General features: G+C 38.5%; 3 protein-coding genes and 1 long non-coding RNA gene across 11 annotated transcripts in view; 2 read left to right on the plus strand and 2 right to left on the minus strand.

The window, feature by feature from the left end:
* Positions 1 to 814: 814 nt before the first annotated feature.
* TASP1 (taspase 1) lies at positions 815 to 78,929 on the minus strand. 6 transcript variants are annotated; one of them, XM_051792693.1, is made up of 14 exons: positions 78,854 to 78,929; positions 75,929 to 76,146; positions 74,230 to 74,297; positions 72,873 to 72,941; positions 65,249 to 65,369; positions 64,003 to 64,087; positions 58,544 to 58,608; positions 48,211 to 48,317; positions 41,268 to 41,387; positions 40,249 to 40,327; positions 25,897 to 26,007; positions 15,450 to 15,560; positions 11,698 to 11,771; positions 815 to 2,329 (listed from the first exon to the last, which is right to left on the minus strand). In XM_051792693.1, exons 2-14 carry the CDS (start codon positions 76,071 to 76,073, stop codon positions 2,234 to 2,236), a joined length of 1,251 nt encoding a protein of 416 aa, XP_051648653.1. In that variant the 5' UTR covers positions 76,074 to 76,146; positions 78,854 to 78,929; the 3' UTR covers positions 815 to 2,233. The 6 variants fall into 6 exon arrangements, with proteins under 6 accessions (XP_051648653.1, XP_051648649.1, XP_051648652.1 ...); XM_051792689.1 differs by having other exon boundaries at positions 58,529 to 58,608; XM_051792692.1 differs by lacking the exon at positions 78,854 to 78,929 and adding an exon at positions 78,429 to 78,557 and having other exon boundaries at positions 58,529 to 58,608.
* Positions 78,930 to 90,190: 11,261 nt separating this feature from the next.
* ESF1 (ESF1 nucleolar pre-rRNA processing protein homolog) lies at positions 90,191 to 120,780 on the minus strand. Its single transcript, XM_051792673.1, has 14 exons — positions 120,735 to 120,780; positions 118,443 to 119,121; positions 117,347 to 117,678; positions 116,561 to 116,674; positions 115,690 to 115,790; positions 114,683 to 114,835; positions 113,184 to 113,298; positions 112,103 to 112,241; positions 105,311 to 105,472; positions 98,381 to 98,502; positions 97,025 to 97,115; positions 92,211 to 92,278; positions 91,278 to 91,424; positions 90,191 to 91,117 (listed from the first exon to the last, which is right to left on the minus strand). The coding sequence occupies exons 2-14, from the start codon at positions 119,119 to 119,121 to the stop codon at positions 90,821 to 90,823; spliced, it is 2,520 nt and encodes an 839-aa protein (XP_051648633.1). The 5' UTR covers positions 120,735 to 120,780; the 3' UTR covers positions 90,191 to 90,820.
* A 65-nt stretch (positions 120,781 to 120,845) lies between these two features.
* Positions 120,846 to 128,043, plus strand: NDUFAF5 (NADH:ubiquinone oxidoreductase complex assembly factor 5). 3 transcript variants are annotated; one of them, XM_051792700.1, is made up of 11 exons: positions 120,846 to 121,087; positions 121,604 to 121,644; positions 121,793 to 121,856; positions 122,508 to 122,555; positions 122,658 to 122,761; positions 123,219 to 123,258; positions 124,818 to 125,015; positions 125,609 to 125,669; positions 126,835 to 126,933; positions 127,270 to 127,352; positions 127,487 to 128,043. In XM_051792700.1, exons 1-11 carry the CDS (start codon positions 120,878 to 120,880, stop codon positions 127,571 to 127,573), a joined length of 1,035 nt encoding a protein of 344 aa, XP_051648660.1. In that variant the 5' UTR covers positions 120,846 to 120,877; the 3' UTR covers positions 127,574 to 128,043. The 3 variants fall into 3 exon arrangements, with proteins under 3 accessions (XP_051648660.1, XP_051648662.1, XP_051648663.1); XM_051792702.1 differs by having other exon boundaries at positions 120,847 to 121,087; positions 126,835 to 126,918; XM_051792703.1 differs by lacking the exons at positions 127,270 to 127,352; positions 127,487 to 128,043 and having other exon boundaries at positions 120,848 to 121,087; positions 126,818 to 126,918.
* Positions 128,044 to 137,953: 9,910 nt separating this feature from the next.
* LOC127473289 (uncharacterized) overlaps positions 137,954 to 144,179 on the plus strand; it is an 8,419-nt gene continuing 2,193 nt past the window's right edge. The window contains exons 1-2 of the long non-coding RNA XR_007905357.1: positions 137,954 to 138,736; positions 143,671 to 143,738. This is a non-coding gene — a long non-coding RNA (uncharacterized LOC127473289). The remainder of the gene's footprint in view (positions 138,737 to 143,670; positions 143,739 to 144,179) is intronic.

Below are 144,179 nucleotides of genomic sequence, written 5' to 3' on the forward strand. Positions count from 1 at the left end.
AAAGTTGGACAATGAAAAGGCAAACTGCTCAATTTCAAACAACTAATTCCTAAGTAGCTTCCTGAAGAAGCCTGGCTTTTTTCACCAAAAAACCCCAAAACGAAAAACCAAAAAAAGAAATAAAAACAAAACCCCCCAAACAAAATAAAAAACCAAACACAACTCCCCCCCAGAAAAACCCCCAACTGATTGTAGTATTATATAGATGCAAAAGCAAAGTAAAAGCAAAACACAAAAATAAAACTCCTATGCTGGAATCCAAATCTCCATAAAGAGATATTAAGCAAGTAAGAGGAAGAAACAATTTGCACATTTACATTTTGTAAGCCATTCTGTCACACTTACTTCATGAAAAAGTAAATTCACACCAAAGTTCCTATGACATCATGATGGAATAGCACTTTTATCAGGAAAACAGGCTAACAGTGTTCCTTTAGCTTTTCCAATAACAAGGCCACTTTCAAATGTGGGTATGTACAAATATAATCTTCAATTTTTCACTCACCACACCATGAAGTGCCCACACAATCATTTAATGCCGCCTGTCAGAGTAGTTTTAATGGCTGTGACAGCACAGATTCTTTGCTTCAACATTTCTGAAGTGCTGTGGGACAGTTCATTTTATCACCCCACGAGTGTATCACTGAGGATCCAGTCTGGTTACTTCAGCACAAACTATTTCAAGACTGGTGCATTTCCCCTGCAACCTGGAAAGCCCCTGTTTTGTATTATTTACAGAACTGTATCAAAATATCTTCAACTACAGGACAACTTTGATGCCACAATTAAAAAACCACACAGACATGACAGCATCTCGATGTACGCTGTAGTATAACAGTGAAAATGAACTCAGGCTATTAAAAAAAATTTATTCTTTTCCATGAAAGATTGGTACTACAATCAATATAACCATTTCATGAGTCAAGTATGTCTGTTATAGGCAGGCACAACATTACAAAACAGGCAAGTACAATGCCCAGTTAAGCGAATACAGTCGGAATATCTATTCATCCACTATTTCTGAAAACAGAATTATTAAATATCCACCAGGGAAAAAGATGAACTATTTTAACTTCTCTTTGGCATACTTATCAGGACACTGAATGAATTACAAAAGTCTTCTATTGCTGCCAGTGCTGTGAAGGAAAAAGGACTTCAGTGGAAGGCTGTACGTCAGAACTCACTTTTAGGACTCGTGGCAAACACCATTTCAGCTGCCAACGCTTCACGAGGCAGACAAGGATTACTTTGTTTTAAAACTGCAGTTTTGTCGAAGGTATCAAAAGAGTTACAGTAAATTTATGCACAGTACATACATATTACACACAGTTATATAAATACCCATGCTGTGGGCTGGACTTGAGGAAGTTGCTTTACCAACACCAAAGCTCAGTACCAGCCCTCCCAGCAGCCACTGAATACACATTGCACTTCGCATCCAGTAATATGTTCATTTCTGTACCTCTCTTAAAAATAGATTTAAAACAGAAGCGAAGAATAATATCCAATCTTTCCATAAACTTTGTTTTCTTATTTACACTGTAATATTCCATTATACATAAAGACTGCATTACACATTATCTTCATATAGCTTTTTGTAATACATACAGCTTGGAGCTATTAACATCTTAGTTTGGGAACAAGAGATATGACCTATAAGACTATTTTAAAAAAAACAATTTGAGCCTTAATTTTGCTCTAGTTTGTTTCACTGAAACCACTTCTTTGAACAGAAAAAAAAATCCTCCTTATTGGGGAGGAAAAAAAAACCAACTCATGGTTAAACTACTCCGGATTTCCTTAAACCACTGAAAACTTAGAAACCATAATCATTTTTTTGCATAATTACAGAGCCACTTCAAAGGTCTGTAACTTTTAAACTCAGAACATGTATGACAGTTGTGACCATATCCTGAAATTAAATAATTAATTTTTTTTAAACTTTTGGTTATTTTTCAAACATAAACCAATGAAAACACAGTTGTTGATCATACATGATCTGTGCACAACTGGGGAGAGTTCCTATTTTATTAGGGGAAAAAATGAACATGCACACACCCCCATTCACAGAGTGAGAACATAAACTACAGCAGCACTTGTCTCAAGTTATGGTGCACGTGGTTGCAATACGGAGTATAAAACAAGAGCAGAATTTCCAACATCTGTTAAAACACAAAAACCAACCCCTTATTGTACAAAAAGTCATTCACATTCTTTGCAATGAAGTGAGGAATCAGCTGCTCTCTGGACTCTCCAGCCTGCAAACTCCTCCTTCTATTGCCACGGACTGTCCTGCCACAGCTCCTGGAGGAAGCCTTGAAATGTGAGTCTGTGGAAAAGTCAAGAGAGTATTAATGACTGAGAAGAGGCAAAATTATGCAGGGCAAAGTAATAAGTATTGAATAATTAAGCTCTTCCATCACTGAAGTCTGAGGACAAACTACGAAGCAACTTGAAAAGCTGCAAACAACTCAATTTGCTTTTCTATTCTCTTTGCATTAATGTTTAACATACACAAAAAAGGACCATGACAGATGCATAGAAGAGGTAAACTGGATGACCCAGTGCACTGAAAGTAGAAAGGAATATCTATAGTGAAGACAAAAGAATAATTCTGGTTTATAAGCCTGTTCCTTAGGCAGATTCAGAAGAGTTTAGTACAGAGATATACCTAACAGAAACCTTGGACACAAACTAAATAAACTAACACTTCAGAGCATAAAGCAACTGCAATGATCAGGATGGAAAGAGGAAACTTCTCTGCATAAAATACCTACTTGTCCTCCTCAAAACCTCCAAATACTTCCTGTTACCAACTATCAAATGAATCAACCCAAAAAACAATTGTGTTTCTGCCAATAGGCATCTTTTTTTCATGAAGAAATTTTAAAAGCCTTTGAGATGGCTCTGGAGCATTTTAGCCAGAAAGTGGGTACACGTGTCTGTGTACACACAACTTCAGCTTAAAACTCAGCTGTAACTCAGTGAGTTTTATTACTGAGGGGCAAAAGCACCCACCTATGAAAAGGTACTTTGACTCATGGTTAAAAGTAATGAGTTTTTATCCCCCTTGCAAATGCTTTTACACTGTGAAAACTGCTCATGTTACATTAAATTAGGAACTAGAAATGATTCCTACTATGGTATAAAGCTCACAACAGAGAAGTTGCTGGCATTTAGAAATTACAGCTTCCTGGAAGTGCAGCCCGCCACATATTTAAGTGTTTGTACACACATTATCCCATTTAAAAGATTTAAATATTGCAAAATGTGTACTTTGCAATGAGGCAATGGCTTCTGACAAGAAGCATAGATGGAAAAGTTCAGTAAGAATAACTTACTAATGAGCAGAAAGTGATTTAAAACTGTAACCATAGTTCATTGCATTGAAGAGGCACTTTGTGTCTCAGAGGCAGCTTCTTTTAATTCCTTTCTTGATAAGGGTATCCTGGTGTCTGCTCTTAGGTGGTCTTGTTTTCAGTTAAATTACACAGTGAGACTTAATTAAAAACATTTCAATGTTTTTATTTTACTGCTAAAACTTTGATCTCTGGCCTTTCTGCTTGATATATGAACATCTTCCTACTTTCAGAACAATTTCAGTTACAACTGTGATTTACCACTACAAGAAGAAAAGACTCTCTTCTTTCCCCCGAAATGTAACTGACAATTTTTTGTAAATGTTATTTCATAAATTTAAAGGAAAAAAAAAGGAAGAAAATCAAGTGGAAGAAGGGTATTGTTTATTTTTATGACTGACAGATCCAATATATGTTTCCAGGTCTGTGAATATTCCTAAATGAGAAGTGGGACAGGATGACAGTATAAAAGCAGCAATGTTTGATGGGCACACTATCAAGTTTCCTCAGAGGAAGAATGCTACCCATTTGTTTAGTGAGATACTGCAATTAAAGCAAACCAATAAGTTAATCCTAGTAAGTTTCTGAGCAAGCAAAGGAAAATACATAAGAGGGGATAAGCAGGGAGTCACTATCTATCAATGCATTAGCAAGCAGTTCTGCTTAAATAGCTGTCCAAAACACTAGTCCTATACAAAACCCCATTTCCTACAAAAGGAAAACCACGTTTCCCCACACAAAAGACCCCAAACAACCATACACCAGCATCTGTACACTTGCATTTACAGAAACACCCAACCACATCTAACAAAACCTTTCTTAAAGTCTTTACTTGCATCCTGTTTCTTTTCATACTTTATGCAATGGAGTAAATACAGATGCTGGTTTACACTGACTACTTTTTATTACTTTCACCCATGGCTGCCTTATGTAGAACAAAAAAGAGGCAGATCTAAGATGATAGTGTTTAAAATATGTTACTTAATAAGTAATTTGAAAGGATAACACTGCCATGTCAAGACAACTTCAGAAAACTCCCGAGTGAATTCTTACAATTATATCTCCCTTGTTCTTAACCATAAGAACAAACTTCAGTAAACAAAAAGAAACATCAAAGAACACTTAATATTTTTAAATTAACCACAGAGCTTATTTGTACAGTTTGTTACATTTTTATATCCCAACATCATATTTTACATTGAGTCCAGATTGTATAGTCAATTAAGTTTAGATTTTAAAAACATAAAAATAAAAAAGTAAACAAAAAAGAACAGCAATAGAAAGGTTTTAATTGAACTCGATTAGTGTGTCAGCTTTACAAGTTGAATTGACCCACACCTGGAAGAAATTGTGCCTGGGAGCACCAAAAAAGGAAAATAAATGGTTTTCCCAAATTAATCCTCCATTCAGGTTCAGGGAAGCCTCTCTTTGAGGAAACCATACGCCAAGGAAAGGTAGATTAGGAATGACGGGGCCATCCATACCTTCAGCTCCACAAACAGGTTTTACTGCCCCAAGAATATTCTGATTTGATTTGCTTTCCCAGAGAAAAGTGAGGTTGGTGAGGGGCAGTAGGAGCTGAGGTACCAACAGCTGGGTCACCAGTCATTCATCCCAGATTTTTGCTGCAGCTTAAAGAAGGAACCTCGTGCCTACAGTTCCAAAGGAAAAAAAGGCAAATGCTGGATGAAACATTTGATTTTGCTTCCCACCCCTCCATAAAGCACAAACAAGCACACCAACCTTCAGACACTGATTCTTGCTCCATGTACTTGCCTTCCAAACTCACGGTGCTTCGCTCTTTCCCTCCTAACCAAACCAAAATCATGGAGTCACCAAACCCAAGTGCTGCAGACCCTGGAATGTTACTCTCTCTCAGTGCCTTTTGATGCAACACTGCAAAGTTCCCATGACCCTTCAAGTCCAAAACTAAGAGGTCTTTCTGCCCTGGAATAAATGTTAACTGCTACATGTTTTCATCTTTTCATCGTGAACATTTGATCTACTTTTCCAGTTACATATTTTTTGTGTACCTTTTTTTTTTTAAATAAATAAATACTACAAGTTGTGCCAAGACTTACTTCATGTCTCATATACAAGGATTCTGAAACCACCTTGAGATCAACTAATATCAAAAAGATATTTTTTTTAAAAAAGATCTAGTCTCCTCCTTTTATTCACATAAAATATTAGTTTGTCACAACAACTTTGGGTGGTTTTCTTTCACTAAAAGCATAAATACAATGCAAAATGAATATAAAATTCAAGCCAAAAGACAGACAGTGCTGCATGAGAAAGCTGAAGTCAATCAAACACTGCCAAGAGGACAGAGTACAACTACCAGATGGCAGCACATTCAGTTCTTAAGCAAATCTAGGGAGTATTTCATGTGTTTAGCTCTCTTATTACATGCTCAGGATGTGCTTTAGACAGAATAATTTATAAAACAAACTTTTTCCATTCATTACACTACTGAGATGAAATAATGAAAGACCAAGGACATCATATCCTTAAGGAAATTGCTTTCTACAACTCTGCTCCTTAAAAAAAGAGTAGCACCAAACCCATATATTCTTTAGAAATCTGGAGCTTTCTAGCTGGGTACACTCTTCCACCATGAGAATCATCTGGCCATACATTCTCAGTTTATTTTCTAAACAGTAACAGCCCATTTTGGCAGCAGCTCTGCTGCTCTGTCTCCTGGGAAGCTCCTCTCCAACCTAGTTTGTGTGTACACCTGCAGTGTGACAGGAGAAGGTGCCCTGCAAAACACTGGAAACTGCTGCTATCTCAATATCCCATGTGCAACTCCTTTGGTGAAATCTCAATAAAGAAATAAAGGGGGAAAAATAAAAAGAGAGGCTCCAGAATATTGTCCTTCTTGGCAAATGACAGAAAGAAAGACACACTGATGGGGCGTTTCTGGCTGTCAGGCACTGAAAATACTGATTCTACATACAGGTTGCTCATGAAGTTAATGGTTTTCCAAGCTCAGACTCGTTCTCTGTGTTAAGTATATTACTATAAACTATTTATATATCCAACCAAATCACTTATACATGTATTAAGACAGTCTAAAGCCACAAACCAACCCATCGTCTGTTCAGCTCAGTGTCCCAGGGTTTTGTAGAGGTGTTCTAAAATACTGCTATGTATCTTCAAATGTGATTTGTACCACCCTGAACTGCAGGTGCCAAGTCAGGCTATTGCACTAATATTTGCATAGCTGGATATACAATCCCATCTCCCCTGCTCCATTCTAAAGCACGTCAGCCAGATACAAGGACAGTTCTAGAACTACTGGTTTTATGCAAGAACTCAATCCAAAAAACTGAACCTATCTTCTCATCTCAGAGCCCAGAATTTCCACCAAGGTCTACGAGCCAAACATTTTAACTGGCATCTCAGCACTGAAGGTTATTTCCAATAAATAGAAAAACCTTATTTTTATGAGAGAACTGGATGCTCCACTGTATGTACAGAGTTCTTTTCAAACAAAAATTTCTGACTGATTCCCCAGTCTCCAGACAAGAGTGCAGATTAAGGAAAATTAGGTATAACAGTGACATATATTTTCCTGTCTCATGAAGTTAAAAGACTGTCTCTGTAGTCTGAAATGAATGACTGAATTATTTGACTTCGTATTTCTGTTCACCAAACAGGCTCAGTAAATTTTTCCACTCATTTTCAAATTAGAATTAGGATTCTTCCAAGATGTGTTTCTTCACCCAACTAGCACTGGATAACTGCTCTTCTCCTGACAAAGGGCTTTCACAGACCTTTCAGTCACAAAGCAAAATACAGAAGCTCATCCTGAAACCAGTGTTTGTCACATGTATCACCTCAAACACAGAGGGAAGGACTCGTGCTAAATTTTTCAGCATCAGTAAAGCTGAATAAATCTGATGACAACACCTGACATCTCCACAGGAAAAATGAATTGGAAATGGTCTCCCTGTCCACCATGTTTCCTCATACTGGAAAGTGAAATGAACTGTCAAAGATAAAAGTTTCTGTTTGCATATGGCAACCACAACATCTGGTGTGGACAGCATCCGCTGCTGATGGATGTTTTCAAACACAGCAAAATGCAACACTCTCCACTACTGTTACACCATGTCCTGCAAAGTAACTTGAATTTGGCTCATTAGAAAATGGAAAGCATGGCACATGTAGCTTTGCATTATTAAAACCTGCCATAACATAAAGCTTAGCAATTCATGCTGTAAGAACTGTGTATCTGCCAGAGAGAGATTTAAACTGGCAACTGGATTGGATTACGTTCAATATTGCAACTAGATTTTCAGAAATTCACTGTCTAGGTCATCTAGCTGTTAGAAAAACTAAAACCTATGAGGCTGAACTACAAGGATATCTCAAAAGTATTGCAATGTTTAAAATAATTGCAAAAGTTTGCATCATTTATACACAGATCATAGAGCAAAGTTATGTATATTAAGAAATATAGTGAGTTGACAAATTATTTCAAATACCTGCACTTTGCTGGTATTGAGATTGGATCTTTTACTGGAAAAAAAGCACTCTGACTTCAAATGCTAAAGAAAACACTGCGGAAGTGCCTATTTTCAAGTAAAAATATCAGCCACCACACAGAGAGCCACTACTCTCAATCACCATGGCAAGACACTTGTGAGATCCAGGAAAAAATAAGTATCCTGGTCACTTAGACTTTCTGCACACAGAATATTGCAGGACTCGAGCAAACATACTATGCAGACCCTGCCTGAGCTAAAAGGGTTCCTGCTGGGTTACGCAGAGATACACAACATTAAATAAATAAAAAAGGCTGCCACGTTGGGTAGAACGTCCAAGAGATGCAGGTGGCATGAGAACTCACATTGCAGGCATACATTGCACTGTCATTTGAGACTGAAGGACTTATTTTCCTTTGCAGCATCCTCCACTGGGCAGCAGACAAGGAACAATAAGACATGAACACTATGTCACCGAGAAGAGTCAATTAACTTATGCAACCTACCCACTAATACTCCTTCCTTCCCATTCCCTATTTACATTTAAAATCACATTATGGTGAATTCAAGGGATTATTTCTTCCCAAATTACATGGCAAACCCTGGCACCGAGTGATTATGAAGCTGGTTGTGCCAAGAGGGATGACAAGAACAAAAGAATCCAGCTGAACCAGCAAGGATATACCTTGATCAGCTGCTTGTGGCAGTGATGTAAGGGCTCAAGGGCATGAAAATCTGAGGAAAGCCAATGGGACATCCACTATGCAGGTGATAAAGATGACACTGCCAGAGTTACCAGTGGTGGAGGAGCTGAAATACTTCCAGCATCAAGAAAAAATAATAAGCCATATGACGAGAGGTGACTGTGTCAGCAAAAAGGTGCGAACTTAGTTCATCTGGCAAGTCTCCACGGGATTTTTAAAGTAACATTCAACCCAAGCATTTTAATCCAATGGGAAATGCTGACTTTTCCAGGCAACTGGCTTTCCAAAGAAATAGACTGGACACCTTTCCAAAAAGTGGAAACTGCAGGCTCAGCCATTTGATGCTGGTGAGTTATCATTCAGGCTGCCTGGGTTGTAGGTGACTGCCCAGCTGCAGAACCCAGTCTTCCCTAAACTGGGAGGAAACAAACCTCTGTTGCGAGGATACTTCCAAATCAGTACTTGGGAGAGCTCACGGTGTTAAAATCCAGAAGCACCAGCAGGTCAGGATGTACAAACCACTTCAGGTCTCCCATTCCACTTTCCTGTCCCTCTGTTCTTTTGAGGAGTTGCTGAGAGTTAATTGGCCGAGTGTGTCTCCACATCTTGAGCACACCAGTGTCTGCAGGTGAGCTGGTATCCAGCTTGTAAGTATTTGTCTTGTAAGAAAGGCATCCTGCATCTCCACAGTCTTCATCTGGGGTTGAGAACCACCATTTGCTGGGTTCTATTATGAATTACATTAACCTCCCATACCCAAAGAACCACACTATAAAGCAGGATACTTTTGTCCTTAGTATGTACCCCTTTATATAATTAAGATTCTAATATTAGTCTAATTAATAGCAGTAGACACTAAAAAACCTTCTCACTTTCTAAAAGTCTTGCTTTTTGTTTTCATGTGCATTAAATTAAACCAGTCCAAAATCAGCCACTGTGACAACCCCTCAATTTAAGAATAAAACTCAAGTCCTAGACTGATGAAAGAAATAAAACCTGAAGCTCTTTACCACCCTAGAAAAACAGGAAAGCAAACGTTTCCTTACAAGTTGCTGCCTGATCATTTTGTTATGGTCCTCATAAACAAGTGATATTTTACACTTTTATGGATTCTTATCCCATTATTCTTTCATGGCAAGCACTCAAAATTAACTGTACCAAAACAGTTACTCTATGAAAGAACAGATTTTTTTTTTTCACTTGCAATACATTGTGTTCTATTTCAAGTCCAGTTTTCCATCTATAACTTAGTCCTAGTTGTAGCAGAACAAAATTCCAGTTTTTATGACAGAAGACTTTTTTTGATCAATAGAAGTCAGCAGCAAAAGCGTTTGTGGTTTTTCTCTGGAAAGCATTTGTGGCCACAGACTCAAAGGAGGAAGAAAGGGAGGAGGATTAACTCTTCAATGAAGGTCAAAAACATAATTTAAAAGTGAACCAAGAAGAGCAGCTGTGTCTGTCAGCACAATCAGGATTACCAGCTGGAGAATTTACCAGCAGTATGAAAACAATGCACACCAGATGTCAAATGTTGCAACTGTGAGTAGGGAAACATCTCTGGGCATGGCACTGTCATGCTAGTAACTCATTACCACACAGATTTCATATTTAGCATTTGGTTATTAATTACACAGACACTACCAGGAAGAAAAAATAATATTTTGAGCCTCACAGTGTAAGCCAGAGACAGGTGTGCACACTGGAAACATTTAACATCTCACAGTTCTTCTTAAACTGCAAACACAAGACAATGATTTTAAAACCAACTAGCCAATACTAGAACATCCGCAGCTGAGCTTGCTTTAGTTTCTCTCAGTTCAATCTGAACTTTAAGCTTCAGTTTGGGCTTTTTTCAAATAAATCTGAAATAAATATTAAGAAAAGAAGTAAAATCACACTCTCTTCCATTAATAGTTATCTGGAAAGAACTGTACATAAGTTATGAATGCAAATACTTCACTAACACCTCTACCAGCACTTCCTTCACCAGCTGCTTATTATCTTTGTCTTTATGGGGCATCCTTAGCTTTTTTTCCTACACATTTTACTCCAGGAGGATGAACTCATACATTCCCAGTGCTTCAAACAGTGTGTTACACCATTTTTTTTTGTTTAAAATATCTGATGTAGATTTCCTGCTTTTGTACATTCTTTGATTACCTTGCTTGCATACTCCTTCATATTTATCTCTCAAATTAATCACAGAAAATAGAGGGGGGGAAAAAAAAAGAAAAATAAGAGAGAGAGAGAGAAGGGCTGGGGTTTTGTAGTTATCTCCCCCTCCATGGCTGATGACTAAATTTTCTTCTTCAGCAGATACTTCTTCCAGCTCATTCCCCCCTCCTCTAACTAGTTCTGAACTCTTCATTCTCAGTCTTGAATGATTATGGCTGCACATGTATAAATGTCTACAGAGACTATGATTCTGTCTTTGCTTGCAGCTTCCTCCACGTCCATTCTTATTGTCCAAACACCTCTCCCAAATGCTCTACTTTCTACACTGCAGTACCTTTTTCTCCCTTCAATGCTCCATTTCCAGGAATAGACGGCTTATCCACTTACTTAATCCCTACTCCTTGATCTTGATGTTAAGGAATTTTCCAGTTTCCACTGCTAAATTCAAGGTTAACATATTATTTCCTTCGTTAAAAATAAATTATCAGGCCCCAAGAAACTGAAAACATGGATGTTAATATCCACATTATTTATCATAGAGGTTATTCTGGGAATTGTTTGAAGTTTGTTTTACAACTTCCTTGATGGGATGGTGCAATTGCTTTATCTGAAGGAAGACATGCCCACAGAAAAATACAGTACCACCCTAAATAGCCAGTAAAACTGAATCAAGCTGGATAAAGTTATTCAAATACAATTACTGTCAGCAGAGGGAATGGACATGTGCTTGTGACACCTTATCCTGAATAAAACATATGTTAGCATAGGGTTGTTAACTGCTGCAATTAAAAAAAAAAGGAATTAGAAATGCCCAATCAATTGATACATTTAACTGCTTGTGCACCCATTACTTTTCCCACTCTATTAAAGATAGAAATTCCTTATATATCTCATTATTATTAATTCAAATTCTCCTTAGTTTCTGCACTCTTTCTAATCTATTAAAACCTATTCCTCATAGCTTACCTTAGCTTTGCCGTCCTGTGCAGACATATATCCTACACACATGCTCTCTGTTGTATGGCTCCACAGAAACTCCACTATAAAGGAAAATGCAAGAATTCACAAAAAATGCCTTGGATTAAAATATAAGATGTAATTTAACAAGATTGGAATCTTGAGGAACAAATACAGCTTAAAATATCTCTTGGGAAAGGACAAAAAGCAGACTTGAAGAATGAAAACTACTTACCAGAATAATTCAATCTCATAAGAAACAGCTATCAAACAAACCAGATTTTCCTCCGCTATCTGCAGTCACACACTGCAGAACTAATACCCAGAATGAGAACGTTACTTCAACCATCTGGAGCCTCCAAGATGAGAAATTGCAGTTAAAAGATAGGACTAATTTCTAAAGCAGGTGCCTGTCCCAACCGCAAAGTAAAAGCTGATATAATTTTCATTTGCTTGCCTCGAACCCAGACAAAAGCACACCAAACCAGCAGAAACCCAGATGGCCTACAAGGATTCTGCAGAATCGACACACTATGAACAGAATAGCCAGTTACAAGCTTTTTTTTTTTTCACAGAACTGAGCATAAATATATACACAGCATATAACTACCAATGGCTAAATGGAGATTTGTGGTTTAGCTGCACAAGTAAGATACAGGAAAACATGCAGAAGTAGTCAAGCCTGCAATATGGGAGCTGAAGATATAAAGCAGGCAGGAAAGACATCTGGTGAAAGCCAAACTATCCTGCAGAAAAAGCAGGAGAGGCATCTGAGGGAAGCAGAGCAACACTATACAATAAGTGAGAAAGATTCCTGGCAAAATTAGAGCAAGACCTGGATCCAAAAGTATCCTGAAGTACAACAGCACATGCAATCACCCCCTTCCTTTGTGGAGAGCTTAAGGAGCACCAAAGGTAAGAGAGGAAAAGAAAGATGGAGAAGAAACAAGATCATTTTTATTTTGTCTTCCCCATCAAAGCACTCTCAGATCTGATCACGTGGACCTCCAGCACCAGCCATACAGCCTCAGGTCTCTGGGACTGCACTCATAGCTAATTTAGGATATAAATTAACAAACTGTTGGTTAAAGACCAACTGTTGTGTTTGCAGTGATAATGAATCACTGCTCACATGTGTTGTTAATGCCTGTTAATGCAGTGAGGTGTTGTCCAGAAGTCTGAAAGCGGCCTGATTTATCAATTATTTAACAGTCCATTCCAGTGATCTTTAATTCCCTGACACATACACAGTTATATTTTCACACACACATACTCGGCTGCAACACAAATTCAGAGTAAAAGCACACTATTCATACGTTCAGCTCTCAGTCACTGGAAGCTTTATAAATTGCCACATGGTTTTCTTGGTCATTTTTCTCTGTGTTCATTAAGTACATAATTTGGAAGGAGGAAAAAGAAAGAACAGTTGATCAGAATTCAGGACATTACCCAGAATTCTGTAAAAGGTTTAAAAAATGCACTGAAATATAAATTCCTCCTCTGGATTACAAGAGTGTCTTACATGAATTACAGAGGATGTCATGAATAGACATTTCCACATATTTCTTTTGAGAGCGACTGCAAAAAGCATCATTAGATGGGTTTAAAACTCTTACTCCTTCCTATTCCTCATGTTCCTTTAAGATGGCTGGGGAAGGTCACAGTGTGCTGAGCACACTCCTGCTTTGAACCACTTCTCCTTGCATAGCAATTAACCCCCAGTAGGGGATCAAAGTTTAGACTTGAAGATTCTGACAGATATGTAGATACCATCATAAAAGAAAAATGAAATTCACTGAGGTTTGGGCTTTGCTCCCCCGTAATAGATTCAGGGCTGGTATCACCAAAGGTTAGTCAAAAGCTTTCAGACAGGGAAACATATTTTGTGCAATGGAAAGGCATTCAGTGGGGCCAACCTCTCCCTGACACCCTGAAGGGTCAACTGTCAGTGAAAGCATTTATTTTTTGGAGACAAATTTAATCTTATCATTCAGTTTTGAGAAGATGAGGAAGGGGTCTGCCTTTGATAACTCTAGATATAGTATTCTACAATTTTAATAATTTTCTCCTTCCCTATTATCCACCAAAGGTATCCTGTATGAGCCATGGTTATTGTTAGCTATTACAAGCAGTGGAACTACAATGAAAATTATAAATTACGTGTGAAATGTCTTCAGGTAAGTATATTTTCAACCATTTAATAAATCATTTCCTTGCAATTTGTTTCAATATTAAAAAAAAAGAAATAAAAAATATGATCCCTGTAACAAAGACATGAGATTTCCTTATTCTGTACACTAAACCTTTTAGTATTGACCAACTTCTTTTCAGTACAAGCAACACAAATACTACATATGTTTAGTTGTGCATTAACTCAGGAAATGTCTGTGGTACAGAAAAAATACTGTGCTACAGTTTATCTGAATCTTATTTCAGTGGAAAGAAAACGAAGAATCAATGGATAAATAGTCTTTACTTATGATGTACCACATATGGGGATTTTCTTCATTAATTTTTGAGGAAAAAATGCCAAATCTCCATTAATAGAACACGTTTTCTTACGTGAATGACGAACATTGAATGAATAGAAAAAAATTCTCTCACTTCCAAACGTAAGAAACTGAAGGTTAAGTTGATCTTGTTTGTTCTGACTTAAACTTGTATTTTCATTTTCTTAACTCTTTTTTAATGGCAGAATTTATGTTGCAGGATGCTTTTCCACTAGATTGATGTCACAGTTGGGTAAATAATAATAAAGCAGAGTATTATACAAAGGAAAACCACTGAAATTCTGGTTACAGAACACAAATATATATTAGACAGGTTGACGTGACCCAACAGCATGACCAGACACACATGCCCACATCTGAGGAGCACCACAGGAAAGGAGATGGCACAAGTGTCAGCCTGAAGTAATTCAGTCCCAAATTCCTTCCCTTAAAGAGGTTTTACTGTCTCTGGGTTGTATTTCTACCCAGCTCTGCTCATAACGTGCAGCCTTTGGGGTTTTTTAGGTGTTTCTCCCAGACAAACCACATGGCAGTGTTCTATAATGCACTTGTTCTGCTGTAAAGCACTGAGGGAGATGAGGGTTGCATTTCCAGGACAGAAACAGGGCTGAAGGGTTATAAAGCCTTTTTAACCAGATAGATACTGGTGGAGGCAAAGTACAGTTTCCTGCTGATCCCAATATGAGCAGCAAACACTCCTAGTGGGTGCAAATGCAAATAGTAAACTGTGACTTATCTGAGCAGGTTTTCCTGGGCATTACAAAGGATTTTTAACCATAAAACAACTTCCCTTCCAAATTTTAAGTGTATCCTCCAAATTTTCACATTTTGTCCTGCAAAATGAGGAACGAGGAACTTTTAAGAGAGCCCTTAAACCACTGAGAAGCAGTAAACAGTCATATGTACTACCCCCAGCTAAAAATGCAACTTTTCCTATGAGGAACATATCCTACCTTGCCACAAGCAACTCATTTCTGTGCCATGGTTTTAGAAGGATCCTACAGAATGCTCTGAATCACAACTCTGCTTAGAAATAACAAGTCAGAAAGAACACTCTTTTCCACGGTTTTAGTAAGATTAGCCTTGTTTGTTCCCTATTTCACTGTCAAGATTTTTACCATTTCCAATTCAATTCCTTTTTGTTTTCTCTGTGGCTTTAAAACACTGGTGAATGTGCAAAGGCAGTTTTTACTTCACCTTTCACTTTGAGTTAGCACCTAGCTCAGGGAAAGATGAAGAAGGATTTCTTACCTAGTAAAGTTGGTTTTTCCTGGGATGATTCAGGCTCTGCTGAACACCTGCAAGACCGAAGGACTATCACCCCTCCGAGGACACCATCTTCATTGGCTAGAAAAGGGGAACCTGGGCAAAAGTGGTGGGGAGAATTATTTGTTTCTGATGAATGATTTTATAAATTTTAATCTACTAATCTACCAGTAATCAAAAAAAAAGGTAAAAGAGCTACATAGAATAAAACAAACACGTTGGAAATTGCATTTGTGAGGGCAAACCCATTTTTTCATGGATCAAGGAAGGTGTAACAATGAAAAACAGAGTGTCAAGTTGAAAAAAAATTAGCTCAATATTTAGTTCTTTCTGTACTGAAATTAATATAAAGATGGCCACATGTGGAAAATATCAAGCAAATCTGGGTCATTTTTACAGTTTATTCATTTCCCCCCAATTTAAAGCCCTTTGTACAGAGACACCATCAAACTGCTGTAGTGTCTTCCTTCCTGTTTTATGAATATGAGCAGAAAGCCAAAACATATCCTACTTTTTAGAGTGGTTTTTCTGTTGTTAATTTAAGACATACAATACAAAACATCTATCAGAAGCTGGAAAATTTTTCAAGTTAGCTGAATCAAGTCTAATTATTCTTTCTCTGGCTTGTAATTTGAAATAAGATTCCTATAGTTTTGAACATGGGAACAATGGTGTAATTTATAAACAACTTAAAATGTCTTGAGCAACAAAACTAATCAAGTTCTTACACTTAAGCCCATTGAGATCCTTGTCACACATTCGCAATACACTGTGATTCAAAATTGAGCATGCAATTGCAACAGGCATTTCATACAATTCTTTTTGATTACTTTCTTTTAAATTAATTAGTATACTATGCCTAGTGCGCAGACACTGTAATTTGCTGGCCACAAGAACTTTAGAGCAAATCTTCTCATCAGACTCCTATAACTTGCCCACAGCTATTTGTATGATTAAAATTACTCCTTTAATGCAAATAACAACAGCAAAACAGCCCATTAAAAACCAACTTCAAGCTTTGTCATAAGGAAAACTAAACCTTTATCATCTTTTCTCTCAACATAAGAGCAGCCACATTCAAAAGTGATACAAGGTGGTCATTACAACAGAAGCTCACACTTCAGGAAAATAATAAATAAATAATAAAATTACAAGTAATGTCTTATTTGATCTAATACAAACAGATATTATCTTTAAAGCAGCACTTGCTTTGTACAAGAACTATTATTAGGTACCAGTCAGACCTCCTGTATTACTCATTCAGGACTGTGACCAAACCCCTGTGAACCAAGAATCCAGCCCGTGATAAGAGAACAGATAACAAAAGAGGAAAATATGTCTGGTTAAAATATAAGGGTGAGGCCTGGGAACTTGTAAAGAGTTTTACCACCCAAATCAAAACCTTTCACTCCATGCTTTCCAAGGTGCTAATGATATCTCTTATACTTTCACTGCACCAACCAAGTGCTGGCTGATATAACATGATTTCTGCAAGCAAATGAATAAAAATAAAATAAAAGTGGTTTTCTTCACAGGGGACATGCATTCTTTAATCTTTACTTAAGAAACTCAGGTACTTCAAAGACAGTGTCTTAACCCAAACTTGGTCTGCACACCTAATTCTACACTCTACTGCACAAATAATTTAGGCTCTTAGCCTTGCTGTGGTGAAAAGTCATTGCAAAGAGAAAGAAAAAGGTTCGGTTTGTTTTTCAATAAGCAGCTTATCCTCCTCTTTCAAGGGCTGAGAAAGATGCTTTCAAGGTTGTAGTGAAAAATACTAATCATCTTTTAAGTTATAATCGTTAAAAATGTTCTACTTCAGCAGAACACAGCCAGCAAACATAGTACATATCTAAGGCCACAGTAAAACACTAAAACTGAATGAATGCACACAAAACCAGACAGCAACTACTGATTATAGACTTGGTGCCACTGAGGTCTTCTTCTAGAAATGCTTGCATTTGGTTAATCATTTTTTTAGGGGTTTCTTTCTCCCACCCTCTGAAAAGAACAAATGAAAGAAAAGCTTGTAAATAAGCCAATCACATATTTTTCCAGCATTTTATCAACTATGTACCATCATCACAAATTTTCACTAATCTGAATAACTTGCACATGCTCTTTTTAAACCTTAAGAGAAGACTCGGCAGTATATTTCTTTCCATTCAGAGAGTCTGCAGGAAAATACGTAGCGCTACCTTGTCATCAGAATTCTTTCATTTTTACAGGGATTTCAGTGCAAGAACAAAACATTCACCCTCAGTGAAACACAGAATAAAAAAAACCAGCAATCACTCAAAGCATGTGTTTTGTGAAAATTATTTTAAAAGAGGGTTTAAATAAATAATTTAAAACTGGAGCTTCAAGCACATTAGACAAAGTCTTGAGCTTACAGGTTCATCCAAAGAGATGCTCTACCTCTGCATGCACAACAGTTGCCAGGAGAACCCCACTTTTGTCAGCCTAAATAGCATTTATTTTTTCACATTAAACATGGTGGGCACTGTATTGCCCTAAATATGTACACAGTTTTTTCTGAATCAAGACTTCCTTCAATGATTATGCACCATGAAAGCTTTATTATTGGTCCAAAAAAGCCAAGGGCTTTGAAATCCATGCTAAACACTTAAAAGCTAGAAAAACTAGCTGTATTAATTCAGCTGAAGTACACTGTCACCCTACTGTTATTTCAACTAGAAAACTCCAGAAGAGGAATAATTTAATAGCACTGCACATGTTAAAAGTGGGACAAAAGTTTTAACTTCAGCACTCATAAAACACACCAGATGAGTAAGACACTGACTTCTTTAGGAATGACACAAGTTGGGCCCTTGGAGTAAGGGCAAATGTTGGTTATGACACATGAAACCAGGTCATGCTGCACTAACTCAGTAAGAACTGACCTTACCAGTAGTACTGGGGTGAGATGGAGATGGGTAAAATGGTTTGAAGTGACTTGCAGTGAGTCATTTGAATGGAATATTGAACCAGATTTCTTAACAGTTTGTGTTATGCAAACAAAGCAAAGATGATGGGATACATTATCTCTCCTACAGACAAAAAACACAGCAGTGCTGCCCTTTGGGTCTTCTACACCATTTTATCATCACCTGCAGAATGAACATCATTCTGGAAAGGTGGGGAAAGTCTGAAAAAAGAACATCAGCTAAACCATCTCAGTACAAAATCAGCAACAATAGAGTGTGTTGTCTCCAATTCACTGGTGAGGTTGTGGGGAATCAATCTCAGAACAGTGTCAGTAAAATCCACTTGACTAGAGTAATAATATTACAGTATTCTACATTATAGTAAATTCAGACTGTTTCTCCTCTCTGAAAAATCAGCCGCTAAGCCAAATTAAATACACACTGAACAGCACGTTCTTTAAAACAGAGAAAGTATTTTATTTTCCAATTAAAGCCATTTTTCAAAAATGTTATAAGAGGGATTCAAATATATTAACTTTTTTAAACAAAGATCTTTCTAGATATGCAAACTTATTACTGAGGATTACAATTATGCTGACGAGTGTATGTTAACACAGCAATACAGTGCATATTAGGGGGTCTATGGTAAGCAAAATTCCAGACAGCTGAATGCAATGCATCCATCATTAAATCTGTAAAAATAACAATACAAAAGCAGTATTATACTTTATTTCTACACAGAATCTATCCACTGTACATAGGAATTAATCTGAGTGCTCTCAAAACACTGTGAATTCAAAGGTTAAGAACATATTTCATTAATTTAGGTCTAAAACTCATTTTGCTACAGTCAACCCATTGAGAAAAAGAAATAATAGTGCAGACTTCTGTAAAAAATAACAATATAGGTAATAACATTTTTTCATATACCTTCTATTTAATTAGTATTTCTAGAGGACGAGAAAAGGTGCAACTGAAATACTGCCAGGTATATTAAAGGCAGAATGGTTTCTCATTAGAAGGAAAAAGTGATCTGGCTCCCACACTCCTACACCATTTTTGTTCTCCCTGTACTCTTCAGAATGATAGATCTTGCTGTACAAATTAAAAATTCAGTAAAATAAAAATCAAAATATGCCTGCTAGCCAAAAATATTGTTTTCCACTGCAATAAAATAGAACTGCTAGACAAATCTTTAATCTAATAGCGTGCTAATGGCAACACTACAAAAACCTGGGGCTTTTAATACCCTTTTAACTCTCATGAGAGCCATTGTTCCTTTCCCAGTTACACTGGCATACCACGAAAAATCCAAAGTAGAATTTCAACTGCAGCACTAACTAATAATGCTAGCACTGACCTGCCATATCAGATGAAAGGGGTAGGAAAAACCAAACAAAATCCATATTTCACTAGTTTTGGCTTAATCCTCACCTCCCCCAGTCACAAAATTGTATTTTACAGAATATAGTTCCCTCCTTCAAAGCTCAACTCTTCTGTTATTGCTACCTGACATATAGAAAGCATTGAAAAGTTTTTGTTTATATATTTTATACTTCATTAATATGCAGTAATGGTCTCTTACAAAGAAGCAAACAGTCTTCAGAGCAACTCCGCGTTCACTGATCCCATCAAGTTGTGCAAGAGCAACCAGAACTGAACACCACGACCCAGGTTCAGCTGCTGACCAGGAATAGAACTTACAGATTTCAGGAGTGTTAAAGCAAATAATGGGTTCAACATTCACCCTTGCTCTGGAGGAACTACAGCTACAAGTGAAAAACACTTTTTCTTTGACATCTCTTCTCCATTACACCTCTCTCCCATTGCTTCCTCCAGAGCAGGCGATCCATGTGAGTGGTTCCCCTCAGATCCTGTGCCTTTTTTCCCCGTTTGTAGCTACTGCACTGATCCACTCTAGCACAGGTTCGACACCAAGCTGTGAGAGAAGTGTTTTATTTACACTGACCCAGCTGAAGGATGAACCAGCTGCTCATCAGATGTTTTCCATTCATACTCTTCCACAGCAGAGAAACCATTACCAGCTCCGTTGTTTACATTAGCTTTCAAAGGCTTAAGACTTTGGTCTCAACACTGACTGTGGGGTGGTGTAACCAATTAAGTGCTTCAGCATCCCCCAGTTTTAACAGCTAAACAGTTCTAAATCTCCTTGCGCTGCAGCGTGAGGGAAATTTAGACTTTATCAGGACAACAATCTATAGATCACCTACACTTTGTAGGCTTTGTGTACAAAATGTGCTGAAAGTGAAGCTGTTTGCCACTCTGCTTCTGCTTTCTATCCCACTAGACTCCAAGATAACAACTGAAATAAACATTAGAGGAATATAAGAAGCAGTAAACGAAGCCTGCTTTTAATTTCATGCACCATTATTTGCTAAATGTTTAAGCACAAGCTGTCTGAAAGCAGAGGTTTTTATATTTCACAGTAAGTTAAAACATCTATTTAGAATTTTTAAAGAAGCTGCAAGTGAAAGCACCTGCACTTTAAAACTTTACAGGGTTAAATAATTAAATAAATTAAATACTAGAGGATACCACCGACCAATAAACCCCCAATGCTCCTGACACAGAGAAGCACAGGCAGGACCTAGACAAACCCTTGTGTAACATCACCATGTTGTGTTAAGTTTCTAGATGGTTTGATTGTACAGATAATGAAGATTGTACAGATAATGCAGATGGTAGATTCTGTCTACCATCAAATACAAACTTGTGAAATAAAATAGGTTATATGAAACTTCAGGATCACCTCATTCTCTTCTCAAATCTTCTCCTCTGTGTCATGGAGAAGCATAAAAGCCCTTCCATAACTTGCTTCCTCTGTTACAAAACCACAAAGGATACTACAAGGCTTAGAGTGATGCAGCACCAAAATATAAAGTAACAATAACACTGTGCAATGCCAGTCACTGGCAGTCTTGTAACTGTTAAAGTTTGAGGCTTTTTCCTCCCAACAAGCATAACTAATAATCAGGAAATTCATATTCTATGATTCCTAACTCTCCAAACTCCTGCTCAGAAGAGAGGAATTTGACACTAAATTTCTAAAAAGAAAGTTTCAGCGTTATCCTTCTGCTATTACCTTTCTGCAGACTTTGCCTGTCTGTCAACTGAAATACAATTTAAAAATACAAGAATAGACAGGCATATTTCCATTAAGGAAAGAAAAAATATCAGGTTCTAACTATTTCTTTCAGCTCATTATTTCCTAATACCTTATAAGAAGCTTTAAAGCACAATTGGTAACACTGCCATTGTTAAAAGCCCAGATTTCCCGCCAGTGAGATGACACAAACATTTACTCTAAGTCTACATTCTGCAAACTTGGCTGCATTTGAAAGGAATGATGAGTAACTAAATCCTCTGTTCTCCTGTTTGGAAGGTATTTGTGTTTACAGAACACCATTCTTCAACTGAGAACCGAGCCTTTTGTGCTCTTTGACTAAAGATATGGAGCCCGTTTGCTTTACAAAAAATCTAAATTTAATTTCTCTCACCTCCAATTCAACCATCAGTTGTGCATTATCCATAGTAAGCTGGCTCTGAGAAAGGATGAGAGAAGCACATCTGACATGAGTTTGCTCATCACCTGCTGTTTAAGCAGCACTCACTGTTTAAGCCAGGCATTCCCAAGCTGGAAGGATTCCCAGGGCTCCGCAGAGACTCGGAGAGTTCTGTAAACAGGAAGCACCAATCTGGTGGCAACTGCCGAAATCAGCTGTTCATCCCTCTGATACAAGTAAGGTACATTTTGATTTCTATCAAAACATTCTAGCTCAGCTTTGTTATAGGCTGAGTTTTTTTCAGCCTTGGTCCATTATAATTCTGGTGAAAGTTTGACAGGATCACAAAACAGGGCTTTAAGGAAGGCAAGAGAAGAATCCATGCAACCAGCAAGGAGTCTATCAGCCCACTTGATCCTATTGTTTCACAACATTAAGAAATCCTACATCACACCACAGATCCTGAGCTATCAACCAGCACTTTGTCTATGAAAATTCACAGGAAAAAAATCCTGTTTAGTATAAGCCTATTGTTTGAAGCACGATGCACATTTTCAACCCTTTCACTGTATTTGCCAGACATAACTTTGCTTTCACAGAATCACAGAATGGGTCAGGTTGGAAGGAACCATAGTGGGTCATCTGGTCCCACCTCCCTGCTCAAGCAAGGTTATCTTAGAGCACATGGCACAGGATTGCCTCCAGACGATTCTGGAGTATCTCCAACGAGGGAAGATTCCACAATCTCTCTGGGCAATCTGTCACTCACACAGTAAAGAAGTTCTTCCTCATGTTCAGGTGGAACTTCCTGTGCATCGGTTCCTGCCCACTGCCTCCTGTTCTAGTGGTTGCCACCACCGAGCAGAGCCTGGCTCCATTCTCTTGGCACACCCCCTTTAGATATTTATACACACTGATGAGGTCCCCTCTCAGTCGTCTCTTCTCAAGGCTGAACAGCCCCAGCTCCCACAGCCCTTCTTCCTAAGAGAGATGCTCCAGTCCTCCAGTCATCCTCCTTGCCCTCCACTGGACCTGCTTCAGGAGCTCCCTGTCTCTCTTGTACTGAGGTGCCCAGAACTGGACACAGCCCTTCAGATGTGCCTCACTAGGGCTGAGCAGAGGGGCAGGATCACCTCTGTCGACCTACTGGCAACGCTCTTCCTAACGCCCCCCAAGGACACCATTGGCTTTCTTGGCCCTCAGGACACACTGCTGGCTCATGGACAGCTTGTTGTCCACCAGGATCCCCAGGTCTTTCTCTGCAGAGCTGCTTTCCAGCAGATCACTCCCAGCCTGTCCTGGTCCTTGGGGTTATTCCTCCCCAAGTGCAGGACCCTGCATTTGCCTTTGCTGCATTTCAGACAGTTCTTCTCTGCCTATCCCTGCAACCTGCGAGGTCCTTCTGAAGGGCAGCACAGCCCTCTGGGTATCAGCCACTCCTCCCACCTTTGTGTCATCAGTGAACTTGCTGAGGAGGCATCTACCCCCTCATCCATGTCATTAAAGAACAACTTAAACAGTACTGGGCCCAGTACAGAATCCTGGGGGACACCACTACTGATAGGCCTCCAACTGGACTCTGTGCCACTGATCCCTCTGGGATGTGCCACTCAGCCAGCTCTCAATCCACCTCACTGTCCACTCGTCCAACCCACACTTCCTGAGTTTGCCTATGAATCTACAGAATTGCCAAGATCCCCCAAAATTACACTACTGGCTACAAACTCAGTACTATGTCACATGTAAACAGTAAGATATATCTGGATTTTGAAGTCTTCCTCCATCAGTTTTCATTCACAGGACAGTGGAGGGCAAAGTAGATTTTATGCTTTCTAATCAAAACACAGCATCCAAGCACTTCACCTTCACAGAGACCAAAGCTGGCTGTATCTTTCTTTTTCCCCACAACAGCACTGCCCCAAAGTATAACTAAACAGATACTACACATTCCTGCTGTCAGGCAACCAAAGCTTGCAGCGATAAGTTTCTGAAAATACAAGCCAGGTCTGTCCCTAATTAAAATATGAAACTTGAAAAAGGAATTACAAAGCAGCTTTTTCAAATTTTCTTATCATGAAAACCACTAATTTGATCCTGTCTCTCATTCTTTTCACTTTCCCTTCTTTTGTTTGGATAAGTCTGTTTTCCCAAGGCAATAAGACATCACACTGTTAGCCTGGTATCTGTCTGTGCAGCTCCTCTTTCTCTGCAACTGATAGCTTCAGGTATAACAAAAACTTCAGCAACATTTAATATGTTCTTATCTCCAACAGAAATATTTTTACATTTCCAGTAAAGAATACAATGTATATATCACATAGTAGCCAGTTAATATTTAAAATGAAAACATCTGCTATGCAAACTGGTGGCAACACGTTTGCATTAAACAGCAAACGAAGAATTGCATTTTTGCTCACTGTTACCAAAAAGAACAGAGAAAACCAACTTAAAGAAGGCACCTCAACTAAAAAGTTTGATTTTTTTGGTTTTTTAATCAGCCAGTTTCTATGAATTACTTCATCAGTTGCTTTCCATTTTTTGTGTGTATGTACTAATATAAAATTTTATAAAGATATGTACAGTTAGTGCTTGCTTTTAAGTACTCTTACCACGAACAGCACAATAAATTTTCAGAGTGTGGACTAAAGATCTGACTTGCCTGAAGTTAGGCCAGTTCCATAGAATACCTACAAAAAGTAGCAAAGTTATCACAAGCTTCCTTCCTAAAGGCTTCTCTTGGGTATACAAATTCCTAATTTTGTGCCACTGTGCACTGGAATGAGTGATTTAATATAAAAAGTTAAATTTTTGCTGCTTGGATTAGGATCTTTTTGGGCAACACACACTAAGGTTTTTCTGCATTCTTACAGCACCTAGAAATGGATATATAAATACAATATAATATATATATACTATATATATATACAGACATATATATACAATATAACATAAAATATAAAGTGTAGCCTTCCAATGTGAGGATGATTTCCCTCAAACAGTCAAATGTAATGTTGTCAGAAGCACCGTTTAACATGGATTCAACATTATAAACATAAATAAAGAAACTGCAATGCATTGCTTGCCAAGACCAAGGGCATCAGTCCCTGGGACCCCAAAAGGTGTGCACATGTCCCTCTTTCAGCTCTAATTAAAATACCATAAAAATGAGCTTTGGCAACACAGTGTACAAGAAGTACTGCGTTGTCCGCAAGAAATTTTGAAGGTGAAAATTGTCTGCGGACTCTAAAGCTTCAAAAATTTTAAGGGCTATAAAGACAGTGCAAATCAACATATATGCCAGAAGCCTCCTTGGAATCTAGGCTGTTTTCAAAAGTTCAAGCTTGTATGGATATTTGAAAATGACACATGACAAATGACACATGAAAATGACGAATTTGTATTTGGATTACAACTTGAAGAAAGAAAAAAAGATCTATATTCACAAGAAGTTAAACACAGATTGTGCAATTCTCTCTAATCAAGGAAAAAATTAGGTTTTGAATGGAGTCTACTTCAGTTTTGCAAGAAATTAATCTCATCATGTAGATAGCAAATCAGAATCTGTCTGTTTAAAGCACTTAATTAGAACATGAGATGGTTTTGAGGTCTGCTATTTTTAAAAGGGTTAACATGATGAATAATTTTTACTAATGCTCCTAAAACCACCAATTCTAAAATATGCAATTGTACACCACAGCCCCATGATTCAGGCAGGAAATTCTTTCTTCAAACCTCTCTGGGTATTCTATGACTCACATAACAATTGAGATATTTCCAAGGGTTTCCTTTAGATTTCCTAAAATATTCTTCTGTAGTTTAACATTTTTCAGATGTAACACAACACTAAATCCCAAGCCAACTGCAACACAAGACTTTAACAGAAATCATAAAAATAAGTGTCTTAATTTTGTTTAATAGTGTTACTTGCATTTTAAACAACGTTGGGCAACTTTCAGGCAATGAGGACCATATACTTACCAATAAACTTGTTTTGCATAGTCTCTAGGAGAGCTTGGTGGGCATCTTCTGTTTGCAAAGCACATGAACATTCTCTGGCCAGTATGGTTCGGACAAGGTGCTCTCCACAACCTAAAAACACATTAAGATTGGGAATAGTCAAAATATAGGTGTCACTATGAAGAAACTCTGTCATTAACTTATATCATTACATTAATCTGGCTGTAATTACAAAAAATAAGGACGTTTTCTTCATAGCAATGCATATGACAAGCTTCTGCCATATTTTTTTTATTTTTTAAAAAAAGCGTGGCACTGAGTCACATGAAAATTCCACCATTTTTCTCACAACTCTCCTGAAATTTCTACTGCACAAATTCATAAAATAAAAAGGGTACAGTGAGACTTTCTCTGACTCGTCACCTTTATCCAGACAGAATCCACTCACTCATCATTCTCTCAGCAATGATCCCTGCATGCAAGTCTTCAAGAACATCTTCAGTGAATGCCACACTAACTCCTTCTGCATGACAGAATCTTCTACTTAGTCCACATGATCTAGCCTTTTGTCAGCAAAGGAATACATGAATTCACCCATCCTTTTTCTGCCAGAGTGGCTGCTCACTGCACTACTAATATAAATTCCTGTAATTTTTAGAGGTTTAAGAAACTAAAAAGCTTCTGCAAACAACCACTCATTGCCTCAGTGCTTTCTGTATCACCTGAAACCTACTGAGGATGAAGACAAGCAGGTCATTATTGCTACTCTTATTCTGCAGGAACACTTTCACACCTGCTATTTTTTCTCCTACACTCTTTTCCATTCCTGTGCTGTGCTTTGGAACACGATGAGGCCAAATGGCACCGTGCGTGTTTATTGGATCAACATTTTTTTTGGACAGGAAAACCCTCTGGTGATACCTTCTGCATATAGACAAAGGTCATTATACCAATTATGCCTCCAGTTTGTTGACATTTTTCCTCAATGGCAAGGAAGCAGACAAAGCAGCTGGAAAAGGGCTAAGCAAGAGCCAGTTAAGCTGTGTTATTCAGTTAGGAAAGAAGGAGAAACACAACTAATGTACAGCTACAATGTAACAATGATTTCAAATTATCTAATTTGGGTGACTACAGTTTGATCAGATTTGTAACTTCAGAGTATATCAGGGCCTAAAACTGCATTAGACACCAGAATACATAGAGAAATCAAATACAATGAATTCCCAATTATATATAAATGTTTCTAGCATATTTCTCATTTCTCATTAAACACGACATGGTGATGCAAGCACTGTGCTGGTTCCTTAAAAAAAATATATGCATAATCCAGTTGGACTTATTAGCTCAGGTACAGAATTACATAAATACACCTACTCAGCTTCCAGAAACAATTTATGGCTGGAAACAATCTAGTGGCTTCCACATGGCAGGGAGCTGGAGCCGGTAGGACATCAGGCCTAGGCTGGCTTCACACAAAGGCAGCTCAGTCTCCACAGATAACATTCACTTTACTGGAAGCACTAACAAGCCCAGAACAGAGAGAACTCTGAGACACTGACTGAAGCCAGCCTAGATGTGGCATAAAGAAAAATGTAATAACTAAACCCAACCCCAAGTGGCCCCAGTGCAGCCTGTTGAGTGTCTCATCGCTGTGCTTCCCAATATGCTGAGTTTAGAGCACTGACTGGTCTGGGCACAATACGGCACAAAACCACGTTGGCAGGTCTAGTGCTGTGTCTTGGAGCTACTCATAGATTGGTTTCTTGTTCTTCTCACCACTTTTAAACCTTAATTAACATGGCAAGCTACTCAAAAAAACCCCTCTCTTTCTGTTTACTTGTCACACAATTATACCCTCCCCCTTGAATGCACAGTAAGTTTACAAACACTGTTCTTCAAAAATTGCTAATACAAAAGGAAAACAAAAAAATTACCCCACTCACTCCTAATTTCCAAAATTAGGGAAAAAAAAAACCAACAAAAAACCCTCAGGAGCATTGTGGATCCATTAGATCAGGGATCAGACTGATGAAAAATTGTGTGCATGTGTCCCAAAATCTTGCTACGTTCAATCATCAAAATAATACCTTAGTCTTCAGTTATATTCTCCTGTTAATGGGCATTGTCTCCTGATTAATACAATTCAGCTCAACTGAATTGTTTGAAGTGGGGCACTTTGGCACTGAATCTACATACACTTGGCACAACAGAAAGACAAAAAAATCCTCTGTATAGCAAACAGATTGAGTAAAAGCAGTTACAAACAGAGGAAAAGGAAAGAGCTGAAATACTACAACAATTACACAGCCAAGGGAGGCAGTTCTTGAGAGCACAAGGGGAAAAGTGTTTTCATTGAGAGCGTCAAGAGACAAGAGAAGGGTCTTGGTGGGGAGATAATCTTCAAGAGGCTCCTGCAATAGTGCATCCTCAGCAGCTGCTTACAGCCTGTCCATTCACTGCCTCACAAAACTGAGAGTTATCTACTACTTATTCCAGACAAAGAACATGGAGGGGGAGGGGGAAGCCACAAGATGCATTTTACCCATAGATCACAACCTGGATATCACTTTTTTTAAACTAAGAAACTTTAATCACTACAAATTTTGCTGTGAAGAACAAAACTAAATAAGCATATGCTCCAGCAAAAACTGAGCAAGTTGATTTTTTTTTCTTGAAAAGGACCTGTTAATATCTTTATATATAACACTTATACCCTATATGAGGCAAGAAGCACAGGACTGAGAATGGGAATCAAACAAATGAGACACAGAAATGAGAGTGAGCCTATGCGTGTCCTATGCATCAAGTAATAAAACCAGATGTTACTACTTCACAATTTTAAAGTATTCCTAAACTGGCATCAAAAAGACAATAGCCATTTTTTAGCATGACGTAGAATGTTATTTATCCCCCAAGAGAATGACTTTATTGAAGAGTTCCCATAACATCAAGTCTGCTCCAAAAAAACATTCAGAGAGAGAAAACTTAATCTGAGTTAAGAACAGCTGCAGCCCACTGATGTGATCCAGGATCAACCACAAAGAAAGCAGCTTTGCAGTTCTACTAACACATCACACATCTCTACATCCCCACAGACAAAGTCATTTCTTTATGTCATACTTATGTCAACCTATAAGGCAGCAAACTTACAGACTGCTGCTGGCAGTGTATGCAAAAATCTTTCAACACATCACATGCTGGCAATCTGCAGGGACAGATAACTAAGGAAAATAATTCCCCCTTTTGGAAAAGAAAAATTTGTTACTGCAGTTTTTGATGTAGGAACATCTATTTTTGACCGAGAAGAAAAAAAAAAAAACAAAACAACTAAGCAGTGTTTTACATACTTTGACCAGATAAAGGCTGAGAAAAAGAATTACCCTAATTATTCCAATGGAATCACCCTTTCTATCATCTCAAGTCAGAACCAAACTGTCTTGCAGGTTTAGCAGATCTATCTGTCTCTGTAGCCTACAACACTGGAGATAATACTAGGACTAGACACAAAATGAACGTACACATTAGTACAGGAATCAAAACTGATTTATATCTTACAATATAAAGCTGTGGGTTCAAATTTATAGTTCTAGTCACTTGTAATCTAACCACCACATTAGCCAACTTCCGAAAAAGTTGCATTAACACGACCCAAGAGCACCAACTGCAGTGAAAGCTACTTAAACACATTTCCAAATCATGCACACAAGCTGATGAAAATGTAAATCTGGTTCATTTGCTTAACTACCTCACATTATACTACATTTAACTGCACGTGTTTATATACTTGGCGGTTTTTTCACTGAATAAAACTAAACCCAAAACAACAGGGACTCCCAATAAGAATTATTCAATTCTACATTAAAGACTCAAATATATTTGTTTTAGTAACTTTCCTGTAAACAGAGTTTAAATCATTTTACTATCCTCTCCCAGTTACAAGGATGACTTCTTTGGTAACCTGAAGCTCATTATATTTCAGAGACAAATATTTTGCAATGACAGACCAGCACTTCCCTAAGACTTCACACACGAGTGACTCAAATGGAGATGACTAGCTGGAAAAATTTACTGGGTTAAATTAGTGCTTCTCACTGAAATAACTGTTTCATATAGCAAACAAATTATTTTCCTAACACAGTCATATTTTGCAAACACCATGTTTCCTATTCATAACCCCTCCAATGACAAAAATACTACTGTTGGAACTGCTGCTGTCCATGTTTACAGGACTAAGTATAATTAACTGCCCTCCTCTGGGATCACTACTGGCAAAGGGGGCAATGTTTCTACAGGAAATGTATAGTCTATATAGTTTATTTTGATAAATCATGCCTGACATACTTGGTGGCCTTCTACAATGGGGTTACAGTTGTGGTGGGTTAGGGAGGAGCAACTGGTGTCATCTGCCTGGACTTGTGCAAAATATTTGAAGGCATCCCATACAACACCCTCGTGTCTACACTGGAGAGACATGGATCTGATGGATGGATTGCTTGATGGATAAGGAATTGGCTGGATGTTGCAGTCCATGGCTTGATGTCCAAGCAGGCTCCAGTGATGAGTGGTGCAATAACAGGACAAGGGGAATGGCTTTAAACCAAAGGAGAGTAGATTTACATTAGTGACAGGACGAAATTCTTTGCTGTGGTGAGACAGTGGCACAGGTTGCCCAGAGAAGCTGTGGATGCCCCATCCCTGGAAGTGTTCAAGGCCAGGCTGGATGGGGTTTTGAGCAACCTGATCTAGTGGGAGGTCACAACCCAAACCGTTCTATGATTCTATGAAAAATAAATACATAAACACATACGTGCAAAGACAGGTATTTTGATGCAAGTTTCTAGCCTCCTAGGTGAAAGGGAAAGAATTAAACAGATTCCTAAAGCTCCAGAGGTATATGGCAAGGGAAGGAAAGAATGACAAGGCTTGACAACCACAACACATTTATTTTGCAGTCAAACCAACACACTTGGTGAGAACCAGAATTTTACAAACAAAAAACACAAACAAACAAAACTCATCAAAAAGATCCCAAACAACCTGTCTTCAACCAGAAGCTCCTACCCCTCCCTGAAAACTACTTGAAGATCATACAGAAAACCACCAGCCACTGTGCTGCAGGGTCAGGCCCATTCCATGCATTTCAATTAGTGTTTATCTAAATGCATATAATGGGTTTTCAGCTTTAAGTCTTTCTGAAGGTTTCATTCTGTTGAGCTGGGTGGTAAACGAAGCCAATGTTAATTCAACAGCATAGCACTGGAGGGGTATGTGCTGCAGCTGGTTGTGAAAATGTCAGTGCTGAACTGAGAAAACAGACAAGACATTTAAGCTAAAACTTAAAATTTTGTATTTTTTTCTTCCTAAGCAATTTTTTAATAGCTAATTAATTTGCTAGTTTGCCTTCGCACATCTTCCACAACAATCAAGTTACTAGGGGGTTTTTTTGTGAGGTTTTTATTTTTTAAGATTGTTAACATCTTCAATTTTCAGCTATTTGATACTATTTTAAAATACAGACTGATCTAAAGATAAGGTCAAAAAATCTGAGTTATAATGTTTACATTTCAATCTTTCTGTACCAAACAGTAACTAACTAGTTTATCCAAACCTTAACTTGCCATAGACATCAGTCCTTCATTTGAGCTTCATTCAAGAAACTAAATCACTGCTTTCCCCTCAGCATAGTGACTTCTCAAGTAGATTTCTAATGCTTGAAATAACCACAACAAGAGGAGAAAGAACCCAGCACAACACAAGCCGAACATCCCATACATTGTGTGCTCTGCATCCTATAACGTCCCTCCAATGGGACCAAGATGGCAAAGGGAAGGAAGGCCTTGTGCAGAGCAAGGGCCTCTGAGCAGCGTGTCAGAGAGAAATTGTTTTTCTGCTCCTTTTGATGGGACATGCTTTCAAGTCAGGAAATTAGAAGCAGGTGTGCCAGAGGGCACACACACATACATGCAGCACACTGAAAAACACGCGTTTCCAATTTGCAGACATGAAAGAGGCTCCTGTTGAATGGAAGGAGAAATGAAAATGTAGCTGCTTTCTGTGAGCCATAAGCAGGGAGCTTATGGAGCTCTGACAAGCTGCTGGAGCCCCGGTCTAGCTAGTGAAACACACAGTACCTCCACACAGTGTTGGAACTTGGTTTAAAGGAGTGTAAAATGGAAACTTGCATTACTCACAGCCAAGAATGGAAAAATTAATCTGGTTTACTCCAATGCCAAAGTATGAGTCTTCTCTTTTCAGAAGCTACAGATACAAGTTACAGGTTATCTGTATTGTACTATCTATACAGCAGAGTCTGAACATGGTCCTGTTTCAGCTTTGATATTGTTATTTTCAGTTCAGTGGTAGTACCTTAAGTGTCAGCTAACAAGAACTACTATTGCTGCTTTATTTCCTGAATAATTTCTAGTTATGCCTAATGGAAACACGGTGAAACTGTATTTTATATCATTTCCAACATCTCTAGAAAGAGCTGACTAATGACTTGCAAGCCAGCGATTTTAAAAAACAAAATAGAATACAGTAAAAATATTTGTCTGGCAAGATACTGATGCAGTTAGTTACATATTAAAATAAAAATTTAATGTATAATTCTGAAAAGACATAAAATGGCCAGTCTAACAGAATGCACTGCAGTATTAAATTAAAGTTGCATAACTTTCAGCTTTTTGTACTCCTATCAGCTGCTGCATCTTGTCTTCATACTAGCGGGGGAAATTTTTAACTTACTGACCTGCTGCCAGGAAGAACACCTGCAAACAAAGTCCTGTCCAATTCCTGAAGCATTGATCCTAGAGGGATCAATGGAACACATTCCTGCTGCAGACAGAATATCCTTAGATGATTTACCTACTAAGAATATGCAATGGAAATCTTCCAAAAGGTTGAAACTTTAGTAAATTTGGGTAAGTTTCAAAGATAACAAAAGACAAATTCAACATCCAGACAAACTGTCTCTAAAGTATCTTCTCTAAGGAAAGGTGGGAAAACACTTACTATGTCTCTAAGTTTTTAATATAGGCAAAATAAACTAAAATCATTCTGAAGAACAACTCATTCAGCTTTTCTACAATTTTACAGATAAGAAAAAAAACGGTTAAAGATGTACAATATGCCAAATGCATGAATCCTTTACTTCTAAATAGTGGGAAATGGCAGGTAACTTTATAATAAGGCTATTTGTTTGAATTATTAATGAGAATTTCTGATGTACCTCCAAGGGAGGTTAGAACAAAGAAAAGAACTTGGGTCCCTTAAAAAGGACGTGCTTTTTACATTCTTCTTTACATTTAACATATTTTGAAGGACTCATTACAGTCAAACTGAAAAGAGAAAAGCAACACTTTTTTACTTTGCCTGCCTTGAGAAGCTTTGCTGCTACTGATCTCTTGCTAAAAACACTACATCTCTCAAAACTACATCACTTTTGTCATATAAAACTTACAGGAAAGAAGCAAGACAGTAGCTTATGTGTTAGTTACTTCAATATATTCATTTACTCCCAATCACAGAGAAGTGTTTAAGACATAAAACGAGAGCTCGGTTTGCCCCTGTCTCCAATTCAATTTATATCCCTGTACCTATTTCAAGCCCAATTAAAATTTCAAGAGGCAATAAGCCCTCTTTGATTATTGCATCCATCCAGACTTGCTTCACAACAGCTCTTCCAAAGGCAATTCAAACAACCACTGATAATTTTGAGGACAAACCCCTCAGCACTGAACACTGTGTTCAACTGACTGCTTCTCAGTGCTACCATTCCCACAAATCATCTCTGCCTCTTGCATCCTTTCCCTTTTCCCAGCCTCATGGTGGTGGTGGGTTAGTTCAGACACCACATGCTACAGCACTGAAGCCTCTGAAAGGCATCTGGACACAAAGGCTTCAGAGGTAAATACTGATCTGTCTGGAGATAGACCTCTTCTTCCTCTACCCTCTGGTTCATGGGAACAATGACATAACTCTTCTCCATATGCAGCTGCTTCATCTGTGATGCATTAGGTTACCTATTATTCCCCAAACCTTACAGGACCAGACTGATTTTGAGAGATAATACATATTTCTACAAAGAGATCAATTGTATCATAATATCCATCTCACACAGCGTAGCTGAAACAATCTGTTCAGGATACAAGGTTTGCACGTGAAATTCCTCTGGGCATTTGGAGCGTGGACTCAGAAGGACACAGGCCAGACACACAATGCTGCACTTGTGTGTTATCTCAGGCCTAATGACACATGCGAGGTTGAAGCAAGATTTATAATTACATCATAAATGTAATTCACTGGCACAGGTTGCCCAGAGAAGCTGAGGATGGTCCAATCCTGGAAGTGTTCAAGGGCAAGCTGGATGGGGCTCTGGTCTTGTGCAAGTAGTCCCTGCCCATAGCAGGGGGGTTGGAACATGATGGTCTTTAAGGTCCCCTTCAAACAAACCAGTCTATGATTCTACAAAACAACACCTGGCCAGGCATCCACCACCGGATCCTTGTACACCCGCAACTGCCCTCAACACCCAGAGATGACAGAGCCATGTATCTGCATTACAAGTCCATTCATCTGCATTGAAGCTCCCCTGAAAAACAGTTACTCTGTGAATTTCCACATCACTGTGGTTTGTGTCAAGAACGCGTTTTCAAGTAAGAATCTACAGATCAGTGGCTTCCATAAGGAGACCAAAATGCTGGCTGTGACCATAGCTCAACAACCATTTTCACGAGCACAGGCCATCTCTCCACAGATGTCATTCCTATTCCACCCTATACCACATTACCTGTACCATTTTACCTGCAAAAGCAACCACGAGATACACAGGAAAAAAAAACAGATATGAACAAAAACAAGAAGTTTGAGCAGGAAAAGGTGGGAGAAGGAAGAGTAAATATACTTATTTCCTTATTGATGTGGATTTCAAAACCAAGAGAACCCTCCTTGAGGAGAAGGCTGGACCAAATCTCCAGTGGTTCCTTCCAAGCTAAATGATTCTGTGCTTCCTCACAACACAAAGTGTGCTATTTTTCCCTCAGGAATGATGCATCATATATACATATGTATATCTAACACAGTTTTTAAACTATTTTGATGTAAAGTCTAAAATGCCTTTATCAGAACAGAGGCCACTGCTTTTGATCAAAGACCTTAACAGTCTTTTAGGATCTGGGTGAATTCATCAACACAAGACACTGTTAAGGGAGTCGGGCACATTATCCTTCTTTACAGAGAATAAATGAAGTCTATACATGTATTCCTAAAACACTGCTGTTACCTGTATTTGATTCAGCCAGGAACAGGCTCTGGGCAGTAAGAGCAAGGCACCACTGAAAGACTTTTCCCAGATTGGATCTTCAACCACACCTCATAAGTAAATCTCCATAAATCTGATATCCCTGCTACCTTCTCAATAAAACACAACTTTGGGCTCAGTCCTGTTGAATGAGCTCAATATATTACAAGACTTCAATCCTTCTTCTTTAGGGTTATAAACCATGATTAAGTCCTATTTAAATTCTTCCTAGAACATCCTATGTGCCTTTCTTGTATCAAATATTCCCCTCAAATGGATTTTAATAGAAGCTGGAGACTTTGCAGCTTGTGTCATAGAATTTCTGCATTTTGTAACTAATGCAAGACCTTACGTCTGCCTTCAGAAATGCAATATTAAAGGTTTGCTGGCTTTAATGACTGATACCTAGACACAAAGCACATCCCCACACACGAGGAATGGATAAGTACATTTTTACTACCTACTGTTGCAAAGCTAGAAAAAGAAATGCAACACATCAGTCTCCACACTTCCACTCAAAAATTCCACCTATAGATGCCTTTCAAAGCCTCATGCATTAGCTATTACTGTAACTTTGGTATTTATCTTTATATTTCTAGTTAAGGTTCTGTATATCCAGACAGAACTATGACTTTTCAACTTATCTCTCAGGAAAGACACAGACTCTTACCCCAGTAGTATTACTTTTGGCACAGTTAGTGGATGAATATTCACAACCATCACGGATATTCCAACTGGGGAGGGGATTCAATGTCACACTTGATATTGTTTTGAATGAGAAGAATATGCACAAAGCCTTTGATTCCTATTATGTTCAGGAAAAAATAGGAAATGTTTTCTTAAAGTACAGCCAAAAAAACGGACTATTGTTTCTCCTGCGGTTGGGTTTTGTTCACAAATGTTTTCCCTCCAAATAATACCCATCTTCCTGTGTTTACATTCATATACCAACAAAAAACAGCCACTAAAGAGTTCCAAGCGGCCTTAGAAGTGTGGGTTTGGCCTCTTTTTTTGGGGAGGTGGTGGGGGTGCTTAAAGGGCAGGCTGTTTTGTTTGTGTCTGTGTGCACACATGCATGTAAAAGCTTTTAGACACCAGAGATTTGGCTTCTACATGTTGATCCAAAAACCAGTTTAGCTGTTACTTACATTTACACTAAATAAAGGCCATTGGTCTTGCTCATTCATTTAAGAAGCTTTCACTCAGTCTCTACCATCATTCTTGCATGGAATGGCACTTGTATTATGCTGTTAGATGTCACAATTAAGACTTCTCAGGCAAAATTCTCTGGATTTCTTGTATTTTAATACTGGTTTTGAGACACTTAGAGAATACTTGTAATGCTTATCCTTCGAGTGCCAATAAAGTCCCACAGTCATTTTTTTTCCTAAAAAAATATTAATTTTTATATAATCCAGAGTTTGTATGTCAAAATCTCTCCAAAAGTTGATAGAAAGAAATCAGAAAGATTTTACTTGTTTGCACAGAGACTGATTTTAGACTGAGAGTTACAGAATAAACCTTGAATTTCAGGCCCTTTATATTCATTCCTATGTTCTACCATCTCCCCCATCCTGTCTTTAGAAAGTCTTCATCTTTTGACTTCAGTTGTCCCAGGCCCTGTTAAACTATAACCATAAAATATGAGTTTTACAATATCCTGTATTTTATAAACCTTGAAGTAACTTTTGAAAAGCCAAAAAAAATAAAACCAAAGACAGTGTGGTTAAACAACAAGGCCAAGTGACTGTTAGAGGTATAAAATTACCGTTCAAGAAGTTGAAGTCATGCCCAAACAAGTTCAGAACCACCACCTTTGGCACATTCAATATAAAATCATGACAAAAATAGCCAAAAATATTCAAGAAACAACTTGCTAAAAGGCATAAGAACTAATAGCAAATCCTGCCTGAAGAGGCAGAAGCAGAAGCCTGCCAGCAGCCACAGGGCCAGCAGAAGATCCAAAATGTCTTCAAATAATACACAACCACTGAAAGAAAGTTACAGGAACTTGGAAGTACTTTAAATGAAGTAGTTGTATGGCAATGTCTTCTCCCTCCTTTTTTAATGAGGCAGGTATTGAAAGACATGTCTCCAACTGAAGCTTCAACAGAAGGATTTTAGAACAAAATTAATAAAAATTCAAGAACAAACCCTACTGTGTTTTTACTGTGGCATTTAAACTAACACTTTTTCTTCTCCAAGAAAGCTTCTACAAAGGTAAACCACCGCAGAATAAGAAAAACATTCCCAGCAAAATTTAAATAACTGCAAGTTGTTTCTTAAATAACTGTTCTTTTAAGAACAAAAAGAAATGAGAAATCTTGAGAAGTCACCCTGACCTGTCAAAAACAAGTATATCTCCAGCTTCTAAAATCCCAGTATCACAAACTGCTGGAAGCTTGGATAATGCAGTGGAGGTGCTTTTCCCAGTCCTGTACTTTTCCTTGGAGACTTGCAAACACCCTCTATCTGAAACAGGCCACCAAACTACCTAGAGCTCTGGTTCAACCCAGTGTGTCCATTCCACATGTACTCCTTCGAATTACTAGTCCAAACTCTCCTTTCTCCACACCACAGGTTTTCCCCAGACTGTTCAATCTCTTGCTGACCTTCCGGACCTAAAGACATGAGCAATTTCATAAGTAAGGAATCAAAACAGCTTACAAAACCTGTCCCTTAAAAACTGTTTGTAGCAAACTAACACCAAAGAACATCCTTTCCATGATTGATTATAGAGCCTGATATAACTAACTCTCAAAGACTGAATTTCTATCCACATCTATCACTAAAAACAGTTAAAAAAGTCTAAACCAACACAAATTGTGAAAATTTTTATTTCCCAAAGAATACCGAAGTTAAATTATTTGGTTTAACATCTAGTAATAACTTTGAGTATAAAAAAAGAATTTCTTGGAGAAAAAGATTTGTGCCAAATTTACCACTTAAAGACAAATTAAAAGGAAGAGACATGGGAAATTAAAACAATATTATATTGAGAAACCCATAGAAATCCAAAATGATTGTAAATTTCTGTTACTTTATGTGCACATTTTAAATGCATTTACATACAGGTGTAAATGTGTGTAAAATGACACATGAAATGAACGTGCACAGAGAAAACAGAGTTTTTACTTATACATAACATGCAAGTTTCATTTGTTGCCTTTTTTTTAAAATATACATCCACATAAAACTCATTTAGAAACCTAATGAGAGAGGTATAATAGAGTCTAGTCTGATTTGAGCTACACCAGTGGTGATCTTCTCCAAGGAAGCACTGTCAACCCTGAAGCTTTCCAAATCAAAGCATCTTCTAGACTTTAGACAGTACCTTTATTTTCTAAAAATATCATTTAACAATGATGTATGTTAATGTATCATTTTCTTGCTGAGCCATGGCAGTTTCACCTGAATATTTGCAGATGTTTATGCCCCGTTCCCAACTCCTCTTATGATCCAGCCAAGTACTAAGTTTCATTCTTTCAACTTTTCCTATAACTTAATTTTTCCATCCCTTTACTCCTTAATTAAATTCATGGTTCACATTGTTGGATGTTCATATTTTAAACAAGAGTCAGGCATCAATATATTTTAAAACTGCACTAAACATAAAGTACATTATAAAATAAAACATTATGAGCTTCTGAAAATGGAAAAAAGAATGGTATTGATTACAGAGGAGTTCTCACTTCCTGTAAACATTTCTATCTCTCTCTCTCTCACAGACATACACACATTTACTTTAAAGGAAAACCAGAAACAAGAGTTTAATTAAACACCACTAGGCTGAATTTCAAATCAGGGAATAAACAGATGGCCACACTTCATAGAGCACCAGCAGGCCACTTCAATTAACTGGGACTGGGATCAGGGTCATGTCATGGGAGCTAGAAGATGTGAACCAAATAAACATACATATATATATGTGTGTGTGTGATAGTTATAAATAGTATAACATTAAAGTATTTACCACCATAAAAAACTGGTACCAGCAAAAAGGGAGGAGGCTTCTATTTAAGGCCATCATTAAACCCAGACATCTCCTCCAAGTGCATCAGTACTTGCACAGACTTCAAATCCAGTTGACTTTGTAAAGAAGAGCTTAAAAAAAACTAAATAAAGGTGTCCTTCTCAGCTTTTCTACAAAAAATCTCTAGTACTGGACTTGTACTCTCTAATTAATAGAGTCCCCAATATTCAGATATATTTCCATACATAGGTAAGTATTTATTAAACTAAAATCAGTATTACAGTACAATCAATTCCTTGAGTAGAATCATCTTCTGACACTTCTGTGTTCAGTAGAACTTTCCCCTGAGTCAGTACTAAGAAGGATATTTGCTATGACTGACACTGAACTTAAGGGTGAACACCTACACAAATTTTCAATAGTGCAAGAGATGTAAATGTAGGGGAAATTAGAAAGGTATAAAACTCCAAAAGCAACATTGGATATTTCTGATGCTCTTGAGCCTCTCAAATTTTAATTCTACACCCTGATACCTTGCTGCCCCCACTATTTCTGTATCAGGACTAACTCTGCAATGCCCATGGGGTGCCACTGACATCACCTAAATCTGAACTCTGCAGATTTCCTTCACCTCTCCCTGTACTGAAAGCTGATAACTCTGACCCTTATTCTAATAATTTGGTTTTACCTTTTCCCTTTCCTTTTAAAAAGAAAAGAGAGATGAACAAATTCATTTAAATATTCACTGGAAATAGGAATTACGTATTTTGGAGGGAAAAATGCTGTTTGCAGCACTTCTGTATCCAAAGGACTCTCAAATTATCTTACAGAAGGCTTCACAGAAGAATTCTGCATTTAACACAATATTGGGTTTCTTCACAGGAGAGGTTCCTAAATATATAAATACAGCACATCTTGGATTTAAAGACAGTACTGACATGTATTTATATGCAAATGAATGATATAAATGTAGAACATAGTCTGGAAATAACGTTGATATTTGAATCCACCATTCACAGAAATAATTTATTTGGAATTTGCAAATTAATTACATCATGGAAAGATAGTAACTTTGTTAAGTATTTATAAAAGTAGTAAATACCTGAAGTACTCACAGCAGTGGAGTAAGGGGTATGAGCTCCTGTATTTTCAGCCCAGCAGCCACAACCATAAAGAGCTGCCTAAGGAAAGAAGTGCATTGTTCATAAATTTTAAGTATGCAAGATTTGTGGTTTGTTCCCTTCCTTAAAAAAAAACAAACAAACAAACAAAAAAAACCCCAAAAAATCTCAAACCACCACCAACAAAAAAAGAAATCCAAGAAAAATCTATTAATACAAAAAATAAGAAAGAACATCATCATTGTATTGCAATTCCAATCCCTTTTGCTACATTCTTTTTTACTCTTCTTCAGATCTGAGTGTTTGTCACAGATCTATGGTATTTTAACCTAACTTACCAGAAAAGGAGGGTACAGATATAAAATCTGTTCATATAAAATCTCTTTCACTCTGCTATTCCAAAAAACCCAAAAACTCTTAAATACATTTCAATAGAGAACTGCTTTTAGGACAGTGGCAAAAGTTAACCAAAAATACAGCTGTACAGCAACGGAGGATAACATTTTTGATGCACCTCAAAATTCCCTCACCTAATAACAGTAAGGTGACAAACAAGAAATATAAATATCATAAATATTAATAACATTAATGATAAATAGAAACAGAAATTATTTATAAACATAATAATAAGTAGCACATCGCAAATACCTTCTGTGTTAATGCCTTTGTCACTTCCACCAATTCACAAGATCATATAAAAATTAATTAGGACAGCTTTCCTAAATATTGAGGGAAATCTTATTTTAAGACTCTTAAGCATTTAAGAGACTATTTGTGGTATTAAGGAGGTATTTAAGCCCAAGAAATTAACTTATTAATATCTCTGGCAAAAGGTAACTCACTACAGAACATCCTCTTACCTATCAATGTTTTACTACACTGATGGAGGACACTAAGAACAAAAACTGCATTTCAGTGAAGTGAAAATGCCTTCAGTGGAGAACAACAGTTTGCTGTCACTGAATGGTCAATACCAACTAAAATATTGCCTAATAATCACCTGACCAACTCTTCCAGGATGCTTCAGTGCTAAACCTCCACTGGAGACAGCAGCAGCAACATTTCCTTCTTGGTCAACAACAACTGCGCCAACTGTATCCAACGTTCCTGAGTCGTTCTCCTGCAGGACACACAAACAGGAACAACTAGTAAAAACAGTATATTAGAGGCAGATGATACTTAGGAGTGTGCAAAGTACAGTAGACAAAACCAATCACAGGCCTAGCAACAAAATGGATTTGTTTTCATGCACATTGTACCCGCTGTGCTGCCATAAATCTTCTTAAAACACTCTCTTGCCTCAGACAGGACCCAAAGAAAAAGAAGGTAACAAGAATGTAATAACCATCTCAGAACTAATCCAAAGCTTAAATCACCTGCCTTTACTCACAAAAGTGCCAAAAATACTCTTTTTTTTAGTGGTGGCCACTTGTCTGCTAAGAAGTGATTCACCAACTTACTCCGAAGATCTCATACCAAAAGGCCCTTCCCAAAAGCTTCAAGATGGAATTTTCAGAGGCTCTGATCTTTAAAGATGTATGATTAAAAAAACACACAAAACAACAGCAAGAAAAACCAAAACAAAATCAAGAAGCAGTTTACCATGTCAAGAGAAAATTCTGATATTCTGAGTGAAACGATAAACAGAAGCCTTGAGAAAAAAATCTCCCCTAGGTCAGATTCTTTCACCAAGATTTTTTTCTCAGTTTAGGAATCTTTAGTGGGTGAAACAATTTAACATTTGCTCATTAAAAAAGTGTCCTTTACCATCATTTCTGAGGTAGATCTCCCCCCCAGGAGCAGGGGTCTTCCAACATTCATTCCTGACTCAAGTTCTCCGTCTGCTGTTCCACAAACACTTCTGCTCTCTCCCCTTGGATCTTTGTGCCCTTCCCCTCTTCCTCAGTACACCATGTTCAGTCACTCTTAAAGAAGGAGCAGTTTTCCCCACTCTGCCTGGGTTTTCCCTGGATTCCCCTCTCTGCAGAACCCAGGACAAGGCACCCTGACCTTCATGCCCAACCACACACACAGCATGCAGTGTACAGAAAATAAAACCAATGAACAAAATTCATCCATCATCCATCACATACTCCAAAGGTGCACACTACTGCTGCACAAGCCTCAAGCCTCTTATATAAATTTACTTGACAAAGGATATTAAGCTTTTCATATAAATGTGAAATTTTTGCACTAGGATCCAGAGGGAGGAAGAAAAAAAAATACACCCAACTACTCAACTTCAAATTAGAAAGTTCCCGTTATCAATTAGAATTTCCAATGTCACTTATCAAGCAGAATTTTTAGGACTCCTACATTGATGATACTCTGGCCACACTGAAGAGAAAACACTTGAGTTAATACTTTGTCAGTCTTAAAAGGAAAAATATGCAATGCAACACTACAGTATCTTTCAAGCAACTGGAACTCCTAAGAATGAGTGTCATCCCCGGCTTTCATCCAGAGTAACAGTAAGTTTTTTCTCTGCATCTACATCTAGATCTTCCTTAGCAAGTTCTACTCTCAGAAGTTGGCACTGACCATACTCAATATTAAAACAAGCAGATGGATGTCTCAACAGCATAGCAGAGAAACTCCTTAAAAGAAGAGGGGTGAGAAGTTATAGACCCAGGGTCTTAACTGGCACTGGGAAGAAGAGCAAGTTAAAAAGCAGAGGAAGGAAAAAACTAGGACAAGGAAAGGCAAAAGGAGTTTTGAGGACTGGAACAAAGGGGATAAGGAAAGAGCATGCCCCCTTGATTGAAAAGATGAATGAAAATTAAGCAACCCTTCCCTAACATCTCGTGTGCAACTGTATTTCTCAGCTCTGGAGACTTGCAGACATGGCCTAACTGAGGTAACATTAACCCAGTCTGAACAATACTTATCAGTGGATTCAAAAGTTCTTAAGCAGCAGAGTAGGCTGCTCACTGGAGGTGCAGACTCCCATCCTTAGGAGGTTTTCAAGACCAGACTGGACAAAGCTTTTCCCTATGTGAATTCTCCTATAATTTCTACATAGAGAAGAACTACTAATATGATACAGGTTTTGTTGTCCCTTCCCTGCCCCCTTTTATCAAAGGAAGTTATACCCTCAACGAGAAACTTGATTAATAGACAACTACAGATATGAAAATCAAGCCTGTCAAAGTTAGGAAATACCAGAATTAAGGCCACCTGTGCAATCTTAATTCCTATTAAAATCAAACATTTAGGGCTTCTATAATGAACAGAAATACATCTCAGAAGGATGATCAGTAAGTTTTTCATATCATCTGACAGCCTAGGAAAAAAATGTTTGCAGCTTTCTTTGCCTCGTGTAAAAGTATCTGCTCAATCTGCCATCCATCTTCTGCCTTGGCTCTCACACACAAAATATTTGCCTTCAGTACCTCCATTACTAATTTCTTTCTTAGAAAGATATTTTAATCAAAAATCCACAAGCATTTACAAGTATATGCTAGATGGAAACTTTCTTCACCGTTATTGCATTTCAAAGATCTATTTCCCATCAGTATGTGCCATCAATTCAGTGGTAATTTGCTTGCTTTGGCTTATTTTATTTTTAAATGAGGCAACTAAGGAGGTCGGAAACCTTTTCTAAGGGAAGCATTTTTAAGGGAAGGTTGTGTTGGCCCACACAACCCTCTGAAGTAAATCTGCATCAGTCAAGCAAAGGAATTCCATATCTTCCTTCTCAGTAACGTAACTTTGTTAGGGGGTTTTTTGTGTGTTCAGAAAAAGATTCACTGATATACAAGTGACGTTATATTTATCCTTGCTCAGTAAACTGAAAACCAGTGGGGACCAGTTCTACTCCATATCCCATGGGAAAAATACACTGTCAGATCTATTCTAGACTTACTCTGTTTGCTCCCATTTCAACATTACTGACTTCACACACTTACAAGTAACATCACAAATCAATTCTATAGTTTAGGACTAAAAATCTAATACATATGTAAACCGCACTGACAACCCTATGACTTCTGAACCAGTAAATGAAGAGTTTGTCACAATTTAACAAAGGAACTTCCTGTGTATATCCTGTGTATCTCCACACAAAAAGGCATCACGTGCCTGAGGAGTTCCAGGAAGTATACACCTGGTGAGAAGACTTTCAGTGTCACACATTTCATCTCTTCAAACCATAAGGATGTTGAAGAATACATAATCCTGTCAAGCGAGTATCAGGATAATCAAAACAAGTATGTTAAACACTACAATTCATGAAGTCTAAAATAAGCCCAAACTTTACATGGGTCCAACAGGGATTAAATAAGACCCAGCTTGCTTGCCCTTATCTTTTTATGTATTTGATTTATTAATTTAGCACCTTAGATTTAAGAATTTTTTGAGTTCTCTAAGGAAACTTGATTATTACTTGGTGATATCTGCTAATGAATTCCATACTGACTTCAGCTAATAATTTATACAAGCAGGTCCACTGCAAAAGCAGTTTGGGGGTTTTAATGATGTAGTATTGCAATCTAAAAATCATCTATTATGTAGTTAAAATTTTGCATGGAAACAACCAAAGGTCAATGTGCAAAGTAAGACCTCACATTACTTAATTAATTTGCATCTTGTGACAGGAAAGGAAGTTAATTTCATGAAACTATGGTCCAAATACTCAAACTTTGCTAAGAACATGGATTTAAAGCAGGAAGATGCTCATCTGCACAAATGCAGAGTTCTGTCAAGTGTTTTAGAAATCTCATCCTTCCCTTTTTCTGCACATAAAAACCCCATAAACAGTCATCATTATAAAAGCCCCTAAGGAAGGAATTAACGATTTAGAAGAGCTCTACCCAGTCCCCACTAGAAGATTCTACACCCAGGGCCTTTTCTCACAGAATTCCAGAACAATTACCATCAAAAGTTATCTATGAGTATAACTGACAAAATACCAAATTAATCAGATTGAAGTAATTAACATCTATATGCTATTACCCAATCATCTAATCATACAAAGCTCTATGAACAACCCCAGCCTTCCCAGCTTAACAGTAGTTTGGTGTATAAAGAGAATATTTTGTCTGACTTCCACACGCAAGATGAGGGAATTATTTCATGCCATATTTCCACAGATGAGTTCTGTTGTTTTGGTTTGGTTTTGTTTTCACTAGAATGAATGAAAAGTATTTAGGTTTCTTTTCCCATATTAAATGGATTTTGAAGTGTACTTCTGAAGTCTATGAAGTATTATTATCAAAGGCCATTTCAGTACGAATGTGGGATGGAAAAATTTCTTTCTTTTTTAAGGAATAAGAAATATATAAATTCAAATTCCTGTTCAAAATGCAACATTAAATAAGACAGAGTAGGACTGCCATAGTTGATTGCTACACTTACTATTACCTGCACATAAACATTTTCTAAATATGTTCAGTCTTAATACAGTAGCTGAAGACCATGAAACTGTTGATTCCACTCATATAATTCAAACTGGGGTGCAAATACTTGGTTATATATGTTAAACAAGATAAAAACCAAACCAGGTTTATTAAAACTCAAACTAAATAATGTTATTTATGGAGTTAAATAACTAGCCTATAAAATACTAACTTATAAACACTAATCTATACCAAAAAAAATCATGTGTACTGTAAGTTCTTAGTGCCACTTACTGAAATAAAGGAGAGGACAACTCCTCTTACAAGTAACTTCAGCAGAGCTGTAAAAGAAGTTTGTAATAGTAGAAGGCAAAATAAAATTAGGGCTCTTAGCCAAACTCTTCTAAGTTTTTTTCAATGACAATTTCCTCTGGTAAAAGACAGGCTCAGAGTAAGAAGACAAACATTTACTTCTGGTATTTACTGGTGCTTGGGGAGAAGAACTCGAGAATGGCATCTGGCTGAATGAACACATCATAGTCACTCCCCCTATGAGTTTGTTTAGTTAATTCACACAAAAATTATTTCTTAACTGTGTAAATGAGTAAGACTCTACAACTTGAAGTCTAAATTTTTACACCATTTTCAAAATGGTGAAGTTATTACTGGATCTTCCTGTGTGCAATCATACAACCCCCCTGCAAATCCTGCATTGGGTCAACAATGAAAAACAGAGCAAATAGAAAATTCCATTTAGTCAGGAAATAAAAGTCCTTTAGTAATTTACACTGCCAAGTTTTTCCATACAAGCTCTGAGAAATTTAAATAGTCTCTCATTCTTCTTGAATGAGAGAGAGTTTTATTGAAAACTAATTTTTAAAAGTGTATTTTCTTTTTTAGCTGGTGACATTTAACAGCAGCTAAAACTTCCAAGTAATTTCAGTCTTTTTGGTCTGCAACACTACCTCTCCACACCAGCCTTTTTGTTATGATCTCCTTTCAACTTCACCTTTGTTAACATCCTTTCTACCTTGCTCTTCTCCCAGCTTGCAGTACTGGTAACAGAGGGACATAAGCTCAGCTGCAGCACAGAGTCAAACTAGATAAAAAACCAGCCCTGAACTCCTGCCGAAAAGGACATTCTGCAGCTCCAGAGAGGAACAGCAAATAAAAAAGTTACATGACTATCTATCAATTAAAGGCTAGCTTTGACAAGAAGATTGACTTTTAATTATTTGAATATTTAAATGGTTCTAAATTAATTCTTTTTAAACCTTTTCTGAGAGTTCAGCTTTGGCAGTGTGAGTTTTGGGACGACAAATCACGTGCCTCATCCTTGCTAAATGACCTTTTTCCACTAGCTTGGAGAGAATTATTCTATTTTTTTGTTGTTGTTGTTAATTTGATTTTCTGAAGGGAAAAACAGACAGTATGTGCCCAGCAAGCTGACAAACCCAGTGTGTGGTGTTACTGGATTACTTACCAGTGAGTAGAGAGCTCTATTTGATAATCTCCTTTACCTACCACCACTGGCCTTTGGGGATCTCCCACAAGTGCTGCACAGGACTCTGGAGCCCTTGAAATTTCAAATTGCAGGTTGGTAAGCTCATGCATTGGCATTTGTTTCAAGCATTGACTTGCCCCTTATTACATGAACATCGATACTGTACAAAGACCCCTCCTCCCTCAGCTACACTTCAACATTCAGTTTCTCAAGGAGGTGTGTGAAGTAAACAGGGAAGATTCCAAACAAATAACTAACTTCCCCCACCCCCTGCAATCCTTACTTTCTTTACAGGTCTTATCTCCTTGAAAATCAAAAAATTAGCACCATGCTAGGGAAAACTTCTAGTCTAAGAACACAGAAGAAAACTGCTGAATTTATCACTAGTTTGCACTCGCACGGACTACATAGAATACAGTTTTTTGTCAATTCTCTGGGATTTATACATTATTTATACCTACACACTGGTCAGACAGCTTATCAAAGTGGCCAATCTGAAAAGCCCACAGGCCCCAAATAAAGCACAGGCATTTAATTTAATGAGCTATACTCATTTAACACAAATACTGTGACTGACATTCTCACAGGTAACAAAGGCTCTACATTCAAACTAGGAGGGGAACAGAGGGAATCCTGGTGGTTTCGTAGCACAAGTAATATGGGCCAGGTCAATGCTAGATGCATGCACAGATGCACATGTTTACCTACCTGATATTTCAAATTTCACCAATTCCAGCTCCATAATGCAGCGCGCTCAGGAAACATTAAAAAGTGGGAAACAGTGACAGAGATCCCAAGCTAAAGAAAACGTTTTGGTAAATAATTATCTGTTTGTGTTTACATTTGTCATATTTCCACTTCAAAACGAGCAAAAGTAATTTTCTTAGCATAAACAAGGTACAAAGCGTATGGTATGGTTTTCAAAATAGCAAGGCAGAAAGTTTCAATTGCAATAAGTTATCACTGTATCATCTAAACATTGGGATGGTCAAGGAGAAGTGGCTTCTGAGGCTACATTAATCTTACTTATCATATATGACAAATTTATTAGCAGTCAGCTGTAAGTTTAGGATGACACAACAGAATGTGAAACAGGAGCTAACCTTTTCATTTGATTGTCTTCTTTTCTTTAGTTGAATGAGATCTGTTTCCACCTTTTCGGCCAACTCCAGCTTCCTCTTGTTCCTCTTAAAAGCTGCTAAACTAAACCCTATAAAAATAGTTCAAAAGCAATAACTAAGTAAAATTTACTTAATTTAAGCAAATACTGATAAGTTGACATTTTGAAGGACATATACCCCACTTCTTTACTGACGCAAAAAGCATCAATAAAAAAGCCAACAACTAAGTATTTAATTTTCAGTACAAAATGTTTACATCTTTTCCTAAGTTAAGAAGCTCTACTATTGTTGAGCAACAGTGATGAATAAAATATCTCGCAGAAACACACTGGTGAACACATGGAAGTTGTGCTGGTCTAAATCTCTCTGTTTGGCAAAGCAGCAGCACTGCACAGAAAGGAACAGAATAAGTGGCTTGTGTTAAAATTATTGTTTTTGACTGCTGACAAGTAAATAGATACCATGTGAGCTCATTCTGATATCCATAAACTTAGGTTACTATTTTATTACCTTAATTGCATATGTGTATGCTTACCCATATATATTTAAAGCCACACAATAGTCTAGCAATAGTTTTATGTTCCATAATCCAACACAGTCTAAAGACCACCTAGGTCTTGAAAAGGCAAACATGTATTTTCCACATCTAAGTCCCACATTCAGAAAGGAAGTGTTCTCTAAAGTGGAGTGAAAAATAAAATTGTTATGCTTAGGAGACCAAAATGACATGTTCCCATTTTAGAAGTTTCAGTTCATGAAAAAATTGCATATATTGATACGTTTAGTTTAAATTAGTTTTGACTCTATATTATGTACAGATTATTTTAACATCCTCTGTAAAATGTAAAGAGATGGGGGAAAAATGTCTTTTGTCACTTGTTTAATCACACCAAATCAAGCTATTGGGAGAGCAGAGTAATTTGAATTTGTGACTTACACAAGGAAGGTTTTCTACTTAAACTTCAAAAAATGGCATTTTAAATGAAATTCTGAATATAGCTACATCACTATTATTCAGAAGACTGGAACAGCTGCATGAACAGTCTACGAATAAAGTCAATATTGCAGAGCCAGCAGAACACAAAGCTTTCATTTACAATTCTCAAAGTAACAGACAGTGAGCATTTTACTTCTTTGAAACTTCTCCATGTAGGTGCCAAATTCACCTAGTGAACTCTCCTTTAAACCTGTTTTTAAGTATATAAAACTGGACCTTAAACTACCCACAGTTATTCAAGTACATAACCTAAAAGTAATGAGAAAGCTGGTATTTCTCTCCAAAAACCTAATGAATACCAGTTTCTTAAAACTGCAAACACATATTAATCTGCCATCACCAAGAAAGGAACTTGTTCTAATATACAGAGCTGATTAATGCACCTACTTTGGACAACACATTTCTACATTTGAAATGAGGTCCAAGAGGTAAAACCCAAACACTTGATAAGGGGGAGCAGGTAAAGAATCATTTTAGTCAAGGACTAATTGGGAGTGGGGAGAAATAAATAACAGGCCTCACACAGAATCGAGAACTTGTTAAACAGAAGCTTCCCAAATAAACCAAGCCAGAACATTGTTTTTAACAGAATTTTTAAACAGGAGAACTTCTAAGTTGACGTGAGTTCACCAAGCACAGCAAATACCTGTGGGCAGAGCCACAGTGTGGGTGAGTAGGAATGGTGTGTGGCCTTGGTCCTCCTCAAAAGCAGGTATTACACCGGGAAAAATATGCCTAAGCCTGTTACCTGCTGCTGGCACTGCCTCCTGCCAAGTCATAAAAAAGGTGTATCTGGACAGGCAAAACAAACAGGAGGGTGCAGGAGCCCAGACAGGCAAACCTGAACATGAGCAGCTTTCCTTGCACTCCAGAACCCAATATTAGCAATGTCCTGAAACCTTCTGCAGTATTTGCATGTTCCCCAGTTCAAAATGTAGAGGAGACATGGACTTATTCCAAGCTGCTCTTCCAGCTGCACGGTGCTGCTATAAGGCCTCTTAGCAACTACACTCCAACTACTCCTTGGAGTATTTATCCTGTTTCATTCACTTAAAGTCCTCAGTCCTTTGCTAAGCAATTAATTTTCAGAGTTTACCTTGAGCTTTAAGATTCTGTTTTTCCACAACGAAAAACATCCTGAAGATTTGCTTTGGAGGATCTAATTGTGAACAGTAACTTCTTAACATGTATTGTTAATTCAAACTGGTATCAATAAGTTGGGAAATATAGGGCAGAAACCAGGTCACTATTAACAAGGAAGTTTATCTATCTTGGTCAGACAGACAGATGAAGAAAGTTTTCTAGTAACATACAATGATGTAGGTAGGAAGAGATTTTATGAGGTTGTTTAGTCCAATCCCCCCCTAAGAAAACAAATCCAGTTTAAAAGGACTGCATAAAAACCTGTCAAGAGATAAGAGATTTCACAACTCCTCCGAGGTTCTGCTCCAGTATTTGACCAATCTCAGGTTTAAACAAATAATGTATTAATTCATACTCTTCACTTTTATTCAGTTTATTCAGTTTATCAGACCTTTCCACCCTGTGAGGGAAAGTCAATCTAGTCAGACATCCCCTAGAAGGGAAATTCTTATGTTCACACTACATTCAGTTTCAGGATAGTTATTAGGATTAACTTTCATCTAACTGGTGAAGATTTTGTTTTAGCAAGGACTGATATTAAAAAGAAAATAATTACTACCAGTAGTTATTAACTCCTCTTAGCAGGATAAACCAGCTAATACCTCTAAAGTGCCCCAAAAACTGTGAAATAAAGGAGCAGTTTATAAATCAAAACTGAACAATTTTTTCCTCTGACATAGTTATGTCCAACCTCAGTTAAAAATAAAATGTCTTGAATCTTAAATTTGAATTTTTCTCTCCAGAATAAGGGAATAAAGACCAAAGCAAGTGAAAAGCTGCCTACCCTCAGTTTATTCCTGTGTTTGTGATGTTCTACCTATGTAAAACCACTATAAAGGCCACTAAAATAAGCAGCACTTTGGTTGCTTCGTCTTGCTCTACTAGTGACAAAAGAAACTAAAAAACCCAAGTGAGCTTCAAACTAAACAAATGAAAGATGAATTAGAGTTTTCTGAAAACATCCTCTAAGTTTGGTCCTTGACAGAGAATATATTACGGGGTTTTAAGTTCAATAAAAAACATTTCATGGACTAAAATACAATCCAGGATTCAAATATGCTTAGTTGACAATGCACACACAACATGGAAAAATAACCCACTGCAAATTTATTTTGAAATTAAGTAGTACACAGAGAAGGAAAATTCCTACACACAGTTTGAGTTCATAATTCACATTAAATCTAAAATAAAACCTCAACTTTGTGGTTCAAAGACGCTACAAAATTTCACTTGTCCTTAATGACAGTATAAAAACCACTCTCACCTTCTCCAACAAGACAGCATATTCCAAGCTTGAGAAGAGGAAAGGGACACAACACAGTGATGAAGACAGGCATGTTTTCCTAAAACAAATGTAATATAGCTACATCAGCCTGATGTTACCTGGGGCCAAGGAGAAAGGGAAGTAAGAGAGGCAGAGCTTACTGACTGGGGAGGAAGCTACAAAGAGAGGTAAGGGAGCAGATGGAATTTTAGTTTGAAAAATTACTGACTCACAGCCCAGAGGTATTGTTGTTGGAAATCTATGGAAAGGTATTTAGTAAAACATTCTTTGATTGTGCTCAAGAATTTAAAAGTTCAGTTGCAAATCAAGTAAGTGCTTTCAGATAAAAATCCCTGGCAGTAATCCCTACCCAGTAACAGCATGGATGCTCAAACTCATGCTTAGAAGAGATGAGTTTTGGGAGCCACAGAATACAACCAGCTATTCTGTCCTGCTCCCTCATTTATGCACCTACTGGCATAAAGAAAACTACTTCAGAGTTGCTAGGAGAGAAAGAAGAAAAAAAAAGGACAAAAAATCCCATAGCTTTACAAAATAACTGTCTGCTCATCTTAAAGTGCCATGCTCAGGCCTCATCCAGATTAAAGACTTAACAGTTGATAAGAGAACTAAATATTGTTAACCAAACTACTAAAATATTATTAAACAAAAGTATTATTAAAAGCTCAGCACCTCAGTCTCACATTTATGGCACTTATCACATGTCCCTGCAACGCAGCATGAGGTGACTCTTTAAGAACGAATGAATAATCACCAAGGACCCGAAAACACCTTCCCAGTCCTCCACATTCTCTCCCTGTGGAGAATGTTCAGTGGCTGAGCACAGAACAGGTGGAAGTAGCTCCTGCTCAACACCCCTGGCCTGCAGGAGAGGTTGGTATTATGGGATGTGTTGTCAGAATGTGCACTTGAGAATATGACATATTATCTGTAAATGCAGAAGAAAAATCTCCCAGGTACATTGTGCTCAAAGCTAAGACTGTTACAGATGTTCCCATTATCAAAAGGTTTTTGTATTCCGGGGTACCCTGATGAGAAAGGGCCACAAGGCCTTCATTACACAGTAATTAGCACAAAGTTCATCTCCTAAACTAGCACAGCTAGATAATAAATGCAGCTTTTTCGCAGGCTTTTTTCAACGTTATCACCACATAACAGAAGGAGATGAGAAAATAATTTTCACCAAGCAGGTCAGTGGAAGAAAAAGAAACAGATCATTAGTCTCTGAGTCAGTTCAGAGATGTCATCTGTGTGCCACCTGATTGATATAAAACTTGCACATCATCTGCTCATTTCTTGTACTAATGTTGCTGGCACTCTGATCATTCCCTTAACTCTTTTTACTGTTACACTACATACGAATAAAAATTTAATCAAAAATCTTGACAGTTCTATGAGATAATGATACAGTGACTAAGTAAATGAAAGACAACTTCTACACAGCTTTTCAGAACTTCTTAGTCACCTTTCAAAGCCCATCAGAAATGATCCAGAGAACAGAGGTAAGAGAAAAATTATTAGAGAGAAAATCAGACTTGTTCTACTCATGAAGTCCTTGAAACTACCGAATTGTACATACAGAAAAAAATGCAAGACTAAGGCACTATTTTTCTTTAAATAATGGTACTATTGATACACATCTACTAATTAATTCTAGCCCTGTGTACTTTAAACAGGCTTGTAGCTGACAGGCTGTTTATTATAACACACTATCATTTCTTGCCCAAAGTTAATGCAAAACATTTTCAGGAAAAAGCCCACGTTTCCTTAAAATCTCCATGCTTTTTTTACCACATCTATTCCGTTCCATATTTTCAGGCTACATTAAAGATTCAGAAAATATTTAAGCGAACAATTAAGTTCCAAATATAGAAGTAGCAAATACAAATTTCTAGCACCTCTAAACTGCAAATCAAGTTCAGGATGATACTCAAACCTTCCTGGCTACACTGGAAACACAAACACCATATCCAAGGTTTCTATTACAGTCATTAAAAATTATTATGCAACCTGTAAGCAGTTCAGCAGTCCTTGTTTAAAAGCAAACTGTAAATTGAAAAGACTAAGAAAAGTCTACGAATATTTTTGAATCTTTAAAGTACAGACCAATCATATAGCACCCCCTGGCAGACAGTTCTTAGAGTCAACTGAAAGAGCCAGAAAGCTTTCTGCATTTTATCTTTCTATTCCATATTAAAAGAGAATGCAACTATTGGAGAGAAGAAAATTAAAAAGGAATATACTAGCAAATTAGTTAACCCACAGGAATTCAAATGATCCTGTGAAGAATTCTGTTGAGCAGTTGCTAAAATAAATGGCACAAATGAAAACAGGCAGATGAAAATAAATTTCATTTTAACAAAGCTATTTTAAATGACAAATTAACACCACTTAGGCTTGTGTTGGGACTAAAAGACTACTAGTGCTACTTCCCATGTTGTCACACTTCGACAGAGACTGCAACACGAATGGGAAAAAAAGGCACTTGTCATCAAAAGCATATTAAAAAAAATAACCTACCTCTCTCAGAGCACTGCTCTATAGATCTGTACTTCCTAACAAGAACTCAGGGTAAACTGCTGCTGGATAAACCATTTCTTAGTACTTCCTGGAAGAATTTTTTTTTCCATCAAGAAATCTTTCCTGCACCATGGAAATTTTCATTCAAAGTATCTTCTAGGTATTTTGGCCCAACTTTTTTCCTGGGTAACTTACAGCCATTCTCTTGGCTGCACTTGGCTGTTCAGATTGGCAAGTGAAACTACAATATTATGTACAAATCCAGGGAGGATTTACATCATGTATTCAGATTAATCAAGCTTCCTAATCAAATCCTCCTAAACCCTTGAGTTTCCCTCCAGATCACTTCCATTCTCCCCCTAAAAAGAACGGAACAAAACACAGTGTGAGCCCCTGCCCTGAGGCACTGACTGGACCCCATAGCACAGTTCCAGCAATATGGCAAATGGTTTTCTTAATGCAGTAATGATGAAGTGAGGAGAGAACTGGGAGTGGGGCAAGTTTTGGGGGTTTGGAGGACAGGCAGGCAATACTGGGGGGCTGGGAGATATAGGGTGTCACAAGAAGTATAACAGTCTGCATGACACTTATCTAGAAAGGGCTCTCCCTAATTAAAGAATCCAAGAGCCATAAGATAAAAGGGAATTTCCTTGCATGCATACAATTGGTTAAAAAATGAAAACAAAGTATGAGTATAAAGGGCCTGTTATAAGTGGAATTCCAAGCCAGCCGACAGTAGCACTGACTCTGTTCAACAAGATGTGATTTTACTGGGGACATTAAGTTATTCAAGGTAATAAGAGGACTTGACCAAAGAAGGATTTGGAGGAGAAACCTGACAATAAAGCTGCAGCTTTTATTCATCAAGTCTTAAAGTAATGAGAATTAGGTTTTTTGCAGGTACTGAAACTAATACAGGTTCAAGAGGAAGCAACAGTCTCATGGCAGAAAATGCCACTGTTTGCCTCCACGTATGCCGGAATCACTCAGGAGTCAGGAATTTAGAGTCTGGGATAACATAAGGGATAGAAGAAGTGAAGTATATATTTGCTCTGTTCTTACATTCTTCCTTAAGCATAATTTGTGGCTACTCTTGGATTCCAGTTATCCAACCATGTGGATCCACTGCAGCTATTTTTGTTCTTACATAACAATTTACTGAAGTGCTTACACTCACCTCCACAGTTACAAGTTTGCTGCATGAGTAGTTGCCTTCCTTCTCTCTCCCTCCAAACACTTAACATTGTAAGCACTAAAAGATGCTGTCTTACACCACATTAAATTCATCAAATCAATTAATTAGCATCTACTACTGGCTGAACAGACAATTTCAGATAAGTGTTTTGGTTATTACTAGCACAGGCACAGATATTGGCAGCTGAAGACGTACCTCAAATGTTGCATATTTAAAGTGTATTTTTAATATTTGTAAGAGATTGCATTATGCAGTAATTTAGAATTTCTAAATTGTAATTCCACTCTTAGCACTTAGATTACACTTTCAAACCAGTCTCACTAGCACAGGGTAACAAAGCACTGGGATAAGCCAGTATGGGCTCTGTATTGGCAGGCATTAGGCTCTAGTATAGGCAGGAATTAATAAATTCAGCTTCCTTGCAGGCTGTGGGCAATACAGGCAGATCACATTTCAGGTGTTGTTTTACTTTAAACCACCCACTCTGTGCACCGGAAAGCCACCAGATTCCTACAGACGGTAGAAATCCCATTTCCTCACATACTTGGCAAACTGGAGAAGACAAAGCAGGTGAGCCTTGACATAACCTTGATGTAGTTCAACAAGTAAAGTGGTTTAAAATATGCTTCAGTTTGGTGCTGAGATACTTTGATGATAGTTCTGAGGGAATTATGGAGCGTGATGGCAAAGCTAATCCTGCCACTTTCTTTGTTACTGACAACAGGGTGAGCCCCATCCCTGCAAACCGACCCCCAGTCCCAGCTTTACAGCATGTGGAACACTGCTCTTCCCATCTCAGGTCTGGGAAAAGGGAGACAGGATAACACAACTTCAAGAATATATTTTCCACGTGCAGAGGAGCCAAAACATGCTCCTAGTTCCTCCTGTTAATACCTACTATAAGAACACGTCTAAATCTGGATTAGGGTTTTGGGGGGTTCAGTGTGGTTTCTTTGTAATTCAGTTATTACATGTATTCTTCTGGTGTTTGGCAATTAGTTCAGCTCTTCTTTTACAGAGTTATTCATCAGTCATGGAATTTCCAGTTAATTTACCCCCAGTTCTCCATGCAAACTCTACCACAGCAATTGTAGCAAGCACAATCAAAGGTCTCCCTTCATTTGAAGTTTGTTACATTATTTAACACAACAGCTCGCTTCAGATGACATCTCTTTGTGGTTGCTTGGAAACAACATTCTCTTTAATTGTTTCTTAAGGTATCTAACCATCCCTTCCATGGTCACATTGGATAAATCTTTAGCTTTCTTATATGTAGCCTGTGAGAGAATTTCCAATTTTTCAGCTCTGACAATCTCATGTTGTCACACATGATTACTTTCCAGTCCCACTGACCAGAGGTCAATGTGACACAAAACTAGCTTTGCTAAGGATTGGGATGAAAATCATCATAACATTTTCTACAAATGATTTTTCACATTTCTGTTTGGTCTTTCTTGCTGCTCTGTTGTTTTTTCAAAAGAAAAGAAACAAGAAACACTACCATTAATGATTATACTGCAAAATTAACTTGTCAGTTCTAGTTGTTTCAACTGTTCTGATGCAAATTGTTTTGTTAAATAGAATGCACTGAGTAGACAAAAAAAAAAGTGGTATTTTGGAGCTTGGTTATTCTTCTAATGTTTCTCCAACAAAAATTCATAGTCTGGATAAGGCAAACCAAAGTAGCAGTAGTCATTGTTATTTTTAAGATGCAACATGTAGATTTGCTCTGACCAGGGTACATTTTAACTAGGAAAGGCATCATCTGGCAATTAATGTCACAACCTAATCATCGCTGTCACAACAGAAACACACTGGTACTAGAAACAATGGAGACTTGTGCATGCAAACAGAATTAGTTTGGAGATCTCCTTTCTAAAGCATCTCCTATACTACTTTCCTACAAAGCAAAAAAAAACAAACAAACAAACAAACACAAAAATCCCAAAGCTTTAAGTGTTTTTACTTTTTTAAAGCCACAGAAATAAAGATGCTCTGCTTAACTGATCCCAACAGTTGTTCTGCAAATGCTGTTTTGGACAGCACATGGATAGGGCAAAAGTTTCAGTCATGTGGAGCCAGAAATGAAACCTTTCTGTTCAAAATGAAATGTACCATGAATATGTATGAAAATTGGCATGATCAAGTAAAACAGTGTCACTGTTTCAGGGGTTACACTAAAGCATTGAGTATTAGCAACTCTGAACTGCAATTTCTAGATATTTATCTACATTTAGAATTAGACCCAAAAAAAGGTTTAATGGGAGTTCTGGGCTTCAGTCTCTGACTTAGGGACCAGTCAACTGTTTTAAGTAGTAATAGTGTTTACTGTAAAATAAAGAAACATTCTGTAATTTTCTGTGTCCTCCTCCTTTGGGTAATGGCCTCTGATTTTTCCTGCATAACCTCAACAGGCAGCACAGGGCACGTTCACCCCTGCAACAAACTACAGAGCAGTAGCAGCACTTTCCAAAAGGCAGGGGGGCTGGAGAAGGGAAGGAAGGGGAGCCACATCCTCCTTTCCATGGGTAAGTGCACTGATTTGTAGCCTAGTTTATAGATGGTGTATAATCACTTCTTTTATTTTAAGACAAAAAGTTCTCCTAAGAGACTACTACTAATATACAGCACAATCCAAGTCTGTTTTCTGGGCTGGGTTATTCCATCATATAGTGAGGCCTATCTAGGTTAAAAAAAAGGCAAATTAATTTGACAGCCTGTTTAGACCAGAGCAGTTCTGGACAAAGACTCAGAGATGGGTGTAACTACAGAATCTGAGAGTCAAACTGGCACCTGCCCAATTGTGATACATGGCTAGCTGATGCTTTTAGGATCCAAGATGGATCACAACTGGAGACCTGCAGGACTGAGCTGTTAAAGAACCTACATTTTGGTAAAAAAATAGGTCCATCATTGGATTTAGTTCTAGAATCACAGATTCACTTCAATTATATATTGCTAAAATGCAGCTGAAGTAACAGTTCAAAGGTTTTTCTATTTAGATACTTAAATTAGTGAACTTAAACCACCCTTATATACCATAACATCATAAAGCTAGTGGAATGTTAGGAACAGTGAATGGATGTGCACCACAAAAGCTGAGGCACCATCTAAAATTACTCTGTCCTGTTCTTCCTACTGACACCACCAGTTTACTCACTTGTAGCCATGATACCTGGAGGACATGCGGGTATCCCGTGATCAACTGCCCATCTGTAAGCTCCTTCACCAACTAAAAAGCTAGGAGACACAGAAGAGGGAGTTTAAACAAAGCCATATAACAAAATCCCCCTTTCCTTGCAATTATTTTTCCTATTTGGTTTGGTCATTTTTAAATTGTAAGCTATGTTTCATAGAACTGTCAGCTATAATTACACTTAGCAACCTTATGTATTTTCATAATGACTATGCAGCTCTGACATTGGGTTTATTACTGGATAAAAACAAGTGCTATTAAATTTGAAATTCATTACCAAATAGCACAAGCTTTCAACTGCAGCTGAAACAGGACCAAGCCTGTCTAAGACTCTTGCTCTCTGTAACAACTTAGCAAGATCCTGAAGACCAAGAACATGGGATGAATGAGGTGAGAATGGTACTTCCGGAAAAGTCAGCCACTGCAACAGGAATATCAAGAAGTATTTCAAGAAGTACAACACAGGCTAAAAATTAAGCTTATTTAGAAGGACTAAGGTCTCTTTCATGGAGTTTTTATCAAGCATTTCCAAATGAAACTAGCCTACTGAATTTTTAATATACTTGTAAAAAAACCCCAACCATCTGAGAAGTTTTTTTTCTAATCACTATTGAACACTTTAGAGTAGTGAGAAAGCACACACTGCTGTGACAATGAGTGAGAGCAAAACAGAGACATGGAATTCTTAGGGAGAGGGAAAAAAAAGCAAGCCTCAATTATCTCTGTTGTTTGCCCTTAAAGAAATTCATCTTATTGCCTGAAAAGGGGATGTAGGAGCTGGAAACCAGACAGTGCCTGAAAGACACTGTGTAACACAATAAAGGACAATTATTTCCAATCTTATTTCAAAAGTGGGCTATGAAGTTAAGAATAACACAACTGCTTAATGGACATGAGAAGTAAAGACTGAACAATTAGAAAAGTTTACAGAAATACCAGACTTACAAAAAAAACAGTCCCTGGGACCATGTAGTTCTACAGTTTCTGAGACCATTATTCATACAGCAAATTTGCTGGCATTAACACTGCTGGAAGTTTTCTTGACAGTGCTGTATCTGACACCTGCAGCTTCCAGTATGCAGTATTTTAAGATGGTACTTTCTATCTTTCTATGATTTAACCAACACAAGAGGTGTGTCCAGTCTTTCCATACAAAAGTCTCAAAAAAAGGCTTATCCAGATGAGAATTTGAATTTATTAAATGCATATTTCTTACCATTGATAGTGCAGCTCCAGATAAGAATTATTCTTGTTGCAAGATACTGTAGCATAAGTTATTGGGTACCTTGGGAGAACTCAAGTATCTCCTATTAGGTGAGTGCTCAAAAAACAACGTGGCACTTTCATTAACATAAGAGAAAAATGCAAACTGTAGCCAAATCTAATTAAGTGGTATTCTTCATTGACTAAAAGAAGGTGGTTTTGGTCTTTAGAGTAAAAGTTTTCTGTCAACAATACATTCTTGGGAAGTAAATAAGCACTTGCAGTTCAAAACAATTTACACAGACAGGAAGGTTAAGTAGAGAAAGCATCAAGTTCAAACATTAGGAGTTTTATATGTGGTAACTTGAATAGCACAGGTCACTCAGAAACATTGTGTTTTACAAACAGTCTCACAATTGCCTTTTTAATACTTAAAAACACAGAAGTCACTAGTAATCATGAGAGCGCAAAAAAGCACCCAAGAATGTCTCATAATTTAAGTGATATGACTTTTACTTTGTTCACATTTCAGTCCTTAATTCCTAGATTCCTTTCCTTCTTTAAGATGGGCACAAAGTATTTGTACTTCTGGTCCCAAAGAACAGTTAGATTAGTTGAAGCAGAAAACTAACTAAGGCTCCATAACACCACAGAGATCATCCACTTTTTTTCAACTATTCAGATGTCTTGAAAAGACAGTGTAATCATAGAAAAGTTAAAATAAACTGTTTACAGGACAAATAACATCAGAATCTCAGTGCTCTGTTGCCTGTACATAAAAATAAATGTACAGACAAGCTTAATTTATTGGGGGCGAGGGAGAAGAGGGAATAAAGCACTATAGAAGGCAGTCAAAACCACCCCGAGTTTCAAAAGCCTTTAGGCTAATTCAAAATACAATTTTCCAAAGGGGGGGGAAAACCCAAAAACATAAACAAAGCATGAATGGGTTTGTTCTCTGCTACTCTGAGAGCTGGTTCTGCACAAATAATATATAAAGATCTTTCTTGCAAATATATCAGAGTAGTCTGTAGTTGTTACAGAACACACAGAAGATGAAAACGTCCTCCCAGCAAGGAGCCAGTGCTTGCACATGCCTTCCAGTTCCAGGTATGCTACACCATATTCATGGAAAATGCAAGTAAAGGTCTCTAAAATGGTCTTTTCAGAGAATTTTCTCCAAGAACTTGGTTTTCCTGGTGCTGTTTGCTCCAAACACGACCATTTAATAGGGGCTGTAGGGAGGCAGGTCACACCAAGCTAAACAGAAGGTGGTTTGGTTCATTAAAGGTGGTCAAGGCAATCCTGGATGTAACAAATTCGCTTTGTTATGATTTATTATAAAATGCAGCAAATCACGCTGAAATAAATGATACAAAGAAGAATCTGTTCTGAAGAAATACAGAACAGAGATAAAAGGGGGTGCAAGTCTTCTCACTCCAGGCACTTCCTCGACTGTGCACAGCCCTACAAGTTACACAGTTTATATATTCTGCACAGAATACGGTAAAATTGAAGCAATTACAAATCCTTGTATATTTAAATGGAAAAAAACTCCCAAAAAACCAAAAACAAACAAACAAAAAACTAAGGAGAAATTCTTTCCCATATGGGTTAGTATTAATACTGAAAAAGGAATATGGGCATGGACTTGATGTCAGTAGTACTAAGGAGTTCTAAGAAAGGACACATTTAGGTGTGTTTGTGGTATCCTGCAAATCTTACAAATCTACATTTCACAGCAAGCAGATGTAAATAAGCCTTTTTTCCTTAGAAAGGTCAAGGTTTCAGTGTAAGAAACAGAAAATCTTCAAGTTTATTACTACAAAACATCTAATCCATTATAAAGTGACTAAAGATCACTGCCAAAGATTCATCCAGTTTGTAACTATGCTACTAAAATAGTGCTTTCTTTGGTAAAGTTATACAACAAACAGGAATATCTTACAGCAGAATATGTAAGATTTATGAGTATTTTCTGTTCCTGCATGAGAGAAAATCCTGCCAATGTTGAGCAGAATAAAATAAGGCAGAAAGATGTAAGGACCTTAGAGGTTTCAAAAAATGCACTCATGCATTCAGGGATACTCTAAACTTCTAAAATTCTAATTTGGGGAGTGGAATTCTGTGTTTCAAACAATACAACTAGAGACTGATCCAGAAGGACACACTCTACACAGCAATTTACAGTAAACTGGATACATCAGTTCAGACACTTAATCACTCCTTGCCATCTCTGAATAAATCAATTCACACTCATTAGAATTTCTTCTACTGAAAATTAGAAATACACCACTTTGAATTGGTTTTGAACCAATTTGCCGATGACAACGAAGATGAAAATTGCACACCTTCACAGACAAAAAAGAGTTACTAAAATCCTGACACTTGCTAGGAATGCCAAAACATGGTTGCTCTCTTGTCATTTAGCTATATGTGTTCCCAGCTTGTGCAGGAATGCACCTCAGTCCCAAAAGTAACGTGTGACACCAATCCTGGTCAGAAAGGCGAGGCATGAAATCATCCACAGCCACCACCATCAGTGACCACGAGCTCTGTCACCTGAACTTGGGACACCCTGTGTGTACAAAGCAAGCCCAAAGCACAACCCATCACATCCCACTTGTACTGATCGTTTCCAGGGTAACAAATTTGCTCTACCAAAATATGCATTCAAAATCCAGGGTGGGAAAAAGGAAATGAAAATATTTCTTAGGTAACCCAGGTGCACCAATAAACTGCATGTGTTGTCTCAGCTCATCTCTGACTTCGAGATTTTGAGTTCCTCTGTCTTTGAGAGTATTTGATAGCCAAGACCTTGCATAGTCTTTGAAAGATTTAGTTTTGTTCTTTGAGGGCAAGAGGGTGTAGGTTTTTTTCCATTCAGTTATTTTTAAAACTATAGCAGCATAAATGAGGTCATAAAGTCACAGTGAACATGCTAAAATAAAATGCCCAAGTGCTCTTCCTTACAATAATTCTAGAATGCTGCGATGTCACAGACTAAACAATCCCAAGTGCTTGCTCCTGTAGTGACTTCAGTACTAGTTCTGGAACACCAAAAAACCCACCCTATTTGACACTCTAATCTAATTCAGGTAAGCCTCAGTTTCTTCTGACAGACAAAGAAATGAGCTAATAGCAATTGAAATTAAAGTTCCTATTTCTTAGTAAACCTCTCTGTAGTTACTCTCTGCTTTCTCCATTAAAGAAAAGAGTTTTAAATGCAAAATCTGTCTGTTAAAGGTTTGGTTTCAAGCTGGCTGGTTTTGATCTGTGAACTTCCTTTGCAGCACAACAGAACACTGAAATCCTGCTCTTCCTCACTGTTTAAACTGGAATACTATACCACCCAGCTATGAACTACTTTGCTAATTTTACAGAATAACACAGTAAGGAAAGCAAAATTTGTGAATCTAAATATATATATTTTAAAATACCAAAATTCTGGTTTAATACTTCTGCAAATACTGACCATTAGTTAGAAAAAAGGTAGCAAGTTCTGCCACAGGTGACAGACAATAGCAGTCAATTAATATGAATGAATTATTCAAGTTCTCTACCTGTCAATTTAAACTGCTAATGAGAATAAGATGGTTTTAAGAATAATCAGTTCTGACATTTCTTGGATTCTTTCCAAAATGATGCAATAATATTTAAAGTTACTATGCATTTAATAGTTACCTCTTCCATCTAAGTATCACACCCATTTCAGTAAGAGTGTTTGTTTCCATTTTTGTTGTAAATACTACTAAATCTATCTTTAAAATAAGAGAAAGTTACTAAACACTGCACATTTCCACACTACAGCCACAAAATAAAGCCACAAAGGCAGCAAAGTAGGACTATTTTTCATACTTGTTAAAAACCTTGTTGCTTTTTTTAAAGGTACACAGAGGCAAAGGCAGTAAAATTGCCCTTTAACCTTGATGTGTTTTGGGATTTTTCAAAATGCTACAGTAGCAAATGTAAGGATTGAGTATTACAACTAGAAATAATCACACAGACAGAAACTATCACAAAGTTGATGCTGCTATCTATTCCTAATACATCCTTCTACCCACAACTTCATCGAGCGCACAAGATATTTCAAGATCAGAGCACAAAGCTTATCTCCTTTTTAAAGGCTGGTATGTAAAGCAGCACCAGCCTTCCTGGGGTAAGATAAAACCTTCAAATGTGGCATGCACGGAGACCAAAGACCAAAGAAAAGTCAAGCAGAACAAAGCAATTACCAAGGTGGAATTCTGCCAGCAGAGAGTTTTCCCTTCTGCCCTTCACATAACAATCTATTTGCAACCGAAACTGGATTCTTGATTCCTGAAAAGTTAGCAAAAAATGGGAACAAAACATTAAAATATTTTTCCACAGAGCACTGCAGTGTTCATTTTGGCAATGGAAGTCAGATTCTTTTAATTTCCAAGGGTTTGTCAAGCCATTAAGAGACACCTTATGTTATGTTTCAATGTAGTAACTACCTTCTCAGTTTTTCCCTCACATCCTGTCAGTAGTGACAAAGCCTTCCAGTCAACACCTCCCCCACATTTATTTTAAAAAAAAAAAGAACCACACTGAAATAGTAGGAGTGATCTCCCACCACAGAAATCTCAAGTTAAATCTATTGTATTCTAAAGGCTAAAGATGTTTTATGGGCATTAATTTTTCAAGATGGAAAGAGTTTGCATTTGGACCAATCAGGCCAGAACAGGGATTATAGGATTCAGGCTTAGCTTTCTCTCACTCCCTCATTTCCTCCTTCCCCATGGTTGGAAGGATACATTTTTTAACAAACAGGCCTTGAAACACTTAATTTTACTATTTATTTTAGATTTATATCTACATGAGGAAGTTATTACCACAGTTTAGAACTATTCTAGGATAAAGAACAAAGCTTGAAAACTTGTCAGAAAAGCTATTCAAAAGTAACAGCTAAGATTGTTCATGTACTTCAGCAAAACCTCAACAATCCCTATTTGGGACTGTATATCTATATTTGTTTTGTACTGAAAGCTAAAACTAGACAAAAAAAGAGAAACACACTAGTTCTCAGATTAAATAAGTCCCATATGCAAATAAATGATTGAATTATATACCAGTAACTTCTTTGAGAAGGCTGAGAACAAAAACAAATACAAATGCCTGTAATATTTTTTAACAATTGAATTTTATTATGAAGTTATCGTTCTACAAATTCATCTCAGCAAACTCAGCCCCATTGTGAATATTGTGTGGTATCATATAACTGTTCTGCACCAAAGGATTCTCAGTGAACTAATAAGCCAACATGTTACATAAAGCAAATTAACACGAATCAGCATTTTAGGGGCCAGGAATGCCTCTCCATTTTCTAAAAGGCTAGAATTTATTTAAACAGGGTAAAATTTACCATGTGTCCCCTCCTTCAAAACAGTAACAAAAAAGAACAAAACCCATCTTTGCACCTAAATCAGTATTTAGCTTTATAATACATAGTTAACATACCACTCAGTGCTCCAACTGCTCCAAAATTTAATGACTTTCCATCCATTATACTGGCATCACATTCTATCTCACCCAGAAGGTTTAGGTTAGATCCCAATCCTGCATTTGTGAAAGGAGAATCCTAAAAATAAGAACGAAACATTGTAAGGCCACAGCCATAACAGACTAGATTGATCAAAACCTCTGTATAATTGATCTGAAAACACTGGTCATGGTGCAGGGCATTTTCTTATTTTAGCAGTTTGATCTTCCACAACGAAAACAAGGGCACTTTGAACAGAGCATCTGAAATTACTGCAATGGATATCTCTCACCCGCTACAGGGTATAATAACACTAATATAAAAACCAGTCACCCAACAATTTATGATCATTTCTATTCAAGCAAAAGCCTTACAATCATTCAATATTTAATTAATTAATGAATTAATCTAATAATCACTGCACAGACCACAGTGTACCTTTCAGCCTCCCAAGTATGACACTGCTGTAAAACAGAACTGTACTTTTTCTGAACATCCTAACCTATGACTGCAGCTCTGCAAGCAGAAGTGAAGAAATGGCATCACTAATAAACCACTCTAAAATTTCTATTTGACCATCAGCATAAGGACAGTCACTACTGTGGTCTGGAAGTTTCTCGACTGAAAACCAAGATTTATTTCATGGCAAGTACGGAACAACATTTAGCAGCATCATAAACCTAACTCCTCTTTTATTAGCACCTTCTGTGGCTTTTAACAAACCCAAGGTTCTCAAACAATAAAAGTTCTGCATGCTAGAATTACACCCCATTTTCACCCACCCATTTCATCAGAACATCCCCATGACTTTAAAACCACAAAATTTCCAAGTAGCACACTTCAAAAGTCTCACTGCCAGTTCAGTATAATCCCCCAGCTCAACATAATCCCCTCTTTCTAGATGCAAGCACAAAAGGAATACAGGACAAAGAAAACAACCAAACAGTACAGTTTCAGAGAGATGCTGCAGGCTTTCAGTTTTCACTTGTTTAAATTACAACCAGTGTAAAAACCTGATGCGATAAAGAGTTGTCTAGACCACAAGTGAACATGTCAGTGAAATGAGATGGTCATACTTCTACAGTACACGTAATAAAGGCTGAATCAGGAAACAAATTACTGGAAACAGCTCAAAGTTCTGTCTTAAGTGTTAAGGGAACTGGTTTGGTTTTGTACATACTGATTTGCAACAAATTCAAAGGAACAAAAGAGAGAGGAGCACACAGAAATGAAAAATAAATCTGATGTCAGCTAGCTTTTGTTAACTTTCAAATGAGCAAGTAGTGAGTAAATTCAAAATCTGTTTTGCAAGATGCTGATTCTAATTTACAGAGACATTTTAAGATTTCTTAGCGTTTGAGTCACTAAAATGCTACCTTCCTGAAGAATCATGAGCACATAATAGATAATACATAATCATGAAACTCCTTTATTTTCTGCTTTTTCCTTCTGAAGCAGCATAAGATTTTATTCCACTTTATCCCATCCTATTTTAATCCACAACAGTTCTTCCAATTCACTGCGTATATTCATTCTGTTGTTCATTTTGACAGCAAAGCCTCACAGCAAATGAATAAATTTGAAAAGATTTTAGGATAATGAAACATTTGCAGTTAAGCGTGGCACAAATAACTTTCCCTAAAAGGGGAAGGGAGGGGGAGAATATGTTTAAAAAAAAAAAAAAAGATGGCCTAGAAAAGGCAGAAAACTCCGAGTAGCCACTGGCTTAACTGACTTCATTGCTCCCCAGGCTCCACAAGTACGAAGAAAATTAAGTTGGTGAAGTTTAGGAAAAAAGGAGCAGAGAAGTGATGGAAGGAATTGAAAGTGAATGGTGAATGGTACTTGGAGGATACAGCAAAACCAGGAATGCTCAGGATGAACAATGCTTCTCCAAGTTCCTGGCCCCGGGGTAATCAGAGTGCAAAGACCTGTGAGCCTGGAGACAAATCCCTAATGTTCTGTTCCAAAGACATTCACTCAGGGTGTTACACTCAAGAACATCAGCAAGGGGAAGAACTTTGTGCTCCACAGATTCGCCACAAAGCAGAGACAGCTGTTATTTTAGAGCAGATGTCATGGACAAATAAGGGGAATAAGAAGGACCCATGAGAGAAGAAGTTTAAATAAAGGTCCAGAATCTTCTGCAGTCAAGACACAAAGCTCTCTACCAGCTGATAAAGGTAATAATCAAAAGAGAGTAGGGAAAAAATACAGGATATGGAATGGTACTAGTTCACTTTATGTCTCAAGATCTAGATGTGCTTCGACACCTTGGCACAGCACCTTCACTGGCACAAAACCAAGAGATACTTTACTCAGAGGATCTCAAGACAAAAGGAATGCCATCTGTTTCTCCCTACAGAATATTTACCAGAATACTACAGAATTTTTAATAAATAACAATTCTACATCAAACTGAGATGTCTCTTTGGTGGCATAACTCTCACATTAGGACTCAAAAGGAATCTTACCAGTACAGTCACAACATGAGTAACTTCTCCAGTGAAAAGAAACAAAGACCAAATTCCAAGCACCTGTTCAAAATTTCTGTGAGTTTCACTTAGCTTTACAATCAGACTGCACTCAAGACAGTCTCAGAATTGCCCAGAGGAAGGTGGTCTAACTTCACACATCTGAAAGGCAATCTGAAAACAGCTTTAAAAGTGCAGGAGCTGGGTGTGAACCCAGGGAATTTCTGATATCTACCTGAGTGTCTCTGAGATGAGATAAAAGCCTTTGAAACGAGGTAGGAAAAAACCTTTATAAAAAATGGAAACAAATTCACACCTACTTCTATGAATAGGCAAGGACATGAAATACACCACAAAAATACAAATCTCTTTTTGAAAATATGAATCTCTGCAAAGTCTGACCAAAAGATTTCAAGACTCTGATATACAAATGGAGGAATACAACTTATGAACTTATGAAAATTAAGGTGTATTTTGAAATGAAAATTCAAAACCTTTAAGGAATGTAGAAACATTAAAAGAGAAGCATGAAGGCTTTCAAAGAGGGAAGAAACAAACTGAGCTACCTGAAGAATTCTCTTCATACCCTCAGACAGAAAAATGCAGCAGTGCAAGAACTGACTACCATAAAATCAGGAAGAACTAACTAAAGCATGTGTCCAAGAAGAGGGAGGATGGAAGAGGAGAAAAAGGTTTAATACAAAAGGTATCTTCAGGAATATACTTTTTTATTTCAAACCACAAGCAGGGATCAGCCTTTGTATTTCCAAGGAGGCTGAAAAAGAAGAGTAAGCAAACCAAGCATCAGCTTTGCATGTTAACAGCAAGCCCTGCTACCACAGAAAAAGAGGAAGAAAGAAGAGGCAAACAAATAACTATTCAAAGCATTTTAACAAAATATAAGCCTTTAATATTTTGAAAAATACTAAACTACCTGGCAATTATTCCACCACTGAAGTATCTCTAACTTACCATGTAAAGCTGTAGCAAAGGAGGTAACAGGAAGCTTTAGGATGTGAAACAGGAGTTTCATTTTCCCAAGTTACCCATCTTGCAAAAATTCAAGCTCCTGAGGGTATTGTTTTTATTTTTAGAATCCTTTTTACTTTGAGACCCATTTATAAATGTTCTGGCAGCAAACACAGGGATCCTGATGTTTCTAGCTGCAGTCAAAGCTGGAACGCTCAAAGAAGTTAATCAGTTCTAACGCTTATATCACAGCAAATAGTTAAAATGCTCTGCTTTCAATGGATTTTAAAGAACATTCCGTCCATCTTTGATACAGTTTTGTCCATGGCTTATTTGCGACTTTAAAAGCAAATTCAAAGTCTACAGGTATTTATTTTTGTACAGTAGAACTTGAAAATTTATTTTGCTGTGGGAGTTTAGTGCCAACAATCAATATTCTACATGGATGAGTCACGTCCCTTTCAATTACACCAGCTAAAATGCTTTTAAAGGACACTTTTGTCACAGATTACTGTCAGTCACTCTGCTGCAAATCATCACAGTATTGCTTTTAACCAGTATTAACAACTTCCAGTTGATTACCCATTAAAAGTTCATCTTTGGTGGCTGCCTTAATGCAACAGGGCTGCTTCTTGAAACAGAAGTCCTTGGGACTAAGATTGTATACTCAGAAATCTTAATCACTAGAAAAATAATAAATAAAGCATCAAACAAGTTCTTTTGTTGCAAAATCTTGCTTACAGTCACACAACCCCTCTGCTTGAATATAACAGGTACAGAATAACATTTGCACTGATCCACAATAACAAAAAAAAAGGCAAAATAAACTGAGCAATTTCAGCAGCAAGGAGACAGAAACCCAAAATGTGACACCCGTTTTCCCCACAGATCATATTAATTTCCAATTTAAATGATGTTCATAAAGAACATTCTAGTGAAGTCAGGTAAAAAAACAAGTGATCTACACATATATTAATCAAAGATTAGACTAAATTTAGGAAACAATTTGAAATCTTCGTCAGTTCCTGTCTCCAGTACCTGATCAGTACTTTGTGAAGTGCTCAATAGTCAAAGAAAAGCTTGGATTTGGACATTTTTCTCACAACCACACATACAGGCAAATCAGCACGTGGTTTTGCTGAGAACAGCAAGTTTCAAGCAGGGTGTGTGGAGGGAGACCTCAACTATCCCCCCCAAAAAGCTGCCCAAATAATCCCTCTGTGTCTCAAGAGAAACTCAGACTTCATATGGTGGCTGACAGCAAGAGTGCAGAAATCAATGGTACTGCAATAATATCTTTGTAGAAGCACATGGTGTAAATGATGAGTCTCAAGAAGTACCTTGTCCAGACCCTTTTTATTACCAAAAACTGAAAGAGGTAAAATGTTCAATTGTTTCTTTGCAATGGCAGTGTTCACAAACTGGAAAACATGAACAGCCTTTAATCAACTTATCAAATGCAGCTGATGCTTATGAAGAACAGCCCAGTCATTTTAACAGTATTCTGGGTCAGTCTTGTTACTTTGCAAAAGAAATGCACCTTTTCTCTAGTTAACTATCACCAATATTATCTCAATCACAGAAAACCCCTTCACTTGAGATTCACACAGTCCAACAAAGAAAGGCTGTTCCTTCTCCACTTAGAGCCTGAAAAATAAAACAAAACACAGACAGCATACCACAAGCAAACTGTCAGCTTGCTCATAAAAGATCAAGAGCAAATCTTGAGCCCCAACAAGTCTTTGAAGTGATGCCTCTTGGATTAGCTGAGATTCTGTGTAATGGGGGTTGTGTAATTGAGCGGAACTGAGGAAAGAAATTCATCTTCTGTGAGACTTCCACAAAAAGAGATTTGTGCCTTGCAAAGACTACACATTTTTGGAATACAGCATTCAAAGCCCGAGAGAACTGTAAAAGTGATTAAATATTTCAGATAAAGTCACAGCAATGTGTTCTACAGAAACCAAAATATCCAGAAGTTACACACAGTGCTTTACAATGGGATCTGTTATCAGGTTATGCAAACTTCTGTTGTTCTGTATCTTCATCTGTATTACAGGGACACAAGTAAACAAACAGTTTCATGCAGATTTTTTGTTATGTATTTACCAACTTAAAATGCTAAAGCACAAACAAAAGGGTGTGATAGCTCATCAACATAAACATATATTTTTACCAATAAAATTTTGTAGTTGATGAGAAAAACTATTCTGTTTGCTTTGTTGACTTGTTTTCCACAGAGCAACAGAAAAACCACCAGAACTAAACCAGAAGATGCAGCTCCAGAAACGACAAGAGATGTCTGGAGGTGATGTTCAGAATGAGGTGAGTAGATACAAACCTTTACATATTTTGGAAGCTGCTCATTTAGAAGTTTCCCATACCAGATCCAAAAGACTGCCACTGCAAATCACAGTGTTTTGAGTATAAATTTGATTTTTCCTCGATGTAACTCCATAGCCACATACTTTAACCTAAAAGAAGCCCAAATCCCAAACCCAATATTCTCTATTCCAGTAACAGACAGAACAACCCCCAATTAAGAGGTTATATAAATCAACGAATAAATGAAAGCAAATAATTACATTAATGACAGCAATACAACCTGAACAAAATAACATTTAACTTCAAAAAGGAAAAAAAAATAGGGCTTGTACAACAGCATATATAAAAGTACTACCAAAGACAATTATAAAACCGGAAACTGGAATGATGGCAGGCATCAGAACAATACCAACAAGACAGATAAGGAGAAAAAGCTTTCTGATTGCAGTAATTTCATAAAAAGTTTTTAATTTCATCTTAAAGCCGTAACTTCTTCCACAGATGTTACTTCAGAGTATTTAAATCTACTAAAGTAAAAGTCTCCTGGGGATAACAAAAACAGATCAAATATTTACCCCAGGCACAGCTGCAAAGAGATACAGAACTGTTGGGTTAAGCTTCTTAAAATATGTTTTCTTCTGTGTAGCTCAGGAACACGATAAAAATCACAACCCAAAGTGAGTTTTTGTTTTTGTTTTCCACTGAGGGAACTGACACACAAAACAGCCTTGTGGAGGAACAGCAGCCTCAGTCAGCTTAGGGAAGTGCACTGGAAATAATTCCACTGAAGATATCCCTGATTTCCCTGGGTTATATTCTAATGTGTGAGATAACACATGAAAACAGGTTTGAAGAGCTCAGTGCAGACCAGCAGTGGTGCTGAAAGCCAAGAACCTTGCCAAGGGAACAGTGTGACTGCAGCCCTGGCTCCCAGGCAGCATGTCTAACACATACTAAAGTGTGTGCTCACTGCCTGCCTCACACCAGCCCCACCAAGGACACTCATGAACACTTTCCCAACACACGTGTAAGCAAATCCACTGCTAATCCTCTTGGAATACTACCAGGAATTCCAAACCCAGGAAATTATTTTTACAGCACAACACTTACCTTGCCTTCCTCCTTTGCTAATAAAGTTGGAGGGGAAGAAGCAATTACTGCTTACAGAAGAGGAATACCTGTTTCCATCATTACTGTCCTGAGGGATTAGTGGACCTGGGACAATAACCAAACTGCCCTATTTATATCCCAGAAATGTTTAGCTTTACTCACTTCCACATTATTTCACTGGGACCTTCACTGAAGTCAGATGCCATAAAAATCTCACCACTCCAAAAAGACACTTTGCCAAAAACCTCCCATACAGCTGCTCATCAAGACTTTCTATCTTAATTAACAAGTGCCATTTTGAAATAAAAGCATTACTTGTCCTATTCCTCTGCACATATTTTGTCATTAAAATCAGAACCAGTAGGATGATTTTTCTTCCCTTTCTAAGAAGCAGAGCCAGAACTGTCCATCTGTAGCTCAGTAAGTCAGAAATAAAGTTCCCTACAAAGTGTTAAATAATTCTTTAATAACTGCATTTATTTTTAAAGAGTAAAGACTATCTAAGATGACAATCAAATTGCACCAACTAGACAACTTTTATTCAGTTTGCATTTTTAGAAATTATTTAAATACATTTACTCCAAAACACAGTGGAAAAGCAAAATATAAAATTAGTGCAGCATAAAAGTGGAAATCTCAGTAAATTTCCCACTTAACACCTTCCTACAGAAAAATCTGGCAATGCACCCATGGGACTTATTTACTACTAGTCAGAAATTCATACCTCTAATTCTATAAGTGCTGCAGTCACTGCATCTGTGGCAAGAGCACCAGCCTGGAGCTTTTCAATTGCCTGTAAAACAGAATTTTCAGTTGATGATTAAGGAATTCTAATTTTCTATGACTGAGCCTTACATTTTCCCAGTCTTGTACAAAACAAAATCTTCACCAAATTAGCTTAAAACATAAGAGGGCATAAAAAAAACAAGAGGCACTGGAAATAAGTCAGTATGAACCATGTGAGGGCAGATCTGAAAGTTGGATTGTACTACCCTGACACTGAGACATTGCATTTAGTAGTAGAATCCTGCATGGTCAAATTTATACGAAAATAACTTTTTATATTATATATAAGTCCTCAAACACTTGATGCTTCAGCCAACAAGTTTCAAATTTTCCTTCCAAGGCTCAACAAAAATTCCTAGTACCATTTATTGCAATTACAGTCAAACTGAAGAAAATTAACAAGCTCATCTAAAAGCCAAAACACACGAACAAATCAAATAAGACAATGTTATCTTCAAATTACAGACACACACAACAATGAACTTCTAATAGTATTTTAAGATCCATTTTGGACAAGACATGACAGTCAAGTTCCCTCAGGGAACCCCAGGAAACAACTATGGCTTCATCTTCAGCTGCAAGACCTGCAACTGTTTGTTCTTCACAGAAATTATTTATGTTGGCTACTCAGCTTAAGGAGCCACACAGAATTTCAAATTACACTTAAATTCAACAGCATTTTCTCACATAATTAGCTGGAAAATGACTTTCACCAGGGCTAATGCACAACTTTAACGAAGCCAGTGCTATGTCTGGGTGATTTGTGAGGCTTCCCATTACAAAATTAGATTGGTATTAGGATTGAGCAACAGAACTGTAATACAAAGTGATAATTATCAGAGGCCAGTTCTGAGACTCTTCTAAAGAGTCTGCCAAGCTCCCAGCTCCTGCTCCCTGGAGAAAGCTAAAGACATTAAAAATTTTGGAGAGAGGTCTTCCAGCTACTCATTCAACACGTAGTACACAGGGCTTTGCCAGCTCCAAACCTAAACTCTTGGAAGAGATTAAAAAATACTGGCTTCAATGGAAATGGAAATCTTGTCCTTTCTCCCTTCCAGCTTTGATATTTTTTTGTTTTGTTTTTCCTGTTTCTACCTCCTTTCCTATTAAGATGTTAAGAGCTATCAAGAAGAAAGTAATTCTAGGAACTCCTGCATTTATGGAGCAACCTGGATGCTGGAGTTTAAATAAATTCCAAAAAGAGTGGACATGGATGATATCCAAGCACAGATACCATATTTAGCTCCAGAGGCTACTAGAGGCTCAGGAATACTGCAGGAAGCTGTAGGACATACCTTCTGACAGGCTCTTTTGCACACATGCTTGTACTCTTTAGCTTTGGATTCGGAATGATAACCTGCACCTACAGTTAAGGAAAAAGATAAAACTGTTAAATTACCTGTCAAACTGCAGCCTTACAGTTCACACAGGCAGGTACAGCCTTCCTTATTCTGGATTACATTGGCATTTCCCTTTTGTACCAATGATTGACAACTTTATGCATTCCAACACTGACTCAAGCACACCCAGTAAAACACAGCATACATCCAGAAACACAGAGGTATAAATCACAGCATCAAACAACCTCTTCCTGTAAACACTTTGCACGAGATTTCAGTATCACTCATTCTTGGAGTATTTCCGGCACAGCTTTTTTATTTACTTTTTCATTTTACTTAAAACCCCTGATTTTATGTTAAACTCCAATTTTCCTTTCACCACTGATGTGCAAGTTTGCAATTATCATTCTGCTCATCTTCTCATGTTCATGCTACATTTTTTAGAGCCTGTTGCTCCTGCTTTAGAACCAGGAGAGTTGCTTGAAGTAGAGATCATACAAATTTTTCATCTAATTTTGAGTCTTCATGTCTATTCCATTGCATCAAATCATTCTGCCCTATTTTGTAGCCACTGCCCCTAATTCCATACCTGAAAAACCCACTATTTGACTAAATGCAGCATCAAAAAAACAACTGCCATGACTGCACACTGATATTGAAATTCTACTTCTGTTTTACTGGTTTTTGAACTTAAAGATGTGCTTGTATTTATCTCAGCTTCACTTTTCTCACTATTAGAAACATTAGTTTTGAGAAACTCTATTAAATTAACACTACCAGTAATGTACAATATATTGAACACTTCTATCTGCTCTTAAAATAGAATACTAGGGTCATCAAATATCAACTCAGAATAAAATTGAGGGTTTGGGGTTTTTTTTTAACCTTAATAATTTTATAAAGCAAGTAGCATGTTGGTTTTTCAAATAATTTAGGCATTACCTTGCTCAGTTTCACCTCATGTCATCACACATATGGTAAAAACAAATATACAGATGTAAGCATTACTAGTATTTTTATGCTAATAGTATTTAAGAAAGAACAAATCAGAAAAGAAATTATGAGCAAGACACACTAACACATCATTTTTGCATCCGATATGGAAATATGCATCACATGTGGAAATAATAAATAGTAACTCATTTAAATATGATCAAAAATTAAATAAAATCAAAAATTGGACTTGAAAGAAAAATTTCAAAAGGGCAAAAAAAACTGAACAGCCTAAAGAGGTTGCAGAAAGCCTTAAGTAGACTGTCCTCATGGACAAGTTAGACAAGAAACAAGAAATTTAATGAAACAGCTATGTTTGACCTTTCCGTAGGGTAAAGAAACACACTGAAAGATCTCTTCCACTTTGTAGGCTTCCCATACTTAGCAGACAACTGCAGAATTTGATGTTTTATAACCATTTAAATTCAGGGATTTTCTTCGTCAAGGAGAAAAAAAAATACCATCCAGAACACCCGAATAGCCACATTTTGGCCTATGCAACTTCCAGTTAAACTCTCCACTCCCAGAGTTGCACACAAAGTTAATGTCACTTCATGAACACATCAGTAGTCCAAAGATACTATAAAATTTGTGTTGATATTTAGTTTGATATCAAAGTATGCACTGTTTTCATTCCAGCTGTTCTGCTTCCACATCTTACCTGCATGGACAAGCACAAATCCCACTCGTTTCCCTCTTTGGGTTTGCTTTGCTTCGGGCTCTTTGACCACCACTTTTACAGCTGTAACCTGAGATGACTTGGAAGGTAACACTTCTACTGAACTTATCCCCTTCTCCATGATCATACATTGGGATCACCATCTTCTATCGGGAAGGAGCACACTTCCATGCAAAAATAAACTCTGGAGGGGAATCATCCTAAAAACAAATCACGTGCGAATGTTAGACACTGATTTCAAGAGATGGATTTCACACAAATAACCTCAAAAAGAGCTTTTGGAGGAGAGGTTTGAAACACAGAGCGTGGCTCTTAAAAGAAGTTCTGCCTCTTCCCTAGCTAAAAGTATTAATGAAACTTAAAATAATCCAACTCCATGTTTCAAGCTCAAATCAACCTTTTTGCTATGATATAACGTGAACCTAATAATCTTTCTAGACACTGTAAGGAATTGCTAGTATAAGTTTTGCTTTCCATGGTGTCCTTTTAATCAACAATACAACTTATTTCTCCTCCCATCATGTCTAACTAGCACATGAGCAACCCTTTAAAATGCTATACCTTTTTCTTTCTTTTGCAGGGAATAACTGTTTATTCCTATAATGACCTCCTTCTATACTTTTATAATTCCCCACTAATTTCCAGCAGGAAAAAAAAAAGAGAAATTAACTTTTTTTAATGGCAAAGTGTTTCCAAAACAAAGCCAAATAAGCCTAAAACAGTGAAACAATGTTTGCACAGGTAAGTAGAGCCACCATGATTATTAGTGAACCACAACATGCTTAAGTCAAGCTCAAATAACTCTATTTGGTTTTGATCTTCACCCTTAAGATGTTTACAGAATGTAATGTTTAAAGAAAGCTAATTGAAACATTGTCAGCATTTCCTAGTACCTCAAACAAAAAAGTTAAAATGCAGAATGATGTATTTATCATAAGTCACCAAACAAACTCACTGTATTTACTGCTCCTCTTACCTACCACCTAATACATGTTAATCCCGACACAAAACCATTTGTCTAGTTCAGCAGGTAAAAAAAAAAACCAGGGATATTCTACATGTTGAACTAATTCAGAGAGTGAAAATGCATGCAGTGTTAATGCATGAAGGGAGAAAATCTCTAAAACATACTAAAATATGTTATATATTAAGAATTAGATGAACTTTAGGGTCCCTTCCAATCCAAGCCACTCTATGACTCTATAACTTTATATTCCAGTATGATGTGCATCACTCCTACCACCTTGAAAAGGGCTTTGTAACCCAAGAACACTGGAAAGTGAACAGGAGTGGAAAAAATGAGATGTTTTAATGCATGAGACTTAAACCACTGACTTTGCAAATGCTCTACAGCTTCCTCCAGTAATTAAACACCACCCCATTTAAAGAACCAAAACTATGCAAACAATGTTTAGCACTGGCACAGAACAAACAGGCTGGTTTACCACAACTATCCTTTTGATAACAAGAATTAGCACAGCTTTGGAGGAAGTTATTTATTTACCCTCACTTCTTCTTAAATGCTAAACATACATAAATACCTTCATACATTCATAGATTTACATTTCAGGATTAAATAAGAACTTATTGTTATAATTATATATGAACTGATACAAAATTGAAGACCACTATAATGTATAGACTCTATAGAAAGAAAAAAAGCATTTATGGACTACAACCAATTGTAATGGTCTCCTGTATAAAACTCCGTGCTAAAATAAAAGTACTAATCAGTGTATTTACTTTCTTTTTGCTAATAATAGTGAGGAAAGCTTCAGCAACCATTGCTACAGGCAATAAGTCTGTTTCCTACAAACTTCTCTTTGGCACAGACTTCAGTAAAGTGACAGGAACAAGTAAGGAATTTACACTGGAGCAAAAATGGGAGAAATAGTGTGGTGGTAAGGTAAGTAATAATTATGGGTTTGAAAATTCAGACATCACCTAAAGACTTACTAACAGCAGAACTGCAGGCTGAAAACTCTAATCAGACACTGATTTTAAGAGATTAATTTCACACAAGTAACTTCAGAAAGAACTACTGAAAGAGAGGTTTGAGCCTTTGCATAGAGGTGAGTCTGATGATGTGTCTATTTTTACCAGATGACATACAGCCAACCTATCTCAGTAATTCCCTTCAGCTCGTAACACTTCCTGCACATCACCTCGATTTGTCAAACCACTTCCATCTCAAAATATTCTTCATGTCCATTTACATTTCATTCAAAAAACTGCTGCTTCCACTTTGTGAGGTCCTGTTGGACCCATCCTTTCCCTTTCAAGATCCTTCTAGGATTTATCAGTCGGACCCATCCTATGCCTTTCAAGCTCCTTCTAGGATTTATCGGTGCTCCATCCTGGCTGTCGCACTTTCACCACTCCGTATTACACCGCTCAGTGCTCTACACCTGCCCACTACAGAAGCGCTGGAGGAATACACACTAGTCCGCCTCCCGAAGAACGGGAACCAAGGAGATTTTACCAAAGCACCCCAAGGCCGCTGTGGCACTGCAGAAGTAACTTTGGATCCCAAACACAACCCCCGCGGGTGTCCCCCCGAGGCCGCAGGGTGCCGCGCTCACGGGGCGAGGGGAGCTCCGGGCCGGGCAGATCCCGCACTCCCGCGTCCCCCATCCCGATCCCGCCGCCCGGCTCGTGACGTCACGCGGGCCCGCGGCTGTGACGTCACTCGGGGCAGCCCCCGCAGCTGCCGGCGCGCGGACCGCCCGAGCGCGAGCCCGAACCCGAGCCCGTGCGCGCGCGGCCGCCTCGCGCCGCGGCCCGTGCCCGGCGCGGGGCCCCGCGGGGAGGGCGCGCGGGAGAGGCCGCGGCGGGGGAGGCGGGAGCGGCGGGGCGGGTCGGGGCGGCCCCGCGTCCCCGCGTTCGCTCTCCCGCTCGCTCACTCACCCTGCGCCGCCGCCATCCGTCCGCTCGTTGCCCCGGTGAGCATGAGGCGGCCCGCCCCTGCCCCGCCACCATTGGGCGAGCCGCGCCCGGCGGCCGGAAAGGGCGGCCCCGCTGATCGGCGTCCCGGGGGGCGAATGGCGCGGCGGGGGCGGGGCCCGGCAGCGCGGGAATGGGGCCGGGCCCGCGGCCGCCCCCGCTCCGTCAGCGGCGGCAGCGCCGCGCACACGGCGGTGAGTACCGGGATCAGCCTCCGGACAAACCAGCCCGGCCCCACAGGGGTGTTTTGTGCCTCAGGGAGGTGGAAAGCGGCCTCCGGTTTTTCTACGGCGCGTCCCAAAGCAATATGCGTGTATATCAGTATCCATATATATAATACCAATATCCATAAATATCATACCAATATGCATATATATCAATATACATATGCACCATACCAATATACATATATATCAATATCGGCATATATCAATATCTGCATATATCAATACCCATATACAACATATCCATGCCCATATATTTTATCAATATACATATGTATCAATATACATATATATCATATCAATATGTAATATACATATATAAATGCACGTATATATATAATAGTATGCATATGTATCATAATTTTGTATCAAGCAACGTAAATATGCAATATATATCAAAACCTGTATGATACAATATGCTATATATACATACATAAATATGCAATATACATATATACCATATCATTTTACATACATATCACATCAATGTGCACTAAACATATATACATATTTCCTACTGTATACACACATATGACTTCTGATAGCTGCTCAAAGCTAAACTTATTGATTGCAAATAAATATATTTCATAGTAGACCTGTCAGGAAATTCTTGCAACTATCAGGTATTTTCCATCTTCCTGCTTCAATGGGCATTTGAGTATTGTGTGCTGCCAGAGAAATCCTAAATTCCTATTGATTTATGATAATTTGCTGTAAAGGAGACTCAGCATCATTTCCTGAGGCTGCCTTCCCAGGATAAAGGGCAGATGTATCTGAACCCCATTTCTCTGATACCTTCTCAGATGATCATTACCATCAGTCCTGGGACCCAATGAGACACTTAAGTATCCCAGTGCACACTGACCACAGTTCCCAAAGTGCCTTCACACCTCTGGCTCCTGCTTCTTCCATCACTTCCTTGAAATGAGTCCAAATGTCCTTAGAATTTACTTATATTGTAGAGTACATTTATCTTAACTGACATCTCAAATTTTCATTTGTAAAGCCCAACCTTTTAGAGTTGAAAGTCTAAAACTTTTATAATATCAAGACAAGGTTGCTCTTCTTGCAGAATTCACTAAAGAGGTTTCCTTGATCTCTTGCTCAAGCTCCAGCACGAGAAGTGATAGGATATATTTTATATAAAATATTATCCTGACTCCTCTAGATGAAGCTGATTTCAACTCCTCCCCATTTTTGTTTCCCTAGAAGTGAGCCCAGCATGTAGTTGTTATACTAGTTCCTGCAACAGTGGACAGTTATTAATTGTTCTCTGCAAACAAGCTGTCAGGAAGTCACCTGTGCTACAGCCAAACTACATCTTTGAAGGGAATTTTTGCAAATTAAATTTCTGTGCTACTTCTCTGACAATGATTTCATTCACTACTTACAAAAACTATCTTTTTCATAAATTATTTAATAATTATAAATAATAAATAATAAATGTATCTTGCAGTATATTGCTCCATTTGCCCATCAGGTATTCTTTCCTCAATCAGAGAAAAGTGCTGCCTCTTCATCCAAGTCTTTCTTGTTCCCTCCCCTCTGGAGCATGTCCTGGAGCAGGCAGCGGCGGCGCAGGTGCCTCAGGTAGTTCATGAGGGACACGGGGTTTTCCCTCTGCCGGCCGATCCCCTCGTCCCTGAGGTGGGAACCTTCCACCAGGCAGCAGGTCCTTGGCCACGCCGAGGGTGTCCAGCCCTTCTCCTGGGAGACACAGGGCAGGGAGCACGATGGAAGGGGCAGAGGGGCCTGAGGGGGCTGAGAGCCCTCTGGCTGGGCTTGGGCTCTGGGGGAGCTGGGCCCTGGCTGGGCTGCCCCAGGCAGCAGGATGCCTGGAGCAGGTCACAGGCAGGCTCTGTCTTGTGGCCCTGGTGGCTCAGCCAGTCCTCGCTTCCTCCTGGGAGGAAGGAGGCTGAGCCCAGCTCTGCCTCTGGCCTTGGGTGCAGGGCTGGGGCAGAGGCAGAGAGCCCTCGGTGCCTGCCCAGGCTTTGCTCAACACAGGGGCTGTCAGTCCTCACCCTGCACATCGCAGCCCCAGGCCGTGGTGTGTCCTGGCACCATCCCAGCTGCCTGACCCCATCCCTCACCTCTCTCCGTGGCCTCTTGGCTTTTCTCCAGAGGCGGCATCCAAGCCAAAGTGCGGCCACCAGCAGGGACAAGGCCAAGCAGCCACAGCCGAGCACCTTCAGGGGCCACAGGCCGGCACTGCCTGTGCCAGTGCCAGTGCCTGGCTGCTGCAGGGCCTGGGCAGGCACATCCAGCCCGGCCGAGACCCTGATGGGACGGCTGCCAGCGCCGGGGGTGCCGGGGAGGGGCGATGCTGCACAGAGCCCCTGGAGCAGGGAGAGCCCCAGGAGCAGGGAGAGCCCCGTGCGGAGCATCACGGTGCTGCTGCGATCCCCCACTGGCACCTTGAGCTGAGCTCAGGTGTCACCAGCGGCACCCACAGGGTCTGTGCAGTAGGAGGGTGGTGGCCTCAGTTGTTCCTCGCACACTGTGATGTCTTCAGTCCATTGCCTGGCAGCCAGAGGGCTGGGAAATGGAATGTGAGGGTGGCATGAGAGGGTGGTGGCATCAGAGAGAGCACAGAGGTGACACCAAATATGCTGTGATGTCACAAGGCCATTTCCAGTCAGCCAGTGGGCTGGGAAGTTCACGGCAAGGCCAGAAGGTTTGAGCACGTGGCTGTCGCAGATGCTCTGTCTCACCCTGTCATCACTTTTGAAAAAGAACATAGAGATGCCACTTAAACACTAACGAGCAGCATAAGCTGCATACCGATAATCCTAATTAGGCCTTTGCATATACTTGGGTCTCAGGATGTGTTTATTTTTACCAGAGAACATATAGTCAACCTATCTCAATAATTTCATAACACTTTCTGTACTTCAATTTTGTCAAACCACTTCCATCTCAAAATATTCATGTCCATTTACATTTCATTCAAAAAACTGCTGCTTCCACTTTGTAAGATCACATTGGACCCATCCCTTCCCTTTCAAGCTGCTTCTAAGATTTATCAGTTCTCCTTCTTGCCTGTCATACTTTCTTCACTCTGGACCTCGTCCCTCCTTGTTACAGAGGTCACTGTTCTACATGTGTACAGCTACAAACACAGTGGAGAAATACATACTAGTTTGTCTCCTGAAGAACGTGAGCCAAAATGATTTAAGAAATTGGGGGTGCTGGTGGGTGAGAGGCTGGACATGAGCTGGCAATGTGCACACGCAGCCCAAAAACCAACTGTGTCCTGGGCTGCATCCAAAGCAGTGTGGGCAGCAGGGGAGGGGGGGATTCTGCTCCTCTGCTCTTCTCTGGTGAGACCCCACCTCCAGTGCTGCCTCCAGGAAGAACATGGATCTGCTGGAGCGAGTCCAGAGGAGGTCACCAAGTTGATTAGAAGGATGGAGCACCTCTGCTATGGGGAAAGGCTGAGAGAATTGGGATTGTTGAGCCTGGAAAAGAGAAGGCTTTGGGGTGACTTAATTGCAGCCTTCCAGTACCTGAAGGGAGCCGACAAGAAAGATGGAGAGAGACTATTTACAAGGGCCTGGAGTGACAGGGCAAGGTGAATGGCTTCACACTGACAGAATGTAGGGCTAGATTAGAGATTAGGAGGAAGTTCTTTGCTGTGAGGGTAGTGAGGCCCTGGCACAGGTTCCCTGGAGAAGCTGTGGATGCCCCATCCCTGGAAGTGTCCAAGGCCAGGCTGGATGGGGCTTGGAGAAACCTGGTCTAGCAGAAGGTGTCCCTGCCCACGGCAGGGGGGTTGGACTGGCTGAGCTTTAACATTCTGTCCAACCCAGACCATTTTACGATTTTGTGATTTTACCAAATAAGCCCAAAGCACTTATTGCAGTGAAAAAAACAAACAAACAAACAACAACTTTGAATATTAAACAAGTGTTCAGGGAAAAACAAAGACGAGGCTGCTCAGCTCCCCCAGGGCCGAGCCGAGCAGTGCCCGAAGCCCCTCGCGGCCACGGAGCGGCCACGGAGCGATCGGAGCCCAGGGGCGGGCAGAGCCAACACTCCCGTGTCTGTATCTCAGCACCAGCGACACGGGGGGAGTTTGTTTTTAAGCGGTTTCGGGTTTTGCAGCGAGGCCGGAGCCGGGCAGGCCCCAAGGCGCTCCCGCCGCCGGGGCCGTGACGTCACTGGGGAGCCCGCGCGCGGCCGCCTCATGGCGCCGCCCTCACGGTCCTCAGGGGTCCTGCTTCCCCTGGCGCGGCTGTCGAGCACCGCCCAAAATACATGTCACGGTTACTAATATCTACTAACAAATTTGTTTACACTTCTTGCCGCCATCACCGCCTGAGACAAGCACCTTTTGCTCTCGTGTTTGCGGTGAACACACTTCAGCCTCTGGCCACCGTTTTGTGCACAGGCTGTATTATATGTTAATAACAGGAACTTGAGCACTGACCTGGCAAGAAACGAACAAAAAATCAGATAATGCTTTGGGTTGGAAGGGACTTTAAAGATTATCCAGTTCCACCCCCCCTGCCTTGGACAGGGACACCTGGAATCTCTTCACCCCTAAATTTTACTTCATCTCTACCACATCCTAGTCTTCCTCCATAGGATCTTCCCCAGGAATTCTGAAGCCTCCTTCCTGGCCTGCCTTATAATCACCGAAACTCCTTCTATGGCTTTTTTCCCCCCCAATAAAAATGTGCTTCCATTAACTTTTGCATTATTGACTTTTTTTTTTTCCCCCAAAGAGACAACCTTAAATTTTTTTTAGCAATGCAAAAAATTGTCAGGAACAAATGCAAGTCTTTTTCAATACAAGTTTTTGGCGTACAAAACTATGTGGCTTGTGGAGAGCAGCTTTTGTCTTCCACATTACCAGGTGCTTCCTCTTCTGTTGGATAAAACTACAAGGAAATCATGTGAAGTCCACAAACCCTTAGAAAATCTTTGGCCTCCTCTCACAGATTTTACCGTGAGGTCCAAATCCCAGTTGCGAGTTGCTCTGTTGCCAACTTTTTTTTTTTCCCCTTTAAAATCCTCGTTATTCTTGACAGTGATGCTGGAGTGAACCAACAAAGGTTCCACAAAGTACTTTTTTTTTTGCCTCTCATATGTCAGTAGATACATTTGAGCTAGGACAGTCTGATTTGCAAGGGGGGGGGGAAAGGTGGGTGTTGTGGAAATGTTGCAATGCATTTGCCTTCTGGCTTCAGCCTTTCTTTGACAACACTGGCCACCACCAAAGCAGCTTTGATGTGACCTTGTGTATTCATCTCTCTGTCCTGTGTAAGGTCCTGTGCACCTTCCACTCCCCATTTTCCCTTTCACTGTCCAGCTCTCCATCTGTCAGCTAAGAGGCAGCACAGCATGTGGCTGACTCTCAGCTATGCATATTTTCACTTGACCCTTCTGTCAAACCTCCTGGAAGTTGGCAGCAGGTTCAAATTATGAAGATAGGGCTGTCAGGCTGATGGATGGACAGCCTGATCATGGAGCCCTTCTTCCTTTAGGGAGGAAAGCAAAAACCTTATCAGTGTTTGGTCCAATGCTGTTCTCCAGGAGAGCTGGATTTCAAATCCAAATATCTGTTTTCACTTGTTTTTTGATGCCTTTACTTAACTTGTCCCTGGCTGTCAGTGACAGTTTCCAAACTGGCCAAACATTTATTGTTTTTTTTTCCTATCTTCTGGTCCTTGCTCTTCTCTAGATTTGTGGTGCTAATCCAATAAAAATGTGATCTCATTCTGTAAATCATTCCTCAGCATACAGGTTTGACGTGAAAAGCTTTCTTTATTCCTTTTACAAAGATTCCAGCTGTGTTTTAATGCCTGGTTTTGTTTTTGTTCTATTTCTTGTTGATTATCTTAGATTTCTTTGAAGCAGCCTCTACTGGGTTTACTTCCTAATTTGATAAAAAGCTTATCTTCTGCTTTAATTTATTTTGGATAAAAGTGGCTGTTGAAGTCCAGAGACTTCAGTGAGGCTTTACAAAAGATGTTACAGGCAAGAAATAGCTGAACATTTGGTTTGGGAGTTTTCAGTGCTTTTGGACACCTGCTAAAGGACAGAGATGTTGGGGAAAGGCAGTAGAAGAGGAGAAGACTCACATCCCTTTCCTATTCCTTTTAACCCAGATAAGAGACATCCTTAAACAATCAATTCAAGACAACTTTAATGCTTTAATGAAGAATTTGTCTGGGGAGTGGCCACATGGAAAAGAAAAAAGGCAAGCACATAGAAACACAGCTCTATATCAGTCATTCCAGTTTAATTTAGGAACTTTTGGCTCATTTCTTCAGTCAACAGAAAAAGAAGCTGAATGAACAAATAAATACAAACAGGAACTGTTATCTGAATGATTGCATATACAAGGAGAATAGGAACTGAAGGCTGGAATCAATCCATTCAAATACCACATCATTAATCCCCCTGAAAGACTGGCTGATCTTTGCAGGTAGCATAAATAAGCCTGCAATTCTCCTCCAGGAATGCTTGTTGTTTCCTCTGCATATGAAGAGGCCTCTCCTTTGACTTCTAGCCAATTTTTACTTTTGTAAATTTTACTTAATGTCTTTTCCAGATAATGAGGCACTTCACATGAGGAAAATACTCCAGCATCCTGGACCTGTCTATGTAGCATTCCAGGCACTCCCGGCTGCTCAACGCCCACACACGGTTGTTTCCAACGCTTGTTCCATGGCATCCCAAACAGATCTGACTCGGTGTGATTGCGATCTGTCGGCCAGCTTTCAGGGTTCTGACTACATGGGGGCCAAATCATAAGACATGGGACTTTTGAGAAATGAAACTTCAAATATGCACTCATCAGTTGTTGCCAAAATAACCACTAGTAGCAAATCCCTGCGAGGTTTTGTCTTTATTCCTTAAAAAGTGAGTTCTGTGAGTGCTGGGTATGTAGTGGCCACTGCAGCAGGACAATCATCTCCCATCAACTGCTATAGCAAATCAGGAAGCCAGGACTCGCACAAAAGTGGTGGTCAGAGATCATTCCTCTTCATGCCCACACAAAGCAGGGTGCAGGTTTAAAGCTGACAATTTAAAAATACGTATTTTGGCCAAACAGACCAAGCTGGTGAATAAGTAACTCCTGAACTGGGCTTTCTACACGGGTTTGATCATCTCATTATTTTTATGGGGTTTGACCTGCATGGTTGCTTTCTGCAGCTCTCCGTGGGTAATGATTTAATCCAAGCCAGAGTTGTTTTATTGCACTCAAGGTATGATACAATTTCAGTAGGGCAGTTTTCACAACATCCTCCTCTTCAAATTCTGTGATACTGGTCCAATTGCAACAGAGAGACTCCAGGATTCCTAAGTTGACTGTGAAGCTTTAAGAAAAATTGGCAGAATTATTCGCTTACTGGGGAAGTTCTGATCTTCAAGATGTGAAATAAGGAGAAAAAAATTCCACTGTCATCCCTCAGACAAGCTCATGAGCTCTATCAGTGAATTCACATTTTGGTGAGATTGAGATCAGTACAAAAATCAGTGCAGGTTTATTTTAGGACAAAATTTGCACTTTTAAACTACTCTTAATACATGGCTAAGTTTGTTATTGTTACCCTTCTCCTGCATTTTGAACATTTTGTCTTTCAAAACATTTAACTCACAGCAAAATAAGGCAGTTAGTCTGTGGCAAAATCATCTTTCACATGTACTGTGCTGACATTGTTTTGGTTCCTAGGCACTTTTATTTAGTTTCCTCATACAAAACTCTAAAATTCACCAAATGAGAAATAGGTGAAAAAATTGGTGTAACTTCTGGTTGGTTCAGGAATTATGGACCTTCTTTCCCCTCTCTGGTTGTAAGGACACCCTTTGCATCAACTCTTGCCCAACACCAGAGGCATTGCTCATCGCTGCATAGCCTCTCAGGCTCTCTCCCTGCTGATGCTGCTCAGAACTCTATAAGGAAAAGATCAGCCTGTCCCAAAATCCTCCTAAGCCCAAGGCAGCTCATGCACCTAACTCCCTCTTTGAGTGCCCAGGCTCTGACCTAAGGGGAAAAGCAGACAGGAGAACAAGGAAGGGAAGTAGCTTATGCTTGAGGGGTTTGCATTCCACAGAAATTATTTTAATCTTAATCCCCTGTAGCAATCACAGCCACCCTAAAACAGTCACTTGGCTGTTCTTAGTCCTTTTGGTAACCATTTCTGTTCAGATTTATATTTGCCATGGACAAACTGCCAGAGGTGGCTCACACACACACACACATCGTTGACTGCAGTGGGCAGTTTTTCTGTTCAGACTTAAAATGTCCACCTTTCACTTGTGCCATTGGAAATCCCTACAGACACTGTCTGCCTCAGTTGTGCTTTCCCTCCTTCCTTGTCCCAGAAATATTAAAAGGGAAAGAAAGGTCTAAGTGCACCAGGCAGGATTTCAGGGCAAAGCCAAGGGATTTGTGCAGTGCCAAGATCACGGGACACAATCCAGGAGCATTTGCCCATGAAAATGTGGCAACCAGCCTTTGGATTGGGTGTCTCTGAGGATGGGAGAGGAGCAGGGTTTGCCAGTGGGCTCACTGGAGGCTACAAGCAATGTTGTTTAAAACTCACAGTCTTGCATGGCTGAAATACAGAGCTGGAACAGTCCTGAGTGGGGATTAGTCATATACTAGTGATGAAGGGGATAGAAAGTAATAATGACTTTAAATGACATTAATCTAGAGTGGATCCAAACCCAAAAATACTCCCATTTATCATATTTAATGTTAGGGACAGAAAAAATACACAATACACCTTTCTGCCACCTTGCCTTGCTTTTTACAGGGATGCAGTAACATAGTCCTCTGCATGAAAAGGTCCATTTTTACTTTTAGAAAGTTGCAGCTTTTAAAGTATTCTAGGAAATAATGAAAATTACTGTGCCATCAGAAGTACCAGTGTTGTTGTTCTCATCACAGCTACAAAACTGAGACTGAGGCATTTAACTCATGATTTAAGACAAGTGCAAAACAACCTAATTACTCTAATACTTTTAAATATATATCATGTATAACATAGGCTTCTCAGACTTTATTTAGAAAACCCACAGTATTTTGGTTGGTTGGTTGGTTTGCTAAAAAAGTACGTGATGGCACAACTTACTATTATTTTTGGACACCACCAAAATATGAAAAGAACAAAGAGCCAACTTGCTATTAATTGGAAGTAATACATTTAATTTTGAGAAGGAATAATTGAAAACATACGTGGCTCTTCATCTCTGGTTGTCTGATGTTTCTTGGTTTTTAAATAAACCCTCTGTGATTTTCACTTGTAATATTAGAGCTTTAAATGCCTGGCTTAGACTTATAGCATGAGCTCTGCAGGCTGCCAACTTCGAGACAAACTGCTTTATACCAGACCTCCCTAAGTTGCTAGAAAAATTAGTTCTGTCTCACTTTTAAGAGTCTTGGGTTTTAATGTGTTATTTCACTGCCATCACTTTTGCTGGTTACATGACATTTAGTGAGAGGGAAAAATAAAATCAAATATAAAGTTAAGAAGCTAGAACTTCTAGACCCTATTTTCATGTTTAAAAGGATGAGATGGTCAAAAACATAATTTGTTTTGTTTACACCAAGGGATATGAATTGCAAGGGGGAAAAGGAAAAAGAGGATTCAGAGATAATCATCTTATAAGCAGACCAAAAAATTCCCATCTAAAATGCATACTGGGACAGAGCCTGCAGTTCTTCCCAACCATGATGCCCTGCCAGGACTTGGCAACTTGAGAACCAACCAACAAGGACACGTGATTAGGTAAAATGATTGTACATTAAGCATTTCAGCTCAATACACATGACCATACAACAAAATAGTTTTTTCAACCAATAGTTAAAATCACTGTCAAATCTTCCTTCATCCTTTCTGTGCATTTTGTCTTGCTATGACTTCCAAGTAGAGGCCAGGCTTCCTAACTGAAAGAGAGAAGGTGGCCAGCACATGTACATGTGAAGAGAAGACACAACACAAACTATCTAATTTCAATAAAGAGTTCTCACAGTTTGTGACTTTTTAGTTTTATAACCATTTTTTTTCAAATTAGTCCTCCCGCCAAGTGAGCGTCAAGGACAGAGGATGGCAGGAGCACAGAAGTTCTGCTGGAGTTTTGTACCAGTGAGTCACTCAGCCTATCTGGGCATTCTGGAGGAGCGGAGATCCACCAGTGCCACACGCTGATTTCCAGTGAAGTTATAAGAACACTGAGCCAAAAAGAAAAGCACTGATAACACAGAAGTGTTCACCAGAACTCAGCACCGTTAGAGGATTAAGGAGTCAGTGCAGTTTGTTGCTTTCATCCCCCACCAAATTCGTTTTCCATACAAATTATTAAACAAAGCTATGGAAGACTATCTGTGGACCCAGTATTAAACCAAAATTAATCTGAAGATGTTCAAATGTTTATGAAGAGCAGTTGCATTTGAAACAGTTGAGGTGTGCAAATATTCCTCAGGTACATCGCTGCAAAGCATTCTTGTAAAATCCATCTCCACCTGTATTTCCATATTGTGTTCCTTAATTTCTTCAGTCATTTTGGGCACTATACAGCCCCTCATGAGCTAAATCTAACTCTGTAATACATAGTGAGATAAATTTACTTGCTATAAACACTAGTTTTCACTACCTATAATTTTAACCTCTGTTTAAATTTGCAGAACATTTTGGAAATTAACAATACTTCTTTCAAACTGCAAATTACCTTTCAGCTCCTTTCTAAAGTTTCCAGTCATTTTTTGATGCAATGTTGTATTTCCATTAGAGTTGACACAGCAAGCCCTTAAAAAAACCCCAACATCCCAAACCAACCCAAACCTTAAGACAAATCAACAGCCACATTCCAGGGAACAGCAATAATTTTCTACCTACTGTATTTTCCCTGCTCCACTGACACCTTCATCACCAACAAACAATATGGTTTCTAAAAATTGTATCATTTAGATCTGCCTTGGATTTTTTTTACATGTGCAATGTTGAAAGTCTTTCTCTATATGTAACCATAATCATGGGAATGTAATATTAATAGCAAAAAGTTTAATTTTGGCATAATTTGATGGAGGCGCAGAAGAAGAAAACACAGCTAGTGCCCAAAATTCCTTTGGGGATAAATTTAAACCATTTATTTCCAACGTATGTTAATGAAACACTTCTAAATGGCAGTATTTCCATTAATTAGTTCTATTACCCAGGAAGTCTTTAAGGAAGAAATTAAAAAAGCATATATATAATCTTTTAAAAATATACAAAAAACTTGTATACAAAATTTCTTCAATTTGTAGTCATATTACTTCCTTCTTTCTCAAGACAGGTATTCTTTAAAGATCTCTGTGGAATTAAAAACATTAAGATCACTCAGGCTCAGCAATAAGCCTCTGCAGAAGTGTTTTTATTATTTATAAATACACCCATGATTAGGGCTACTTTTTGTAGCCATCTTCAGCACTTCTATTATTTTTAAGAGATGACACAATACAAAACTAACTGCCTCAAAACCTATGTGTTTTCAAGGTGTAGTTTTCCAATAGTAGTACAAAACAGTAATTGTTGTGGCAGAGGAACAGCGTGATTATTACTCTAATTACTTTGAAACTCACCACCATAATTAAGTGACTGTTGGGGAAATTTTAGGCAGACAGGAATCAGCAGGCTGCAGTAACTTCAGTAGGTGTCACCAGTTAGAAGAGCTGAGACTAAAGTAAAGTCCAAGTAAAACCAAAGTTCAGTTATTTGAATTTCTGCTTTTTCCTTGCCTGAAACTCTTCAGTTTTATTTTTGACAGACTTTATGAGCATTGACAAGGCAGGATCTATGGCTTTCTTAGCAACTTCTCCTTTCTTTGCCTTGTTCTCCTGGCCCTTGTTTGCCTCCTTAAGATCCTGCTCCTTTTCTTCTCTTCGGCGCGCTTTCTCTTCCAGGATCTTTTCTACTGCCTTTGTCTTCTTGAAGTTTGGATCCGAAGGATCCAAATTAAACAGGGGAGAAGTAAACATGGCTTGGAATCTTGTGTCAGCAACATTTACCTGAGGGCAGAAAGGGAGCATTTATTTTAGGTAACCTTTTCCCGTGATAGCAAAGCTTTTAAACCCAATGAAATACAAGCTGTTTAAGAAGTCACAGCTCACAAGACTGTTTGTCATCCCTGGAACTGTTCCAGCCACAAAATCAAGAGTACTCCATTACCTGGAAGTCATCTTCTAGTAATTCTTTCCTTTTCATAAGAAGTTTCTTTTTCTTCTTGCTCAAATTCTGTTGTTCTACAATCTTTTTATAATTAAAGTGTTTTCTGGTGTCATCCTCATCATCCATCATCAGCAGGGCCATTTCAGCCTGTCACAAAACAAGAAGGTCCATGTACACAATGAAATTAAGTTTTCTATGAAAAATATAGCATCTTGTTAATAAAGCCTGCATGAGTGTACATTTATATATAAGAGCTGAAATAGGGTTGTCAGGGCAGTATTATTTAATCCATAACAACATTCTTTTAACATTTTGAGGTGTATTTCCTTTTTATTAGATATAAATTACCCTAAAATATTTCCTTTTTATTGGATGCAAAAATAATTTCATATATAATAATATAATATGAATAACACAATGCTTTTATTATACATTTATATTATTATAATTAGTGTGATTAATATATAATAAAACTAATACTCTAATTTGAAAATTGTACACCATAATTTATAAGTTGCTAATGGATACAATTTCATATTGAGATTTCTATACCAAAATAAAAATTAACATATCTGGATTTAATACATTTATTTAGTTAACTTGTTCTGAGAAAGAATGAAAAGCAAACATGAACAGCAAACAACTCAATCTTCAAGGTTAAAAATCTACAGGTTTGAACACACAAATGTTTCATACAATGCTGATGTTAAAAGGTAATGGTTCAGCACTGCCCAACAAACTTTTTTTTGGGTAGCTTCTGTTTTAAAAGCTCTCACTATTAAAATTATACAGTTTTATAAACATTATACAGTTTTATTAAAATTATACAGTTTTATGCCATTGCCATCCTGTGCACCCACAAACACACCCCAAATATTTGCAGAATTCAGGCAATGCAGCATCTGTCATTCTTAACATTTTAAACCACTCTACCTTCTGTTTTTCAACTTCATCTTCATCTTCTGAGGTACTTTCTACTGATTCTGGCTTCTTCTTTAGACCTAAGTGCAAATAGAGGACATACTCACATTTATATAAGCTTTTGAACGAGGGTATAATTTACCTATGGTTAGAACCCCTAAGTACATCCCATTTTCTTGCAGTCAACACTGCAAGGTGTGGAAAAATGCTGAAAAGTTAATAAAAAACAAGCAGAGTTAAAGCAATAAAAATACACTGAATATTTGTTCAATGGAAGGAGCAGCAATATTCAAATGGCATAAACAAGTCAACAAAAAAAAAGAACAGTTATGAAAAATGGATTTACTGTATTTTTCATAGAGCAGTAGAGAGAGGTATCACAACAGTGTGGGCAAACATATGACATCACACCACTCCCAGGGTGTTTTATCATGGGAATTAAGATATAATTGACTCTGTTCAGCCTGAATATTGTTCTGATGAAGCTCTCCTACTCTCTCAGCATTTAGATACACCGTGATTAGACAGACATAATGAACAGCAATAGCATAAGACATGAGTCAAACATAAACTAATGAAAACAGACCCATTTATAAATCCTACAGAATCAAATTATTCTCTTTGGAATGCCTGGAGATCTTGATCAGGAAGGAGCAGGAGAAGCAGAAGGTTTGGTTTCCTGACCCGAACCACATACTCTGACCTCTGAGCTTGGAATTACATTCCCAGGCAATTCACTGCAGCCCACTGGGGGTACTCTTAAGGAAGATACTTGGCTTCATTTTGCTAAGCCAGGTTTGTACTCAGACTAGAAATACAGAGATGCCAGAAACATGTCAAGTTATATCACTAAGGATACTCTGGAACAGAACACATTTTTTGAGGAAGATTTTTTTCTGCCTTGACTATTCTCTTGACTATTTCTACATGGATTCCAAGCTGGAAATGGATCTCCAGAAGAAGCAAACTGCCACCACCAAAAAAAAAAACTATCCTGATGCGCAATGTCATCAGCTTAAAAACTATTCTTGATTTAGTAGTTCCAAAAAACATGCAGGAAAATCAGATTTAAAAATAATATTGTTACTTAAACTACACAATTTAACTACACAATTTAAGTTAATGTGTAGAAGGGAGAAATAAATGTCTTCTGTAAGACTTCAACAACTGTGGAATCTTTTTTATCTTCCCAGATGTGGCTAAACTAGGGAAAAGGAAAGAGGGCACAGAAATACAAATCAGAGACAATTATATGAGAAGTTAAATCAGTAAACCTCTGTCTTTCCACACATCCCTCAAGGAAAGGCCCCTCAAGTCACCTTCCCTCATCTTTCACTACATGTGGAATCACAGAAGTGAACACAGGTTATCTTTATGCCTTCAACATTTTCTGTGGCTGCAGGTGGGGCTGAACCAGGAGTTGGTATCAAACTGAGCTCTCTTCCATGAAAATAAATAAATTAATAGAACCTTTATTTCTTATTATGACGCTGTGCAGCCAATAAAACCATCTTTGGACCTAAAAATCACTTAGCACTCAAAAATTTGCACCATATTGAAAAGTTTGGTTTCAGAATTCCCAAATGGATCATTTTCTGTCTTTTCAATACACTCCTTCAGCAGTCCCTCTTCCCACATACATTCTGGAGGACACCCCCCCACACACACTTTTTGCCCACTTATGGCAAACTGATTGCAAACCCTCAGATTTTTCCTAGCACCTCATTCCCACTGCCATCTTTTCATCAGGTTTGTTCCCCCTACAGCAGCAGACACCCCAGTGTTATGCAGAACCAGCTGGGAGCTGCTACCAGCCAGTAGGAAAAGCTTCCAGTCCTTGTTGGACCCCCCCCCCACTCAATCTGCCACTTGGCTGTTTCTCAGCTCAAGGATTTCATTTGCAATGTTCACTTTGCACATCAACAACTTTCCAGTGCTGACAGCAAAAGCTAATCATAGTTCTGAGACTTCAGTACAGAGGCTGACCCCAAATCTAAAACCCCTCTCACAAGACCTCTTATCTGCCTTACTCAGAAGCTTGAGAGTCAGTCTCAAAAGCCTCACAAAGACACACAGTAAATGAGTCTTTTCATCTACTTTATCTTCCAAGTACAGGTTCTACAGCTATACTGAGATTTTGCTGTTAACCTCTAATGTCCCTGCAGTCCTACAGCTCCCTTCCAGCTTTAAAAAGCCATCAATTCCTACATATATCATAAATGAGATCATGAGAAGGCATCAAATGGTTTGGAACCTAGAGGAGTTACAATAATGTTTAAAGACCTTTTCCTCAAAGAAGGATCAACAGAAATTACATTTAATAGTCTGAAGTGTTCTGAAACTATTCAGTGATCTCCAAAATCAGGACATTGCTCTCGTGTTAATAAGCAATTGCACTATTCAGCTATTAATTTTCCAACAGTTTAAGCTACAAGAGTCATTCTGTCTCCCATGAACCTTTTATGAGACCCCACAGAAACCAATGCAGCAAGACTGAAACCGGCCAAGCCAAATCCAAGTTTTCCAATGCTTTTTGAAACACTATGGGCATCAGTGTAAAATGGAAGTGACAAATGATTTTTTTTCTTGACAACATAAAACTAGAATCAAGCTTCTGGAATGCAACATCAAGGCTCATATATATGCAGCATCTGACATTTTAGCCCATGGTACTATTAAAAAAACACATGAAAAAACTGTGCAAAGTAAGCAGTATCATGAATTTCAGGAGGGCTGATGTGCACACACCTGCACCCTGCACAGCCATCCTTTGGGCACAGCAGGAATGAAGAATTCACTCTACCTGGCCTCTCCCAAGATGAAGCACCCCCACAGTGTAACAATCACTGCCTGCATTACAAACAGTTATCAGGAACGAAGACACACCTGAGGAATTTATGTTTGAGTAGACTTCCCATAATTTCCAGTTCTCCTTTCGTAGCACTCAAAGGTGTTGTGCCCTTTGCATGCTACAGCCAATTAGTGAATCCAGCACGGGAGCAAATGCAGCCCTGCAAAACCCTAACAGCACTGCTGCATCCTTAGCTCCTGCACTGCTCCACAGGAGTCTGCAAACATCCCCTGTCACATGCTTTTTCAGCATAATCCAAGATAATCTGACAGTCAGTTGAAGGGAATTGTGTATGGCTTAGGAAAATTGATGACCATTCGAGTTATTGCTGCCTGTACCCTACATACAAAGTTGGTGGAGTTCCACTGAAGTTCAAAGATGATTGTAACCCATTTTCCCCCACTGCATAAGTTAGCTGTGCTTAAAAGCAACCCCAGCTGTGAGACAGAGGTTGTTCTGGGTAAACTTGGTGAAAGCCAAAGTTGTACAGTGTAATTACCATTAAAACATCTCCTGGCTTGCAGCCAACCACTGTCCCCTCCCTTTAAAACCTCTCCAGGGCTAACCATGTTCTGGTTTTCTCCTGTATCTCAGCAGATTATCAGTAATTTTGCAGATAAAAGCTTCACTTTTCTTAACCTTTATGTCTATTTTATTATCCTCACAGACTCCACAAACATTAAAGTCTATTCCCCAGATTATGGACAAGAAGGTTTAAGGATGTGCAGATACAACCATTCACTACTGAGCCCCTCCACGGCACAAAGAACTTCTCACATAAAACAGAAGGAAACATTTTATCAGAGATTTTGTATAATATTAGCATGAGAGTACCTAGGTAACCTTGCTATTGAAGAAAAACTAAAAAATTTGGTGGTAGGAATGGTATCTTTAGAATGAGTTATTTCAGAACCTGTAAACAACTCACCATGGCAGAAAACAGCATTACAGGACACCATAGATTGTTTTTTCTAAGACATGGGCAGGACTCGCCCTACTGTTCTGTATTTCAGACTATTAAAACCTACACATAAGCACAAAGTCATTCAGGTTTTGCTTTTTAATTATTTACTTTCCCCTAACACAAATATCAAACAATCAGGTCAGAAGCCTGCGCTGGCTGGTATCAAATTAAAAGTGATTTACACTTTTTAAATGGAATTTGGATTTGCACTGCTCTGCTGAACCCCACCCATCAAAACAATACACTGGTAATATTTGTAAATCTATTGCTATCTTCTTTTTGTTTGTTTTCTTCTGTCTTTTTTTCTTCTTTTAATGGACTTTAGTATGAACCACCCTTAGGTTTTGGTTCCCAAAACCACAGAATGCCAGGAACTCACCAATACTGATTTTAACCAGTAAAATCACATGAAATAAATTTGCTGTTATCACAGGAAAAGTTAATTTAGACATCTGACTGAAGAGCTTGTAAAAAAGGTGTCCTCGAAATCTAATGTGAGCAAGTTATTTCCTAAAATACTGCATTTCACTGTTTGTATTTCTATGCAGCCAAGAGTACACAAGAGAAAATGTGTATCAGCCTGGAAGAAAAATGATTTCTTCTGAAAGACAACTTTGTTTATAATGCAAAAAAGTTTGATGTTTTTGTAACTGACCCACATTTCGAAGGGACTCATATATATCTGGCTCTTCCTCTGTAAAAGGATACAGACTTTAAAAGCAATGGAGTTCTCTTCTCTGGAATATTTAGGGGAGCAGCTTGTTTTTAACATCCAGCCCCAGAAACTGGCTAACTAATGGTATCTGCTGAAAGCTGACAGGACATTCCCTACCATTCCACATATCAAAACAGGCATCATTTTACAAGAACAGCAATTTCAGGCAAATGACACCTACTTCATTTAATTCTGAATATGCTGTCTGTGCATTTACTCCAGGTTGGCTTTGTTCTGAAAGCTCAGCATTTAAAGAAAGGGCAGATTTATTCCCCAAGTCACCTGTCTTGACCCACCTGTTTTCTCTAATTCTTCAGCAAAATATGGGTCGTTGAGATCAACATCAGGTGGAAGTTCATCTTCACTCTCTTCTCTCTCAGCAGTGGCCTGTAACAAAGCACAAATATTATTTCAATCAACATATGAACAACCACTTAAGTTTCACTGGAATTAGATGTTCCCTCTGTTACTAACTGTGAAGATGAAAACTGAAATACTGTACATGGAACATCATAAAACTGGAATACACTAAAAACTGCTATAAAGACAGATCAACAATTTAAAACCTGTTTCACACAGGTAAAGCTTTTTATTAAGTGTACCCCCAAACTGTGATGTACCAGCAAACCACTCCAACAAATTACAGGATCACAGCACTGTTATATCCTCCCTTTGTGTTCCACAGATTTTCTGCTTGGGCAAATCCTTGAACAAGGAGTTTCATTTTGTGGTCCGAATTTCAAAAAGACTGAGCTTGCATTTAAAAGATCAGATTTTATGTGCCCCTTGACTTAATTTATCTGACTGAACAAGAGTATTACACCAAAAAAAGTTGCTCTGCTACCTAAAGTAGCACCTAACAGTGCTACTTTATTCAGAACACCCATGAGGTTGAAGAAGTTACTCATCAAATGCCAGTGAAAAGTAATTGGAAGTCAAGGTGTAGAGATTACTCTCAGTAACATTATTCTGCAATGAGTTATATTCAGAGTAATTTAAGAAGTTAGGGAAGCTAAATTCTGTATGCCACATGCCTTTTTTCAAGCACAGGCACAAATATTTCATTTATCTGCCTATTCCTGCACATCACTGCCACAGGAGTCAGCTGCTTCACCATTACTTTCCACATGTGAGAATATGAAGCAACAGCAATTTTCACATTAGTATAGGACTGTTTTGTTATTTATACACAAAGCTGTTTACCAAATTTGCTCTTGCAAATTGAAATTGGAATAGTTCTTTGTGGCTATTAATTCTTTGCCAGCTTTGGCAAACAATCCTGTATTATTTTAGCCCCAACATTTCCAAAACTACAATTATCATTCTCATCACAGCTTTGCACACAGTAGCAAAAAGACCCCTCCTAATGCATTGCAAATGCAAATTAAAGCCAACTGTAATTATGAATAATTTATCTTTAAAGCAGCACAAGTAGATAAATGAAGTTTTGTGTAACATATGTATGGTCAGTAGTATCCTGAATATCACTTGCTTTCTAAGTTTGATGAGGTATCCCAGTCTTTCCACACGAGTAACTACCGCATATTTTAACCTTAAAATAGCAGCTATACAATCTTCTATTTAGTTTATCCAAAACAAACAATATCAGCAATTTAAGAAAACAAACAAAAAGTGGCCAATGTAAACATTACCTTTCTCTTTTTTTTAAGCATTCTTTTTTCTTTCTTCTTCTCTAGATATTTTTGCCATGGAGTCAGGTTATCCTTTCCTTCCAACCTGTTTTTGACCATTTCTTCAGCAGTTTCTTTGAGGCCTAGAAAAAAAACCCACCCCATAGTAAATTAAAGAAATGAGATGAATCTGAATTTTTTTTAATCAACCGTTTTCTCCTTTGTAAAAGAATAATCTAGTTTTTCTTTAACAAGTCCATAAAAACAACGTAAATATTGCTTAAAACAACATCTTTATGAAGAAGATCACTTTACAGGATGTGTTTTTCCAAATAAAACATTCCTTCAGTAAAAACTGTACAAGAGTCAGAAGAAGAGCTTCTGATGTGATACCTGATTCCCAACATTCTAGCTGTTCCCAGGAAAGGTCTCCTCTCCCCACATTAGACTGTGCAGTCCAAAGATGCCACTTTTTGAGTAACACAATAAAAATAACAACAGGCATACACAGAGCCATTATGTTTAATGTACCACACTCTAATCAGTTAAGATTCTGAATTAGTTTCTGAAACTTTGCCTCTGTGACAATATTGTGATAATGCTGCAGGATCTCTGCTGACCAGTGTATTTTTTGTTCATCATTATAAATGAGAACAGTAAGATATTATTTGTATTAATTTAAAATAAAAATAAATACACAGCTAGAAGGCTCAGAAAAACTGTGAATAAATCCCCCAAATTTCTTGCATTGTGTACTAATGTCATGACATTACATTTTTTAAGTTAAACTAGACAAAGTATTTTAAAGTTATCTAGTCATTTAAGGCTACTTAGTACTAGTCTGCTTTAACAACAGAAAATTATCTAAAATAAAAAAACCAGTAGGTTCCTGGTATGACAGCAAATTTAGATTTAGATTCAATGCTTCAGTTAAATAGCTTGCTTTTGTTTTTTTAAGTATTTATTAACAAGAAGATGAGATTAAGGGCACAGATCACTTGAAACACATCAGCCTATCAAAAAAACCAAAAAAATAAATAGTTGAAAGAGTGTTTTCTGTTATCACTAGTTGCCAGTTCAAATTGTAATACCTCAAGATCAAAACAAACCCAAATTTATAAAACAAAAAGAAAAGGAAAAAGCAGCAAGAGAAATAAACCATCCTCTTACTTGATTAGCAGACCATGTGAGTAAAAGTAGCTTGTGTATTTAGCAGCTGTGTGAACTGAAAGACAGAAGGAGAAAAGTTCTATTCTATCACCAGACAGATTTCTGAAAAATTTGATACACTTCAGGAATGCTTTTGAAAAAGTCATTATATCACACAGCACTTGGATGTTATGAGGACAAACACTGATTTCAGATGCAGCTTATGCACTTTCAGCCCCTTCCTCACAGGATGGGCACTTGCAAGAGCAAAATTCCTTGATGGAAAGAGATGAACTGACTTCTGCACTGGAGCGGAATTCAGTGGCAGGAACAGAATCCACTCCCCTGGCAGGAGGTAATAACTGAGCAATAAAGGATTTTTCTCCTACCTGCAATTCCTTGCTTCCTTCACTACATACTTCTTTTTTTTTCAGCTTCTGTAACAAAGCAGTCAGATATCCCACAGGTAACATCCTCTCCTGAGAAATGACTGAAATATCTTGGGAGTTTGGAGGAATCATGTTTCTGCTTTGTCCTCCAAGTCTGCTATTTGCCATCTCTTCCCCAATTCTACTTGTTCTGATTTTCTCCCTTCAGCAACCCCTTCTTGCCACCCCAGTCCAGCCCTCACCTGACCACATCCTACTCTCCCGCCCCTCATTCCAGTTTTACTGCTCAGGAATCATACTGGGACCTCTCCAGATGTCCTAGACTAGATCCCATTCTTTCTCAGGTTTCTCAATTTGCCAGTCACTGCTCCTCCTCATTCCTTCCAGCTCTCCTCCATATGGAAGAGCTGAAAACAGAGATCATAATGGAAAAAATGGGCACTTTCATGGACAGTCCTGCCCATCCACAGAAGGGCAGGCAGAACATTTTTCTGGAAAACTGCAAACACCAATCCCTGTCCCGGTGCTTGTCCACACTCCAAAAACAATTCCAAGGCTGGAGAGCTGGTTACAACGCATCTGAAATACGAAGTGTGGACAAGATCTAAAATCATATTAAACCACAGAATCATAGGAAGGAAAGAGTGGAGCAAAAACAAGATAAAGGATCCTTCTATTATCCTGGAGAGATGACAGAATTAACAGTAAGTGGAAAACTGTTACAGCCACAAAAATCTGGTGCTAAACCAGCAAACGAATCAGAGCCACAATAAAGGAAGGATATTGCATAGGTTCACTAAAAACGTGCCATTAAGAAACCCTCTCATACAACAAGAACAAACATTCAGTTATCTCCAAAGTCAATGAAAGCAGAGTCATCAGCTTCCCAGAAACTGAACTACTACGACTTTGGATACTACTTTGGAGTACATTTATGGAAAAAATTACTGGTCAGGTAGCAACCTTGTAGATTCTCTGTGAAGGTAGTAAATGCAGAATTAAAAAGTATATGTCACGTCTCCAGAGAAAGAGAGACCCCTGAGAGAGATCTCAAAGGAGGTTACAATATTTCTGATTTATTTGCCTGGAAAATGGAATCATTTGATCCATCTGGCACTGAAGGACTTGGAGGAAAATCCAGCCCTTTCTTGTGGTATTTGGCAGTCTCATGAAAGGCATTTGAGTTTCTCCACAGATTAGAATGGCTTAGAAACTACTGTCCAGACCACTTCCCGGGAATAAGAGTGTATTTAAGTGGTCAAAAGGATTTTGATTGCAGAAGGGGAAAGGAATTGTCTACTTTAGGTAGAGTTATTAGCTGGCCATAGAAAGGGCTAATTTATACCCTTATCAATATATTTATTTTTTTTTTTAGAATAAATGAATCACACTGGTTTCATTTAATCTTCACAAAGAAAGGAAAGAGAGGAAAAGGTCATCTTTATTAGCATGCAACTAAATCACTCTTGAGCTAAAGGATTAAAAGTGTGACAAATACTTAAACAAACTAAGAACACTGTTGTCACCCCGATGGGAAAGTGAAGGAGGGTGGGCAAGCCAGAACTTTTACTTCTCTAAACACTTAGTTTGGAAAACTTGTGCAAGTTTAACAGCCTGCATGTGTCACACTTATTAGAGGCTAAAAAGATAAATCTCTGTTCTCAGGAAATTCTAAATGAGCGAGTTCATCTTGCATGTAATGTCTCACCAGAATAAAGAACCATCTTGTTGCTGGTGGGTAAAAGGAATGGCAGGTAATGGCCCTGTTAAGGTTAGAATTTGTCACCCCCAGAGACAAAATGTTAAGTCCAGTGATCCAGGTGGAGATATACATTCCATAGGAGCTTTTCTGTGCTCTACATAATCTCTAACAACACACAGTTGGGGTTTACTGTGCACTTTACAGAGACATGAATGCTTTCTATTCTGTTTCTGACAAAAACAAATCTGAAATTTTCCTTTAAGCCCAGCTAAATATTTACATCTCCTTCTTCCCAAAGGAAGAATTTTTAAGTCAAATAAAAAAACAAAACAAAACAAAACAAAACTTGGCTGAATACCATCAAGAAATGCAGTTGTGGTCTTCTCCCTCTTCACTTTCTAAAGGGAGCTTTGGGAGCTGGATAAGGATTCATAGTAATTGTTGCTTAAATCAGATATGATTAAGAAAACAGATGGATGCTTAAATATAACACTGATTTTGTGCCTAGAAGAAACAGACCAAAGAGAGTTGGAACTACATCTAATTTATTTTTGCTGGCACTGTGGTTTATTTAAAACTATTATGATTCAAGAATAACTGAATCATTCACGAAGTATGCTTTCTATAACCATGTGTAAATATCTGTGCCAAAACTCAATTTTTAGAATTAATTCAAATCTCTGCCTTTCAATTGAAAAACTTCCTAGATTTAACTGTTGTAATTCTTCTGTGTATTAAACATTTGGGCAGGAAAAAGATTTTGCAGTAAATCAAGCATATTAAAGTAGAGCTTGATAATAAAAATATTTCAACAGACGTAAACTAGTTCTGAAAAAAATTAAGGAGCCTTAAGAGATTACAACAAAAGCTATTTTTGAATGCTCAGGACACTCCAATTGAACATAATTAAATTGTTTTGGAATTTAAAGAAGCACATTTGTTCAAGAAAAAAATAACATAATAACTAATGTACCTCCCATAAGGAAACACAGCTCTGACTATGTAGATACTGCCAGAGCTATAAACTACTGTTCAGTGTGTGCTGACTGTGCTCCACCATAAATATATATATATAAAAGTATCTCTTTGAGGTGTGCAGGACCTACTCTCCAAATGCTGCCTGAAGTCAGTAACAGCTGAACTTTTGACTCAAAAGCCAAGTTAAAACACTGGTCTTCATTTTCAGGACTTGTGTTTTGGACAAAACCACACTGCAGGGGCTAATACCCAGAAGGGGCATTGCTGACCTCGAGGAGGTGAACAGTCTCTAGCAAAGGCAAGTGAGCTCTTCTGTGATTTCCAGAAGCTCTGCACTTGGATCATCAACTAATTTTTTTCAGGGCAAGAAACGAGGAAACATTGACATATGCAAAATCAGAGTTGCTAAATTAATGTGAAATACTACAAACCAGCAGTGTAAACTTCATTGTGCACCCATGCACATTAAACCCAGTATCATATGAACAAACCTGACCCAGGACACGGACATCCAGCTGAATCTGGACAAAGTCAGTCAAATTTATTAGGATGGGGAGGTGGTTTGGTTTGTTTGGGGTTTTTTTACCATCTCTCAAAAGAGATGACATAGCGAAAGTCCCAGGAGCCCCCCAAGAAGGTGCAGTAAGGAAGGAGTTGGACTAGATGTAGTATGGGACAAATCCAATTTTCTGAAGTCAAGTTCCATTGCAAAGAAACATGGAGCCCATGGATTAGAGAACTGGATTCCATCTCCACTACAGTTAACACCCCATTTCTACTGAATGTGAATGAATTTAATTGTAACATGCAAGGCACAGAGTTAAGAGGGAGAGCCTCTAACAAAACTTCTTGCTTTCACTGGGCAGGAGACACTAAAGAGAGACTAAAGACTAAACCAATTTTTGTTCTTCTAAAATGAATAGTTTGCTCCAGATTCCTGACTACGTCACCACATTAAGTTGCTTAGACTTTTTTTAATTTACAGAACCTCTTTCATACAATTTGCAAGATTCTTCAGAAGACAGCAAGTAAAACAAACAAAAAACAACCCCAAATGTCCTTTCCAAACCAACACAAAAGATGGTAGCTTTAAACTATGTACAAATAAAAAGATATATAATTACAGAACACATTCCTAGCAGTAATTAGTTTGACTGTGGTTTCCGCCAAGTAACAAATACTTGTAAAAATCCTATAACAGATTCTATGTATGGGAACTCTTTGGTCTTGAATGTCCAGCGACAGGATGAATTAAGTACTGAGCAAACAACACCACAAATGCAAGTACTGACACGCTGTGGACAGATGGAGTACAACTCTGTGTCAGCAAACACTTGTCCTGTCGTCCATGATACAGCTTCTTCTAACAGGTTTTGGAATAATTCATGCCAGAAATTACTGGAATCATATATTTCAATTATATTAATTGAAAGCATACAATTATTTTTAATGCCAGTGTATCCTTTCAGATACAGACCTTCTTATAAAGAAATAGGACATAAAACTGTTCTGTTCAGTTAATCCATCTCAGTGAACCACTACAGACCAGAATATTTAAGAAGTGAGCATTTATATTCAACAGAAGTTATCTAAATGAACTCAGGATAATATTAGTGTGAGTGACATAACCAGATACGCATTCCTATGTGGAGTTAACCCACAGTGGTGAAGGGCCTGAATTCTGATCCATCTCTGGTCTCTGTATTTATAGTAACAGATGAGGCTGTGTCCTGCCATAGCCTGCACCTGCTGAGCCGATGCAGCACCTTGCTGCTCCCAAAAAGGGAATGTCATACTTCCCTAGTCTTTGGGCTGTATTGTTTAACCCTCTGAACATTCACCAAATGCTTCCATTTGCACATCTGACTCAGTGGAAAAGATCCAGATTTTTTTTCTCCTTTTCCAGAGTAGTTCTGTCTTTTTAGCAAACAAAATTAAGTTTGCAAAGAGACATACCCAGTGCCAGGGCTGGTTCAGGCATTCAGAATGAGTTCTGAGCCAGCATCAAGGAGGAAACGCCCCAGAGATCCCTTTGTGGATGTAGGGAACTGTTACCCTGGCTCATACACCTCATGGAAAGCACCCACCCATAAACAACACAGGAGAATCAATTTGAATGTTTTATCAACATAAAGGAAAAAAAGAACTGACTTTTGGATCTCAGAGTGAGTTCTGCTGGGATGCCACATGGTGAAGTTACCTTTTTTTTTGGTTTCCAGATGATAATCTGTATGTCACTATCCCTCAACTTCTCTTCCTGGTAACCTTCCTTCTCCCAGAGCAGTCTCACTGGAAGGCCAGACTTCTCCCTTCTACGTTCCCCCAAATCTTTATCATAATGCAAGCAAGACTTTCAAACCATTCTCCTCTAATTTTATGGCATGTTAACAAATCATACTGGTTTTCCTTTTTAAAAGCATAGGTACGTTTCATGACTCCATGGCAAACATGTGAATTCTATTTTAAAAAGTCTATAAAGTGATGAATGAAAAAGCAAATACAAAAGAAAAAAACCTGGATTAAAAGTAAGCTACAAAAAGAAACTTAGAGTTGAGGAACTGAGTTCAGTCATATTATTTCTTTTATTTGCTTCTTTCTAAACAATCTGGATTTCAATTTATGGGAAAAAAAAGGTTTGTTTCTCCTACTATAAATTCAGCACCTTACACTATATCCCTGTTAGCAGGTCAATACTGCATATCCTCCAAGGCAGGAAAAAAAAATAAAGCTTACCTGGAACCCATTTAATCTCCATTCCTATATCCTTCTCTTCCTGTTTTTTCTCTTTTTCTTGGATACTTTGCAAAAGTTCTCTGTACTTGGCAATTTGCTCTTCATCATCTTTTTGGCTTTTCCTTGGTTTGTCGTCTTCCATTTCATTAACTACATCACCATCTAGAAAGAGAGAGGAAAACTATCACAGGCAGCCTCAAAAAAGTGAGCAACTGAAGTTCACATTTAGAAACACCTTCTTAAATGAAATAAAAATAGTATCTGAAAAGACAAAAGAAAATTCGTTCAGCAAATCCCTGATTGGACACAGCATCCTTTACTGTATTTTAAAATTATTAATTTCAGACTCCCTTACAGCAGGGCAGTACCTAAATCTCAAAAAACAATGCTGTAAAGCATTTTGAAAACAGAATCCTACGTTTTAAAAAGCAAACTTCGAAAGATTCTGTAACAGAGATAATTACTCAATGCCTTCACCTTCAGTGACTTGCTGAATTAACAAATGACACAAGATGGAAAGAAGGGTTTTTTTTCCTTTCTTTTTTTTCCAAGTTAAACACGAAGAAAATGTGACTTACAATAAGCTTTTAACAAATATTTGAGAGAGAATAGGCTTTAAAGATGCTGCAGATCCTTGAACTGTAGAAAACTAGGTTTGAGATAGGCTCCTTTTCTTCTGGTTCAGCATTAAGCTGTGCTTCCTACAGTACTAAACTGCAGGGACAGCACAAGTGGTGTCTAGAAAGACATATCAGAGTTGCAAGTCTGGTTTTTGGCTAAAAGTGATGTGTGACACTGTTCTTTTCCACATCCCATCACTGCACAAAGCTGGTTGTTGGCTGGAAGCAGAAATATTTACATAGAATCACAGAATCATTTAGGTTGGAAAAGACCTTTAGGATCATCGAGTCCAACCGCTAACCCAGCACTGCCCACCACTAAACCTTGTCCCCAGGTGCCACATCTACATGGATTTTAAATACCTCCAGGGATGGGGACTCAGCGACTTCCCTGGGCACCTTGTTCCAATATCCACCACCTTTCCCTCATCCACCATGTCATAAAAGATTAGTCAAGCAGGACTTTCCTTTCCCAAGCCTATGCTGACTGGGCCTGATTCTCTGGTTGTCCTGTACAAGCCATGTGATGGCACTCAAGCTGATCTGCTCCATGACCTTCCCCAGCAGCAAGGTCAGGATGACAGGCCTGTAGTTCCCTGGATCTTCCTTCCAGCCATTACCGTAGATGGGAATTACACATGCTAACTTCCAGTCAACTCCCCAGTTATCCAGGATTGCTGAAAAACAACGGGAAGTGGCTAAGCAAGCACATCTGCCAGGTCCCTCAGCACCCTCAGGTGAGTGGATCCCACCTGGCCCCATAGACTTGCATGTGTCTAAGTGGTGTAGCAGATCACTGACCATTTCCCCTTGGATTCATTCTGCTCCCTGTCTTCCAGCTCCCAGAGAACAACTAGTCTTACTGAGGCAAAGAAGGCATTTAAGTATTTAATTAAGCCTTTTCCTCATCCTTTGTCACTATGTTTCCCCCTGCATCCAACAAAGGATGGAGTTTCTCCTCAGCTCTCCTCTTGCTGCTAATGTATTTATAGAAACAATTTTTATTGTCTTTCACAGGTTAAGTTCTAGCTGGGCTTTGCCCTTCTAATTTTCTCCCTGAATAACCTCACACAACCTTGTGTAATCCCCCTGAGCTGCCTTCCAAAGTTCATAAACCCCCCTTTCTTTCCCAAGTTGCAGCCAAAGCTCTCTGTCCAGCCAGGCCAGGCTCCGTCCCTGCTGGCTCATCTCCCGCACACCACATGGGGACACTCAGCTGCACTGTCCTCATCAGAAGCTGAGATCTAAGAGGGAAGCATCTGCTCACACAGAACGCAAAAGCCAACTCTGTTTTGAAGATGAGAAGAAAAATAAGCCATTTTGTTGTTTCTTCCTCCTGGTGTCCTGTGAAGCGAGAAGCTGGATGGGCACTGAAGAAATCCTTAAGCTAAGAAAGGCTCCCTAGAACCCGTCTTCCTATTTACCACTGGTTATGCCAGGAGATATTTAAATATTTAAATGGCAATGCACATTGTCATTCTTTCTCATTTAGATAAAACTTGCAGTTCTTTTGTCAAAACTAACTTTTAAAACAAATGCTCAACACGGCCTTCAAAGGAACCGTAAGAGCTTTTCATTCTGTAGGCAAACAAAGCACATTTGACAACAGCTGCAGGAAAGGAAAGTGAGTTGAGTATGTCCTCAAAGTTTGTTCAGAGTTCAAATAACCTTGTCAGTAGCTTTCAAGCATCACACTGTGTTGCACAACATCAGGAACCACTTTCTGCTGGATATTGAGGCAGCAATGCTTTCTGCCAACAGCTTGTTCAAAGGCTTTTTGAACAAAACACACCAACAAAACAAAAAGTTCTGGTGCATTAACAGCTGCACTGCAAGAGAAACACAGTCAAACTGGGAAGGAGAAAAAAAGCAAAAGCTGATTAAATTTAAGAGTATAAAATACAAATATATTCTTATTGTTTTCAAAGGAAAGTACTAACAGAAGTGCTAAAAGATTTAAGAAGGACAAAGTTAAAATCGTGAGGCTGGTCAGAAACACTCCAATACAACAATGTGTATTGTTGTTTTTAAGAGTTTGTTTTTAAGAGTTAATTAATAAAAACTATAACCAAATGCAGAGGTTCAACATATTAAATTGGTGATTGGCAGCTGAGAGCACATTTTTGTAATCACAGGATTGTGAAAAGATTGTATTCTAAGTTTAAGAAGATTATCTTACAATAGCTGAGTAGATTGATTCCTTTTATTTTTTAAACTCAGCCTTAGAAACAAAGAAGATTAGAAAACTTATGGCAAACATAACATTTGACAAGAGGTCTCCTGCAAAGCTGAGTTTCTTTTAAAGATGGAAATATAAAACTCCCCCTCATGACTTCATGGCACAGCAGAAAATTCAGCTACTGATTTGGATTCTGATGGGCCACACCATAAAAATGCACTAAATGGCTCAATTCTATCCAGGGTAGTTACCCAAATTCAGACAGATAGAAAGAAAAAAACAAACAACACAACTCTCCTACAATGCATGTAGACCCACAGAATTACAAATATAAAGCTCTCTACTCCAGCAGTCAAGAAGCAAACTCAAGGTAGAGGTTATTGCACTGTATTACAGCATGATTCGAAAAATTAAATGTGCTGACCTTAGTCTTACACCAGAAAATAATGACAAAAAACCTGGGATTTAACCCCACTTTCCCACATTCTCAGCACTCCCTCAACAAGAAGTTGTGCAAATCCCAGTAGTTCATCCCAATGATAATAAGAAAAAGAAAAATTTACAATTCAAGGTAATCAAAAGAAGCTTATTTAAAGCACATCAGAGTCAATGTCTTTTCCTAAGATATTTTTCAGGGAGAAAAGATACCGGAAAAAGAGAATGCAAACAGACAGGTAACAGTAAATGAATGGCAAGCGTAAAATTATGGCTTTTTTTAGGGTTTTTTTGCATTTTCCTTCAGGTTGGTAGTGTAACCACTTGAGTGGTGTGCACTGGATGCAGTTTTTAAAACTCCCTTTGCAAACCAGGTGACTGTTGTCACACCTTTAATTAAAAACCAAACCCAACACAACAGCTCCTGCGAATATGTTTTGGAAAAGTATTCAATACCTGCATCAGTGTCTGGTAATTCATAGAAAGAAAATAATCATGTTGTGGTATTTCTATTCTGAAATTCCCATGGAATTCCAGCTCATAAACTGCTGAATCCTCTTGCTTCTTCTTTCCAGAGACAATATTAAATAATTGCATGTTCTACTTCTGTCACCTTCCATGTCTTAGCCTTCTGTAATAGTTCTAGCAAATATAAACACATGTGAAGAGTGCTCATTATTAAGAGAGAAAGGAAGGCTGTACTGTCATCTGATAAAATGCTGTATATGCATTTAAATTTCTCTGTGTTGTCAGAGTTATTGGACCAAATAAATTTCAGAATTGTAACAAGATTTAATCAATAGTCTGATTTTATTTAACATTAAGCACTAATGTTACGTCCTTTCCAACTCAGGATATTCTGTGATTGGATGATCATACCATCAAGATCAGCTAATTAAAAATACACCTATAAAGGTATTTTGTCATATAGTCTGTTCCAGTATCTGTGTGCTGTGCAAAGCAGAACAGCAGAAAAGATGTTGCTCTTGCAAGGATTTAAACAAAAAAGAACAGATTAAAAGCTGAGACATGAATGCTTAATTTGAAGCATACTTTAAATGCCATACACTAAGGCACTGGTGCTCGTGGTCAAAATAGCAATTATGGGCTGGATTTGGGGAATGCCACAAACAATTCCTGACTGGAACAAAGGCACCTGAGTGACAGAAAATTCAGGAGCAACGTAAAGGAGACACTTTGTGCTATGAACCACAACATTCCAGGTCACTGAAATACTTGACATTACAAAACTGTTGTGTAACAGTAACACTAACAGCCACGATGCACATATTAAAAGCTGAACAATTCCATAAAAAACCCGCCAGATTAGAACAGGCCAACAAAATCCCGTTTATAAATAAAGCCTTTTGATAAGTTTAAAGAGTATGAATAAAAGTCCAGGACATTTTTTCCTTCCTTATCACACTCCTACATGTCCATTCACGCAGCTGACATTGATTTTTCCCATTTGTGCATAGTGCCACAGAATTCTGCTGGATGGAATCCTGACAGATGGGATCCTGTTTTGTATCACATAACTGCATGGATAAAACCTCAGGAACACATTAAAGACATGACAACATAATTCCTCTATTAATAACTTACTTTTCAAAACCTCATTAGAATCCAGACATTTCCAGGTTTAAAATTTATTAGTGTGATAAGATTACTCTAAGGTCAATTTTTTTTTTTCCTTCCCAGCAGTGGAATTTTACTCTTTAAAGGTTCTGAAGTATTGCTTACATGGATATTTGCTTTCATCACTGTCCTATCACAGATGCTATTCTTTAACATCATGATCATCTTGTATGATCCCCAAAGTTCACAAAGGTACAGTTTGTAAATGAATTTTTATGCATGAGAAGATGAGAAACAAATGGACATTAACCCTGCCAAGATATTGCCAAGCTGAGTTTGCTGCCAGAAGATTTCCCAACTCCATAACCAGAAAAATCTGTAATGTTCTTTTCCATGCTCCAAGCTCATCTCTGATTGCAACAACCTGCTTTAATGCAGCATAAATCAATTTTAACTCTGCTTGAAAGACCTGATTAAGGCTTAATGAAGTTTTATTTGCCTTGTAATTTAGGCTATATATATTAACAAATGCATGACGAATTTTAGAATGAAAACAAGCAAGTTAAATCAGGGATTTACACATTGGTGCACCAAACACAGAAGATTTATGTACCTTACAAAGTTGGATGAAATACTCTTTGTATTCTTAAGAAGTGAATCAAAAAGCATTTGAAAGATTCATTTAGTCATTAACCACTTGACATTTCAAACCAGAACTCGTCCTCTGAAAAGGACGCACTCACAAGTTCTATGGTTCTGTAATTTTATCTCAGAAATGAAGAGATTAAAGTAGGTATTGCCAAACTTGACAAAGAGATGTCAAGGTACCCTGAAAAAAAGAGAAAGGGGGTAGGAGGAGAAATAAAAAAAGCAAGAAAATTATTTTATGCTTAGAGTTTCAAGCTCCTATTCAGAAAGGAGCTACTCAGGGGCACAGTCATTAGGATCACTCCAAATCACCTACTGTTTGGTCATTTTTGATCAGTGTTACTCAGACTTCACAGAAAGGCAACAGATCTTCATTCATTCAGCACCAAATAAACAGAATGGCTACCACATTCTCTACATAAATAATTCAAATGTATGATGAAAAACAACTCTAACAGATTTACCATATCAACAATAAAGAAAACAGGCCATGATTTAGATCATGTGATCTTGCTACTTGAAATCCCTCAAACTATAATTGTTATACTGGGCTCAATCAAACATTAATACACCAAATAAAGAGATTCTGCAGTAGACAAATAAAAACCAGAGAGCTGTTTCAAAGCCAGGGTGACAACACTTAAGTCAAACTCTTATTAACAATCTTCTAAGTAAGCTGAAAGTCCAAATTCAGCTAACATACTTTGTCTCCAAAAATAATGACACAATTTTGGGGTCACACCAGTGATACTGTTTACTTGGAGAATCAGAACTGGGTTTGCATAATGAGTATCAGTGGTGGCTTTAGAAATACCATTTTAAAAACTCACATATGTGTTTTCCCGTCATGTATAAAGAACACTGGAAAAGTGTATTTAACTCAAACGAACAGAAAGAAATAAAGAAAAAAAGAATGTCAAGGTCCAGGAAATTTAAAAAACTCTACATCTTCCATGGTAAGGGGCCTAACATATGAATCTTCCAAAAAAAGTTTGGCATTTGTCAGTGTTCTGTCATCAAGCTAATTATTTACTAATTGAAAAGAGAGAAGAAAAAATGTCAACGTGCTCCCCCTCGTTTCCCTCCACCTATAGGTCACACACACAAAACATAAGCACACACCAGTTTCAGAGCTGTTTAGCTCTAGAGGAAAGGCAGGTTATTCTCATAGCAGAACCTGACCACAGCTTTTACAAAACAAGCATAAAATTGTCCTTGTAAAAGATGACATTCAAAGCATTTTCTGTAGATACGGAATTGAAATATTTAAATAACTCCTGTTCAAAACACTGGAGATAATGACTCTGTGGACAACATCTATTACCAAAGTACCTTGCTGCTCTTCTTCCTCTTCTTCACTTGATGAAGCCAAATAGGCTTGAAAATCCATGTCAAGAAGCTCCTCTTTGTTAAAAGTTCTGCTGAGTGATGTGACTCGTTCATGATCTGTCTCGTCCCATGTGATATCTACCTTAAAAACAAGAATGCCAGTTGTGGAAGCTGGAACACTAAAGCTAAACATTGTAACACTGGATTTTAGGGAAAATAATTTGATACCAGCAATATAACCCTGTTAGTAAGCTCTCTACAATAATTAGCTATAATAACCATTTGCTAAAATAAATTTATTTATAACTTTTTGGAATTTATTTTACAGTGAGTTTCAAGGAGTTTGAGCTACATAAAAAATCTCCTCATGCACTTAAGAGTTCTGTAACAGCAGGCCACACAACACAAAACCTCTGCAAGCCACATTTCCTTTGTGGCAGCAGATACTGGTGTTGAAGTAGCCACCAACTCCTCTCTTTTCCTCTTCCAGCAGCAACTCACTCCTGGAATCACGTAGGGATCGCAGTGGGGACAATGAAAGCATTTGTAAAACTGCACCCTCAACCAGAGCATGGAACAGATGAGAGTGAAAAATGATCCAGCAGAAAGTACTTATTTCTCAACTAATCACTTCCCCAGCCTGGTTCCCTTCACAGCCAGATGGAAGTGTTGGCTGGCAGTGAGACAGAGCAGGGGTGAATCGCTACAAGGAGGGGAAGCAACTGCTTAGGCCTGGGACTACTACCAGACAGGCCCTTATTGACTTACACACAAACACCCATTTTAGGCAAATTAGAAGATTTAACTGTGAAAAAAATACAAAGCCATTTCATGTACGACTTTTACTGGGTTAAAACACGGTATTTAATTTGTAGCAGAGAATCCCAATCTCTTTTAAACTAATCCAAAACAGGGCTGCAACTTCCGGGTCTGTAACACGTTCAAATCTTTCAATGTGTTTGATGACTTTATTTTGAAACAGTGGAGATAATCAGTAATCTTTTCCCCACTACAAACATAATTTCCAAGCTGACAGCAAAACTAAACACATTAGAAAAACATTACAAAACCACTGTATAGGTACCTTTGATGTCCCCATAGCAGCAGATGTGAAGTACTTTGGCTTATAAGCAGCTACGTTCACTTCTGAGGCTTCATCTTTCGGCTTATCATCAAATGTAACATTATCTGGAATAAATCTTAAGGGCAAATAAAACATGTTATTCTTCAAATACACTGGGAAATATCATAGTATAAACAGCCTAAGATTTTCACGAGTATGGTACATCAGCATGAAAGAATGTGCTAAAATAAAAAGCAGGTAAGCCTGAAATGGGAACAAAATGGATGAATGTTCCAGAGGTGTAAGATGAACTGCCCAGCTTCTGCACAGCTATTCCACAGGTTTTCTGTGTGTAATACACCCTTTTTGGGAAGTAAATCAATTTTCAGTCTGGTCTAAACAGGGCCAGAGGCAGGGGTTTTTTTGGTGGTTTTCTTTGTTTTAAGAGTCATCTTTGCAGGAAGCTTAATGTTAAAAGTTAAAAAGTTAGAAAAATGCAATTTGGAAACAGATAAAAAAAATCAAAACATTTTAGGAAAGCCTGGTACATCTTCAAAATTATAATTAGTAGGGGGAAAAAAATGTTAAAAAGACCAAAGTCATGGGTAACAATTGAAGAACTTGGTTTAAAAAAACAAAAACGTTTCTACACTATGTGAGATTAAAATTTAACAAAGCAGAAGATTAAGAAAATCACTGGAGAATTTCAAACAGCTGTGTCTGTTGTAAAACATTACATTTCTATGTTTAAAATGATGAAAAGTTACATGTTCACTTGGCAAAGATCATCTTCTCCAAAATGGTTCAAAGCAAATGAATTAAGCTCCTCTAGAAAATGATTCAAAGCAAAAAATTTAACTTCCACTGACTTCCAAGAGTGCCCACAACACGGGTCCCAAAAGACAAATGGCTTCTGTCACAACCTTTTATGATTTAGTAACTTTTCTGCTCAGACTGAAAAGCTTTTTTTGCAACAAAAGGAAATACTAACAATGAAGCAAAGAATAATTTAGAATCCTTTCTTCTCCAAACGTGACTTTTGAAATATTAGAGCTTCCAGCTCATCCACAGGGGCCAACATATCTATTGCAGCTTCATGACAACAGCAGCAATATTCTTGCCCCATGGGAAGCAATCCTGACAAAATGCCACTTCTGGACCCGTGAGGAAAGTAAAGAGAAAAAGAAAAAAGCAACACTGTGTTGCTGTTTTCTTTTCTAAATCCTATCCCTTTACTTAGTTGTACCAAAAGTTTGAAGATGCAACCAGGACATTTTATCTGTCTTCTCTGAAAATAATCTCTCTGTGCAGAGATGCTCTCAAACTTCCCATATTCCAGTGGTCAAAAAGAACTAAAAACAACCAAAGGGAAACTCAGCAACCCACTGGATGCCCAATTTATCTTCATATCTCATTTTGGTTACAGAATAAAGTCAATATAATTTACTCCAAATTATTTTAAACTGCCTTTAATTCTCCCTCCCTGGCCCAACATGTAAAAACGTCCCCAGTGGAGTTACCTCAGGTCTATGAATGAACAGCTACTTTCAAATTCCAGTCCATCACATTCCTCATAAATTTTATTGGCTGTTTCAGGAGAATCACATTCTACAACTGCATAGAAGTATTTCAGTCGTTTAAACTGATATTCCCGCAGTTTTTCCCTATAAATCCTGCGAAAGTGGAGAAAACACCACGGTCAGGTGAGCTGGCTTTAACAACTTCTCATCTGCAAAACATTTTAATTCGAAAATTAAAACACTTATTAAAAACATGCACCAATCAAACACTCTCTCAATCTTGTGATGAGATTAAATATTAAACAGCACGAGGTTCCACCAGTTTCTATTCAGTTTTATCAAGTGTCCTCTGATGCACTAGGAACTTTCTCCAAAGGGATCTTCCCTTATTTTAGATGAATCCAGATTTTCTAAATGCAGGGCAGTCCAGCAGGATGTATCATACAAATATGGTCCCAGCCAGGCTGCCAAACATCTGGAAATTCTGGAAAAATATAAAAGCAAAACCTTTAACAAAAGCTAAAAAAAAACCCCAAAAAGGCAAAAAAAGACATGCCTTGACAATGGGTTAAGTTAAGCCCTAGTAAGCCAGGACTGCTGCTTAAAGCACTCAAGAAATCTCCATCTGGGAATTCTTGGCCCAAGTTTAGGTCCCTGTTGATGGACAGATAAGAATTTTGACAGTGAGCACCAAAGGGAGTTTACTGCATGAATTTGTAGAGGAGAAATGCTGTGTTAAGCTCTCATTCATTTCATTGATTACTCCAATGAGCTACATTATATGAATGTTGAACTCACTCATCAACAAGCAAATCTTCTCAAGTTTCATCATAATGCATTTATGAAATGCACTGAAAGGAACCAGGGCCAGTTGTAAAACATCACTTGAAAAACCTAAAAAATTGAGGTGTCCACAGGGTACTTCCACATACAAACTTCTGGAAACTTAATTGGGATTTTCACTGAGAATTAAACATGTTGTATCTCTCATTTGAAGATATAAATACCCATCCTCCTCTGTGGTATTCTCTGGAAGCTCAAACAGTTCCACAGGTCCTTTTTGTTCTTCCTCTTTCAATCTCTCTTTTCCAAACTCTGAAGGATAAATCTTCACATACAAGAAACACAAAACAAAATTTTTAACTATAGTGATGTAATGGGCAATAACTAGGAAAAAATGTCTCACCAGGCTTTTAGACTTCATGGTTTTTTATTTAAAATCAGTAAAAGGATCAATTCCATAACCTTTAATACCCTCCTAATTTTAATGTATGGAAAAGACAGCAGAATAACCAAACTGCCTGCTAGGAATGAGTATATTTTGAGACAGACGAAGAACAACAGGAGCCCTGACTTTGTTCATTTCACTGTGACCCTTTTCAGAAAGGGGTATCTTGACTAACATTTCTCAGAAAGATGGAGGCAGACACTAACAATGGAAAAATATAACTTAATTGACCAGAAACCCACCAATTTATTAATAACTTAGAAGTGGTGAAAAAAAATAAGTTTTGTGCAATGGTAAGAGGGTTGGAAGGCATTTAGAAATAGCCAGGTTTAAGGTTGGGTTATTTATCATAAAAACACTGAAAATTAAACTTAAACCAAGGAAGTGTTGAGAACTTCACTATTAGTCTCAGAAAAACAGCATTTAGAGCCAAGCTCATAAACAGGAGAAATCAATGGCTTTGGCCTCTAACTCTACCAAATACATGGCCATTGCTGAAAAGCAGCACATTTATTTCTAACACAACAACTTGAAATTGCAACACAGTTTCTCATTCTCTCTTTAGGTTCTCCACAGAACTGTCTTATTTTGTATTTTTCCTATTTTTTTTACAGTAATAGCCAGTACTCCTTTTAGAAATCAGATCTTACCTTAACAGAAAACACTGTTCCTCCTTTGGGTGTGAAAGAAGTAAATAGAGCCAGCAAATCCTTAGCCTTCAGCCTATCCCAATCCATATTACAAACTGCCAATCTACTGGTAATCTGGAAAAAAAAAAAAAAGGACATAAAGTTCATAGGTTCATTTTCTGACTTTTATGGGGAACACACAATTCTCTAGCAGAACTCCGTGGTAAAAATCAAAGTCAGCAATAAACTTTGCCGAAAAAAAATAAAATAAGCATTTTCCTCAGATGTTGCAGTGGCAACATCAACAATTAGGATTTTGTTATCATGTTACATTGTTAGTCACAATAGCAACTAATATCAAGGTATTGTGACAGCACAAGAGTACTGTCATTTCTTAGACACTAATTGTGCTAATTGTAAAGTCCTTCTTCACTATCTAATGATGTCTTAATTTCTTAAAGTGCAAGTTAAATAACTAAATATACAACAAAAAGTGAAAAAACCCACCAGTGAACAAAAATAGTACTACTTAAATTCTGGAATTTCTGAAAAGCTCGATTCTGTTTGTTTTTTCCCCTTGCAGACAGCTTATGTCTAGGTGAGTCTGCTCAGAGGGAAGGGGAGACCCCAGTGAAAACCACAATCTCAGTCCTGATTTCATCATCCCTTGCATTCTGTAACTAAAAGGATGAAAAACCTTAATGAAAAATACTCCCCCAAGCTGTTCCACAGATGAAGGTCTGTAATGAACTCATGACATTTCTGAGCTTGTCACGTAGCAACTTGTCACATGGAAAGTATTGTTACCTCATCTCCACGAGGGGCATCTTTATCCAGCTCGCGCCAGGAATGCTCGATCTCCGGCTCCTTTGGAAACAGGTCATTTAAATCCTCCTCATCCTCTGAGCTGGTTTCAATATTCCCTATGCCTCTAGCTAGATCAGGCCCACTATCACTTTCTTCATCATCTTCTGAATCACTGTCTTCTTCACCTGTTTCTCCATCTTCTTCTGGCTCCTCTTCCTCACCTGTTTCCCCATCGTCATCTTCTGGCTCCTCTTCTCCCGATTCTACACCTTCACTTGCAGAAGTTTCTTCCTCTAATTGGCTTTTCCTTTTTACACTTTGATCACAGGTGTCTGTGCACAGAGAGATAAACATTAGATACCTATAGTTATGGTGGAATTGCGTAAGATCCTTTAAGAAAAGGAAAACTTCAGGTTTCCTTAATGGATATTTACAGGACCCCTGAAAGGTGTAACGATGGAGGAACAAATTACACCAGGGAAGTGCAAATAACATAAAACATCAGTGTTGCCTCTTCTGTTTGCCTTGTTTGGTCTAATCTGATTTAATTGCTCTTTAGGCCCACAATTGCATTATCAATCTCAATTCTAATGAAATATCCTGCTCTTTTATTTATATGTATAGAATTAACATGCAAAAATCAGATTTCAATAACATAGGCTATAGACATGCATAAGCAACCTAAAGAAAGTTTTTCTTCAGGACACCTTTCTCATCCCCTCTAATATTAGTGGCTCAATCCTGTCATCTTTACACTTTCAGTCAACAGATTGTGATGTGCTGAAGCCTTCACGGTATCAGACCATGTATTTGCTGTTTGGTTTGATAAATACAGTAGTTTATAAGCTACTGGACATTTTACTTTTCTAACTGACCAAAAATTTCAACTCCAGCAATTCAAAGGACAGGGATGTTCACAATCTTACTGAAAAATCAGCACTGATTCTATACAGAGCTGATCAACTCCAATCCTTCAGCAACACTGAACCTGACTCAGGCACCTTTTTTACAACTGATCTTGCAAAAGATCTTCCATGGATAGCACCAGCATCCAAGCAAACACAGATGAATTCTACTTGTTATTTGAACAACTAACCTGGTTCTTTTAGTTTCCCTCCCAGAGAATGGTCTCTCCTGGGAGCTTTCACTGATTCAATACTTCTTGCTTGTGAAGACTTTTGCTGCTTCTGATTTGAAATCGACCTTTCTCCTGATGCATCTCCTTGCTTGTTTCCCCCTTTGGGTAAAAGGCTTTTGTTTCCCTGAGAGGGATCAACTTCCACTGCAGTTTTCTTTGAGTCCTCCTTCAAGTTGAGTTTAGATTTGCTTTTTTTTCCTTCCTTTTTAAGGTCATTTAGTTTTGTCTCCACTTCACATATTTGCTCCACCCCGTGTTTGTTTATTTTGTTGTCCTTTGGGAGACCACCAGCAGGTGGCTTTGCAGAATCTGTTTGTCCTTTACCTTTTCTTTTCTTTTTTTGCTTTTTTGGCTTTTCAGTGTGCTCTTCACTCTCTGAAACATCAGAGTCAGATTCCGACAAGGCATAAAACTTCCTGAGGTTCTCTGTGGAGGAAAAGTTAACAGGGCGGCCTCTTTTATCCACTGTGTATCTCAGCTTAAACTTCTTGTCATGAAACATGGCTCGGAATCGTTTGTCAATCTTGACTTTCCGCTCTTTTTCGGGCATCTCCCAAAACCTGGGATCCCTGGCGACGCAGCTGAACCGCCCATCGCTCAGGATTTCCTCTTGGGATGACATTTTTGACTTGGACATCTACAATATGAAAACAAACCAAACATTTACGATTTAAAAAAACCCCAATTATCAAAGATTCAGATATGTAACTGAAAAAAAAAATAATTAAAGGACTAAGCAAAGTTGGATTTCTAACCTATACCTAAAAAGTTCTTTCCAAAGGCACATATGGCAATTTCATGGCATCACAGACCACCAGGTTGGGAGGCACCTCAAGGATCATCTGATCCAACCTTTCTTGGAAAAGCTCAGTCTAGACAAGATGTTCCAGCACCCTGTCCAGCCAAATCTTACAGGTGTCCATTGTTGGGGAATCCACCACTCCCCTAGGGAGATTATTCCAAGGGCTCACTCTTGTCACTGAGGAAAATTTTCCTGTGGTATCTAAATGGAATCTCCCCAGGAGTAATTTGTATCCATTACCCCTTGTCTTTTGCATGTGACTCCTTGTAAAAAGAGAGTCTTCATGTTCTCTGCAGCCATCCTTTAAACACTGGAACATGGGGATAAGGTCTCCTCTGAGCCTTTTTTGTCAAGATTGAACAAACCCACCTCTCTCAGCCTATCCTCACATGGCACCTTCCCAATCCTTTGGTCATCCTTGTGGCTTTTCTCTGGACCATCTGCAGCCTGTCCACATCTTTTTGGTACGGCAGGGACAAAAACTGGACTCAGAATTCCAGGTGTGGCCTGACAAGCACCAAGTGAGGTGATGGTTCGTTATCTCTGCTGGTGATGCCCTTGTGGATGGAACCTAGCACCCTGATGGCTTTGCTGCAGCAGCAGATTTAAATGAGTCACACCTGTAACTACTATCTTTCTTCTTCCTTGGGAGTGGTGTCCTGGGCTGCATCCAAAGCAGTGTGGGCAGCAGGTGAGGGGGGGACTCTATCCCTCTGCTCCGCTCAGGTGAGACCCCATCTGCAGTGCTGCCTCCAGCTCTGGGGTCCCCAGCACAGGAAGGACATGGAGCTGCTGGAGGGAGTTCAGAGAAGGCCAAATGATCAGAGGGATGGAGCACCTCTGCTATGGGGAAAGGCTGAGAGAATTGGGATTGTTGAGCCTGGAAAAGAGACAGCTTACAGTCACCTAATTGCTGCCTTCCGGTACCTGAAGGGAGCCGACAAGATAGACTATTTATAAGACTGTGGAATGACAAGACAGGTAGGAACGGCTTCACACTGACAGAATGTAGGTTTAGATTAGAGATTAGGAGAAAGTTCTTTACTGTGAGGGTGGTGAGGCCCTGGCACAGGTTCCCTGGAGAAGCTGTGGATGTCCTGTCCCTGGAAGTGTTCAAGGCCAGGCTGGATGGGGCTTGGAGCAATCTGGTCTAGGAGAAGATGACCCTGCCCACGGCAGGAGATTGGAACTGGATGATCTTTAAGATCCCTTCCAACTCAAACCATTCTGTGATTCTGTGATGAGGGAATACAAAAAATACACCGCGCTGGCTGCACACACCGTCCTTGGTGACTCCCCACCAGACTCACGAACAGACCTCTGCACTCTGCCCGGTGCCTCCCGCAGCTGCGGCAACCCCCACTCCCCCTGCCGTTCCTTCCCCAACCCCAGCAGCAAACACAGCCCCCGCAGGAGCCCCAGAGCGGCCCCGCTCGCACCCACCTTACCTTGCCCGGCCCGGCCCGGCCCCGCCGCTCCCACCACGCCGCCGCTGCCGCTTCACCTCCACTTCCGGCGGCGCTACGGCGGCCGCGGCGGGACACGGCGCCCAACCGGGGCGCATGCGCGGGGGGCGGCGCGAAGCCGGGCCATGAGGGGCTTGTCCCGCCCGGTGCTGAGGGCGGGATGGTGCGGGCGGCTTTGGGCTCCGCCGCGGAGGGCTCTGTCCGCTTCTCCGCCGTCTCCTCCCGCTGCGACCTCGGGTGCGCTGAACCCGTTCGACCGGCGGCTGAAGCGGAAGCAGAAGAACTGGGCGGCGCTGCAGGCCGAGCCCGCCAAGTGCGATTACCTGCGGGAGGAGGTGCGGGGCGGGCGGGGCAGCTCCGGGGCTGTGCCCGGTGCTGGGACGCTCGGTTCGGGGGCGACAGTGAGGGGCTGGTGGTGGGTGTGGAGCACAAGTCTGATGAGGAGCGGCTGAGGGAGCTGGGGGTGTTCAGCCTGGAGAAAAGGAGGCTCAGGGGTGACCTTCTCGCTCGCTACAACTCCCTGACAGGAGAGTGCAGCCGGGGGGAAGTTGGGCTCTGCTCCTGGGGAACTGGTGACAAGTTGACAGGGCACAGTCTCAATCTGTGCCAGGAGAGGTCAAGGTTGGACATCGGGAAGAATTTCTCCACAGAAAGGGTGATTAGAGATTGGAAGGGGCTGCCCAGGGAGGTGATGGAGTCCCCGTCCCTGGAGGTGTTAAAGGAAAGACTGGACGTGGTACTCGGTGCTAGGGTCTGGTTGACAAGATGGTGTTGGGTCATAGGTTGGACTCGATGGTCTCAGATCTTTTCCAGCCTAATTGATCCTGACTGACCACGAGCTCTCCCCCCAGGTCGGCGGCAGGATCGCAGACAGGGTGTTTGACATCACCAGGTGAGAACCCCTGATCCCACAGGAGGACGCTCCACGGGCTGAGTTTCACGAGGCCTTTAGGAATTAGCAGGTGAAACTTAACTTAGTCTAAAACATAAAATGTTCTTATGTCCTGATCGTGTTTTGCTTTGCTAATCTTGTCCTTCAGAACATTTCCTCTGGCTTTGGACGTTGGCTCTGGACGAGGTTATATTGCGCAGCATTTAACCAAGGTACTGGCTCTTCATTGAAAGTGTTTAAAGTGAATTCATATGCATCCCTCCATTTTCAAATAGGGCTCAGTTATAACTTAATCTTCTGGGTCTTGAGGTAAATCTTCCTCCCCTCTCCCTTTCACACCTGTAGTTATAGTCCAAAGCTATGTGTTTTGTGGGCCATTCTTAATTTATTGCCAGTGAAAACCTGACAAATGACAGTGCAAAGGAAGCTCTCCATTATATGACTTTTACTTTTGAGTAGGAATATACGTGGTTTTTGATCAATCTGACACAGTTGTTAAAGAGAAGCATAATTATGAAAACTTTTAAGCCATGCACAGTTTCGCTTTCACGCCCCATGCTGTAACTAAAGGTGCTTCCTAGGCTATTTATATTTATATATATATGGTTTATATTTAGCTAAACTTAGGCCTAAAAATCCAGAGTGTGTTTTCTGTTACCCCTTCTGCCTCACCTGCTCTCCCTGGGAATAAGTGCCATGCTGGGTGGGGGAAAATGCTTTCTGCTTTATATAAAGCTTTTATCAAGAGACGAAAGGACGCTTTCTAAGTTGTAATAGATTGCTTTAAACGTTCCAAAAAAACAACTTATGTCCACTTAGGAAACAATTTAAATACTTAATAGACTTTTAAAATTTTGTTTCAGGAAACAGTTGAAAAACTTGTTCAAGTTGATGTGGCAGAGAATGCTTTGGTAAGCAGCTTTTTGAAGGCCGTTAACGTGCTTCAATTCTGTAATACAGGAAAGCAGAAGAAGTGAGTTTCTGGTGTTGTTTTTCTTCTAACCCAACATTAGAAAAATGCTGTAGAAACTGAAATCCCCACGGTCAAGGTTGTAGCTGATGAGGAATTCCTTCCTTTCAAAGAAAACACATTTGACCTTGTTGTTAGCAGCTTAAGGTATGCATTAATCATTTATTTATTTATTTATTTATTTTTGCTTTGTTAAAAATGTTAAGTAACATTCTTTTCAGAGTAGCTTAAAGAAAATAAAGCCAAAATAGATTAATAGTCCATTAAAGAGCAGTAGGGAATGTACTTGAATAGTTAATATGAGCCTGCATTAGAAAAAACTTCAGGTCCTTCTTCCTAGTTGGTTTGTTTTCCTTAAAACATTTGTGGTTTCTCTCTTCCCTGTACTTTGACAAACTAGTCTCCAGGACTGGAATCTTCTCAATTTAACAAAAAAACCTAAAAGGAAAAAAATCCCTATTTTTACCTTTAAACAAAACTTTTGGTTTTGTTGAATACTACTTTTAGGCAGGTATTTCAGAACTGTTGCAGCTTGAGAAACTAGGTGCATTCCATGAATTTTATTAAATATATGATTAGAAAATGTATGCTTCTGTTATTTCAGTTTGCATTGGGTGAATGACCTTCCTAAAGCTTTTAAAGAGGTAAGAAGCTGTTTTTTAATACTATAAGCCATCACTTGCATTGAGAGCACTCAATATTTCCAGATTTTCTTTAAATAAGAGGCACAGAAATAGCTCACATTGCACACAAGTATTTTTTGCAATATTCTTGGCAGCTTGAGGAGCATCACTTGATATTGCTACTAATTTACTGCCTCAAATCAATTTGGAATAAATAACTGAAACAACATGTTTGTATAATATTTTGAATTCTCAACAACTGTGATCGTGGTAACTAGTGTCACCTGAGGCAACACAGAGAAAGGCTTTTTCATTTTGAAGTCAAGCAAATACTGGTTGAGGAGAGAAAACCAAAACTGTTTCTGAAAAAAAAAATCTTATTTTGGATTAGTTCATCTCTTTACTGCAGGTTTAAACTTCAGTCAAATCAAAACCTTGGAACAAGAAGTATTTTAACCTGGTTGTTGTTTTTTTTTTTTTTTTTCATTTATTTTGAATTAATCAGTCATTCCAGTGCTATTCTTTCACCTGTTGGCAGGAATAGGAATACCCTGTTGTTATGGAAATAATAATTTGGAACGCTTTCAGTACTTGAAAGAAAAATACTTGGAAAGAAATATATAATTTTCACTGGAATTTAAGCGTTCTAGAGAGTGTCAGACATTTTTACTCCCACAGTAAATACAATATAATGCCCCACACAGGGGGAGAACTGGGTTTCTTGGCCAACTTTCATCATGGATGCTCATTTCCTGTGCTGGTACCACTGGCTTTAACTAATGGAAACTGCCTTTAACTGCTTAATATTCTTACCTGTCTATTAAAGGCTTTTTTGCTAGCGTAGGAAAAGTAACTTGATTAATACTTAATTAAAAAGCAATTGAAAATATTTTTCTTTTAAAGTGCTGGAAGTTTTAGAAGAAACACCCTTGTTAGCCTGATTATCTAATAAGGCTCTTCTGGGTATCTAAACCAGGGATCACTGCCAATTCTTAGGAAAAGAAGCGTGAATTTGATGGACTAGGACTTAGGAGACAAGAAAGCAGTTTGGTGTTTGAGTTGTGATGTTGCTGTTCTGGCCAGTTAAAAATAAGTAGGGGTAGGCATAATAAAAGCTGCATTACTCTGTTGTCACTCAGGAGTGGAAAGATCACTGCTGGAAATTAAGGCCTCCTTAAATCAAGGCATTAAAAAGTGCTTTTGCTGCTCTCATCTGACAAAGTAAAAACAAGCAGAATCTGTCTTAATCTACCCTGTTTTCAGCAGTAAACTGATTGAGGATATTGGTTTAGGAGTATCCCACTGAAAATAGTTTTACTCTCGATTTCCAAAGTTCTTTCTAGGTTTCCTGACTTTCAGTGTAATTTTTTGAGATTTAGTATTTCTTAAGAAAAAATAGTCCTTTTTCAGACAGATTGTTTGTTTGCATTGTTACCAGAAGCTGTGGCAGAATGTACTCAACGTTAAAGATCTGTTAAAACAACTATTAAAACGACTGCTTTGGAGTTCATTAAAAAGCAAACTCCTAAGAGCTTCTTAATTACATAATGTCAAACCCCACTTTTGTTTCTGTGTTGCAGATCCACCACGTTCTCAAGCCAGATGGGGTGTTCATTGGAGCAATGTTTGGGGGGGACACCCTGTACGAGCTGCGCTGCTCTTTGCAGCTGGCAGAGCTGGAGAGGGAAGGCGGGTTTGCCCCTCACGTGTCACCCTTCACTGCTGTCGCTGACTTGGGACATCTGCTGTCCAGAGCTGGCTTCAACACCCTGACTGTGGTAATTACAAACAACAGAACAACCACACTGAACAATCCAGAGCTGCTGGGATATAAAGATCACTGTTTGCTAATGCGTTAGTAATGTGCTGCTTCATTCTGTGTGTCGTGCACCTTTGCTGAATAAGCTTCTGAAGTGGCTTGGGCTGCTGCTGTTCTTGGCTTTGTGGTGATTAATGGGACCAACTGAAGTGTGTCTTTGGCTTGTGACCCAGTAGAATTTGGATGGTCTTCTTGGAGAAATGTCAGAGAATGTTAGATCTGCTTGAAAAGTCTTTAGACACTTGCTGTTACTTGTGAAAGCAAGAAGAAAATAATGGCATTTCGATTAAAATTTGGTTGTATTTGGGCTACTAAGCAAAACCTTTTAGAAATGTTAGGGCAGTATGTTCTTCTGAGAAATACCTTGTTTGAGCAGAAGAGGCAGATGAATAGAATCATAGAATGGTTTGGGTTGGAAGGGACCTTTAAAGATGATCAGCTCCAACCCCTCTGCCATGGGCAGGGAATAGTCCATTAACAGCTCTGCAGGATGGCATAATGCTGCTGGTTTAGCTTGATGTGCTCTAAAACTGAGCTTCTCAATTCTTGCAGGATACTGATGAAATCCAAGTCAACTACCCAGGATTGTTTGAGGTCATGGAGGACTTGCAAGGCAAGTATATTCTTTGTGGAAACATAAATGTTTTCTGTATCACTAGGGCAGGCACAGAAGAGTTTCACTGTGTGTTTCTTAACTCCAGATCATTTGGGTTGGAAGGGATCTTTAAAGACCATCTAGTATAAGCCCTCTGCAGTGAGCAGGGGCATCTTGAACTAGATCAGGTTGCTCAGAGCCTTGTCCATCCTGGCCCTGAATGTTTTCAGATATGGGGCATTAGCACCTCTCTGTGAAACCTGTGCCAGTCCCTTAACACCCTCATCATAAAAAATTCTTTCTTACAACAATATAAAGAAATAATAAATTACTATAACAGTGGGAACATTACTTTTTTCCTGCTCTCCAGTGAGTCAGGAGATTGTGCTTCTCAGCAGATTTGTGTTGGGAAGCAGAAGTCAAAGGTTTGCTACTTTATGACCTGCTACGGATTTTCTGCTTCGCTTGAATTCCCGTTTGGAACGAGCCTGTTCAGGGGAAGGTGGAGAAATCCCTGAAAGGGAGACAGAAGCCTGTATCCCACATATTAACTCTTCCTGTGAGCCTGATTATCAGGGTATTCAGCAAAGAACTGAGTAACAATTTTGTTAATATTCTGACTGCACTTGTCATGGATTGTAAAGCAATTGCTCATATGCAGTCAGTTGTTACAGAACAAAGCAGGGCATTTCTTATCTGGATCAACTGCTGTTTGGAGAAATTCCTTAATGAAAATGACACTTATCCTCATCAGGAACATTCAGATGCTGTAAGTGATTAAGGAGATTAGAATAGTTGGCTTATTTCTTATTAAAAATCTCTTAGGATAGTAATACATCCTAAGATGTATGTGTAAATATGGTGATGTGTCTGAATTTTGTACTCCTTCTTAAAATAAGTTATACTAGAAAGCCTAAATGTTTCAAGACTCAGGCTGAAGAAGTATAATTTGAAATCATTCCTAGCAGTGCAAACTGTAAATTGCAAAGCATGAGAATTAAAAGTTCTGGATTCTTACAGGTAAGAAACTCACCAAATTATTTGTGGTATGTGCTCTCTTCCAGTGAAATGCAGAGGATTCTGTACTTATTGTGGTTTAATAAAAATCTGTCCTTAGTGCATGACACTTAACTCATGGCATGTGCTATATCTTCTTTTTCTTAAAGCTAAAACATATTTTTAGGTATGGGGGAGAGTAATTGCTCTTGGAATAGAAAACCTCTGCTGCACAGGGAGACAATGTTGGCAGCTGCTGCAATATACCGAGGTCAGTGTTTGAGAGGTAATGACTTCACCTGAAATGACTTTAAGAACTTCTTTTCTATGTCTTTTTCTCTGAGCTTTGTTTAAAAAAAGATCCCACAAAAAACCCCCAAAACCCCAAACACTTTGGAATAGAACAAAATACCATTATCATAAGCTATTTTTAACCTTAATTATAATGACAGGGTTTGAACAGTGTTGATGCAACGGTGTGAGATATTTTTATTGTCCCAAATCTTTCACCAGGAGTCATTATGATGAATATGTCACACTTAGTTCTGATGTTCTGAGAACTAAGTGTTTCCTAAACCTGATGTTCTGGGTACCTTTCCTGTCTCCTTTTCTTCCCCAACAGAAATGTATGGAAATAGTGATGGTTCAGTACCTGCCACCTTTCAGATCTACTACATGATTGGCTGGAAATACCATGAATCACAGGTAGTGTGACACTGAACTCTTTTCTGTTTGACTTTTTAAATAAGTGATGCTTTAAAAGCTTTCTAGAAAACACTTTAACTTGAAATTAGACCTATATATATTTATTTTTTACTTCCTTTTTTTTTTTCCCTTAGGCAAAACCAGCCCAGAGAGGTTCTGCAACAGTTTCATTTGGAGATCTGGCAAAAATAGAAGGACTTATTTCAAGAGGAAAAAAGTAGTTGTTCACCAGAAATAATGATTGTCTGGAAGCTTCTATAAAACTTCTCATTGCAGATGGTTTTCACTTGTACTTATGTAGTGATGACATTCTGAAATGATAATGATGTACACACAGCAGGGTTTTATGGCTTTGTACTGCCTCTGCCACAGCATCATCATGGTGTTTATTTTTTGTTTCTGGGGAAATATTTGAGCAGTTTTCTAAATGAATACATGGTCTCCCAACTTGTGATGAAATTACTATTTTCAAAAATAACATCTCTTCCAGCATTTCTGCATCACAGACTACTCCAGGTATGATTTGCAAGTCTTGGGTGAATCTCAGCCTCCCTTATTTTTTAATTATTCCTCAAGGATGATAGATCATAATAAAGAATGGCATATTGTAAAAGTAGAATGATGACAGGTGTATTTATAAGATATCCATAAGATAAAATATCAGCAAATAAAAATTTCTAGATTATTGTGACTTTTGTTGGTTGGAAATTATGGGTAAAAAGTTACTGTCTGAAGTGTTTGAGATTTGAATAATTAAAGGTGATACTTTATATGTAGATATTAGTTTTAAATTACGTTTGCACATTACTTTCTGCTTTTCTGTGTTAGAGGCTGAAAACAAGAAGTATAATTATCTCCTTAGCTATGACATTGAGCTATAACTTTTCCTGTCTATAAACACATTATGAAAAATTTATATTAGTGAAAAATATGGCCCATTAACATGAGGAGTTTAGAAAAAATATCTGCCCAGAGATTCCATGTGACTTTAGCACAGATAGAGATTGGTAGAAAAGAAAAGGATGAAGAATATATTATCAAATACACAGTTCAATCAGTTTTGTCATAGTATCTGGGTGGTGTATCAATGCTGGTGGAACAAAAGGGTTTTTTAAGCCTTTTTAAAGCTTTTTTTCCCTAGTCTTTTTTAAAGGTTATCCAGCAGGTGGAGTTTGACAGGACTTGTGTGTGGCGCAAACCCAACAGGCCAGGTAGGCAGAAACCTTCCTATGTGTAAGGTCCTAATTTGGGGGGTTATTTTGTCTACCAGGAAATAAAGGTACAAAACATCATAATAAGGAGGGCAGGAATATTTTGTCCTGCATTTGCTTACAAGCCTAATCCATAATTATTCAAGGGGAACGAGTTCATCTTTAGTTTTCCTTATAAAAGAAGAGCAACCCTCCTGGAAAAGGGGGGAGAGGCTGTAAATGGTCTGATAACCTTTATGGCCCTCTGAAGAATAAATCTAAAACAAGAACTTATTTCTGAGAAAGCCTCTTTTTTTTGTTTTTTTTTTGTTTTTTTTTTTTTTAAATACATCAGTGGATTCAATACCAGATACTGCATCTCTCTACAGATCTTCCCCGGCTTAAATAAAATTCCCTTATTTCTGGGGGATTCTCTCCAGTTTCCCAGATGAAGGTTTCTGTGAAGTTCTGTGCCAAATTAATATAACTCTAGACATTTTTTTTTACTTTAGTAGGTTAATTTCCAGTCACTTGAGGAGCTGGTTGTGACTCAGATGTGTTGAGGGAATGAGGAGGTGGAATGTGCTGGGTAAATGTTAATTGGAGAAGGGCTCCTACTGTGCTCAGTTGAGTTAAGGAGAAAAGGAAGGATTTCCAGTTCTTTGATTCCATATTTCAGGGATGGAATATGTAAACAGCAAAGTAATGGGGAATTGTACCTTCTGAACAGAAATAGATGAGTGGTTTGCCTCCTAGCACTTGGGGAAGAAAAATTTAGATATTCCATTAATTTGGAAAAAGGCTGGGGAGTAGCAGAAGTGAGGAGTAATAAATGTGGTATTGGGGCAGTGTTGGCTGGAACTGGGGGATGTGTAACTGGCGGGTAAGGTGTTATTTCCCTGGCTAACTGTTTAAATAACTGCCTTTTAAATGAATTTTTAACTGCAATTATGTTTTTTTTTTCCTGTAGTATTTGTTCTTGAAATTCTAGGTTGCTCTGGTTTCCACTAGTCACTTGAATGAAATACTTTGAAAACACTTGTTTTACTATGAAAAGCTGTTTTTGTCACATAAGGCTCTGTTTCCTTTTAATTCTCTTTTTCAGATTTAAGTCTTTATGGCTTTCTAAAATTGTAATGAAGAAGAATGTGGTTGCCAGTTGCTAGCCTAGAAATTATTTTAAACTCTGAGTGCATGTTCAGAGTCAGCTTTTGCAGAGTAAGTAACTTCTAAAAAGTAGTTGCTAAGGTGACATAACGTCTCTTGTAAGCTTAGTTAATTTGAAAAATCTTTATATACAATACTGAATGTTTTCCTCCTGATTACAGAATAATGAAAAAAGAATTGTTTTGACTAATCAAAAGTTAGGAACCCATAAAGAAAAGTAAGTTTAGAAGAACCATGTGTACACTTAATGAATATTAGTATTTTATTTCAGGGTCTGAGTCACAGATCAGTGAGTCTGCTTGGGCTGTGTCTTTGATTATACATTGACAGATCTTGTAGTTTTATGCAAGTCTGTTTAGAATCTCATCCCTATCTTCTATGCTTTCAAAAGACTGAGAATTTGTGAAGTTAAAACATGGGAAAGGATCCTTCATTACCTCTAATTTATAAAAATGTCATCAGCAGAAGTACAGAAGTGAAGCATACAGAATTAAATTTAACTGTGTTTTTTTTACTCTGCTTAAAAAAGAAATATGAATGACACTCTTTTAATGTTTTCTAGAAAAACCAAGAGCTAACACTGAACTCTGTCAGTTGGAGGGAGAGAAACATGCCAAGCTTTCATATGGTGTTTAATTGGAGTTTCCTGGAGCAAAAACCTGATCTAGTGGAATAAATTCATTAGAGCATCTTGTTTAAGAAAGCTAGCATATATGTTAAACTTCTTAAATTTTCATTTGTCTAACCCAAGAATTTAATATCTACTTTTCAAAGACATGACCTATTTTTGGCCCAGGTTTTGGAGCCATTACTTTGGGGGAGTGCAATTTTTGCAGTACTTTGATTGGAATCAGTCTGAGAACTGAAGCAAATGTGACCTGTGTACCTCATGGGTTGATTTCCTGAATACCTTGGGGGCCCTCAGGTGAAGGAAAAAGAGAATAAAAAAAGAAAAATAAAAAATCTGAGACAGTTAAGTTTAGCTGAAGGCCACATATCAGTGTGAAGCAGAAGACACTGAAGGGAGTGTCTGTGTTGCTTGTAGGGGTAAACAACTCGTGGCTTAAATCAAGTTAGAATTGAAGTTGTGGGTGATTTATTGATGGCTTGTAATTAACTGTTAGTCCATGAACTATACATGCAGGATTAATAGCAGCAATAGCACAGACTGCTAGACCCTTACAAAATGTTCAGATACCTGAACACCCTCCTACAGCAGCTCCCCACCCTGAGTTTGCAGGTCTGCGCTCCCCTCTGTCCCTCTAACAGGAGGTGACGCCTCAGGAGCAGCCTGTCCCTGTTGCTCCCTGTGCTCCCAGCCCATACCAGGCACGCAGGGGAGGATTCTCCCTCAGGCCTCAGCAGAGCTTGAGGTGCCAGGGAGCACCTTCCTGGTGTCAGACCAGGTTTTCACTGCTCTCATCTCACTGTTAGAAACGTTAGTGCTTTTTACACTTGATTTTTAAGCTGATTCTTCTTTCCCACCTGAGGTCTATTGGTAACTGCCTGGTTACTGTTTCATGTCTTCATTTTCAGACAATCTTACCAGATTTTGAGCAAACAGCCTCTTGGTTTGGGGTATTCTGTTCACCTACATTTCACTCTTGTTTCTATCGTGGCAGCTGATGTCCAGGATTTTTTAGTCCATGTGGATTTCCCCCATGATCTGCAGCTGTTCCTTGGGGTACAAGGTACATTGATAAAGGAAGAGACAAAGTCCTTCTTGGAAAAATTGTTCCTGTTTGGAACCTTATTTTGAAGCAGTGAATTATGAATACTGGGGAGTTTTATTTGGCCTCAGAGTGTTTGTGATAGACTAGAATTGGATACATTTCAGCTGGATATTTTGGCAGCCTTCCAGTACCTAAAGGGGCTACAAGAGAGCTGGTGAGGGACTTTTTACAAGAGCATGGAGTGACAGGACAAGGGGTGATGGCTTTAAACTGACAGAGGGCACGTTTAGGTTAGATAGGAAGAAATTCTTCCTGTGAGGGTGGTGAGGCCCTGGCACAGGTTGCCCAGAGAAGCTGTGGCTGCCTCATCCCTGGAAGTGTTCAAAGCCAGGTTGGATGGGGCTCTGAGCAACCTGGGATAGTGGAAGGTGTCCCTGCCCGTGGCAGGGGGTTGGAACAAGATGAGCTTTAACATCCCTCTCAACCCAAACCAATCTATGATCCTGTATATAAAATACCACCTTTTTAGCCAAACCAACAACCTAAAAAAAGTGACTATTTAGTCTATGCTTTAATTGAAATGGTTTGAATCTCTAAGCTTAAATTCTTTACTTCTAAGGTAAAGCACCCTAATATTAAAATATTACATATTCCATAGAAATACTATACAAAATGAACAATTTACTGAGGGAATCTGCTGGGTAACAGGTTTAATAATGAGTAACTTGAAGTTTTTGATGATAATGGAATTTTTTCTCCCTGAACTGAGCCACTGATGGTTTTATGTAACACCCGTTTTTTAACTCCTCCATCATCTCATCTCTACAAATTATGTCCTGCTGTAGCATCCAGGTACCAGGAGCATCATTTCTTTTCAAAAACTGCTTAAGGGATGTTTTGAAGTCTCCCACTTCTTTTCTACTGTATTTTATTTTTGTGAAGATCTATTACTTTATTGCAGTTCTAGAACTACTGACTGCTTTAATTTGATGCAGAACTTGTATCTGTCACAGAACTCTGGCTGTTATTTCCTAATATCGGAGTCACTTTCACTTTTTAAACTAAAAATGTAATTCCCATCAAGTAGCACTTTAAATTTGATGATTATATTCCCAGGCAGTATATTTTCTGACTCAACAGCAGAATGCCCAATGTTAGAGTAATATTGCTGTTCTGGGGCAGCAGCTGTAGCAAGATTTAGTTGGTTAATGAATGCTGAACTTCATAGGTAGCCAAGTTCAAAATAGAAGCCAAAGTCATAACTCAGTGTCCACTTAACACTTAGCACACATGGATTCTGTCCATGCCTGATTTTTTTTGTCTGGGAATTTCTTTTACCTACAATTACTTCTGGAATTCCAAAAGATAGCAAAGCTACTGCCAAGAGGTTTTGTTAATCACATCTTAAACAAAGCATTCCTCAGATGATTTTGCCCCCAGGATTTGACTTTGGAGGCATTCTCAGGAGGAGCTGTGCTGCTGTCACAGTGCTGTTGAGTCAGTAGAGCACTTGTTTGATGCATGGATGACTGATCTTCCATTACCACCTTTCACAAAACAAACTAAAACATCTGTTCTTTTGTTTATATTTGTGAGCTTTCCAAGTAGGAGCTCACAGTTTTGGTTTGGGTTTTTTAGTTGTGTTTTTTTTTCGTCGTCAGCCACTGAATCTTTATTGTGTGGAAAGTGAAACTTTGAACACTGAATGGATTGGATGATTGCATCCCTGTTCAGGGCATTTTACAGCATGGTAACTTTTGCATTTTATATGGTAATTTTTTACATTTTACATGGTAACTTCTTACATCTTACAGCACGGTAACTTTGGCTGGTAGCTAAAAGTTTATTATCCCTTAGAAGATAGAATTTAATTTATAACTCTGTGGTTAGCTATCCCAAAGATATGAAATTAGAAGGTAGTAGTATGATTATTTATTAGCCTCTGAGATATGTTTGGAGTGGACTTAATTGTTCCTCTTTGGGAAAGGATTCAGGTTTATGAACCCAAAGGCTTCCTGAGTGCAGGGAAGTGATTCCCTGCAGAGGATTAGTATATCTTCACAAATAAGAAATTACTCAGTCTCTGCACTCCTTTCTGGCATTTTCTGCTGTTCAGCTTGGCTTTATTGTACTGCAACAGTCACATAAAGACTGTGCATAATCTTAGAAATCTTGAGAATTGAAATCAGAGCCCTTTTGCTGTAAAAGGATCTGAGGGTCAGATCACAGACTCCTAGAATTGTTTGGGGTGGAGGGGACCTTAAAGTTCATCTGGTTCCAACCCCCCTGCCGTGGGCAGGGCCACCTTTCACCAGAGCACAGCCCTGAGTGCTGCAGCAACACAAATGCTTCTGTACACCCACTGGTTCAGTTTGTGCCTTTGAGTATTGCTGAATAAGTCCATTTAACTGCACTGTAAATATTATTTGTTTTCGAGCAGTTAACCATCTTGAAAACATATCAACATGACTTCGTAAGTGTAACACTTGATGAATTTACAAATGAATCTTGGCATAAGGCAAATGTATTTTAACACTGTGGTTTGTGTGCCTGCTCCCTGCATATTTATTTTCAACTTCCAGTTGATTAGCTGCTTTGTCTTGTGTACAGAAATGGCCTGTTTAATGCAGTGGGAAGTCGAGGAGAAGCCAGCATTTGTTAATGGATGCTTTGAACAGGCACAGTCAGACATTTTAAATTATTCTAACTAAGCAGGAATTCTAATTTATTTCTAAAGATAGAAGTACAACAACCCAATTACCTAGTTTCCTCACAGACTGTAATGAGTACAGTTAGCATAAAATTGGTCTATAAATTTAATGGGCAATTTCTCGTGTGGACATTGAAAACACTAGTGAAATTTGGCAAGCTGTGTTAGAATCCATATAGTAGCTGACTCCCATTGGATGCTTCCCTGGCAGAAGGCATTACTGTAAAATATCAATCTAATCTGTTCAGTGCAAGGAGTTTTTAAAGTATTGGCTCAAACAGATATGCCAGTGGGGTTGAAAATTCCTTCAATAAGAGAATTTTTTTGATCTGAGGCAGCAGTAAGGTTTTTTACTTTTTAATACGTTGTTATGACTATAAATTTAGACTTAATATGTGAGGATGTGGCCGGTTCTGTGTGTACAGCCTCATAAGAATAGCTGGATCAGTTCTTCTAAGTGTAGAATATACACAGGCATGCTAAAGATAATAAAATATGATTTAACATTGTATTGAGAGAGGAAGGGGTGCTGGAGTCCCACAGCTGATAGAGAGACTGTCCAGCCTGGCACAGAGGGGCCAGCAGTTGTGCGGTTGGTTGCACTTCAGAAGTTCTAGCTGATGGAATCCAAAGGACAATTCTCCCTCCCTTGTACAGCTGATTTGTTTGTGACGGGAAATCCTCTTTGTGACCATATTTTCATGCAGTACAGAAAACTGAGAAATTCATAGTGAAGCTGCAGTGACCTGCTGAGACTGAAGTGGTGAAAATTAAGGCCATGAAAACACAGTAAAATGTGAAGTTTCTTCTGCTTTGCCTCTTCCCTAGAGAGTGAATAAACAAACAAAAAAACAAACCCTGAGGCTGGAAGATTAGAACCAAGTTCTTCAAAGTATGTTTCCACGATGAATTTTTGATTTCACCTCTCCATGCAAACTGGCATTACTGGAAAGAGATAAATGTAAAAGACTTTTCTCTGTAACAAACCTGTGGGTCATGAAAATGCTTTAATTACTTCAGGAGTGCATCCATTTTGAAGGTACTTTTATTCCATCATTCTAATAAGTACAATGAATAGAATGATAACTGTGACTGTGAAAGTAACAAATTATTTCTTGTGCATTAGAACACAGAGTTCCTTAGGGATTTATGCCCTACCACACTTTTCCCTGTCTGACAATTTTGTGCAGCACACTTGCCTGCTTTCCTCTTTTGCCTTATAACTGAGCAAATGGAATATCCTGGCTGCTCCTGGGCTGCTTTGGGGGCTGATGGGCCACTGTGTGTACTCTGAGCCAAAAAAAAGCAGACAGTGTGTTCAATTTACTTGTTTGTAGGGCCATTAAAAGGCGTATCTTTACATTTCTAGGCTTTAACTCAGGGCAATGTAAATTATTTTATTAAAATATATCATTTGCCTACACTATAGAAATATCTTTGACTTTTTGGAGTACATAATGTTGGATCTTCATACTGATCTTGGATTAACAATTGTGTTCAATTGTTAACATTCAAAGAATGTTAATTCTTTGGAATTTCTAAAATTAGTTTATTCAAGAAACAGTATTTAAAATCAGGCATTAAAAACATTTTTGATTATTTTTTTCAAGTTCCTGAACTCAATATGAGCCCCACAGTGTGGGAAGAAAAGTCGAGTCCATTGCTGGGCTCCTTCAAACTGAGCTGTACTTTGCTAAAATAGAAGTTCTTATGCAGGAGAAGTGTTCTCAGGTCTCTTGTTCAGAGAGAGCCACAGCAAAGGTAGGACAAAGTTTTAAATAAATCTCTTGAGGGAGTGTGTTCATATCTTACCCAGTAAATCAGTGCATCTCTCTTCACCAGTAGCTGAAGAGTAAAGATCTGATTCTATGATTAGGATATTTTGGCAATAGAACTGGTAAGAAGTAAAATGTTGTGTTGGTCTGTGCAGGAATTTGTGCTTGACTCAGAATGTGAGAGCAGCCTCACTTAATCCTGATTATAGGAATAAAGTCATTCCCAGGCAGTGCAGGAGGGGTCTGGTTTTTGTGACTCTGCTGCCCCCCAGCCCCAGCAGCACTTCAGGGCTGCCCTCACCTCTGCAGGCAAAAGAAAATAAAATAATGACAAAGTTCCCATGCCTGAAAATGTTCAGTCAGGTTGGATGGGACTCTGAGCAGCCTGATCCAGGTGAAGTTGTCCCTGCACACTGCAGGGAGGTTGGGCTGGATGGCCCTTAAAGCACCCTTTCAACCCAAACTGTTCTATGACTCTGATCTTATTAAAGTGGAAATTATAACGTGTATTTTTCTACAAAATACTTTGGGATTGACAAAATAGGGCTAAATGTAAGATAAAGCAAAGCCCTGTTTCCCAAGAATTTTTAGATGTGAAAAATGGACATCCGGGCAAGTTTAGCAGTTGGCTGCAAGGCTGGGTAAGTAAAAAAACATAATTGTTTGTAAGAATATTTGCATTGCAGTCTCCAGTGCTTGATTTTTCTCTTCTGTGATTTTTTTTTCCCCCCCCAGCACAGGTTTTCACCATCTATTGGAAGCAGAGCACTTCTGCAATGAATAAATAGCTGTTGAAATATCTGCCAGTGTTGTCTTCCTCTTGCCTTCTCTTGCGTAACAGGGAAACTGAAAATAAAATAGAAAAGTTACTAAATCCTGTACACAGGTTTCACTTTAAAGTGAGAATGGGAATGCAATATTACAGGGATACTGCTGGGGAAAGACACTTCTCATCCTAGTGTTTTTCTAGTAATCGTGTTTTCAGCAGTGCTCTTACAGAACAGATTTTCTGAACATACTTAATTTAAAAAAAAATATTGTAATTTAAACTCCAATATAGTGCCATTAACTGACTGTTTTTACCAAATGGTGTACGAGAAGGAAATCATTTAACAGTAATGAGGACATTAAAATCAGCATTTTATGGGCCATATATAGTTTGCATTTTAATAAAATATGCACATTTCATTTTTTATAATATATTTTGCATAAAAAATACTGATGTGATTACTCTGTTTTTGTCTATATTTGCAGTTATTGTCACTTGCATTAAGCTGTTTTGCAGCTCGTCCAGCTCTGGAAATAGAATTAACTATATGTCACTATATTTAACTCTTTTCTCCAAAGGCATAAATATTTATAAAACAAGGTATGAAAATCCCTGTTCTGGTAAAGTTTACTCAACAATGCAGTATAAATTGACGGGAGGAGAATGAGGTTTGTGATGGAATAGAAATGTAATTTGGAAAGGTACAGTTGTAGTAGAGGAACACGAGTGATAACCGTGCAGACCTGCTTCTTTCACCAGGAACTGGAATAGCAAAGACAATGGAAAGAAACTCAGGAAAGAAAGATGGCTCACAACTTGTATATTGACATTCATGCTCAAAACTAATGAGAGACCAAAAGGTATTACCAGCTCAAGATTTTTACAAGAACAGTATCATATTTTTCGTTAACCTTATTTAATAACTTAGATTCCAGATGTATTTTTCCATTTCCCCTTCTCATGCCCTGCCTTCCCCTTTTTACCCTGCAGAGAACTCTCTGCTAGTTTTTAATTTCCAAGCTGTGTTGCTCAGAGGTGCTCAATCATAAATCACAATGGTGTGTTTCTTTCCATTTACTGAGTGACAGAATGCACATCATCTCTGCATTGAATCATATGTTAGGTTGACACAAATGCTTTGGCTTAAGACCTTGACATTCATTCCTTCTCCACAGGCATTTATGTCAGGAGAACTCAATTGTTTGAGTACTCACGGAAGGTAAATGTGAGAAGTGCCTCGGTCTGACTAAAGCAAATTCACTGAAAAATGTAAGAAAGAGAAAGGTATAAAGTGAAGATGTGAGGCTGCAGAACTGAAGTGTGGTTAGACATGGGGATAAGCCTTGTAGCTGGCTTGAGCTCAGGTATTTTTATTGCTTATGCAGGAATTAGTTGCATGTGGAGTCTGACAGTGGGTCACACAGCCTGGCTGGAACAGATCTGGAACTCTGACATCTGGATTGCCAAGTTACTGCAATCAGTGTTTTCCTGTGCTGTATTTGTTACTGGTGATTACAATCATATGCTGCTCTGAAAAGGAATGAAAGGTGTACTGCAAACCATCCAGTATATAAATAATGTCATTGTTCTAAACAGTCTGAGGTAGTTACAGGGCTGCAAGTTCCAGTTTGAGGCAGCGGGCTCCTGATGAGGCAGCCTCTGCAAAGGAAGGGCAGGAGGCACAAAGAATTAAAGAACAAATCTTAATCATAGTTTCTGTTTGCCCCTTGTTGCTCAGGCCCTGAAGTGCCAAGGTTGCAAAGTGGCTTGAAAGTTTCTGAGATTTTTATTTTCTCAAATGGAATGAAGGCAGTTCAGAGCAGCACATTTGTTATAGTTCTGTGTCCAGTTGGAAAGTAGAGGGACAGAGCCCTTGTTTTGGCACCTGACTCAAGACAGCAGTTTTGCTTCATCTCCTTGTTACCAAAATTATAAAGTATTGTTGAGCTAATGATGTTTGCAGCTGTGGCAGGGAGGCTGTATTGCTTCCATGTGATTGCCCAGAGTATTGACAGAAAACACTCTGAAAACACAGCATATTCAGAGTGGAGAGCTCAGAGGGCACCACAGGCCAAGCTAAAGCCCGAGACAGCAGTTCAGGTAAGAGTTGGAGACTTCTGAAGCTGAAAACGAAAAGCCTAAATGTGATGTCACAGATAAAGGAATGGCAAAAGCAGGTGCTGAGGGTGGGGTGGTTGGCAGCTGTATTCCAAATAAACCAAAGAACTTGAGGCGACAAGCAGGAAAAGGGGTAATGTCAAAGCTGTCTACTATGGTTTTGGGATCAGAGAGAGAGGAAAACAGGTTTATAGAATAACGGGAAAGGAAAGCAGAGAGGATTTAGCTTAGCTAAAGGAGAAATAGGTTTGAGTGTGCCAATGATGGAAGAGAAGAACAAATTTGACGGAGGGGGAAGATCTGACAAACTTGAAACTATTTTTTTGTTAAGAGGTGACAAGGCATACTTTGATTCTGGTGCTAAAAATGGGAGCTGAGAGTACAGGCAACAGAGATTTAAATCACTCAAAGGCAGAAATGACTGTTGGAAATACTGAGAATAGGTGATGTCATTTAGGTGAAAGAGGCAAAGTGCATCCAAAGAGCTTCCCTTGAGGCTGCAGGAAATCTGTCTTTTTATCAGCTTATTCAGTGAGGTTAAGTTGTAGAAGGAGGACTTCTTTGACATTATATAGTTTGACAAGTGCAATCACTGAAAATATTTTAAAAATTATTCTGAAGATAATATTTGAACTTTTTCAGTGTCTTCCTGGTCATTTGGATAAGTCAAATTTCACTGAAGGAAGGAAGAGGTATGTTGTAGATTTGAAAAGATTAAAACTAATGGAACAACAGGAATTACTTTGCTATGCAAAACACTGCAAAAGTTTTGGAGAGAGGTTCACTGGGGCAGGTTTAGTGGTGAAGGTGAGAGGCTGAAAATGAGAGGAGTCAGTGGGGAGTGGTGTAGGCTGAACTCCTATTGCACGTGGAATTCAGGGTCAGCTCAGTATTTCTTAGCACTGTGAACAAGGTTGAGTTTTAGTGCCCAAGAGGTGAGGGGAAAATAAATTTCCTCTCCTAGAGAGGATGAAAACTAACTCCTGTGCCTGCTGCTACCTGCCAGAGAGTGAATCTGTAGACAAGTCAGATGCAGTGCCATGGCAACTGCTCTGAGACCAAGCAAGTCTGCCTCTTGCCTTCTTTTTTTAAGCTTTTTCCATCCCATCAGTCTGAGGTTATTTTTCTTTTCTTCCCCTTCCCCAAGTAATTGCTTGCTGTGCTAATAAGTGAATAAAAATGAGGAAAGGCGTCATACAAATTGTTAAAGAAAGGTAAGAACACACACAGGGATTAAATCACCTGAGAAGGCATCAACAACACCGATTGTTTTTAATGGACACATGAGGAGGCATGTTTCTGTTTTCCAAGTAAGTATCTGGAAGGAAAAGTTCAGTGCAGCAGTAGGAGTTGTTATTACAGATTGATTTATGGATACAGGGGAGGATGTACTTAAGGATCTCTGTTTGCTTTGTGTTGGCAGCTTCATATGATGCAGTCCATTAATTTTTGAAGGCTCCAGTCCTGTTGGTTTGAAAGTATCTTGGTTTTTTCATGTTGATTGGTAAAGCTTTTCATGCCTGGGCTTGGTCTTGACTCCTTTAGGGGCTCATTATCTGTCTTCGGGGCGTCACCTCTTGGGGATATCTTTCGGAATACAGGAGAAGCCTTGGTGGGTTCAGTAAAGGACCAAAAGACATTTAATCTTTATTTGAGAGCTCAAATGCCAGAGAAGCTACCACAGGCTTTATTTGGTTAATTATTTTCATTTTTTAAAAAGGTGAACTTTACTTCCAGCCTTAGATCTGGAGCTTCCAGCTGTTGAACTGGTTATGGATTGCAGCCCTTCAGGGTCAACACATACCCAAGGGTGGATAGTGATCAAATTATGTTTTAACACACTTGGATGAAGAATCAAGTAAAAGTCTTTAGAACTGCTTATTCTTTAAATAACATTTAATTGAACTAAGTACTGTATATTGAACACCTTTTTACCCGTTTCCCTCAATTTTTATTTCTTCATTTCTTTCAATTTTTTTGAGGGAAGAAGATGACATTTTTTTTCTAGAAGAGACTCCTTTAGATAAAGACAACTTTATTTTTACACACTTTTACTGAGTGTAGATATACAGACTGGACACAGTAGATAAATTTTGATGCAAAGAATATTCACATATGATAAGTATTGCACAACCTGAGGATGTGAAAACCTGCTGTCTGCCCATAATTTTTAACATGCTTAAGGCTTTATAGCACATGTTAACTGATTATAGAATCCTTTGATGACAGAATAACTACAATTTTGGGGACCAAACCAAATGTGGATTGATTTCCCCAATCTGAGAAGGAAAATAGGCAGTACAGAAGTTCTCAGAGCAGCTTTCCAGTTCAAAAGCACTTTGGTAAAGCTGGACAGGAAAGTAGCAGTAGAACTAAGAGGGATTTTACACTTTTGCAGCACATCTAAGCAATGAGCCAGACCTTAGTGTTGTAATATGCATAAAGTATTGTATGGTTTAATGAGATCTTGAGCTATTGACTCTGAAGGTTGTTGGTGCCCTGGTGAACAGCCCTTCAGACTTCAGGCACACAATGAGAATTTGCTTCCCCTTTCAATTCTTAGTTTCTTGGATAGAATTTATTATTTCCCTAAATATAAGCAGCTGCCAAAATTCATTATGTACTTTAGTACCTCTTTTTGCTATTTTTAACTCCATCTCATTTAGTGGATTACATGGTTTCCTTTCGTAATTAAGTGTGGATTAAATATTATATTAAAAACAAATGACACCTTTTCAACTGCCATCATGAAATCTTTTAAGACAAAAGAGCTATTCTGATGCTGATATTTTTTTTCCCCAGAAATGTTGGTCACTATAATAAATATATCTTCTTATTGATGTGTTGTATAATCAGAAATATCAAGATGAAATGTGCTCTGTTCTTTCTCACTTAAATTCCATTCAAAGAAGGCTAATTTTTTGACTATTTTATCCTTTTGTGCTGTGGGTAATAATGACTTCCTTCAAAAATTTCTGTCGGGTCATTTGGACACCAGCAAACTTAAATATTAATAGAGCTCAGGGAAAAGAGAAAAAATGTAAATCTGCTAGGGGCTTGTGTATTAATTTGGTAAGTATTTACTTTGCCTGATAATAAAACAGCATTTCTATTTCCAGTGGCTACTTGGGGTCAAATCCATCTATGAAAATTACTTGTAAAAATTCTCTTGCATGTTTTAAAATTTGATCAAGACAAGCATTATGGATCCAAACTTTTCTTTATATGAGCTTGCAGAGTCCAAATTGAACCCATTTAACCTCAGTTAAGAGTCTAGAAATAAGGGAGGGATTAGTTCTTTCAGGGTTTTGATCCCCACCTAAGACTTGCATCGTCTCTAAAAGCACCTCTCTGCCTTCATTGCCCATAAGGCAGGGCAAGGCAGCCACACTCCTGATCCAAGTGCCCCATAAATGCCTAAATTTGGGGGAATATAAACTCAGTGGTCCCCACTGAGCCCAGTGGAATCAAAATGTTCAGTGGAACTTGGTCCTGTATCTCTGGAATTGAGCTCTGTGTTTGCCTCCTGCTTTGCTCTGAGTTTGGTGCAGGTATGATTTAAGTATAAAGTAAATGTGTGTTATTAATTATCTCAATCTGTATCCTAGAGAGATTTCTTTGGGTAATACTAATTCTAATTGCTCAGGTTTCAAACCAAGTCACCAATTACATGATTTCTAAGAGTTGAATTCTGTCCCCCAGGTTGAGATATGGTGACAACCAGCCCATTCTGCCACCAGTGCTTGAGTCAAACTACAGCATTTTCTTGAAAAAAACCCAAAGAGCAGGCATCATACTATTATTATATACCTGAGCAGCTGCATTAGACCTAGCCATTATCAAGGTCTTAATGATGGCAATTTATCAAATTAGCCTTAAAATAATACATAGCTTTTCCCAAATGCCATATTATTAGCATGCCCTATTTTGACTGTCTCTCTGAAAGAGTAGAAAGCTTTCTGTAAAGACAGTTTTACGCTCACCCCCTTAAGCTGAAATGAGCTTGATATATTCTCCATTTTCACTTTGTTTCAAAAGTATTAAAACACACCAAAATGGCTTTCCCTGATTAGTTTCTTAATCTGATTTCTTGCAAAAAGTCATTGTTGCATGTGCAGTTCCACTCAACATATTTGTGATGACAAAAGAGCCACAGATCAGTGTGGGGAGGTAGAAAGTGGCTGCATTTGAGGTCATATGAGAAGAGTTAGATATCTCAGCTGAAAAGAATTCTGTCCAAAGGACAAGGTCAGGTTAACTCTGCTCGAACCAGACAAACCAATCATCAGAAATATTTGTTGCAGTGCATTGGTATGTATGAGAGATGCATTGCTTTATGTGGAAACATGAAACAGTGTTCAAAAGTATTACAAAAAAATATTGCTGAAAATACGTTCCCTGCTCTGCCCAGCTGTTATAGTATCTCTGAAAGTGCTCAGTAAAGTATAAAATTAATGAATATATATATATTTATGTGTGTATGATTTGTATTTATGTCTTTTTAAGAGAGAGGGCAAGCCTTAGGCACAGGAAAGTACTTGCATCTTTGTTATTTTGCAAAGCCTTGCAGACTATGCTGACCTAGTAAGTCAGAATTGTTCCTTCTCGCAATGGGGGCAGGAAGGGAAGAGACACCTTCTGATTGAATTGCTTTTCCTATAGTTCTGAAGCAGGAAGGAACTTTCTCCTGGTTTCATTCTGTCTGGCAGCCTCAGTCCCCCTTTTTTTGGAGATCTAGAACCTGCTTCAATTCCAGATTTGCAGCCTATTATCTTTTTGACATATTTCTAGGTTTGATAACTATTGCAATATTAGGATCTAGATTGGAGACTTTTTTTTCTGGGCACAGTGAAAACGAGTACAAGAACCAGCTTGCACCCTGAGAAGTCTTAAAATCCAGTCTGCTCTTTTCTCAGCTTTTCGGTTCTGTGGGCTGTCTGGTGTGGAGCAGTGGATGTGGATCTGAGAAACAAGCAGGCTGAAGGTACTGTATGGGTTTTAAAAAGCGTGAGGGGTGGGTTTACATCAGCCTAGTTAAGATCTCATTCTGTGAACTAGATGCCCATAAATGGTTGAAGTGCACTTGCAGTTTAGTTTCACCTTAAACTAGTCTAGTTAGTGCACACTATGTATCTGAATGGATCCAGTTGAAACCAATGGTTTAATCTCTTCCAGTAACACTTGGTTTCTTTGATTTTCTGTGCCCAAAACACAGGCCCTAATGACTTAGAAAATAACACAGGTTCTCTGTGTATGACAGTGCCTACCTTGAGCAAAAATCAGGAAACACCGTTAGAGCAGAGGGCTGAAACACATCCCCATGAACTCCCAAACCACTGTTGCCTTTTGTGCTGCTCCCTTTTTGCCCCACACCCCCAAGCAATTTTAACAAAATATTTGAGTCCCCCCCAAACCCTCTGTTACC

The sequence above is a fragment of the Manacus candei genome, unplaced genomic scaffold (assembly GCF_025592945.1).
Source record: "Manacus candei isolate 608988 ecotype Guabito, Panama unplaced genomic scaffold, ASM2559294v1 h1tg000035l, whole genome shotgun sequence".
NCBI classification, from domain to species: domain Eukaryota; kingdom Metazoa; phylum Chordata; class Aves; order Passeriformes; family Pipridae; genus Manacus; species Manacus candei.

Coding starts and splice junctions, on each gene's coding strand:
- TASP1 (XM_051792689.1), bottom strand. CDS start 76,073: ATGATCATGGAGAAGGGGATAAGTTCAGTAGAAGTGTTACCTTCCAAG. Junction 74,298..75,928: donor ATTTGTGCTTGTCCATGCAG/GTAAGATGTGGA, acceptor CCTTAACTGTAG/GTGCAGGTTATCATTCCGAA. Junction 65,370..72,872: donor CAGCACTTATAGAATTAGAG/GTATGAATTTCT, acceptor TCTTATTTTTAG/GATTCTCCTTTCACAAATGC.
- ESF1 (XM_051792673.1), bottom strand. CDS start 119,121: ATGTCCAAGTCAAAAATGTCATCCCAAGAGGAAATCCTGAGCGATGGG. Junction 91,425..92,210: donor ATGAAGTTGAAAAACAGAAG/GTAGAGTGGTTT, acceptor GTTTTGTGACAG/GCTGAAATGGCCCTGCTGAT. Junction 91,118..91,277: donor TACTAGAAGATGACTTCCAG/GTAATGGAGTAC, acceptor TTCTGCCCTCAG/GTAAATGTTGCTGACACAAG.
- NDUFAF5 (XM_051792700.1), top strand. CDS start 120,878: ATGAGGGGCTTGTCCCGCCCGGTGCTGAGGGCGGGATGGTGCGGGCGG. Junction 121,645..121,792: donor AGGGTGTTTGACATCACCAG/GTGAGAACCCCT, acceptor CTTGTCCTTCAG/AACATTTCCTCTGGCTTTGG. Junction 125,016..125,608: donor GCTTCAACACCCTGACTGTG/GTAATTACAAAC, acceptor CAATTCTTGCAG/GATACTGATGAAATCCAAGT.